General features: G+C 41.0%; 2 protein-coding genes across 5 annotated transcripts; both read right to left on the minus strand.

Annotated features, from left to right (window-relative positions):
* Window positions 1-6,267: 6,267 nt before the first annotated feature.
* lmx1bb (LIM homeobox transcription factor 1, beta b) lies at window positions 6,268-62,576 on the minus strand. Of its 4 annotated transcripts, none has more exons than XM_056377490.1 (9): window positions 54,828-62,576; window positions 52,517-52,639; window positions 51,802-51,988; window positions 13,515-13,747; window positions 11,290-11,465; window positions 10,671-10,748; window positions 10,219-10,285; window positions 8,825-8,986; window positions 6,269-7,678 (listed from the first exon to the last, which is right to left on the minus strand). In XM_056377490.1, exons 2-9 carry the CDS (start codon window positions 52,584-52,586, stop codon window positions 7,521-7,523), a joined length of 1,131 nt encoding a protein of 376 aa, XP_056233465.1. In that variant the 5' UTR covers window positions 52,587-52,639; window positions 54,828-62,576; the 3' UTR covers window positions 6,269-7,520. The 4 variants fall into 4 exon arrangements, with proteins under 4 accessions (XP_056233463.1, XP_056233465.1, XP_056233464.1 ...); XM_056377489.1 differs by lacking the exon at window positions 54,828-62,576 and adding an exon at window positions 52,976-53,305; XM_056377491.1 differs by lacking the exon at window positions 54,828-62,576 and adding an exon at window positions 52,726-52,961.
* Window positions 62,577-66,509: 3,933 nt separating this feature from the next.
* Window positions 66,510-98,992, minus strand: mvb12bb (multivesicular body subunit 12Bb). The gene is made up of 10 exons (XM_056377255.1): window positions 98,919-98,992; window positions 97,099-97,200; window positions 92,138-92,233; window positions 90,204-90,294; window positions 89,038-89,167; window positions 88,719-88,829; window positions 82,447-82,505; window positions 71,215-71,270; window positions 70,705-70,764; window positions 66,510-66,802 (listed from the first exon to the last, which is right to left on the minus strand). Exons 2-10 carry the CDS (start codon window positions 97,189-97,191, stop codon window positions 66,761-66,763), a joined length of 738 nt encoding a protein of 245 aa, XP_056233230.1. The 5' UTR covers window positions 97,192-97,200; window positions 98,919-98,992; the 3' UTR covers window positions 66,510-66,760.
* Window positions 98,993-144,179: the final 45,187 nt, after the last annotated feature.

Here is a 144,179-nt window from a genome sequence, read left to right on the forward strand (position 1 = left end):
CTGACGAATGATATTCATATGGAACAATATGGATTATAATTGTCATGATGAACTGATAATCATGTTGGTTCTCGCTACAATCAAAAGGTCACATCAGGGCAGAGTAGCACCGACCTCTGTCTTCTAAAAATACTGATTATCAAGTTAGAGGGGGTCATCCGGGAGGGCAAATGTGGCCCAGTGGTCATTAGATGATCTCGGTGCAATAGCCACTGTGGCACTCAGCACATACTGATTTACAGTTTTATATAGATCTTTGGAAATGACTTAAAAGTGGGTGTAATTTATATAAACAAATAAAAGGGGATGTAATATAACAGACTTCTTTTACACGTCACATAACACAGGTTGAGCTATATTTTCAGAGCAAATGTAAGTATTATACGTCGCTGATGGTCTCCAGAAAGCCCCTCATTGGAGTCATTAAGGATATATAATAAACAGGGCATACATGACAGGAAGTGTGCCAAATACAGAATTCCTAACAGTTTGGTTTAGCTCTCACTGGCTGTTGACTTTCAGATTTACTGTCCACGCTCAACTCTGAGGCTACACTGCGAGTGATTTATCAGCCTCACAGGTGAGTTCTGTCGAAACATCCAGGGCTTAAATATACAGCTCAGGGCTCACCTTGTCCTGCACTGTATCCCACATCCAGAGGGTAATGTGTGTGAGAGCTGCTGTGAACGGCATTTCTGCCCAAAGTCATGTGTGAGCCAGAGGAGACGGCTTCCTCTCCTCTTCAAGTTCATCCAGATGAGAAAAAAAAAAAAAAAAAAAAGAGTTACTGTGAGTTCAAACTTTAACAAGCTTTCAGATTACACTTATAAAATTTATCTTTTTTATGCAAACATGTTTTGGGCAGAGGAGGAACACACGTAAAAGGAGATCTTTTCTGACACAATTTGTAAATTGCTTGAGTAACCTGAACTTCATTGCATACTCTCTTCCAACTCTTGTGGTTAATATGATTGCTGCCTTTATCTGCCCTAGTGACAGATTTAATTCTCTGCTCCAGTTTGACAAATACGCATCCATGCAACACACTGACGAACAACAGTTTGCTCAGTCAGAGCTTGTGCAGTCTATTTGCCAGAAGGTAACCTAAGACAAGGAATAATTATAAACATATACGTATCAGGTAGCTGTGCATGTCATGATCTTGAAAACACATCAGCACTTATTACTAATCACTCATCACATGAGTAAAATTTGATTGATCTATGATGTCACTGAGTCCTTATTATAGGAGAATACCAAAATTACATGTGTTTGTGAGCATAAACTATCCTCTGCTAGAGCTAGAGGTAAAGGACAGAATGATGATTCTAATCTTCTGTATTACACCATTGCATAGCCTGGAGCTGATACACTGATTATAAAAGCTAAATTCACTTTGTGGACAATTAGGATGTTTGCTTGAACTTTAATTTCTTTGAGGGCCTCATAGTACATGATATTACTTTGGTAAAAGTTCGGAACCAAGGACTGATCCATAAACATCAACTGGACTACTTTTTTTGTTTGCCTTTTTTTTTTTAAAACCAAACTGTAGCAGCATGGCACCAGGGAAAACAGTGTTTGTTGATCAGTCCACCACTTTGGACCACTCAAGAACTATTGAATGGAATTTGAGCACAGACAGTCGGGGCTCCCAGAGGATATACCCCAGTAACTTTAGTGATTTTTCATCAAGATGAATGAAGTTGACGTGTGGTTTGGAGTGAAAAATCTCAACTATGGGATGTTCTGTCATAGAATTTGATACACATATACTTGCCCCTGCCAGGATGAATTGTGAGAACTTTGGCTTCTTTTCAAACCCTGGAAAATCTTCATATAACATTCACATTATCCCATAATCCTCAGCTGTGAGTGCTAACTAGCCAATGTTAGCATGCTAACAAGCTTAATTTAGGATGAACAGGATGGTGAACATGGTGAATATTATACCTGCTAAACACCAGCATGTTAACATTATCATGGTACACATATTAGCATGCTGATGATAGTACTTTGTTGTAAACACTGCTCCACCTTAGCACAGCCTCATAGAGGGCTAGCGTGGCTGTAGACTCTTAGAATTGATATGATATTGCTCTCGCTGCTGCAAAATTGTACAATGTCGCATATTAGTGGCAGTGGGAGATGTTTGCTAAAACATATCAAACTGACTCAATATAAAAGTAGTCATCTCATAGTTTAAAGTGGAAAAACAATGCTTTTTCCTGGTAAGATATTGAAAGACCACAAGAGGCATGTGTGGTATTTTTATTGATTGTGAGGCTAGTTTTTTGGCACATTGTCATACCAGAAAATCTCATGACTGTGACACGAGTCAATTGCCAGATGAAATGGCAAATTTCAAATCCAAGCCGTCTGAGGCAGGAGAGAGAGCGGGACTTTGGATTCCAACATCAAGGGAGAGGCTCCTGGAGGTTAGGAGTGCTGGCTTGTGTTAGACCTTAAGGTCATCATTCCTTCAACTAATGCCCCTGGCATCACCTTCCTCCTTGACTTCAAACACTCTGGCTACATTCCTAGACCATGTACCAATAAGCACTAATAATGCAGAAAAATGAAAACCAAAACAGATGGGCTCCAATAGTGGTGGGGATTACTGAGTCCTATCCAGGGCTCTATCTGTACCCCTGGGCGCTGAGAGGTGAATCCCACACCATCTTTTTCTCAGTACAGCAACAAAGGTAGGAGGTGAAAAAACAGTTGTAGCAATATGTTTGCATGTCCCAGAAACGTTTGTGGAGATTTTCAAATGGTCATTTGTTTTTAGACACGCGAGGAATGAATGTAATGGATTGCACCTGAACCTTCCTTTGAATTTTGACTTTCCTGTATTTTTATTTATTACAAATGTCCAAATGTCTGTGTTGCATCACTTGTGGTATTTCAGTAAAATATGTTTCCCACTGTGGAGTCAGCAAAGTAACAGTAAACCACTGTTACTGGGTCTACGCTGGTCCTGTAGCATGCAAACAATGCCTCATACAGTGGCAGCAGTGTTTTGTGCTGCTGACTGACACAATAAAGCAAAGCACCGCTGTGAGGGCATACTTGCATGCCTGGATGTTTGGCTCTGACCCCTCTCTCTATGGTCAAAACCACAGCATTTGATTGTGCACAAGCCCTCAAGGCTCAAAGAATATGTGTCAGACACTGGTTACAAGTCTCCCTTAACAATTAACCACACGCCATGGAATATGCCCAACGAAAACACCCAAGAGCCCCCCCCCCCCCCCCCCCCCGCTTCCACTGGGGACTCGCCGTGAACTCCTGTGAACTCTGTGAAATCATGAGAAGAAATCTAGACTGTACTGAACCCACAAACGTCAGAGTGTTTTTGATCCAGCAAAGCAACAATTAATTGGGTTTGGTTTGTTCAAAAAAATGTAATATTGGTCTGTTGTAAAAGGGATATTGAGAAATGCCAATTCCAAGTACAGTAAATTCAAAACAATTGCCATTTCAAAATAAAATTTTTGAACGGTTTGAATGAGTCAATGCCTGATCCGAGTTAAGGTGATGAGGTGATGGTGGGATGTGCAGCCTTGTTGCCTACGCTTCAGCTACTGTCTTAAGTCATGCTGTGCTTTTATGGGGCAGCTGGTGAGAATCTTGTTTTAAATTAGTCCCAATAACAAATCAAGCGCCATATGTTTTTCATGGGTCGGGCTGGAGGAGCTACCAGTTAAGAGAGAAAATGAATCACAAACCTCCAATTGTGTCTCAGGTGGAAAATTTCAGGATTTTGGTTATCTAATGAAAATATTGTCACTAGACTCATTTCCTATGTGGTGCCAGAACGGCAGAAGAGTAAATGTGTGAACAGTTTACTGAAGGCTGACTCTTAACTCTCCGTGAGTTTGTGTATGTGTGCATGTGTGTCTTCAGCTCAGGTTTCAGCACGACTGTTTTCACATCGAGGCCACACTTACCTCAACCTCAAAGAGTCTTCTTTGGCCTATTCACGTCTGCGTGCCAGCGAACAAGCAATGACATAGGTTATATTCACTCATTGCCTTTTACTGTTTGGCAAATTGGGGGCTTGAACCGAAGAAATCGGGGACAGGAAGTAGGAAAAAAGCCGGAAGGGCATGAGGATGTATAGAGTGTGGAGGTATAAATGGCCAATAAAATACATCCTGAGCAAACTGAATTTTTTTTGCTCTGTCTACTAGAGCCTGGGTGGAGCAGAGTAGAAGGTAGAAGCCTGGATATTTTGTAAAATAGAGATATATGCACTTAAGTTAAAGGAACAGTTCAAATAAAATATGCTTATTTGGTTTCTTGTTGAGTGCTAGATGACAAGATTGATCAATATGAAGCTACCGCCAAACAAAGGCAGCTAATTCTTAAAAACCAGAAAGCTTATTAATTAATAGTCTGATTTATTTGTCTGATTATTTTTCATTCTTTCTTTTTTTAAATATCTTTAGACAGAGCCAGGCCAGCTGTTCAGCCTTGTTTCTGTTTTTATGCTAAGCTAACATCAACAACCTGCTGCTGGCTCCAGCTACAGACATGAAAAGGTTATCAATCCTCCCATTTAAATCTTGACATGAGAGTGAATAAGCCTATTTCCTAAAGTGTCGATGAATGATGAAAACAAACTGGTATACTTAGCTACTGAACTATTTTAGTCTTAACAGAGATCAGTTATGCGTCAAGAGGTTGTTCAACTAATGTTATTCCTTTTAGATTCAGACACTCTATTGGCAAAAATACATTTTTTGCACACCACAGGTTTCTGGAAGAGTGTTCCTCAAAGCAACATCAGACTGGAAAATGGTGAGTGAATTGTCAAGAATACAAAAGTCATTTGTCTGTTTTGTTTTTATATGCGCTTTAACCTGTGTTGCCTGATCTAAAGTTTTTTCCCCTTTTCCTGAGAGGACCACAGTGGAAATAAGCTTTCAACTTTGTCTATTTATCTCAACGGTTTACTTGCATGTAAGAACAGGGTGACTGCAATCTATAACTCTGTCAATTATAGTGTATAGTTCAGGACATAAATAACTATAATCATATTTCAGTAAAGACATTGTGCAGGAGAATTTATGGTTTTGGAAGGTTTATTCTCACATTTCCACTACAATGTCAACGGCAGAACCCTCTGTCCTCCTGTACACCTGAACACCTCTCTGTAAGATCACCTGGCCTACCCTGAAAAGGGAGAGGTTCAAACAAACTGCACTGTCTTTCTCGTGCAAACACAATGTGTGCGTGGCAACCTCATCCATGTTTACTGTAACTGAGAGCCTTTGTTGCATCTGTTTACTCAGTCTTTCACATCTTTCACACTTTAATCCACATAGAAACCTGACGCAGACGTGTTCATTGTCCTTATAAGTCTTGCTTATAGACACGCACTATTTCCTGTTTTCTATTCAACTTCACAGTTTTTGTTTTTTTTTTAAATCTCGTTCAAACAAACTACAGGCAACAAGGAAAAGAAACAAAAAGTCATAAACTAATTTTTGAGTCCATTTGGTTTGATACATTTTTCAGTAATTTCAATTGTTAAACAAATCTCATCCAATCAGATTCCACACTAAAATGATGTCACTGTGCAGCGCTTCTAGGAATATTCACCTACTGTGACAAGTGAAGATAAATGGCAGTGTAACCTTGCCAACAAGTCCAACACCTGGCTGTCAGATTGAAGACCTGATATAGATAGAGACATACATACACCGCACTGCGCTCATACTCTACACCTTCCCAGATTTGACAATTTTATGTGCTCCTCCAGCTCAGGAATAGCAGGCAGGATTATTAAACCCTGTCATGAGTATGACATTAAAAACATATTGAGTCATAGATACATGGAACATCCCAAATGCTTATTTGCATAGTCACGTTACTACACAGAGGTGGAAGCTTGCCTGGCCACATTGAGGAGCTGTCAGGGAGATGAAGGAGCACCCAGATGGTACTTTCAAAAAACCGCCCGACAAGCCCTGAGGTTATAGGTGGGGCCGCGCTCGCTAGCTCGTGCAGCTGTACTGGTATGTCACCTGAACTTTTTTTTTTCCGACCTCACCCATACTACATGTTCATGTTTTTTGGCTCAGTGTCCTCATTCTCTTGCAGACCAGTCACACACTGGCAAGGTTACAAGATGCTGATATTAGTTCACCTGTTGAAGTCAAAGAACAGCCAAGATAGGTGAATCACCAGGATGTGCTCACTGTTGGGACAAACAGTTAACGACCATGCTAATGGCTCTAATGGGCTGTAGTTAGGAACAGCTAAACATAAACAGGAGCATGCAAACATGCTCACAACAACAATGCTAACATGGTGATGTTTAATAGGTATTTTCACCATTTAGTGGTGTTAGCATGCTAACATTTGCTAATTACAGTAGCACTAAGCACAAAGTAGAGCTGCTGCGCTAGAGGATCAGTCAGGGAAGCAGGTGATATCTGAAATGTCCCCATGTGAATGATCACTGAATGGCATTTATTTAATGTTATCAGGAGAAAGACATTGTTTATTCATCAAACCAGTCAACTTTGGTCAATTAGCAACTTTAACATTTTGAGAATGCACATATGACAATGACAACAAAAGGTTTATGGTCTGTACGAAATAAATAGCAACATTGCTCATTTACAGCTTGGCTGAAGAAAAACAAAAAACAAAAAAAACAAAACAAAAACAAAAGGGTTAATCTTCATATTAAAAAGGCGTACAGATGAGTTGTGATACTCATGAACTCACTAATTGCTCAACAAAAAAATGCTCTCCTTTTTAAATAAAGCTTTTTCAGTTTTAATATGTACCTTCAAGAGCCTGTTATAGTTAAATAAATAGAATGTTTCCATTTTTAACATGCACATCCAATTTGCCTGGGGAAAGTATTTACACTTCACTGATCCTACTTGTCCACCAAAATGCTCCTCTTTTTTTTCTCCTCTAAACAATTCTTTCTCACCACAAACTCTCATACATACACAAATGTACAGTCACTCTTGCAGACATGCTGCACCTATTTACTATTAACACAATATCTAAACCTATTGAAAGTGATCAAAATGCTAACGGTGAACATGGAAATCCATGTAGTGTAAAGAAGAAACAGTCCAAACACCACATCTTAACCAGGGGGGGCTTACAAAAAGTTTTAGTTTACAATTGATCATGCACTGTATAAATTCACTGTTATTTGGTTTGCGAGTGTGTAATAATCAGTGGCTTCAATATCTACTTGTTTTTCTTTAAGTGAACAAAGAAAAGGAGGAATATCTCCTGTGACAGATAAACAATCAGACCAAATAATCTCTAACAATATTTAAGTCTTTTTCCCCAGGAATCTTCACTGTCCTACAACAAGTGGTTTTAACTATCTTTGAGTAAGCTTCCGCACATAACCAGGAGCCACAGCAAGGTGAGGTGTTTCTTGTGTCGTGTCCGTGTTAGTGTCGAAACTCCTGGCCATCGCGCTTCAGGTTGAGATGGGCAGTTTATTCTGTGCTGATGATCCTCGCTCCTCTCTTTCATGATGCAAAGTAAGAGTTCTGCATGGAGTAGAGGCGGTCGATGGGGTTCCCCACGCGGGCCTGCATGGAGTTGACTTCCGACGACGCCATGAAGCAGTCACTGAGGCTGGTTAAAGACGTGTCACTGTCTATGTCATGGAATGCAGAATCATTACCTATGGAGAGAGACGATTGCAGAGATAGGAATCAGGATCCGGTGGCAGAGGTGTCATTTAAAAAAAAAAAAAAACAAAACACAACAACACCCGACTCCGACTCTGAAATCCATGCAATCTTGTATTTGAGATTTATAGCAGCACTGGGAAATTATAATTACTAATAGTCACTTTGAGAAATTGCTGTTGTGTGTCATCACAATTGTGAGAACTGTTTTGTTAGATATCATCAAAGCTCACTTTTTGCTGCCCTCGCTGGGACAATTGTGGTCTGTGAGGGAGCATGTAAACAAGGGGCATCCTCCGAAAAGATCTGGTTAATAGCAACTGTTTACGCCTTTCATAAAACCTCAACATGTTATTTCTCTAGAGGGAATAGTTAACTTTATTACACTCTGGATCTTAATGATAGTGTTGCACAAAATGGGGACAGTGTTTTGAGACATATCTTTTAATGCCTTGCCAATATTGTTCTTTTCCCCAAACCAAAGGAGAGTGATGAGACTGGGGATTTGGGTTCTTACTGGCGAGAAGAACTAAATGGAGGCAAATTATAAGGAAGTTATGAACTTCGGGAAATGGTCCCTTTGGGGCTTGTTGAGGACATCACTCTGAAATGTGTTATTCCAGTTACATCCTGTGGACTAACACTTGATTGACTGATTTTTTCTCCCCCTGCGTGTTCGCATTTTAATTCTTCCCTGTATCACACAGAAATCTGAGACTTGTTATTTTCCCATTCTGATTCATTAGTTCACACAACCCTCAATCATTGTTGGGATTGCACTTTATCTCAAGCTGTCCACATCGACCACATGTTTTTACCAACATTGGAAAACATCATTAGTAACGGGGCAGATCTCAGAACTGGAGGCGGAGAGTTAAAACCATATTAAAACGATTTGAAAATGAACTTCAAAACCTAATAGCTTATGAGAATGCTTGTGTTATCTCATGTGGGAGGAGAAGCTGCTCGTACGTCTCTGTGAGCGGCTTAAATCAGGAGGGCTGTGGCCCGAACACATGTCCCACACTGGGGAGCTACGAGGTTGATCAAGGGACAGGCATGTGTGTGTTTTGAGAGCAGGAGTGGGTGTTTTTTTGCGGGGAATGGCTGGAGGGGGTGGGAGCTGGTGGATTGCTCACCATATGGGTTCATGTGGTCCCCGGGCATCTGTGGGGGGGTGAGCCCCTGTTGGAACGGGTCTGTGCTGTAACCGTTCTGATCCATGGCGACCAGCTGCTGCTGCGGCGGAGCCAGCGGTGTGAAGGAGTTCATCATCCCCTCCATCCGATTGGACATCACCTCTGCAAAACAAAGAGAGAGAACCAACAGGGGAAACCATTAGAAAAAAAAACCTCGGGATGAATCTGCAGAATGTAACTGCAGCCACGCACAGTGGATACACACAGACAGGTGGGGCTGAACAGGGGAAAAACCAATGATGTGTAGATTCCCTTTAACACCTGGGGATTTCACAAGCTCACCTGAATCTGAGTTACAGTTTCGCAGAACCAAAAAATGTGATAGTGAGAGTGATAAAAAAAAAGAAATGAAGGTAGCTTGGTGCTTTTGAAATAGCTACAATAACCTGGATTGCTTGCCTTCTACGATTTCCATGGTAACCTACAGTAGTCTTTCCTGTGGCTTCTCCCACAATCCCCTTCACAAACACTGCTGTTGGCTAACCGACTGGGTGAGATGGACACAAAGCTCCTGTGGCTTCATCACCGGAGCCACAAAATCAATGATGTCTGCCATTCATTTCGTTTGGCTGCCAAAATGAATTCCCACCTTCCTTTCGATGTGAAATGTTTTTGTTTATACAATGACATATTTGTAATCTCTATACACAAGAAGCTCATATTCTCAGATTCAGTGTCTACCGTGGTATTTCGATCATGTTTAGCAGTCACCAGGAAGAAGTCCTCATGTACAGCTTCTAACCAGCTTGGTGTCAACATTTAAAACAATGCATTGCTATGAAACAAAGAACATTTAAAGGGCCACACCAGACAAAAATTCTCTGCTTTAACTATTTATTTGTGTTTGTTTTTTTTTTTTGTTCCATAAAACTATTCAATTAACTTGGAAGAATTCTTAAAATGACATCTACTCATTCTCCCTCATTGAAAAATGCAGAATCTATGAATATGTCTCTATATCACATTTCTTTAAGGTGCACATTTGATACTGATTGGCTGCCTTGTGTTTGTGATATAACAAAATCATGCCCGTACATACACGCCTTAAACTGGGATTTTAGACGAGCACAGAGACACTTTCGCCCTTAAGCAGATGAATGTGAAAACAGCCTTCTGGTGTCAAACTCTGCACATACATCATTCTGCACGGTGAAACTTAAGGCATCCAGGTAAGGGAACAAATTTCTGAGTGGAAAGGGGGCTGTAAAAATTCAGAAAAATGTAAATGAGAAATATGCGAAATGCAGTAAATATGCAGCTAAACACCTCCCAGAGAAAGAGCTTTGAGACAATGAGCCTCCATTGTGTCTGCAGGGTATGTACAACATCGTTACCTTGGCCAAGTCTCTGAGAATTCTGTTGTTCTTGTTGTTGCTGCTGTCTTCTTGCCAACTTCTTCATCTGAAACGAAGGAGTCAAAGTTGTGAAGAACTCCCAAAACTAACATGCACTCTTTAATTTAAAAAGGATGCTCCTCGCTGTTCACCCTCGAATGAACTGTGTAAAATCTGTATCTGAGTGCACTTCATTGTAAAGTATCAAAGGTTTTCATGAGATAATAATCAGAAAAGGGGAGGGTGTAGACATTTAATGCAAGAGTGAGCTACAGTTGCAACTCCTTGCTCTTTTTTTTTTTTTTTTTTTTTTTTTTTGCATTTGTGAAAGGAATGCAGTGATAAATTTAACACACATAGTTGTAGTGATTTATTAGCTGGACTCTTAAGATGGAATAAGGCTGTTGTATGCGGAAAAAAAATCTAACGTCTCCTGCGTTTGCTGCTCTCACCTTAGCTCTCTGGTTCTGAAACCACACCTGGACCACCCGAACACTGAGTCCTGTCTCCGCAGCCAGCGTCTCCCTCACCTGAACACATCCAGACAAAAGATTTCCAGCGTCACACACACAAAAAAAACAAAACACTTCACAACATTAAAAACTACTTTTTTCTTTCCTCCTGAACACATCTGATACATTTCCCAACAGGCACATTGCCTCTTTGATTTCACTGAACGTTGAATGAATGCAGTGGTCTTTTTGGACGTCTTGGTTATTGCCTCTTCAAAGCTTTGGACCGGGTGCAGCGCCTGTTTTTAGGGCCAGGGCTATAGAGGCAGTGCTCCTATCTCAGTATGACATTTGGTGCAGGCGGACTGCGTTACAACAGCCTGCCTCGGTTAACACAGAACAGAATGCTGCTTGCCACTTCAAAGCTCGGCTCTGAGGTGGGGGAGATTTTTTTAATTTGAGAATTTTATTTGTGAAACTACTGTAGGGCTCGTGGTCGGCATCCAAATCTCCATGTGTTCATTGCTCCAAATGCAGACCAGAGAATATTGAAAAAAAAAAAAGAAGTTGCTAAATTTTCCTCACTTTGTCATAGAAGATTATTTAAGCTTTGAGTTACCTTTCTGCAGGGTTTCGAGGACACCTCAAAGGAGGCCTTGAAGGCGCGTCTCTGTTGAGTGGTCAGGATGGTTCGTGGTCTCTTGGGCCTCCTGGGATCCTTCCCGTCATCCCCCTTCCCCTGGCCTCCTATGCCTTTCTCTGGCTTGATGTCCAACTCCTCATCGTCACTTTTTTCTGCAGAGAGAAAGTCATTTCTCTGTATGATCAGCACGAGCTTGAACTGACTACACCCTTTTAGTCAGTGACAGTCTGCTGATAAATATATTTTCGCTCTTCCCCATTCCAGGAGATTCACACACCACAAGTGCATAATCAAAGGAGACACATGTGTTTTTGATACTTTGTTATCAATTTATTACAAAAAGGAAAGGGCCACATGTACGATTAGACTTACAGAAGTCTTATGGCTCTTGCTTGGAGAGCACAATGAAATATGCACATTTGTCACTGAACTGGACACTGCGTCACTTGTAATTTATTGCCCTCAGCTTTGTCTGATTTACACTAAATCAATCTCTGATAAGAATACTCCATCAAGTACAACACGGAAAAGCCAACACGAGCACATATGAGAAATGCATCTCCCATGACACAGCAAGAAAATGAAATTTTTGCTCGGTTTTAGACCTTAAAATAATGACAAAATATATATGGGTTGCTAGATTTTTACTAGCAGCAGCAGCAGCAGCCGCAGCAGCAGCAGCAGGATATTACAGTTTTGGGTAGTAATATTGGTGCGATGTTTATGCTTCTAGCCTACAACGTGGCATTAAAACAAAATAATAACTTGGTTTTTATTAGATTTCTGAGATATGTTTGTAGGTTTATTTTTTAGATTAAAACCAGCTAGCTGTTTCCAGTTATCAAAAACAATAACTACACACTCAATACTCTCCCAGAGCTATTCATTTCACTCAGAAGATTTCTCAAAATTTTTGTAATGATCATAAATATTTCTTTACTGAAAAAATGCATGAAAACATTGTGAAACTTGTTGGTTTTCAGACAACAGCCGAATGCGAACACTATTAATGGCAAATTAATAAGTTATACTTTCATCACTTTAATTTTTTTAACATAGTTTCAATTGTTGTCACTGAAGACTTGGGCTGATGACTTGTTGTGAAATATGTCACTTCTAAATTTATGCATTTCAATATCACTTTGCAGTGAAGCCACAAAGTTATGCTAACATAACGTGAACAACAAATGAATGAATAAGAAAAACATCAATTATCACTTCATGTGTCTCCAAATCAGAAGCAGCAGTGCTGTTAACGAACCCTAATGATTTTGGGGTCTGGTGGCTACAAGCAGAGGCACACACATGATGGCTCAGTGCTTCATGTCATCTGGTTCCGATGTGTATCTACATTTCTCTGCCGAAAACCTACATTTCATCTGCCACATGCCGAGGTTAACCTCTGTTCATGTCAACATTTTCTCCATCTTGAAATTCGGAGAGGCGCACAAAAAAAAAAAAAAAAGACATGCCTGCGCGATACACTGGGACACAACTGAATGAGGATGACGCAGAGCAAATATTCCCACAAGTTGACAAAAGTTGACACAGGCACAGATGTATTTGACAAATTCCCCGCTTTTGTGCGTGTCTAAATGTGAGCCAGATGGTAGTGAACAGTGAGGCTTGGCGAGATGCCTCATTGTGTGTGGAGGCTATAGGCGAGGAACACTAGAGCTGATAAGAGTGGAGGCGCAGGCTTTTCTGTAGAAAGGCCCCAAATCCCTCTGTCACTCACCATGATACAGTGATTTAATTCTTTCCAGAACCAGATCCTGCCCACGCATAGAGAGCCATTAATACGGGGTGGCTTGGCTTCGTCCTGTTTCCACTTCCTACTGTATCATAAACCTCCGCTCCCTGCTTGAATTAGAATGCTACAAAATCAGCCATTGAAAAGCTGCAGATGGAGCTGAGTTAGAACATTTTACTGCCTGGGCTGCATGCAACATCTCTGAAAAACCCCTAGCAACTGGTTTAAGCACAAATCAATACCAGTTGTGTTTTTTTTTTTTGTTTTTTTATGTTGATAATACACTGTAGTGCTGCAACCAGTAAGATTCAGATCCATCATGGAGGATGTCTATATTGGCTCCCACTGTGATGGAGCAGAGCATACAGAATACAACACCCCGGTGCCATACGATGATAGCACCGCCGTGTTGTTCTCGCTCTTGTGTGAGAGGGTGCAGAGGGCTCACCTGAGTCTGAGTCATCCGGGCTGACCGAGCTGAGTAAGTCCTTCTCCCTCTCGTAGTCGATCTTGCACAGCAGCTGACCCTCCTTCAGGACAAACTCGTCGCCCTTCCTCAGCTGGCGGTCGCACACGCAGCAGCAGAAGCAGTTTAGGTGGTAGACGCACTCCAGGGCGCGCATCACAAACTCTGTGGGGGCGATTTTCTCCATGCAGCCGCTGCACTTGGTCGCAAACAACCTGAACGGGAAAAACAGTAACAGTTGTAGGTGTGCTGGTGACAGAGAGAGTTGTTGTTGTTTAAAGCAACACTGTAACTCCTGAAAGAGGAAATAGTTCATCAATTATTATATATATGAAAAGTTCAGTTCATGAGAAACTGAATGCTCCATTGCTCAGCTCAACGCACTCAGGCGTTTTGGTGGCTGATGGTGGCAAACTTTAAACGCTGTGAAGCTACTTGTGCTCTTACTATGATATGTTATAGCATTCTTCATTACCCTACAATTCACTCTGGCAAAAGTAACAATTATATTTTTTTTTAAAGTGAGACTACACAACCTTTAAGAGGCAGAACAACACATTCTCTCCGAGTGAAACTTTTAGTGCTTTTCTTTTGGCGAGGTGTGTGGCTTTATTCTGCCACGTAGCCTCACTTCAGCTGACCATCAGGGGTTTTCTTGACTAAGAGTCAAGTTGGCTGGCTGATCCTGTGGGCAGCCAAGAGGTGACTCCTTTGGCAGCAGCTCATCTGTTAAAATTTCTAGGGTGGGCCCCCGTCCCCTGTCATTCCAAGTGAGCTCAGTCATGGGCACCGAAACCCTCTCACAAATCTGAAAAAGAGGCTGGCTCAACGTTCTAGTGCAGTGACCACCAAACTCTGCTGATCCCAATCAAGCCTTTGCTGGCAATTTACACATTTCTTTCATATCCACGATGCTCTATATGCATCAGATACCATATTGCACACGTGATTCATTGCTGACTACTGGGCTGCCCTCTCGTCTGTTCATATCTCATCTGACTGTCTAATATCATGCCTCTATGGTGTAAGACTGCCTCTATCATCATTTCCTAGACAACACCTCCATCTTCTTTTATATCCTTTCAGGAAGATGTTTGCATTGTTTTATTGGTGACTGAGAGGCATTTAATTCGTCCTCTGTTGTTCAGAAGAAGCCACATTAAATGGAGGAGGAAGGCAGCGAGTGTGGTTGATCTTGTCCAGCCGTAAAGCTGGATTTATTAGCGGCCTCTTTGTTTGCCCTGGTCTGGAAGACAGCTGGCAGCCGCCTATCTATTTGTGGTGAACATCTATTTCATTGTGCGAGGCAGGGAGGCAGCGAGAGGAGCAGTTGACATCATCTGCTGGTCCGGGATGGGGATGAGCGATAGTGATGGATATAATGTGTAAATATGAGAGGAGGGAAACCAAAGGATGGTTTTGTTATGGTAATGTTGTTATAGGTGCTGATTGAGTAGTGATACTGCGTATGTGTGTGTGTGTGTGTGTGTGCGTGTGGATGAGTCAGTTTCACACATGTAAGTGCATGTGTGTGAGCAGCTGTATGCTTGCAGGAAACAAGATAGTGTGGTTTTTGTTGTCTGTGCAGCTTTCTAAAATAATTACTGTGATATTGCTCATCAGAGCAGCATCAACAAGGCTACATTTTATGTTATCTTAATTACATCACTAACAATTAATAGGTTATTTTACTAATTCCATTCATTATAATCAAAATCACGACCTGTATCTGGATCAGAACGCGGCAGCTAAAGCATCTTATTTCCTGTTTAACCATCATGAAGCTGCGAAACAACAGAGCTATCAGAACTAGCACTCTGAGGGTTCATAAAATCCTTTAATCTTTCATTTATTACAATAAGTTAAGAAGATTATTATTCAACTATGGAAAAACCTCCAGGATAATCCCTTCTAAAAGAAATTTTGGCATGTATCTCAAACAAGCAGGGCTCTCGTTTAAGTGACCTGCCAGCCTGGCTCTATCTTCTAAACAAACCTCCAAGTTTGGTCACTGAAAAATAAAAGACAAGAGCAACACTTTAAATAATAAAAAATAAAAAAATTCTGGAAAAAAATTAAAAGAAGGAAATTTCACATTGACTCAAATCTGCAAAGATAAACTGAATATTCAGGGACTTGTTTCTAGTTTTTAGGAGGATTAGCATGTTACATGCTGGGATCAGGGAAAGGAGGTGATGAATCTGTCAAGACAAGTTCCCAGCTCTAACTCTAATGTTTAGCTAATGATTGCCGGCTTAAGCTAAGAAAGAGAGCACAAAAAAAGTTGAGGAAATTACTTGTTAGCACGGTTTTGATACGTCCAGGACTCTGCATTCACCTACGACCGCTCTCTCAAATCTTCTCATCTAGATGAAAACATTCTCATTCAGCCCTCTTTCCTTTCTTCTTTCTCCTCGCCGAGTCTAATCTTGTAAGCCATTATTTTTCTATTTCCCCTCTCTGTCACTTTGCATTATTTTTGCTGCTGTAATTCCTATTCGTCCCTTCTGGAATCTTCCTGTCCTGCTTTGTCCTCAGGTCTAATCCGGACTTTCTGCCTGTTTTCAGTCCCCGGTCCCCATTCTCAGCGGGGTTCAGATGGAATAGCCATGCATGACGCCCCTTCTATGGCAACCACACCTCCACAGGAAGGCAACGGCGACTTTTCGGATGGGCAGAGAAGGCCTTTGAGAAGCTGGCAGCAGAAGTAAATCCCTCTCTAAGGAACAAGGAGAATTAGCAGGGAGCAGTGGACTAGGGATTTAACCCTACCCCTCTCCTTTGAAAGGCACAGTCAGTCCCACTCCTGCGGCTAGCCACAATCAAACAGAGGAGGAGTGGGGAGGTGGCAGTGGGGAGAGGAGAACACAAACTCCCTGAATGACACAAGCAGTGGATTGTGGAGGAGCCTAATCCCACTTTAATACCTTTCCAAGTTCAGCTGCTAAAGAATGCTCTTTAAAACAACACCACTGTGTGAGCAGTGAAGGTTGACCAGGGGGAGGCACGCCATTCAACCTCCCCAACATTACCTGATTAGTGGTTTGAGGACCAGGCCAGTGAGCCAGCATGCCAACGGGAGACAGAGGAGAGGATGTAAATGATGATTTTATATATAGAAAAACAGGACGACATGGGCTGCTGATAACATTAGCTGGAAAGGAGATTTCACAGCTTTTTGTCAAGCTCTACCGGGATATCAAAGATATCAAAGAAGCTGTCGGTGCGACTGGAATCAGACTTAAAGTGATTTAGGTGATCATTTACCACTTTCTGCCTCTACTTGATCCCAGTGACCCATCACACTAAGACCTCTATCCACCTAAAATCCACTTTCTGGGCGTTCAGCTGCTCCGGTAACACGACTCCCGGTGTCGCAGAGGCAGGCCGATCAGCACCTTTAAGCTATAGTCTGTTTATAAAAGACACCACAAAGAGGACCACCAGCACGACAAGCCGCGTCCCAGCTCTCGCTCTCCCTCCTCCCACACCTGAGCGCACAGATCAAGTGATGAGACCCCTCCTGTGTGGATCAATGGCTGCATCTCAAGCAGAAAGAACTGTCAATATTTACCCAGGCCTCCCCAGAACTGGACTCATAAATGAAAAGAGTCCATCTCAGCACATATACCTCTCTCCCACAGGAATCATTACGTCCCTCGTTTTAATCCTGTGTCCACATACCTCTAATCCCTTGTCTGTCCTTTCTTACGTTATCTATGGTTGTCTCTCCCTCCCCGAGACAGATTATCGCACTGTTGAGGCTTGTAACACTACAAGCTGTGTTTTTAGCAAATGCAAGACAAAAAATAAAAAGAGCACCACGAAGAAGACAAAAGCCAACAGGGACCGACAGTTATTTGTCTGATGAACACTTCAGCCGAGCCAAGTGCAGCTGAGAGACTTTGCCCTCTCTGCTGCTCTTCTTCTCTCCCACCCCCCTTTTTCCAGGCACTTTGGAGAACTGCACTCTCCCTTTGAACAGATTATGGGCAACTTAAAGTGTGACAACATCTTAAGCTCTCACCACATGTTGCCAATGATTTCCCTTCTACAGACATTACATTTAATGCTTCTGCCGCAGTGATAAGCATCAAGAGGACTGGGTGGGATAAAAGAAGCCAGAAGAATAAGAGAGAGAGACGGGGGGAGGGGTGGGGTGGGATGGGGTGTTTTTTTTTTTGGGGGGGGGCACGGAGCTGCTTATGGCTCTTGATAATCATGCTACATTTAGCAACACGTGCAACAGTCTCACCTACTCCCCTTTCGCTATTGAACAACGCTTGGAGAAATACCATAACAATTTAGGGAAGAATAGCCGGGGCTATTATGTCACGGCATCCCTTCAAAGACAGAGGGGATGAGGATTATCCAGGCAGCAGCTGTAAGCTATTACTTTGAAGATAGGCTCTCGTGTTTGGGCAGGAAACCTGTGGCCATGCCAATCATTGCGGAGGTGAGAGATGAGGCCTGGGAGGCAGGTCAGACAAGGGCCTCCGGACAGGATGGAGGGCATGTGGAGCAATCGGTCAGCTGTGCACGCTCGATGTTTCCAGTTTTTGTTTTTTTTTACTGTCTACATCTCGGATACATCTGGGATCAAACTGGAATTTGGAAGGTTTCTTTGCTTGTAGATCAGATGTGAGAGTTAAACAAATTGTTTGACATTCGGGGGAAATACACTGTCTCGCTGAGTTAGATGAGAAAATCAATTTAATGTCTGTCAGCTAAGCTAACCAGCTGCTGGCTACTGCTACTGCCAGCAGCTGGTTAGCTTAGCTTAGCATTACGATTGAATAAAGGAGGAAACAGGTATGTAAAAACCTTCAAGGAATAACATATCTCTCATATTTTTCCGGTAAATATAAGTTTAGCTGGGCAGCCTAGCTTAGCATAAAGACTGAAAACGGGGGGCAAACAGGTATGTAAAAACTGTAAAAACTTTCAAGACATAGTTCAACATTTCTCTCATGTTTGTCTGGTAAATCTAAGTTCAGCTCGTTAGCTTAGCTTAGCATAAAGACCAGAAATGCAGAGCTGGCTCTCTCTTAGCAGCACCTCTAAAACTACCTATGTAACCACAAATAGACTGGCACATAAGCCCGTGTAAAACCGCAACTTGTCGTTTTTACAGTTTGGTTCTTGTACAGAACAAGCCGTAACGTACGTTTTTAAATTGTCAAAAAGTACCGTTTTAAAGTTTTCACACTCCTCAAAGAACTTTTTTCAACCAAATGCTTTTATTTAATGAACAGCTCATTTGTTGTCCAAATTTTTGGGTGGAATCTTGTTCTGTTTGTTGTCTGGAATGACAACAAACGGATCTGTCTCACACCAGAGGCACCAGAGGTCTCCCAATTGTTGAGCGGCTCTCATGAGACACGCCTCAGTGTGTGAAAATTGGTTCTTAGCAACAGTATCAAGAGCTTCGGTCAAAGAGGAAAACATTTGATGCCCAGATGTTTTGGATGAACGACGGCAAAAACCTTTTCAACTTTGTCTCAACATCAGGAAAATTACTTTGTTATGTACGGCCCTGTTGTCCTCTTCATGCAGCAGACACTACATGTTGACCACACTGGCCTAAAAATAGCAACCTGGAATTGGCTAATATGAGCGTTTGATTGCTTGCAGAGGGGCTGATGATAAAAGTGCACCCCAAAAGAAAGTTGTGCTTTAACACGTGGGATTTGCATATTTATATAAATCCAGCTAAGGCACATAACCGTTCATCCTTCCTCTGTGAGAAGGTTAAAACAAACTTTCAGTCTGCATGAGTAGTAATGTGCAAAAAAAAAAAAAAAGTGGTAGTGATAATACTGTCTTCATAAATGATCTCAGTAGCTGACCTTGTTTCATAGTATCAGCATTTCTCTTTGGAGCATAGATTCATGGAGAGTAATGAAGCCAAATAAAAAGTGCCATCCTTCTGCTCCCAAGGGCCAGCTCCAGTCAGCTCTAAAAGCTGCTTAATCACCATCTCGTGCTTACTACATTAGCATAATAATGGCCTTTAAATTGAGGCTCTTTGTTTTTTAATTAAACTCCCAGCAGGTAAAAGTAAAACACATTAACGGGAGATGTGTACACCACTAATGGCCCAAAGGTGCCTTCTTCATCACACAGCTCTGGCCACAGGGTTCTGCTTGTTCCCCGCACTGAAGCGCAGCACCGGCTGCCTGCGAGCTCACAGGGGAGGAACGAGACGGGCTGATTGCACTTGGCATAGTGAAGATAATAGCCGAGACGTGTTCGACGTGGTTAGTGTATGCATGTGCACCTGCCCTGCATCTCAGAGGGAGCACACTTAGTAAGAGCTGCTGAACAGAGCTATAGTGAATCTATAAAAAGATGCTGGTTACAGTTAGTCTGCGGCGAAATGTCTCCAGGATCATCTATCCCACACGTCGGCTATTGTGAAAATAAATATGGCCACTTCATTTCTACGGCAGCATGAGCTCCTATGTGCTGGAATGTGCAGCTCCTCTGACCAGTCCCCCGGCCAGACAGAGATCCCAGTCATATTTGTACATAACGCTATACTGCACAGCTGCACAAAGAAATCCTAACCCTTCAGTCGTTATTCAAATGATCTCATTCCAGGGGCTGTGTGTTTCACAGATTACCCAACACCGGAAATACAGTTGAGAAGGAATGTGGTGTTAATGTGTATTCTGAGTCTAAAAACATGCAAATAGCGCACACATATATATACCTTAAAGCAAATGTTTCTCATGGCCAGTACTCTATTGATATGAGAAAAACACATAACGCTTAATACAATCAATACTGCATGTTCATACAAAGCTCTAAAAGCAACAGCGGTATGCTAAGAATTATCTTGCAGCATCAAGCGACCCATTGCTTCTCCTTTGCATGTATCTGCTAATGAGTCACTGGGGAAACAGCATGGAAATAATCCCCCCGCCCTCCCTCCGCCACACAGGTAGAACAAAGCTCATGGAGTGAAAAGGACAGTGTACTGGGCAGCAGAGGAGGCTAAGTACACATCTAAATACAAGAGTAAGCAGGCAGGCACACATGATGCTGTTTGGACAGCTGGTGTTCCCGAGTATGTAAAATGAGTGCAACATCACATCTAGACTACGTTTTTAGAGCTCAGAACAAATATCGTTGGTCGCATACACTGTGCAGTGACACCAGTGAGGAAATTATGATTGTAAAGATGTGTGTTTTTTTTCATTTTGGCTTTTTTCCCACTATTTTTTTTTTTTTTTTTTTACCTGTTCTCAAAGCCTATTTGATCCTTGAACAAATAAATTAGGAGGTTGTGAATTACAAGGCTGCTATAAAGTGCTTAGCTCGGCCTTTTCGTTACTCCAGTAAGCTGTTTGTGAGGGCCATCACCGCTGGAGATGTGACATGTTTACAACACGCTCCCTGTAAAAGCAAAGAACCAGGGCCTGGGATAGCTCCCATTAAAAATCACGTGCAGCCATTTTATATATTTTAATAATAATTCCATGGGTGTCTGTTTGTCCGACCCTTCCAAGTTAATCTGTGTGAGGTGGAGCAGAGCCCACTATTAAGGGCTTGGCCCGCTCGACGAGGCTACCACGAGTGATTGCCGCTTCTGAAAGAGCTGGGAGAGCAAAGAGAGTGATGGCTACAATAAGTGTAATGGCTATCACATGTTATACAGCTATGGCTGGCTATAACTGCCCACAGATACACAGGTTTATTCCTGTATTTTTTTTTTTTTTGTGCCTTTTTTTGATGAGAGAGGGTGATTCAGAAGTTCACTACAAATCAGAGCGCTTATATCACTCCTGGAGAAATAAAAACAACTATGATCTCATGTCCAGTCAAATAACAATACGTTCTAAAAGACTAGATTAAATCATGAAGTGAAAACGTGCGAGAAGCTTTGACCAGAGCTCAGATACTTTACTTTCTTTATTGTAAGAAAATAAATGGACTCATCTTACAGATTCAGCGCTGGAATGGTTAAAAAACAACATTTGGATTGGAGGGCTTTATAATTACTATTGACCCAGAGGTTCTGGGTCTAAGAAATAAAACAAACAGTAATATGAGGTGTTCTAAAGCACAAGTCTGCAAATATGCAAAGACAGGGTCTGGTGGAGAGCATCACGCTTTGGCTTCTTTTCTCCGCTCCTAATCTGTGGGCCTACACAATATTAAGACGGCTTTGGAGCCACTTGTGACCCAGCTGTGCACTAATGAAAAATTCCACAGCTCTGTGCAGAGGCCAATGGAGCTTGACCCCTTTCCACCCTGAACCAAGCAATGTCCATCTTGAGGAGTTTACCAGGTCTGAAAGATACTGGATTAATAGGCAGAAAAGGAGAAAGAGAGACAATCTGGGAAAGACTGAAAAAAGACGCACTTGTGTGCCCCCCCCCCTTCTGCCCTTCCTCCAATCTTTAGTATATTGGTGTGAAGTAAAGTGTTTGCCGAGGTTTTAATGGACAGAGATGATCTGGAGATCATTGTGATGGAGGCTGGTTGCATGAGGAAAAGGGGGGGGGGGGTTACTGTTTACTTACCAGAGATTCAGTCTAAGCCCAAAATTAGTTTGGAGGGAGAGAATGTGAGGCAACCAGGAATTAGACGTTGTTCACATGATCCGGATTCATGTGTGTGTGATCCTGCTGCCCTTGATTCTCTCTCTGTGTGTCTTCGCCAAGACAAAAGTCAGCGCTATAGAAGCAGATATCAAAGGAGCAGCGAGCACGGTGAGGAGTCTGCACACTGGATGAGGATATACAGTTTGCAATTATAGAGTAATGTACACCATGTTCACTACTCAGATATGTCAATAAGCAGGAGTAGTTTTTATAAGGATGTATATGTTTAGGTTTGGTCTGTCTTTCATTATCATTATATACTTCTTTTTTGGCATTTATTTATCCAAACCTCCCAGATCAGCCACCCACTCATCTCCTGTAGTTGCTAACGTTCAGCCGCACGGATACACAGATACATAGATGCATAGCCATGCAGATAACATCCAGGAAAATAGACAAGAGGTAGAATGAGTATGTGAAAAAAAAAAAGAAAAAAAAAAAGAAGCACGGTATTGCCTTTTTTCATGAGAAACAATATTCATTCTCATTTCTTTCAAAGAAATTTTAAAGAAAATATCAAGACTTTTAAAATAAGACATGGCTGAAAATCAGAGAATAGAGGCATGTAAAGGACTGTGGTAGGATACATCACGTTTCATCCCGTGCAACCTTAACCATCAACTTTAATTCTCATCAGAACGAATGATAATAATGCGTCTCTCTTCGAGCATCTAAATCATAGATGCTCTTGAATTGCCACACACTTTAAAAGATGACTCCACCTATATTATCCTTGAGGGAATAGATTACAGATCTAAATAAGGGGTGGAAGGGGAAGGGGGTGAGAGAAAATGAAAAAAAAAAAGGGAAAGCAAATGAAAAATAAACATTGTTATTGAAAGACAGGATGCTTTAAGACCCGGGGGCCAGGGATTAACATTCAGATTAGCATTCAAATAATATATTTGAATTTCTGATCAGCAATCCTCTTCAAAGAGCTAAATCCCAAGATTAGCAGGTGTTATGCTAAAAAGCTGTGTTTTTTTGTCAGGAACGTAGCTACACTAGCCAAACAAATATGTCTTTGAGTGTGAAGGGCTGGCATGGATGTATGGCTGTAACCATGGCGACTGGCTGGTAGTTAGGAGCCTTGGAGAGGGGTGCAGTGTTGGAATGTGTCAAACAGACAGAGGGGCGCACATACACCGCAGAGCAAACCAAAATCCTGCTGTTTCACTAAAGACCATCAGCTACATTATTGAGACCACCTACAAATTCCAGGGGGCTGAGGGTCGACAGGGAGGGAAAAGTAATTTTGAATCGTCATTATTATTTTTTTTAATACACTCTTTCCCAATTGGTTTGATTTAAGAGTGTCTGGCTGAGAGAGTCAAACATAAAAGTGATGAATTTATATTAGAAGAATTTAAAAAAAAAAAGAAAAAAGATCTCCAGCTTTACTGAAGACTCACACTGTGTTCACCAAAATGCCAAATGCTCCCCATTCCACCCACCACGGGTCTCTCTTTAGTTACCTTGGACGCAATGAAATGAAGATTGAGATATTTGTAAAATTCAGCTCTGCCAGGACACATACAGTACATGTTGGTAAAAGTCATCCAATTGCACACTTCCACTGCAGTACTATTTATTTCCATTCAAAATTAGATACTGATTTCTGATACTTGGATTTTATGTTCATGGTTTCCATTTTTATATTCACACATATTCACAGATGCAAGACCGATAACTGTTATGTCTGAAATACAATTAAAAAACGGGGCTGTTTTACCCTTAGTGTTGGCTACAAACGAGCGAGTGGTGGAACTAAATTAATTCACTTTATTTAAGTCATTTCCTTTTAATGCCACCTCTGCACCACTACAATTCAAAGAGGAAACGTTTTACTCTCCTACAGCTTTAGTTACTATTTATTTTACTGATTTGAAATACAAAACATATGATGAGGTTATAAATCATGATGCATTGTTTAATCTACCCAAGAGCACAGTTAATTTGCTCCACCTTGACCAGCTTGAGTAAAATGCTACTAATAATCCAATAATATAAAATGCAATGGTATAACAAGCACGGAAGCTGTATATTTGAATTATGAGTACTTTGATTTGTGATATTTTAAGTAAATTTTGCTTAAAATATTTATGCACCTTTCAAATTGCATTTTCAATGCTGGAGTTTTTTTTTGTTTTCCAGTATTGCTGCTTTTACTTAAGTAATGTATGTGAATACTTGTTGATAAAAGCTATACTTTAAAATAATTTAGTCTCTACATATATATTTCTGATGTTATTTGCCATTTCTGTCTTGCAGAACTGTGGTTCCTATATCTATGGTCATGGATACACAACGCTCATTCTCACATCTGAAATATGTAGAACAAAGTTGTTGTTCTACTCTGTAGCTTTAAAAAAAACAACCGCAGTACAAAACATTTCTGTGGATGATTTCATCATTATCATCTACGGTGTACATTCCACACTAGGTACAAATAACTCTAAAAGAACAATAAATGAATTGTCTGGACTTGCTGCAACCTGCTTTGTGTACGTGCATGTTTGCGTCTTTAATCTTGAAAGGGAAATTCTCTCTCCATCGTAGCAGCTAATGTTACTGTGAAACTATTTTGTTCATGTCCTAAAGTATTCAAGCATGCATTTTGCCCCAGGAGGTCTGGCAGAGGAGTTTGTCTGATGCCTCCTCTGCTCATTCTCTCTACTTTACTCTGTCTTTCCCACACAGCCACACACACACACACACACACACACACACACACACACACACACACACACACACAGACACACACACACACACGCTGAGCATTTCTCTGTCGTGTGTTTGGCGGAGTGTAAAATCTCATCTCTCCAGCTGGAAGAGAACAGGTTCGACAAAATTCCCTTTTCTCCACGTGGAGCCTTTAAGGCAGAATGGAATGGTGAAGCATGGCACGGCACGCCTGGTCTCTACAAACCAACCGACAGTGTATCTGCATGGCCCTGCGGCGCCTAGCTCCAGACAGCGCAGTGGACTTACCGCAGCCCTTTAGTGACTGCATTATGACCCCCTAAAAGAGCACTGACATGGTTTGTTTTCCCTTTGCTTTAGCGCAGGACTCAATAAATTGACATTGTATTGTAGTGGAGAGCAGGGAGATACAGGTGCCTCGACTCGGACGACTCATACATGCAAGGCCCGGTTAAACGGCCTCATATGAATTCTCAAGAGAGCGTGATGCGGCAGCAGCTGTAGTTATGCATATTTGACTGAGAACAAGGCCGATCTCTCCGGTGCCCCTGCCACTCATTGTACACATGACTGGGCCGATATGGATCCTTATTTGTCTTCAGTTGCAATGACAATGTCTGCCGCCACAGTGACACCCGTGGTCAGCCCTCTCAGCAAGGAAAAAGGTTTGTATTCACCCACCAATTTTACACTCTCTTTAGGGCCAGGAGTGTCTTTGTGTGCCGGAGAGCAGCCCATTCTCTCTGGATGTCTGAAAAAAGCAGCTGTTTCTATAATGCTGTGGCAGCACTTTATGCTGCAGAATGATAAATGAAGGGGAAGAGGCAGAGCTGAGGTGCAGCTGAAGCACACACACGCAGAAACAATGGCAAAGGAGGGTCCATGCACTACATGGATATGCTCTCTACGCCTCTCTCTTTCAGGCTCTGCCTCTCTGTTGCTTACACACACACACACACACACACACAAATACACACACACACACTCTCTCTCTCTGCAGGTTAGACTCCTGGAGCTCGCCCATAGCCAGAGGTTATGTGAGCGTGTTGAAGCAGGGGGGGCTAACAGACTGACATGTCCCACCAGTACCGGTGCAGACCCAGGGGAATGAGAGGTTGCGGTCTCTGTCCCACGGGGACCTGTCGCTCCTCTGTCCTCGGGGCAGTCATCTTCCTTTCCACCACCAACCTAATGACAGAGCCCCGAGGCCTCATCACTCCACCCCCACTAACCTCCGCCCCCCTCCCCTTCCTCCTCCCAGCTCCACGCTCCTCTCTCCCCGTTGTCCTACCCAGGTGCCTGTCAGAGGGGTGTCAGCTCCGCGACTGGTGTAGCTGTCCACATAAAGGCCCCCCCCCCTCCCACCGTGCCTCCTCCCCATGGCCCCGGGCTCAGTCTTTCATTTTGAAGTGGCGCAGGCCAGCTCTGCACCAGCCTGGGCCCTCGGCCTGCAGCCTGCTCCATTGTTTGGCCTCAGAGAAAGACTATTATTTCAACTCAATTTACTGTGAGTAAACACTGAGTGATAAGGCCCCCTGTCCTATTCCTCACACACTCACACACACACACGCTTCTCTGATCCCTCCCTCCCTGACCGTGGGCTGTAATATACACTGCCAACAAATCACTGCTCTCAGCCCATTGCTATCACTGGCTTTAGAATGGAGCTTACTAATTCACTTTCCAACACAGATCAGAGGACAGGCCTCATGTGTTTCAGAATATGGCTCCAACACCGAGTGGCATTTAAGGGGCTTGTGGCCCTACGGTGGACTGTTATAAATTTTAAGCAACAGCATTGGAACATCTTTACCGCACTACACGCATGCTAAAACTGCAATGATCAGATATAAATATGCAAAGATCTAAACTGCGAAACACTGCTGCGACAGTTTATTAAAACAGAGCATTTTAATCAGTTTCGGCATCAGTAATATCAAAGACGAGTCGTATGATGAATGGCTCGTCGCCTCAGATAGATCAGCTGAGCTCAGAATAATCAGGATGGTAGCTTTTTGTGTTTCCTAGACAATGGATGCCGAGTGACTCACAGTTTCAGGAATCAGGCCGAGCGTGGCCAAGTGTATAGTTATAGTGCATGACTGAGGTGGAACTTTTCACGGACGAATGTGATGCTTTTCAGTCTTGCGGAGCCTCACAAACAGCGCTGTTTGGTCCGTTTTTCATTGTTTCACCGCAGAAAAACCCGCAATCCCTCTTCTGCGTGAGGAACTGTACTATGTCTTAATTATACAGAATTATCAGCCGGTTTTAAATAGCAGTCGTTTGCACTGTCTCCGCCTTATGTGGCTAATATAATTATTCGGGAGCCTACTTTATCTTAGGCAGAAAGAGGCTGACACAGTAGCACAAACTAATGTGATAAAAGCTTAGCATATCACGGCTTGATTCGAGGATTTTAAAGGTAAGTGTTTATGACAAGGTAATAATGCCTCATGCAAAAGGCTGGCCTGTAAATTGGTTAGTTAGGGCATGATGGATGAGGGGGAGCCTAACCTTATTTCCAATAGAGCCTCTTGATTTCTAGAGCTGAGGATAATGAATTTGATTTAATTAGACTATCCCTCATCTAATTAAGAGTGGGAGAAATCTGACCCTGTGTGTAGTCTTAAAACAGACAGCACTTTGAACCATATGGACACATCTAAACAAAGACTGCAAATTGACTCTTTTGAGGGAGAGGAGCGAAGGAGTCGTCACGTTAGCCACAATCCCTTGTTATCTAACCCATCCTTCATGAAATAAGTAACAAAAATGTAATCAATTAAAAAAAAAAAAAAAAAAGATTATTGTGTGAAATAAAAACAAACTATCACCCCATTACGAATTGAGTCGAGAAGATGGGACTAGGGATTAGGTAACAGCCATAAAGGTCCAATTAAAGTAGTGATTCATCATCAGATTATTAATGAAGCTTGTGAGGGTCCTCTGTAGTATTGGTAATGGGCTGCTTGGTCTATCTCCCCCCTAAACCCTCTGGGTAGACCTTCTCCTTACACTGCCAAGGTAATCTCTTAAAAGGCCAAGGAGATCCAGCCCTCTAGGTCCCAAAAGGCATCCTGTACGTTGTTCCCACCACCTGCTGTACTCTGCGCTTCACCTCACAGGCTTGACAACTCTCATTATGGCTCCAACTTTTCTAGGCTTCACCTTGGAGAAGAGAGAAAGAGAAAAAAAAAAAACCTCCCTCAACTTGATCATTCTGACAGCCCCGGGTGTTGTATTTGTCATCCTGTGACTAACTGGACGTGCTGGCGAGAGGCGGGGATCTGAGGAGAAATGATGTAAAGTCGGCCTTGTCCTGAGACAGATCTCCGAAGCCAGTTCTGAATCGCTCCGGGCTCTGATGATGTCCGTGGGTGTGGGCGGATGAAATATCTCAGATCAGCCATTATAACTGAATATGCTAGAAAGCCTTACAATACGTATCATTGACAGTCCATCTCCTAATGCCCCTGGTAAGCTCACAATACACATCCCAATAGATGCTTAGGTAGCCAACACACTGCAGATCCAATTACCTGTAATACACACTTCAGTTTATCTCACTCCCAGTCATTATCTAAATTGCCGACATATTATTAGGATACCTGCTTGAGAAGTGTGTGTGTTTTCTCTTTGTCTCCTAATAGGGCCCAAAGGGAGTGTTGTTTTGTATGTAACCCTCTGCAGGCTGTAAAGGAATGGGCTTTATAACCATTTTCCAAAACAGAGGCATGTGGGAAGCACAGAACACTTCACCATTATGCACCAAACACAAACGCATCTGTCATGACACGGTGAGTGGTAGAATCAGGAGATTAATTATGTGATTGTGGAGAGAGGAGACCCGGGCCCTCAGTCAGAGTGGTCCCTCATTACATTACCCCGGCCTCCAGAGGAGCCCAATTGACTTCAGAGGCTCGTGGCTCCTCCACGGAAGATCTAGACTGATTGAGAAGTGTGACAACTATTAACAGTTGATTCCTCATGGCCCCAGTGGTAGTGCTACTCTGAGGTAATTCCAGCAGGTCACAATTAAACCACTGAGCTTAAAAGAGTGGTTTTATGGTGATTTGGGAGTCACTCTCGCACTCCAGTGAAGAAAGGTGTATGTGAATGTTGGGTTTAATTGACACTTGTATCCTAAATTTTCCTCATCACAACCACTCAGACGTTACGGTTCTCTCCCTCGACTCAGAAGTTTTGTTTCCCAGTGAAATCCAGTTGAACTCAGAAAAAGCGAATTCCTTAAAAAACCATGGATAATCATGTTGCATTTTATTTGAAATGAAACTGCCTTTAAAAGCAGTTGAGTACATTGCTTTCGACCGCCAAAATTCCTCTTAAGATCATAGATATTAAGAAAAAAAATATTACTCTAAGAGCAGAGAACCTCAAACCGTCATCGTGTGAGTGTAGTAGAGTGTTTTGCCATTGCATCTACAGTTTGTGGAGAGACTGTCCTTCAATCTATGCTTAACAGTCAATATGTTTTGTTTGATGTTGGCACTTATTTAATGAGCAGACCAGCACTGAGACTGTCATAAGCCCACAAAGGGGAGAACTGGAGGCCAATCACATCTCATATCATTCAAATCATGTCCGTGCAAGTGAGATGTACCCTTGACACTGGCCGCTCCTCTGAGAGCCATATATGCAATTGCTGAATAGCTGCGGCTGAAAATGTCTCATCCATAGGGACGCTCACAAGCAATAACACACCATATGAGAGACAGACAGCTAGATTGAATAGAGAGACAGCTAGACAGGCAGAGATCAAGTCCAATCCCGCTCCCATCATCTGGCTGTACGTTTGCAGGTCAGGCTTAGCTAATCTAATTCCTGGGCTTTCCCACAAAAAGCCAAGTGCCACTCAGGAGAAGTGCCAGAAAGAGAGGAGAGAGAGAGAGAGAGAAAGAGAGAGAGAGAGAGAGAGAGAGAGAGAGGGGTTGGGAAGTGGAGTGGATGTGAAGAGGGCTGCTGCTGCTGCTGCTGCTGGTGGCGGTGGTGGTGGAGGTGGTGGGCTTGAATAATTATGAATCAGGGAGCTTAACCTTCTGGGGAGTTAATTTGAAGAGCACTGGGGACAGGGGAGTGGGACTCTTTATTTCCCTGGGGTGCCCCTAATGCCATTGTGAGGGAATGGAGAGATCAGGACACGCAGCAATATCGTGTCTGTTAGCCACCATATGACGAGCTGACCCCAGAGCCGCGTTCACAATCACACCTGCCGTCATCAGGGCTAATTTGTTAAACATATCAATAGCGCTCTGCTGGTCTTTTCTCTGCCACACCGGACCATTCATTCTGCCGCCGCGCTGAGTGACAACACCCGACCCCCTTGACTTCGACCCCCCCCCCCCCTTTCCACCAACAGACACATCAAATCACTTACAATTTATGGGCTGTTTTTTTTTTATTTTTGTTTTATTTTCAAGAAATTTACAAGAAAAAAGTTGTATAATAATTACAGCGCAATTAAATCAAATCAATTTTATATCTGTTGGCAGCAACTTCTTGTCAATCTGCAAATTTATTACACCTACTAAAAGCCTATTTACACACATTACACTGTTTTGCCTCCACCAGCCAGCCCACATGCACAGTAGGCTGGGAGAGACACACACTAGAGGACGAGGGAAGACAAAGAAGGGATAGAGACACGGACCGAGGGTTAGATAAATCACAGCATGCGAAGAAATGATACTTTGCAGCCCTTGGCTCTGCGAGGGCCGCGAGCTGGAATTCTTTTATTTGGAGCGGGGGCCTCTGTCCCAGGCTCTCACCGGGAGAGTCTCCTGTCATGTTTGCAACCATGGAGGTTGAGAGACTGGCTGGCTAGCTGCTGGCTGGCAGAAAGAGCCTGTTGTGTGGCTGTGGCAGCAGCAGCAGCAGCAGCGGCGGCGGCGGCGGCAGCAGCAGCAGCAGCCTATGGCAGCACAGACCTCGACATCTGGATCCAGTTTGCTGGGAGCACACTCAGACAGGCCTGACTCTGCCAAGGGGAATCTCAGCCCTTTGATTCCTTCTCCCATGGCCCGCTCTAATTGTCATCCCTCATTACTTAGTCAAAGGTGGAGGGATGAATCATAAACTATTACGGAGAAATGACATTTCCTGCTCCGAGAGAAATCCTCCTCAGCCTCGCTCCCTCTCTCATCTCAGCTGATAAGGACAATGAATTTTATACACGGCCGGACTACAAACATCTCTCATCTCAGCTCATATAATTAAGATTTAGCCGAGAGGGTCTGTGTTCTTCTGAAACCACAAATGATGCAATAGGGGAAGGCCGAGAGCTGCAGCTGATTTGATGACAGTCCTCACTTAGAGAGGGGATCTTAGCTGTCAGGAAAGTCTTTGCAAAAATAATAAGTCAATGCTGAAACTGGGCTTTAACAGTAGCGATTGCAGGAATTACTGCAAATAAAAGCAACATGTTTTGTATAGAAAAAGTACATAGGGGCAGCGATACAGGGAGTTTCATAAAGACCTTTTCTGAGTGACTCATCAGAAATAGTTCAAGTCTGAAATAAGAGTCTAATAATTTATAGCTAATCGAGACAGAATTATAGCAGGGTTTAATGAGCACGCAGCATCTTCAGAGGGTTTTAAAGCACTTTCTCGCCGTAAATTAATCTGATTTGCGTAACGAGATAAGTGCATTGCATTTCTGTTATCTAGACCTCAAACCCAACCCATACTGCAACTTTCAAATATCATGTCTAACCCTCTCGTTCAATTCTGCCACATCTAATAAATCATCACCTCTCTCACCATACAAATTTCTACAGTTTATTTGTACATCATTTGGAAAAGCACCAAAGTTAATTTGCTGATTCACTTGACTGAAGAGTAATCAAGACTAAAGACAAAATAACAGTACAATGTTTAAAGAGACTTCTTTTTAAGGTGCTAATTTACAACCAGAACAAAGCAGAATTAATGTGTCATAACAAATATATAATAATCTAATTTGTGGTTGCTCTCATCACAGCAACAGCCAAGTCTAGCTGATAATCAGGCCAGTAATGACAGCTATGTGTCTGTGCACAGCACGTGGCCAAGTGAGAACAGGTTTTGTTGATCTTGAGTAGATCATAGAGGCAGAGCCACAATACCTACTCTGCCTTTGATATATCCTCTGTTTGTTTTGGAAACTCAGTGATGCGAGAATATGTCCCGTCCCGTTTTGAGTGTGTCTGAGTGTGTGATGTGCCCTGTTCATTACCCCTGAAGTGGAATGTGCGCTCTGCTTTCTGACACATGACAGCGTCCGTCCGTCAGTCAGTCATTCGACAGCAAAGAGCTGCGGCGATGACAGATCGTTCGTTCCTTTTTTAAGGATACTTTTATTTCTATCTGAAAGAAAGAGGAAGTAGTGTTGTGGAATAAAGCGCTTCTTTCGTCAAAGCTTTTCTCATCCGAGATCAAGTTTCAGCATCGTGTACTACTTACTGTACATTTGCAGGAATACTGAATGGTTCAGAGAGATGTGTATCAGCCCCTTCTCTCTTACACTGCTTTGTATCTTCTTTTTATAGTGGTCATCATTCACTCACCACCGGCTAGATGAGCCATTTTTCCAACTGAATGCTAAGCCTACCATCAGATTAGGCAGTCTCTGATTACAGCACTAATTGTGCACGTCCACTTAAGAAGCTGACAGCATGGCGAATGAGGAGGCTCGCAGGCCTCTGCAGCACGACACTCATCCATCACAGCCTAACCGATTGCATCCCTCTGAAGGCTCAACACGCTAACACCATTAGCTCTACTGCTGGGCATCTAACTAGCACATCACTCACACGGCTACATGCTAACAGCATTACGGCTAATGCTGCCCCTCTAACTAACACATCCGTCATAGGGCTAGAAATCCTACGGCTCTACAGAAGCACACGGAACTGCACTGTCTCTCCGAGACAATCACCCGCATTATTTTGCCTCTGTTACTTTTGTTGCTCTGTTGCTAATACCCTCATTTGTCTCTGAAGATGCCGAATGCCACTGAAAGAAAGTTGTTTTGATTCTGTTTCACTCTGCCCACAACAGATCTGGGCGTACGGTTGAATATGCATGCCTCTGTGAAGGGAGCCATTCAAATCGGATTATGATTTCATATTTCACAAAGACAGTACACCACTAGGATGATTTTTAATTAGAACCAGAATCAGTAAAAAGAATGGGGCATGGAGACAATAAAATGAGGAATGCATTCATCCATGGGATGATTCTCTAGCTTTATTTAAGATCTGTGCCAATGTGCTAACAGCATTAATGAAGTTATAAAGAATTATGAGGGGAAATCAAATTTGCCTCGCCACTTGAGCGCCACTAAAATGCCAAACAATAAACTACCAGATTGCAAATTAGATCAGTAAAAATATCAAACACATTGCGGTGCAGGAAAATCCATAATTGCATTTAGTGCCTGGCCTCTCCTGGGGGAAGAGACACTAAAGATCATCAGCAGGCTACACGGGAGCCGCTATTGACAGAGCGGTAAAAATCGACAGGCTAACTAAATAAACACTCCAGGCTCCATTAAATATTCAACGACTGAGATTTGACAGTCTAGCGTGCCTGCCTCTCCCCATCGCCTCCATTGGCTTCTCTGCAGCACATCTTCTCCCTGTCTTCCCTCCTCCTGTACTCCCCCTCCCCTCCTCTCTTCCCCCTCCTCTCCCCTGTGACTCCTGACAGCAATAAATGATGCAGTGCCTGAGGGCGCTGCTCCAGTGGGAGACCTGGGAGGATAGAGCAGGAGAGCAAAAGAAATAAAGGGAGAGACAGCCTATGACCAATGGCCATTAACCAAGGACTGAGACAGGGCCCTATGACATCCACTGACACCCCACCCCCTCAACACACTCTCATTCTCTCAGGCAGACTCACACACGCACGTACACTGTTACAAACCTGAAACACCACAGCCTCCTCTCTCAATTTTGTTGTTTATGTTCTTATACCACAAAGACAGCTGAGCCAGAGAGCTCTGTATATACAGGCCTGTAGAAAGGTGGTTTCCGCTTTTATTCCGCTAACTTAATCATAATCAAACAGTTTATCCCGTGTGTTTGAAATAAAACTGGCACCTAGAAGGAGGTGAAAAACCCCTCCACTCATACGCCATCGAAGCTCCCGCAGCCTCCTGACAAGATCGTATGCATTCATCTGCTGTGGCGAGCCGAGCAAGGTTATGCAAATGAGAGATGACAGTGTTATTGTGTGAGGAATATCAATGGAGTAATTACCGTTCCATGTCGGGCTATTGGCCCTCCGCTGCTGCGCCCAGCCAGTGCGCTTCATTTCTCAGCAGCTCTCTCAGGGGAGAGATGAGCGGCGTGCTCTGGAGAGCAGAGCTAATAATGGCAGCTCGGATACAGGCAGGGCTTAGAAGAGCCCCGGGGTCCTGAGCTGCAGACTGCTAAACGTTGCAGGGGTCTCAGGAGAGCCCCCCAGCAAAGATGAAATGATTAAAAAACCACCCAACCTGACTGACAAGCTGACCGGCCACCTATAACTCTCTGTGCAGTGGGTCAAAGCACCAGTGCTCACTTCAATCATAACAGCAGGTGACCTTTTTGGACATTAGCCGTCTGCCTGACAATGATTCTTAGTAGACAGTTTGAGAAAAGACGAGGAAAAAAAGCAATATTGGCAGATGAGACACAAACACATACTGAAACACACCGCCCACAAGTTTTAAAATGAATCAAACGAATTGAGAAGGATTTGCGAGTCAAAAAATACAATAGAATAGATAGAGACAGGCAAATACAAAATAATCCTGTGAGTACTTTTGCTTCTCTGACAGTTTGTAAGATCAAAATGATCTGGTCTGGATTCTTTTTAAAGTCTTGGCAGGCGTCCAATGAGCAAACTCCTTTGGCATGTAAACTGTCATCAAATTTAAAGCTCAAATTTGTTGGGGTGTTTAACAAAGCGCTCTCCTTAACACGTGAAAGTGGCAGCTGCATGTAACGTGTCAACTTTATCATCTTCTACATGTGAGGGATTGTCTAATAAATAAAAATGCTGAGCGGCCACAAGTTCACTCGCTGGAGAGAAGGCAGGGCAAAGGGAAACTTCAAAGAACGAACGAAGGCTGGTACAGAGCCTGGAGCTGTGAATTAACATACCAAGCAGGAGGAATGTTTCTCCCACACACCTTAGTGAGGCAGCAACCTATGCTGGAAAAAAAAAAAAAAAAAAGTCCAATTCTGTGATTGTGTATTTGTCCATAATTCAGACAAATAAATCACAGTTATTACATATGACCACTGAATTTTATCTGCGTTTATGGCAGCTAAGAAACTAAATATTCAGATTTCACATCCTATAAAGTAAACTGATGCAATATTTAGGGACTGTATGAAAATTATTAGGGAGAGAGGAGGGTTGTGTTATGCATTATTTTACTTTTTGCTAAGGGGAGAATTTTCTGACTCTTTTTGGGAGAGCAGCAGAGGGCCCTTTATTTTTTTTCATCATCGCATATTTATATTTTATTTCAATGTTCCCTCGCAGATTAATTATAAGAAAAAGAATTAAACGACAATAATGAAAATTATTATCCCATTAACATACTAAGGTTATTACAGGGAGAGTATTACAAGTTTTTTTTTTTTTTTTCTAAGCCAAGGGGAGGATCCAGATAAAATATTAATGACACCTACAAGAGTACTTTTTTTTTTTAAAGAAGTGAAACGTTTGAACAAAATGTTCAACTCCCACCCCCCCGTCTCCACACCAGTAATTTGATATAATGTTACTTCTAGCTTTAGAGCAACAATTTACAAAGTTTAGATCTTTTAACCGAGATACGGATAAAATCCAACACACCCCTGGAACTACAACTATCTGCACCTTCTAATATCTCTGTAATAATCTGGGGCGTTGCGCTTACAAGACAGGGGCCGGATGAAAAAGGAGGTTCATGTGCTGCACTTGTACCTTCACACCATTCATTTCCAGGTCAGGTGCACCTCTCACACTGTCCAGACACCTCATACATCTTGCAGGCAAGCACCAGCTTATCTCCATACTTATCTCCCAAGTAATAATTCCCACTTAAAGCTGTAGCCTCAAGCAAATGACTGGAGAGGACGGGAATGGCAGGCCCGGGCGGTACACCACTCCCACTCCCGCCCTGATTTGAATCTGAACTCACGAGAAAACAAAAACAAATACACTAACAAATTCACAAACAAAAACAAAAACAAAAACATAATTTAACTTCCCTACGGTCAAAAACGGAAATTGATTTATAAATTTTGCCTGTGGTGTAATCTGACGCTGGCTTGTGGGTCGGGGGTTTATGGGCATTTGTGAACATACCCAGGTAAAGCAGTCAACTCAATCAGCCATTCCCTGCCGACGAGCGCCAGAGAGCCAAAGCTGAGCCATATACACAAGACTGTCGCTAAAATACTTTTTTCCTCATAAGACAGACAGAGGGGCTGCACAGCAACCCCCAACCCAGAAATTCACTGAGAATGAAAGAGTCAAACACGATTTTCATCCCATCAGCGTCTTAATTCGGTCCTGGATAAGAAAGAGAAAATAACACACGAGCAATATAAAGTGCCAAAAAAAGGCCGAGAGTATATTTGTGGTGTGAAATCTGAAATGCTTCTCTCTCTCTTCTTCGCTGCTGATGTTCTTTTTACTTAACAGGCTGTTTTTTTTTTTGGGCTTGGTGGCTGTTTTTCACAGCAACAAAGAACAGAGACCTGCCTCTCCCTGACGTGGTTTCTCGATGTTATAAATCCGATTGTATGACTAACTGGCTGTTTTGTTTATTATTCCTGTTTCTTTGCTTAATGTCCTTTCAACAGAGCTTTGATCCTGCTAACCTTATGGATCCTCACCATAAACACTTACCTTCTCAAGACATTTTTATCACCCCGAGGCTCGATGCCAGGCATCTGCGCGGAAGTGCAGCAACAGATAAAGTTGCCAGTTACCAGCAGGAGGACAACAGACTCGCTGAGCGAAATGTTTTAAGGCTCCTCCATCACCCTCTGGTTATGGTTCTGGTCTGTTGTGGGCTGTAGATTTGGCATGAAGACATCATGTGTGTCTTTTTATCTCTTCTGCTGTTTAAACATGTTACTCCCTTAGTATAGTTAATAAAATAACCACAAACCCTCATGTTTTGGATTGCAAATTACAACGCTGATGTCATTCTTCACCGTGAGAACATCACATCATTCCAGTTCAAACTCGTAGAAATAAAACTCATGCCCAAATCTAACCAGATAAATCAAACTTCATGCTATTTTTGGTAAAATACGGACTGTTTAGATCTTATTTTTTTGGAAGTATTCTGTAAACTCAAACCCTGCATGTCTGAGCCTACATACAAACACACAAACCACCCGCGAACACTCAATCGTTGCCAGTGATGTCTCTGTGAGCAGGAGACCACAGGAATTGTTTATCACTGCAGATCAGAGTGACTAATCAGAAGCAGGCTGTTTCTTCTTGAACCTGAGGTCGAGATGTTTCCTCATCCCACACCGAGACACGAACGTGCCGCAGCATGACCTACGCCTCTCCTCGTCCTTGTGAGCACCTCACCAGCTCAGATCCCAGCTCCAAACCCGAAAAGGACAATCTGTGATGTTCTGTGACGGAGAGCGAGACGACTAAAATCACTGCTGAGGGGTAGCAGAACGCGCGGAACCGTGTCTTACTCAAGACAAATGTTCCCTTTAGTTCTGGTTTATTTATCCCACCCTTAATCTTAATAATTAGCAGATAATGCATATTCTTTCCACTCTTCTCTCTCAGCCATGAGTTCATACTTAAGTATATCAAAGTCGCAAACGAATAATTATGGTAAGTAAAAATAAAGGCTAACCAGAAAGAAGGAACTTAATGCGATTGCTAGGCGAACTAAGAGTTTCCATTAGCATTTGCCAAAGTACCATTAAATGTTATGGGAACATCAAGGCCCAGAGAGCATGTTGGTCAGCACAGTGGGAGTATGACATCTTACACTGTGCAGGGCCTCATTCTGGACCATGCAGACGGCTTCAAAAGAACTTAATCGTCAGGAAAAACAGTCTGTAGGCCCGAAAACCACACGGCAAAAGCACCACTCACAACGAGATAAATGTTTAACTGTCTCACCCTCGGGGAGAGCATAATGCTTCAGGTATTACAGTTAGTTACGCAACATTCCTTTGATATAAACAAACAACAGGCTGATCATAATATCCAGACGAGGCCGAATGTTGTTAACGGAGAGAAACAGGCGGACTCCAACAGAAATAATGATGCAGAACCACGGCACAGTGATAGAAGTGATGGAGCTCTGTTGCCCATGAGGGATGTTTCAAAGCCACTCCAATGCTTGTCGGTGCAGTTTATTACTTCCTTGAAATATCTGTAAAAGAGGAGCCATTGAGCAAAAGAAAACTGTTTAAGAGCTGAGGGTGTAAATCTCTTTTAATGCTGCTGATCCCTGTGTTAGTGCCGCTTCCAGAAACCGCTCGCTGTTTCTCCTTCCCTATGGTTCCCTCATTACGCATCGTCTAGGAGAAATGGCTACCTTTTCACTTCGCCCTCTCAAATATTGCAAACTATAAGCGGTTTTTGTAAGTTATAACTGCAGGGGCTGTGTCTGCCAAGAGTCTGTCGCTTATACTTAGTCCTCTCCCCCCCCCCCCCCTTTATTTCTGTGGCTGTTGATTAAGAGAAGCCATGCAGGTCACAAAGCCAAAGCTGCGACAGACAGGGGCGTGATGTCGTAGTTTACACTTATATAGATATTTTCGATATGAACATCTTGCAGTGGATTCTGATGGCTACTGTATGATTGATGTTCCAGGTCAACATTGCTCCTTGTTGCTCATTTTGATGAAGAAATGAATGTTTTTTTGTTTTTTTTTTTTCCCCGTGTGTATTTTCTTCCAGAAAGGATAGATTCTGACAAGAGTCCTGAAGCCATCCGTCTCTCCCCCAGGTTAGGTTAGTTCCCTGGTGGGATGTTTTTGCGCGGAGAGGCCACCTCTCTTTCTTATCTTCCTGTCATCTCTGTGGGACGGCAGGGCACGACTCCTTCTCTGGCTCCAGAACCGCAGGCTTCCCCTGGACACCAAACCGCCGCTCCACACTCGATGTGCTCTTTGAGAGGGCGGTTGTTTAGGGTGTGTCAGAGCTTATTAGTGCCAGAATGTGTGGAAAAAAACAGAGCTGGGTGAAACTGTATTTGCAAAAAAAATATGTTTTTTTATGGGTTACTTCGCTCGTCTTAAGTAACCCAGCAGCGCAGGGTTTACCACATAAGGCAGAGTAGACGGACAGAAAATTAGGACGATTGCGAGGAAGTACATGGATGTTAATTGGTGCTTTTTGTGATCGACAGTTTACCTAACCCTATCTGAATTTCCCTGTTTGGTAAACCACATCTTACTTGAAAAAATGAATGACACTAAACTAAATTCATACATCTATTATTCTACCATTATTTATGGGAGGAAGTTGGTGCTTGTGTGCATTAATATCATATTTCTACCCTGTAAATCAAGGGTTTCTAACCTTTTTCCTCTGACGCTCTCACACAGCTGTGTCAGATTTACACCACGGCCACTCGTGTACTAAATGTGTTCATTTTAATTATTTTACTCTGGATATTGACTGTTAACGTTACAGTATATGATAATGCATACAATAGTATTGTCTTTTTTTTCACACAGTTGAACTGTCAGTGTTGGCATCAACCATTTTATCCATTACTATTCACTATGTATTCTTTTATCCATCTCTTTTAAAATATATCATTTACTTAGCTTTGTGTTTGTGTTTATCCATTACTTTAAGCCAGGTAGTTTAACCATTCAACCACTACATTTAACCACAGGTTGGACAGATACATACAGATATTCCAACTTCTCTGCTACTAGTTTTCATGCACTCTTAGATGCAAACGTGGTGTTCAGGTGTTGTAGCTGACTCAATACGTGGATATATTTTTTTGCAATGACTTGATCTACTCCACAATCTTTCCTGACAAGACCTCCAACCTGAACGACTACCCTCTGATCCCGAATTAGCGCCACAGATAAACACTTTATGTTTTAATAAAGGTTTGGTTGGGTTTGGGCACAAAGACGACTGGGGTTTAGGGAAAGATCATGGTTTGGTTTAAAATTAGTAGCAGTCATGTTCTTCATGGTTACAATAATAAACACGTGGTTAAGCTAAAAGAATGGTCATTGTCACGGTTACCTCCTGCGTTAAAGTCCGACATTTGGTCGGCCCATCCATCCACGGCGACCTCCTCTCTACACAGTCGCTTCTGTTTTAATAACTACAGCCACTAGAGGGCTTTTGCTGAAAAGAAGTCTCTCATGACCGCCAGAGGTCGCCTAACAATAAAACATAACTATGGTTCTTATAAGCTGCTTACACAAAAAACAGACCCGTCTCATCTCTCCATATTGTACCCCTTGGCTGGGAATCACTGCCCTAAAGCACCATGACATAACCCTTAACACTGTTTCCTCCCGGTGATGACGACTCTTAGTTTCCCACAAGACATAGGGCCGACAATTATTAAAATGCACTCAAACAGAAGTTGAAGTAATTAACAAGAGATTACACATTTTAAAAAAGGAGAAAAGGAGACAGCGAGAATGAGTCATGCCTATGTAAAAGTTGTGGTGAGGCGAAAACCTATAATAACATCATGAATGGCAGCATGTGTGTTGATAGTCCCTCACATAGACATACTTGTGGGCAACAAGAAAAACATACGCAGCACAGTGAGGCACTGAACCTGCATGCAGCTCGGAGAATGTTAATAAGGATTATGGTTAATGTACTTATAACATTCGTCGCAAAGGCCAAGCGTGTTTCGCCACTGTCTTTGAAGAGACCAACGCTTCTGCCAAGCAACACTAACTTTCATGTTTATGTTGTGGAAAAAAGAAAAAAAAAAAGTTCCTCTGTGTCAAATTTAACTAAAAGAAAGTGCAGCTTAAATAAGTCGGAACTCTCCAGAGGAACACATAGAAATTCCTTCTCTGTCAGACAGAACAAGGCCGTAAGTGCTGTAATAATTTTTCTAACATGTAAGCCATAAAGAGATGCTATTGCCAGAGAGCATGCTGTGACCCCGTCGACCTTGCGCCTGCTGCCTGGCTTCTGGTTAGTGTAAGCAGCATCCAGCTGAAAGCTACCAGAGGCCTTCATGTGTATATGTGATGTTTCCAAGGAGAGATGGACCAATTAATCTGATTATAGTCGCAAATCCTCCAACATGTGTAGGCCTGTCCACGGCCATGTGCAGTACAGATGTGTGTCCATGTGTGTGTAAGCATGTATGTACCTGTGTGTATCAGATAATGTGATCCACAGACACAGTGAAGATACGATTATATGCACAAAATCAGAATCTTGGCAGAAAATATATGACCCACAAGATTTATAAAATATCTTGAGTGACATTTTGCAAACATTTATCAATATGAAAAATGGGAATGGAGTTTTCCCTGAAAAAAAATGGTTGCAAGGGAGCTGAAACTGTATGCAAATACACGCTGTGGGTGAGTAGTCGCTCCTTGGAAGTCAAATAGCGACAGTTAAAAGTACCTGAAATGAAATACTGGGTGAAATAGTAAACCATCTGTCAAAGCTTTCGCGGTCTGTTTAAAAACACAACACCCGAGCACTTAAGGGTTTTAAACAGCCCCTTTTCATTGGCATGGCTATGAATATGCCTATTCTGATGGTGATCCTTTCATTTTCAAGCCAGAGATCCGAGTCAGTCACAGCTCGCCGTATGTTTGTGCCACTGACTGCAGCCTGCACTGAGGGGCAGGAGGAAGTGGAACGAGGAGCTGACAGACAGGGCCTGATACTGCACTTCCACCACAGGCCAATCCCCAGCTAACCCCTGTGCTGACAGCCAGGATGTAGCACTCATCCACAGGCCACAGCCCAGGCTCTGGGGCCCAGGAAAAGGAGAGTAAGGAGAGCAGGGACCGGGCCGCTCGGCTGATGATAGAGAGAGGGGGGTGGGGTTGGGGTTGGGGTGTGGGGGTGGGGGGGTTGGTGGCTGGTGGTTTGGGTGGCACGCACCGCTTTCTGCCTCCAGAGCAGTACGGCCAAGAGGAGAATCCACAGACTCTATCGCCTGCCAACAGCATGTCCAATGCTTGGCCAAGTGACAGACCCACTACACACACACGCAAGTGGGCATGCTACACACACACACATACACACACACACACACATACACACACAGCTACACACATATTCACAAAGGAATGCGAAAAAACTCGCTTAAATGCAAAGTAAAGCTGGAACCTATAAGATACCATGAGATAAACATGCTGTATTAAGAAACTGCAAAAACACAGACATGAAGACACATTCGCACCACAAACACTCAAAGTGGCATTTTTCCTGAGCCCAGATTTTATGGTTACTTTACAGATTAAAGTTTAAGAGTGGAACTCTCCAACATAGACATAACAGATGACGGCCTCATTGTATTTTCTCTGGCAGAGTGATGTTACTGACAGTACAACTCATGTGAAACATTCATCCAGAAAATTGCGCAGACAGAACTAACATTTTGGGAAGTTTAACCTCTCAAGCCAGATGTAATTGATAACATGACCTCATCAAAACTTCACTTCTCCGATATTTGTTGTGAGGCCGAGTCTTAGAAGAACCCGAAGACTGCGGGTCAATAAATAACGCAGTCCTCGGTCGGTGCTGTGCAGAAGCACGGCGGAGTGATGAGGGCTGAGAGGCCACTGGTGACCCCGGCTACACGCTGCGAGAGGGCTCTGCTCAGAGCCAGAGCTGTCTCTCCAGCTGGGATCACAACACAGAGTTGGAGCTCTGGTTTCAGTGCACAACTCCGGCCTGGGGCTGGGATGGCGCTCCCCCTGTGAGGCTGGGCCTGCAGGGCTAACGTTAAGGCAGACAGACACCCAGGGGGTCAGTCAACCCACCCACTCTCAGGAGGAGGCAGCGACAAGCACAGAGGCCAAAGACTGATTGAGGCTGCTTCAGACCACAGCTTTGCTTTTTTAACTGCTGAGTTTGGGTTTTGCATTAAGCCTCAGCCTACTACAGCTATTTCTGTTCGATGGGGTTTCCACTGAGCTGGCACCAGAGGCAGATTCTGTGCATAAATAATGTGCTATGAGGCCATGAGGTTGAATCAAACAATACTATAGGCTAGAGGGGGGAAATTTAGATAAATAGAGCGAACAACTCAGCCTTCACCTGCAGCAACACATTTTTCTTATCAAGGCAACCAAATAGAAATCTCCACCCAGAGAGTACTATGAAATCGCATTTGCACAAAAAACACTTTGAAAAATCTTTATGTTTTATCCCCCTATCCATCCCTTTCATAGACACCAGATCATTTTGCAGCGTTCAGGACTCGTGGAATTTCCCAAGAAGACGTATTGTAGCAGCTTTCTGGGAAATATTAATATCCAGCCTGCAGAGGAAAGGTAAAGGGAGAGGAGAGGGGATCGGGGGTGTGCAGCAGGGGGGTGGGGTACAGACGATCAGTATCATGGTATGATACCCGATGATAAAATGCCTCTTCTATTGCAACTCTTCCCGACCCCCTGTGCACAGTTTGCTCCGCTGTTTGCCACCTTTTTATGCAGAACATAGCGTCTGTCTCCTAAGTGACACCGGTGGAGGAGGAGGAGGTGGTGGTGGGTGTCTGGATTCGGTTGTGTGGGCGGGTGGGGGTGGTGACTTAAGAGTCCAGGATGGGCAGTCATCTTCTCTGCACACACTCCCCTGTCATCACGGCTGCACTTCAGACTCTCCACATCTGCCTTGCTTTACACCGCTCAGACCCTCTCTTACCAAGCCCCCATCGTCTCTCTGCCTCCCTCCCACGTCTCCACTCCCCCATCAGGATCATCCAAATATTTCCCCTCGCTGCTTTTTGAAGCTTCCATGGGTCACGGGACCCCATGCACAAATCATGCTGGCTTGCCGTGGGGGGGCCGGTCAGAGAGGACTGGGAGTGCGTAGAAACCCAATCTGCACTGTTTTCATACGGGGGTTATTTTTCCTGCAAAGACAGCCATCGACAATCAGCGGCTGGTTCTAAACAGCCAGTTTAGGGGGCTCGTGCTGTAGATGCCGGTCCTGGCAGCTGATCTCAACCATATTCCCCAGCCACACCAGGGGGAAGAGATGGAGAGTAAATTCAGAGAGCCTGACAGCCTGCAGTGGTTTAACATGGGGGTTAGCCCCAAATACATAGCTCTGGGTTTATGTTGATGGATGGATAACCAAATCCATCTCTTTGTTTGCAATAAAACATAGATGTTAGTTTTTACACTGTGACACCACACTTGCTATGGAGCTGAATTATGATCTACTGAGGGAGAGACCTGACAAATGCAAAAATTCTGTCGGCTACCAGTTTTGGAACTTGTATTCTTGAGATGCAAGGGAGAAAAAAACAAACTCAAACACACACGGATAATAAAAGGATCAAGTCAGCTCTGCAGTGTGTGGGCACAGGAGGTTTCAGTACCTAATGCAGAATTTTCATAACAGAGAATATTGGACAGGCCCTCAGACCGGGCTGGTAAACAGGACAGACAGAGCGGGATGAGTCAGTGTGGACCCTCCCTCCCACCTGCAGAGCACAACAGCTCAGGGTGAGAGGAGATGCTGGGCAGGAATCTGCAAGTGCTGGTTAAAGTAATCACATTGGTCTCACTGCATCTGATCTGCAGTCTAACAGACTTCCAAACAGTTGAATGAGTAAATAAAGTGCCCCAGGGGACTCCCGCTGGAGATGGATTACCACAAGGGTGCACACACAAAAGGAGCTGAAACCCCACAACCCGATGTGAGCCGCAGACAAAGGCCTAGCGCTGGACCTCGACCAGGGAACCGGCAAACTTTATTAATCTCATCCTAGACCGAACCTCCTGCTATTGCAACCCATGAACTCATAGATGGACACATGCTCTGCTGTGACTGTGACACAGGTACACAATCCAAAAATCACTGCGCATATGTGTGTGTGTCTCCATCTCTCACAGCGCGCATTAGCAGGCGAACATATGCACTCTCACGCGAGACGCCCTGTTTATGATTGCGTGCGTGCGCTTGTGCAAACATCTGAACATACTGTACTGTAGATGCACGAATGTGTGTGTGCGCCTGTGCGATTGTATATGCGCCCGCTCAAGTGCATAGACCACATAAGATGAGTCTCATGCTCACTTGGCTGTGGAGGCCGGGTCTGGAGGGGACTAAGGGCCGTGGCATTCTGCAGCCCCATCCCACCCCGGCCCCATTCTTCCCTCTTTCTGGGCCTGACACAAATAAAAGGATTAGGAGCCCCCGTTTCCGTCAGACCCTCCATTCAAGACAAAGCTCTGACCAGCTTAGTGTCACACTTAATGATAAAAGTGCAAATCTCTGTCAGTCACTTTGGGCAGGAATACCGGTATTTGGGGGCTAATCTCATTTGATGAAGATTAAAAGGGGTAAGAAAAAAAAAAGACAAAGAAATGTGTTTTGCAGTATCTGTACAAAAATATACACAGCTGAAATTCAGACAGCCACGTTTGACATGGAGCAACTAAGATGAGGTGCTGAAATGTATCTTTAAAATATAGAGAGTGGACGTGAGGCTGTGGAAATAGTTTAGATTAGAGACAAAGAAAGAAAGGAGCAGAGAGAGGAAGCAAGTGTATACATACACACACACACACACACACACATATACACATGCGCCCACACCCTCACCAAAACCTTGGGTGTATTTAGACAAACACACTGCTCTGCCCATTCCCATGTAGAGCTAGAATGTGTGACGTGAGTGTGAGAGTAAGCCTTGGGCACACAACAGTCTGAATGCAGCACTTGCCACTATGATGCCAGTCCTCTCTAGTGTATCTGTGAAAAGCCTACGTGTTGGAAAAACATTCCAGAGTGGGATCACATATACACAGTTGGGGCCAGCAGCGATACTGCGAGCCAGCAGCAGAGGCCATGTCTCAATTTCTCATGCACGTTTGACCAGGCTGCCTTGAAGAAACAAGTGTGGGCTATTTCCAAAGCTACAGGAGCAAAGGGAGACAAACGCACTGTATCTGGAATGGAATTAGAAATACTGCAAATGTGCAGAAATACACGAGTAAATGTTACACTTACACATCGTTAATGATGTTCGAAATGAATAATTTCTGAGCAGCAAAAAAATTCCAGACTCTGAAAATTTTCACCCTCCTGATTTAAACGTGTAATCTGGCAAATTGAAATTGAAAACATTTGCTGAGTGTTTGTATTCCTCAGCTGGCTACTTTAAGAAGCCTATTGCAGTATTTCATAGATTTAGCCAAAATCTAATTTGTAAATTGCATTTAATGGTTTGTGGTTGCCTTCCTTTTTGTTATGAAGAGTTGTCATGCTGTGAAAATAAACCTGAAGGCCCGAGGACTTGGAGCCAGTAATGAAAATCACTGCGTTGCCGAGCCGTGGGCTTTCTCTTCATCGTCACTGATTAGCATTCCCGAATGACTGACATGTCCCACTGGCTGCCTAACAGCCGGCTTTAGGAGATGAGGTTAAATTGTGGCTACCAACAAATTGCATGCTTGAGTTCCTCTGCACCCCTCCGCTATCATCCAGTGTAATGTGAGCACACCAGGCAGATCCCTCTGCAGATCCTTCTCCTCCCCTGCACTACAGCTCCCCCACACAAAGCCACAGAGACCTCTTTCCACATCCCCAGCCACCAGTCTGGCTTCTAAAGTGGTGATGGGCATTACCGTGGCTGAGCCTCTGTGGCTTCCCATAGTGTCCTGCAAAGTGCTTTGTGTTCCAACTGCCGCTACAGACACACACACGCACACACACACACACACACACACACACACACACACACACACACACACACACACACACACACACACACACACACACACACACACACACACACACACACACACACACACACACACCCCAACCCTAACCCTAACCCTTTTAATAAAACACACAGCGGAAATGCCTTTGCAAAAATAAACCTTCGTGAAATCACCTGATATTCATAATGATACTACTTTCTCTTCAGATTTACTCACAGCATCACAAAAACACTGGAGTGAATACAAACAGGCGGCTATTGAACCTTTTATGGATGCAGATGTTGTAAAATTTATAACAGCACTATTCACATATACAAGAGTACATGTAAAACGATATGTTTAAATCAAATATTTATCACACAGCGAGCTATTTCTGGGAACCAGGGAGGAAAAAACAGAGAATCCAAGATGTTGCAACTAGTGATGCAAATAAATAGCACTGCAACAGGTCGTTTAATGGGTGTAAATGTATTTGAGGAGGGGGGGATTGAACAGTTAGCAAACCATGAGATGACAGATGATGCATCCTAGTATGCTGCTGGGACAGGCCGAGCCATGTTGACATAAAACCCAATACTTCCTTACAGAGGAACGGGGCCAGCTTTAGCTAGCTCCTTGCCGAGCACTAAAAATCCCAGCAAGCTGAAGCAACATTATCTGGCTTAGTGTTTCTAACATTAGATTTGTCTCTCTGTAGAGGTCTTCTTTTATTTACCTAAGAGCAGTGGCTAAAGACACATTTTTATCCTTTTTAGGGAGAATCACAAAAAAAAAACAAGAAGAAGAAAGTAGCTGAAAGTTAGAAAGTTTTCCACAAAGGAACGTACACCCACACATCAGCCTGCAGAGTTGCTTCTGAAACACTTGTGCAGGACTGAGGACAATGTTTAATTAACTGCAAAACTATGTGGCTCGGTTGACAACACAAAGTACATCCTAGTTTTTTTTCTTTTTCTTTTATTCTCTTTGTTTTTGTGCGTATGAGTGTTCACAAAGTGCCAGGCCACGCGGGAGTGTCCTAGAGTGAGTAAAACATACACACACACACACACACACACACACAATCGGTGAGCTAACACAGAAACCCAGCCGTCAGCACCTATCCGGCACACACACACACACACCGCTGCAGCGTCCCAAACACAGCTAATTAAAAAACAACAATTTCACAGGAGGGCACTCCAAACAGTTCTAAAAAGCAGCTCTCAGCACACCGGGGGATCGTCCAGCGTACATGGGAGGTGAGACAGGTTCTGGGAGCTCTGCTTTTATGGCCCCATCACTGCTCTGTTTTTCTACTACTCACACTGCCGTGACCTGAATTTCATTTCGCTTATAGCACGTGAATTTGGAAATTTGGAAAAATCTGCATGCTGGAGTGTTTGGAGGAGTTACAAATGAAACATCCTAAAATAACATTTTGCTGAACAGTAAAACTTTATAGGGCATGGAGAGAAAAAAAAAAATCCACTGTGGATGGAAGTTTTTTTTTTATTATTTTTTTTTATGCATCAGCAGGACCTAAAAGTAGGCAGCATGGTGTATAATATAGTTAGTTAATGTTATGTTTTGTAGATGGAGCCCATGGCAGTTTCTAACAAGGCAGTCCATTACAGGGGTGTTGTCCAACACTTCAGTCAAGTGATAGGCCTTATTACATGGCTGCTTTCAAAGCATCTGCTTGGTTAGAGGAAAGGTCCCTCTGGGGAAAAGATCTCCCACTTTCTAATGATGTATAATTGACCTCCAAACACCAGGGCACAACAAACTCTCTCGGGGTGGTGTAATTCCACTCTACCTTTTACATACCACCCGTCTCGTTCAAGCTTGTTCCTCCTCTACGGCTACGGCTCCCGTCCAACTGACAGCTCTGCCTATTTACCTTCATTTTTTTTTTTTTTTTTTTTTTAAACCTGCTCTGAAAATTATCCCACAAAATAAAAAATTAAAAAAAGGTGCGCCACATTGCCGTATTTCTCCTCTTTTGAAATACAATAATTCTATTCTCCCCTCTGTAAAATACATCATCGATGACATGTGTACGCCTGAGATTTTCTTTGGCTGTCAAAAATATTCCTCCTTAAAAAAAAAAAAAACATATTTCATATCAAAACAGGGATGATAAACACAAGTCAGCTGCATGACATAAAAAGAGGCAAACATGTGGGATAAAGGCAAATACAATCCAATCTTATTACTATATAATTGCACTATATGGAGCAAGATGTGTTGAACCGTGTGGGAGTTTTAATAACACAGTACACAATTGTTTTCCCCTGTCTGCACTTAAACCTGTTCCAAAGGTGTGAAAAAAGACTCCTTGCCAATTCCTTGATTTATTATGGCTAGTGAGAGCTGATTACGGGGCATGAATCAGTTGCTGTAGGAATGTAATTAGGCACATAGACCTCTGTAAGGCTAAGGGCTCTCTTCACAGCCCAAAGCAGTTTGTGGGCTGACAAATGCATCTTAAATGGGTGTCATAAAAGTCAAAAAGGTGCCAATTACATCTTTAAGTATCCCATCAATGCAAATGGAATAAACAACAAAAAAAAGGGGAATACTTGTGTCTGTGTGATGGAGGGAGTCTACAGCTAGATTTGAACCTGGGAGGGGTTAAAAAAGAAAAAAAAAAAAACAGTGACGGAAGGAGGGTGAAGAATTAGAAGATATGATGAATAATAGTGTGTGAGAGCAGGACCAGCAGGTTGTTGTGTTTGGCCGGGGTGATCGGACTCGCCACACAAGCTCACAGCATTCACCAAATGTAGCAGAGAAAAGGGGGAAATGGTTATATTCCAAATATGGCTCTTCAAAAGCAAGTCAGAGACAAAATGCCAGGAAAAAGGAGTATGATTTGGAAGCAAAGCAGATCCTGTCTGTCTCTGTGTGTTTATCTCCGTCTTCTTGTCTCAAATTAAAGGGGGAAAAAAAACTTAAAAAAAAAAAAAAAAAAACTACAAATGGACAGTGCTAAGTGAGGCATGAGAACGAGATCCCTCTCTCTCCCTGCCGGACTGTCTCAGCTTGCAGCCACCTCTGAGCCGTGACGCCGTGACTCTGGTATCCCCTAGTTACTGCTATGAATTTTCCATTGTTATCAGCCGACTACACTGCTGTCACAAAGCTGGATGAATGGCACGCATGGCAATAGATGTAACTCTTTGTGGCTTTGCAAGGTATCTAGCAGAGAGCCATAATGTCCCGGTAATCGAAGTAGAATTGTTAAAAAGGCCGGACACAAAAAGCTGAAAATTTAGTGACAAGCATGAAAAGCGCTCATGCGATGAGAAACACAGGGCACCCCAGGGTCCTCCCAGGCCAAAACAGCAACCCTCAGCAATGTAACACTTCTGTTACTTAGCCTCAATATTTGCTTCACCATATCTGCCATCTTTGCTGCTTTTATGTGATAATTTACTAATTCAATTTACTCATTTATCTCACTCCATGGAAAAATGGCTGCTATGCCAAAAAGCTTTTCATGGGAAAATTTAACCACTGACATTGAATTTATTTATTTTAATATACTTCTGGTCATAGGCCTTATTTGAAATACAACGCTTTATTTCAATTCACTATAGCAGAATAAGCACAAGGGGATAATTCCTACATTCCTCTCATTTATCTTTAATTTCTACATTTATTATTTTAGTAGCAGTAATATTAATAAAGAGTTTTTTTATTTATTTAATGTGTTCCTGTGAATTTGTTAAAGCAAATTATCAAATTTCCAAAATGCATTTAATCCCATCAATCTGCTGTTGTCATCGCACTGCAGCTTTTTAACTCAGAATAAGGCCGGACATACTTCAGGATGTTTTCAAACTGTGACACAATTGAACAGTAAATTATGAATGCCTTTAAAACTGTGTGCGTGCATGTGTGTGTTTGCCTGTTGTTCGTGTGTGTGTGTGTATATAAGTCATGCGTGCGCAAATTGCTGAACTGTGAATTATTTTTCTTTTCTAGCTAAATCCACGTCAACATGTTTAATGTTGCAAGTAAACAGAAGTCCTATGGAGTGAAAAAAAATGCGCAGATTGTTTTTCATTGAAGCGTTAAATAGATGCCATGACTCATATGTTAAAACACATTAAATCCAATAAAATAAAACAACCTAAAAAATAAAATAAAATAAAAATTGCCTAAAATAAATTTTTTTAAAGCCAAAAAATTACTATAAAACTGTAACAACCAAATAAAAAAACAAATAAAAATCTAATATTGAAGGCAAATCGAGGCGTGTGATTTGCAGAGTAAGTGAATGATGTCAGATCGGAAAGTGCGCTGTGGGCTCAGAGTTTATGAACAAACCTACTGAAATGATGTTTTCCATATTTTGAATGAATCTGATACATGAAGGGAAAGTCCATAAAATAAATGTAACAGAGAGCGGAATAAAAAAAAAAAAACGAAAGTGGACGCCTTGTACATTCGCGGGCCTGCGTGGGATCATATTTTCTTTTGTTAAAAACGCTCTCCTCCCGCAGACACAAAGGTGGAAATACCGTGGGCCACTGTGACAACGATAAAGCCAAGCAGATGACAAGAACGTATGAGCGCTGATGCGAGCGTCCTGCAGCCAGTGTGAGCGTCTTTCACATTCACAATTCAAATCTAGTTTTTTTTTTTTTTTTTTTTTTTTCCAAACAAGAAAAAAAAAAAAAAGAAAAGCTCTGGTTCTTGTTCCTGTTGCTCTTTTAATTGATTTGAATAATTTTGCAGGAAACTTCATGTCAATATTAAACTACGGCTGAACGAGCAATGACAACAGGTTCATTTATATCATATCTCCATGCTGCTAGATATTTTTTCCCCCCTCTTAATTAAATTCAAATAAGACATCACACTAGCTGAAAGACTGTGAAGGAGACAAACACAAGGCCTTCAGGCCAGCCAAAGCCATCACTTCATGTCTTTTTTCTTTGTTTTTTTTTTTTTGTTTGGTTTTTTTCAAATCACCACACACCAACCAAAGCAATGCGAAGAAATGCAAAAAAGAAAAAAAAAAGGGAGAAAAGCAGGAGATTCCCTCCCTGGGAGTGAGCTTACTGTTGGTAGTCGTGTTTGCAGTAAAGTTTCCTTTCTCTGAAGTAACAGCTGGTGGTGAGAGGCTGTTGACACACGGTGCACTGCAAACACTCCTCGTGCCATGAGGAATCGTTGACTCTCATCAAGAAGCGGTCGGAGATGGGACGCTGGCATCCTTCACACACGGATGGATGATGACACTCAGTCCCTGGAAAACGGAAGAGGAGTTTGGGGCCCGTCAAGAAACGAGAGAAGGCCTGAATCAAGGACTGTATGGGTGTCTGATTAAAAACTGTAAAGCGTTTACAGGCCTACACACCGTGAGCCTAAAGAAACCCAACTCAACTGTTTGGTATTTAATCACATTTAAAAAGCAGGTTTCAATGCGTGAATTGGATCATTTTCTTTCACTCATCCAGCCTTTAGATGTCTGGATCGTGCAGGATGCGTCTGCTTGTCACTACCATGAAAATAAAACCACATTTGTCATCATTGTCTCTGCTCTTCTATCCCTTTGTACGTTTTAATATGACCTTTTGCCGGTTTTGCATGATTGGATTTGAAAAACAACCCGAAACAAAGCAGCAGTGGGCATGCATGCAAAAATTATGGCATCCAGACAGGAATAACAGTCGAGTGTTTGACCTGTGCTCGCAGATCAGATTGATACACAGATGTTTGTAAAGTTATAAAAAAAAAAGAAAGAAAGAAAGAAAGAAAGAAGAAGCAGACTCACCTAGCATGACTCCGAGCGTGGCCTGTCCCGATCGCAGGGGGTGATCTTCAATTTTTATGCCGTCCAGCATGATGCAAGTCTCGGACTGTTCTCCCGCGGAGAGGCGCTCCAGTGACACCAGACCTGTTGCAATATCCATAAGAATACGGTCAGACTTGACAAGAAAATCCCCGGCACACAAAGCTGTCTGGAGGAAGAGCGAGGACGACCTGTTGAAACGCTTTGAGAGCTCCGTGTGACACACAGCCTGCAGCCCGGAGGAGGAAAAGAAGAGCCTAGAAAATCAACTGAACTAGATGGAATGCAAAAAAAAAAAAAAAAAAAAGTCGACTTGATGCTCGCAATAGTTAAGAGGTAAAGGCAGTCTAAGCCGGCCACACAGATCCCCGGTTTGTCGGAGCAGCGTGGGTGAAACAGAAAGCAAACAATTAGAGGTGGAAAACTGTCTTGAACAGTCACCTGTTATGATCAGAGGAGCGAGGAAGCTTTATCTTCTTCGTCCTCGAGCCGGTGGCAGAGAAAGCTGGGAAATGTCTTCACGGAATAACACTTCTCGTCAAGGAGGAGGATTTAAAAAAAAAAAAAAAACAGAAGAAGAAAAAGTTGACAGCAAAATCCAAAGATAGGGGTACGTGTGTAGATGTCCCGGCAGTAACTCTTTGGAAGTAACAGAGACGGTTGGTTGGTTGTGCTCCTGTCGCTGCAAAAAGTCTGAGATCGAGATTGAGGCGAGTGGATCCTCCCACTCCTGCATGCATGGCTACGCTTTTTTCATTCCCCCATTCACCGCCATTGGGATGCTATTGGAGCAGAGTACAGTCCAATAACAACACACACATGGAGTCAACCGAGAAGAGCAGAAGGCTAGAAGGAGAAATATGATATTTTATAGAGGCCTGGTCTGCCACTAATAATAATAATAATAATAATAATAATAATAATAATGATAATGATAAAAATAATAATAATAATGTCGTTAAACTTTTAAGGCTTATTATATGGCACGCTTTGTGGTAAAATGGTGCATTCTGTATTGATTATTTAGCTAAAACAACACACAACTATTAAAAACCAGAGGAATTAAATAAATAATTAAAAAAAAAATCATTCTATAGGTTATTCATCATGGATTGTTGTATTTCCCTCAGTAAGATGAAATACAGATATCTCTGTGTGTCCTCTGGAGCATCACATGCTTTCCTCCCTGCTCTTTTGTGTATTGTTTCTGGTGGAAGCTGCTGATGCACCTGGCGATCAGCGGTGATAACAGCGGGCTGTCCAGCACTGAGGTGGCCACCAGTAGCTCAGTCTGTCCATCCTCCGCTCAGGGGACAATAGCTGTAATAATAATAATAATAATAATAATAATAATAATAATAATAATGATAATAATAATAGTTATCATAATAATCATAATAACAATAATTGAAGATGACTCTACAAACTTGGCCTGTATTTATTCTGCAGGGCAACATCAGCTGTGGATTAGCTCTTATTATCGGCGGATCATCAACTGATCACTTTGCTCTTTCATCTGGGGAATGAGCCTTCGTGCAGAATAAAATAAATCCACACCGACTACTTAAAAACCACAGCGTCACAAATACACAAGATTTAAAAACAAAAAACATACAGCCGATGTGCAAGTTAATAAAACTCATGAGTGATCGGTTCATTTCTTTGTCAAGATGTGATCAAGACGTTTGGAAACGTGCAGAGGAATACGTGTGAAATTACAGGGCTGCTAATGGGATTGTGCGCCGCTTCCCGTGTCAAGCTGCATGAGAGGCTGATTGTTATCAACTTCTCAACAAAAAAAAAAAGCTACAGGCCCAGCTCCAGCCCCAGACAAGACAAAATAAGACGACTGGACACGTGGAGCAGAACTGAGATCCTGTATGATTTAAGGAAACGTAAAGCAGTAATGTTTTCTGTTGAGATTTGGGTGGAATCTGTCTGCATTTTAATTACACAAAAAACAAAGGCAAAAAAAGAAAAGAAAACAACATGCAGATAAAGATAAATAAAGATAACAAAGACGTGCCTGTAGCACCGAATCCGACACTGCATGACTGACTGGCAGCAACGATTTTATATAATAATAATTATAATTATAATATTATTATTATCAATAATAATAATAATGATAATAATGATAATAATAATATCATGTTAAACAGTAACAAAAAAAGATCATAACTCTTATAAATGTTATCGCAAAATAGTCAGAGAAAAGGAGAAAATAAAACAAAAAATATACACCGAGGGCTTGAATTATGAATAATGTGAAATCTCTGCTCGCAGCTTCTACCTTGAGTCTAAAGTGGTCGCTGCGTGTTGTTTTTGATGTCCTTTGTGAAGCATCAAGGCGATGACCTGTAGCCCAGTTTGGAAAACAGAGGACAGATTGTTGGCGTTGCCCTCTGCCGGTCAGAGAGAGAACAGCTGCAGTTATCTGGAAGATCAGCACGGAGGATACTTCACTTACAGTCAGGTTTTTTTAGAGGCTTATAACGATCAGAATTGTTTCAAGTACATAGAAATACAATGCGAATATTCAAATGATTGTATTTTTCGTTAAAGGACAATTGCTTTGTTAATATGAGTCCATACCTGCCAGTCATGAAGTCATCCTGCCCCGGCTTAGCTTTTTTTTCTTGTATCTCCAGCGCCTCTATCAGCATGGGGTCAATTACCTCCGCCTCGCACTAATATTGAATTATCTTACCACTAAGCAGCATTATGAGCCGAGCACTATCAATACAATATAATCAATACATTTAAAAAAACATATAAAGCCTGTCCACCGTCTCCCCCTCCCCCTCTGCTCATTCAGCAGTTATTGGCCAGGTCACTTGTGTGAATGAGGACATCAAACATTCATTCAATAAATCAATCCGCCAACTTTTAGCCCGCGGTGTTTTTAATGAGCCTCCACATGACAAGCCCTCCCTCGCCCTCCACCAGGCAGGGGAAAACGTTGCAGCAGGTGTGCAGCACAGAAAGCAAAGTTAAACAATTGACTGTAAAGTAAGCAGAACTGTTGCATCCATCGGAAAGGTAAGAGACCATTATAATGCGCCATTACAGCAGCCATGCACATTCCTGCAGGCTGGTTCCCTGTGTGTCTGCTGTGATTTCGATTAGAGTTTTCACAGTGAATGTAATGACTCTGAATATTATAAAAAAAAAAAAGGAAAGGATGTGAACTATAGAAAAAATGGTTTCGGAAAAAGCGAAATTATGATCCTACACTGTAATGGTGGGGCAGGAGTAAAGATAAAAACTGCGAAAATCTGTGCAGTTTTGTTGAACTAAGTTTGGAGCAAAAGTGCGGTAAGAAAACGAAGAAATCTAGGCTTCTACTGGCAATTATCTTTTTTAAATCATGTTATTACCTCTATTTAAATGAATGTGTCATTATGCATTTATGTTAAGTTCGAAAAAAAAATATGCCACAGAAGGAAACATAACTAATTCTAAATACAATAAATAAATCCAATTATTTAATGGCTTCGTTAAACTTAAATCTAATTTAAACAGATGTCTTAATTAAACTAAAATGTGGCTGTAAAACATATCGACAATTTTTCTTAGTCTTAATTACACTTGCATCATACTGTGTATAAGCCACACTGGATCCATTCATTTATAACTCACAGCTCTGAGAGGCTACAATCAATGCATCGCAAAAATACATCCTAGAAAACGTAAAATCATAACGTATTAAATTGAACACGTGGACTGTAATGAACGCTGTGACATAATCTTTTTCTTTTACAATATCGGCAGGAGCTTCTGAAATGTGAGCATTTTCAATTATGCCTCAAACAAAGCGCAGCGATAAGCATTTTAAAATAAAATACCTTAGTGAAAATGAGGAGAACACTTCACATCCTCAAAGGAGAAACTCAGCAAACCAAACACATAATGGCTCCCTAAATTGCAGGGCCAGAGGACTTTAATAGTTAACTCACTTTGATCTTTTAATGAGTGTTTCTAAGCTCTCCATGATGCTTTTTTTTAAAAGCCCGAATGAAAAAAAAAAAAAAAAAAACATACAGGCACCCTTAATTTGTTTGCTGCCGAGTTGCACTTGAGCATCTTAAAAAACAGACCGGGACTGCGCGGCAGCGAATCATTTCTCATCCTAAAGACATTCAAAGAATTAGGGAGGAAATAGTGGTCTGATATTGTTCATCTTTTAGCCCGCACACGATTCTCTTCTGGACGTTTGTCTGAAGTCATCAGTGAGGCTGTGGAGGGCTTTCAGAGGGCAGAGAGCTCCTGTCGCCGCTGACAGTCGCGGATCAACAGTGAAGCCTATTGAAGGTTTGGACGTCGGAAATTTGCCACGAATGGTCTGTAATTTGATCTGACTTCGCTGAGTCTTAATGTTTTCTACATTTTCTTCTCAGCTGCTTTCAAATCTTAAAAAATGAATATTGTTATACTGTGATTTCACACAGCAAGCAAACGGGAAGTGCACTGCTGTAATAACAAATAGGCTATGAGATTGCCTAAAGGGCCCCACAGGCCTATGGGCCCCTGAATACTCGTTTAGATTTAAACTTTTTATTTCGAGTCACAAATCGGCTCTATCTGATATTGTAATTTTGTTTTTGAAAATTCTTATAAGCATTATTTACATGGTATAATGTTATTTGAGCTTATTTAAATTCACAGATAAACAGTGGAGCTATTTACGTCACATCCCCCTCTTCCCACTCACTCACATATTTCTGCTTTTATTCCTGCCTGAACCACATGGTCCTTCTTACCTTACTGAGACAGCCAAAAAATATGATACTGCAGGATAATCCCAACTCCCTGAGGATTAAGCCCAAGTATAATACAGCACTGTCAACCCACGGCTAGATTTGTTTATGGTATGATTTATTGGATTCAGCTTTTCTTTTTTTTTTTTCACTGACAAATTTATTGAGTTCTTGACAGATGGCCTGACAGAGCTCTGTGTGACAGCGAGCTGACATACAAGTTTGAAATGTGAGGCTGAAAACTGTTTACCTGCATTTGTAGGCTCAAGTTTGTTAACACATGGAGCTGTAATTTAATTTACATAAGATCTAATCATATAGCCCCATTTCCAAGCGGTGATAGACCACATTACAGTAATGCAAACATAGATACAATTATACAAATGCTTATTCCTGTAGTGCTACTACTGATATAATCACTACTAATGTAATTTAAACTATATGACAGAACAATAATCTAAAGTTGAAAACCGTAATGAATATAATTGTTTAAACAAAAGATAATACATATAGATAGACAAATGACCAACACATAGATAGATAGATAGATAGATAGATAGATAGATAGATAGATAGATAGATAGATAGATAGATAGATGTCAATCTAAAAATCATCTTGAAATCAAATTAAAATTATTTAATGACATAAAAAGTGAATATTGACTGTTTTGTTGCAAAAACAAGGAAATGTATGAATATTACCTTAATAGCACATTCACTGATAACAAACATTGCAGTTTAAAGTTCCATCTCCTGTTTGTTACCCGTCTACCTTTATTTTAGTGTTTATAATTAACAAAAAAATCCCCAAAATATGGGACTTTTATCATATAAAAATAAGAATCTAATAAAGTGCATTTAATCAAAATTTTGTGAAAAGTACAGTCAAAAGTAAAATATGTTTTTGATAAATGTGTTCAAATTTCTTGCCATTTTGTCATAAATCACCAGCACGTATCATCATTCTAAAGTTCATCATTCCTTTTTGTGAAGGACCAGCTCATCTAATGACGGTGATCCATAATGCAGTCAGATTTATGCAGCTGCTCTTCTGACTGGAGCACACACTACTTCACAGTTGTATGCTGATATTACCAGAAACCACCTAAAACCCACCATCTGAATTACAGCAGCACCCCCTGCTGGACAGAACCAGGCAGTACAACTTAGTCTGCTCCACCACAGCAAAACTTCTATCAGCCCTTAAAAAAAAAACATTAACTGAAGAACATGAGAATAAAATACTATAAAATCAGGTTTGATAAAAAAGTATCATGTGCTGTATATTAATAAAATAAAATAAATTTAAATACATTCTTTCAATTCACATAAATACAATGTTATTGTTTCTCAAACTTTCATTAAAGTTTACAGTAGCCTACATGATTTTTCTTTAATACTTTAAATCATATAGTATTTTCAAAATTCTTCATCTTACACTTAATTGGCCTGTTTTTATCTTCATTATGATTAACACGAAATGTCATATGAATTACTGCACTATCTTAAATACTTCGTAAAACATTTATAAACAGGCATTTGTATGTCATAGTTACATTTTCCTGTTTAATCCTCCTGTAACTTTTTAATGAGACTTTTAACAGAACAATAATAGAAACCCCATGCCTAGTATTTCTACTATTGATGTGTATACTCTGTTAATTTGCAAAAACTCTAAAAATGTGTCATCCTATAGTTAAAAAAAATATTCGTAATAGAAAAACAAATCCTGTCAAATCTATTAGGAATGTAAAGATTTGGCAATGTTCTGACAGTGAGATGGCAGAAGATGTTCCTTTACCACAGAGTGTGATATTATGTATATTACTTGTATTATCTATATGTTCTTCATTGTAGAATTTGCATTTTGACTTGCATTTAGTCAGTTTGGTCTTTTTTCATCTGTTCTTGTGGTTTTTGTTATTTGTCAACTATTCCAATAAGCCCTGACTTTTCTGTTCTATAATAATAAGAATAAAAATTACATTACTAGATTATATTACAACCAAAGAGAAACTATACAGGAAAAATGTGTACAATTGTGTATTTTTTCTTATAAGTGTTTGTAGATTAAAAGTTGATTTTATGCACATTCAGTCTCATTTTGTAGCAATAAGTTAAAAAGACTTTTTACATTTGGTTCAATGTTATGAAATGTTAATTGTTAAAGCAGCAGAGAGAATTACATACAGTAAAAACACAAATTATTATTGGATATACAAATGAAAACAATATATATTTTTCATTCATTCCTGTTTTATGCCAAAAATGCACTGCACAAATTATGTCTTTTAAAATAGCATTATTATTTTTGTCATATTATTGTAGAGTCAGTTTGTGTTTTTTTACTATTTCCATTTCTTCGGACAAATAAGAAAAATAACATGTGTTTCCTCTTTTTATAATGTACTTGTTAGTATATTTCATTAAAGCCTTTTGTGGTAAAATCACAAAAACTAAAATGTAAATTGAATGAGGTCTCTACTGAAATGTGTCATACAAACATAATGACAATAATAAAAAATAAAAAAAAATCTAATGTTTTGTGAAAGCCTAATGATTAGTTTTCTTTTTCCAAGGGATTATCTTCAAAACATTTTAAAAAGCTGTTCAAAGTTGGATCACAGATGGCAACAGATGATATATTATGAAACCCAGCAATAACAAATGCTTTTATTCTGTGATGTGGGAATCTCCCTTTCCGTTCTGTTTTACTTCACACACAGGCCATGGACAAACAAGTCTTCATGTGAGCCTAAGCTGTTCAGACACATGAGGAACAACTTACTGCGTGGTGATTTTAAACAAAATTAAACCATGGACTCTAAAGGTCTCCATGAGACACACACCCACGTGTATATGTGGCTTTGTCTAACTGATGGTCGCCTGAAGAAACTTAAATCTTTCTCCAACAAGGACCATTCAATCTCCCACACAGAGGTGCTGAGTGGAGAAGTTACACAAACAAAACAATGGTTTGTCCTTTGAGAAGAGGCTTTCACAAACTTTGAAAACCTTTGGCTCACGTGCAACTGACATTACTCCGTCACGTCACAGTGGGATACAGGTCATTTGTTGTTACATGACCGTTTTCATCATTAGCAAAAGTGTCACAGCTCAGGCAAAGATTTGCAGCACCTTTCATCAGATGATCATGTTATTCAGTGGATTTGTCTCCGCAAAAATAATGTTTCCTCTGACGAAAAAAACTTCGAGCTGCGGGAGACCAGGAGCATGATTTTAGGATGTGTGCCATTAACAACAAGCGTAGGCCTTCGCTACCCGCTCCTCATGTGGAATGTATAAATTCTGTGTCTGCTGAATAAATTGCATGTGCTCGCAGACTTTGTGGCTGAAGTAGTGAAAGATAGTCTAAATACTTCTACATAGATACTGGCGGTGATACTGAGCTGGAATTGAATGGCTTTGTTTTCATGGCAAACACATATTGGGAGAATCAGTTGAACCTGGTACCAGCGGTAATACAGGCGTTATATGTACTGCACAAACAATGATAGGGATAAAAAAAAAAAAAAGAAAAAAGAAACGAATCATTGCAACAGGAAAAAAAAAATATGCAGAAAATCTGGCTTCCGGGACCAGTGGCAATAAAAAAAATCTTTATAATCAACCATCTGTATATGTGTGATGTTTTTCCTCTGCCTCAATCAAAGTCGCTGAACGTGTTTTGTGTGTATTGAATGTGAGTGTATGTGCACATGTATGAGTGTGTCATTAATAGGCTGCACTTCAGAGAAAAAGGTAGAAATCCACCAGATGTTTTGCAGCTGGGTGGATCTGGTAGTGAAGATCTAGACAGCATCTGTCACAGGCGAACATTTCTAATCTGTCCTGAACATTAGGCAGAGAGCACTAAAAACCCATCACCGGCTGCATGTGCTGCTCAGTTCACAATGTGTTCACCACAGGCTCTGCAGTTTGGCCCTGAGAAAGTTCAAAATTAAATGAGAACAAGAAAAAAGAGAAAAAAGAAAGAAAAAAAAAGTAATATTCATCAAGCTGAGCAGTAGAGATGTAATTTTAACAGCACGATTCCACAACGATGTCTTCAAAACTCTTTTCCTTTATGCAGAGTACGGCTGATAAACATTTAGGAAGCAAAACAAAGGCTAACAGGCTAACTGAAGTTATTAAGGCAGTGCCTGAGGCTAAAGACCAAGGCTTTGAACTAGAGGTCCAGCAGAGCTTAGTGAGGTCAAGATCTGTCAAACAGCAAGCAAAGCTAACATCACAATGAAGAACTTCAGTTGTGCATTAAAGAGAATGAAACATCTATGTGTTTAACATATATTATTCAATTTACATTGTAGCTTCATAAAAAGAATAATTTTAAAAGTGTAAAGATTCTTGTTCTGAAGATTTTTCTGAAAGCAAACCTTTTCACAGACAGATGCAATGACTGAAACCCACTTTCTATATTCTTACTGTTGTTGCTGCCTCCTGGAAATCTAAACAAATCACTTCCTACAGTGGCTACATTGCTTTATACTGCAGCTGACTAGGGTGTGCTTAGCTTACTTTGCCTGGGTATGTTTTATGTAACTGTGGGAATCACTCCAGGCTGACCTTGATGGTATTGAGATATTTTCCTTCCTGGGTTCATGTGCCTAGTTACTAGTTGGTCAACCTTGTGCCCTGTGAACTGACCCTGTCCTCCCTCTGAGGTTTGAAAGGAAAAGAAAACCAATCCTCCGGGGAGCGCTCCGACTAACAAGAAAACTGCTGGCCCGAATCTCTAAGAAGTGCTGTGTTTTCCCACTGGACCACTTTCAGCTTAATAAACATCTTAACTAGCCAGAGGTCCCACGGGAGCTGCTGGGAAATCCTCTGGGCAGCCAGAGCTCAGGAGCTGGTCCTTTATTGCATCCAGGTGGCTGTTAAAAAATGCTGGCCGGCCATAAATGTCCAATAAAATGCAAGTGGCACCTTCAGGGGTGGACAGGGTCAGTGCACCTGTCTGTGGACGAAAGCTCCACTCACTCCCCTATGTCCTATCAGTTTGATGTGGCACTCATATGTTGTGCTACCAACATGTCCATAAGGATTATTGAACAGGCCTACTGTGGGCACAGGCTCAGGGGCCCAGGACTCAGGCGGCTCCGGCCATAAAAAATACACAAAACTGCTGCAAAGAGACTCACAACAACTACAAAGATACACTAAACTACTGCAGAGACTCAAAACAACTATAAAGATACACTAAACTACTGCAAAGAGACTCACAACAAATACAAAGATACACTAAACTACTGCAAAGAGACTCAAAACTACCAAAATACACAAAACTACTGCAAAGAGACTCACAAATACTGCCAAAACTAGTCGGTTTAAGTTTCCATGTCTTGCTCCCACAAAAGAGAGGTGGGCGTGCACAGGCCCTTTGTCTCATAATCTGTCTGTGAACATGTCAGCCACATGCAGCTTATAGCACAAACATCCGCTAAAATGCACACAGAGGTCAAAGTACATTTTCCCTTAGTCATGATGTCCTCAGCAGATGAATGAAAACCACCCTATTGTATTAATGCACAACTAACTGGTAAATTAGGAGGATGCTCATTGAAATTCCGCCCAATCACTTCCCGTTGTTTACGACTACTTCACACGTATGTGAACAGTGGCAGCAGCCTCCCTTCATCTGTCCAGTCTGGTCGCTGTCCAAAGGGAGAGTTAATTGTCCCACAGGTTGTGCAGAGACCTGGACGGTGTATTGGGCCTTTGATCTGACTTGAAAGGAGTTAATTGATTTCTGTGTTACAGGCAGTGTTGGAGGGAAGAGAGAGAAAAAAAAAAAAAAAGATGCTTGCTGGTCATTTCACAACACGTGCAGAAATATCTAAAAGGGGGAAAAAGAGAGAGAGAGAGAGAGAGGGAGAGAGAGAGAGGGAAGGAGGGGATGAAGAGAGAGATCACCTCACACCCGACTCCATCCCTGCTCAATTACAATAATTTGACTCACATGGGCTGGCCGCTGTGGCTGAGAGAGAGGGGAGGAGAGCCGCTGTGTGGGGGAGGGAGGGGGCGATCCCTGCTCTGGGAGATCACTCATCTTACCTCTAGCTGAGGTACGGAAAGACAGATTTGATGTGCAGCTCCCCTCGGATTGCAGCCCAGGGGCTTGTTAAGGTGGCGGTAGGGAGGAGACCACACGTCTAACCTCTTGCTTTAAGTCTCAGTGGGGCACTCCAACTTGTGATGACGTCAACAAGGAACGAAGAGACGAGAGACTGTTGGAGGTAAGCGGTAAATGGCAGAGTAAGTGTTTCACTGCCTACAACCTGTGTGTTTTAGAAAAACAGCACTTACTTATTCATTCATTTTTCTCACAAGCTTTTCCCCTTTAAGGTCGCGGAAGACTGAACATATCCCAGCATGCACTAGCCCGATGGAGTCACATTATGAAGCACAACGTCTGTGTTTGCTCTTGTTATGAAAATACGAATCCAGTGGACATTAAATGTGGCTTTACATGTTCTGTTCGTGTGATTTGCTGCATCACCTGCCTGAGAGTGTGTTCGCCATGGGTCCAGCTCTGGTCTGGACCTCCTTTGACAGGCCTCCTGCCTTCACTCCTTCACCTCTCTGTGTCTCTGGTCACCCCAGCTCAGGGGGGAAACAGGGCTGTCAGAGGGAGAGTGGCAGGCTAAGCCCGTCTTAACACAGCACCTCAAACCACCTCATAAATACAGGCTTCCTTTTCCAATTTCCAAGCAGCCCATCCACCTCTGTCTACATGCTTACACACTGCTCCATGTCATGCGCCGGGGTGTGAGTTTAAAAATGACCACGGGACATCTGGCAGACTCACAGAGGGTGGGGCTTTGATGTGCTGCTCTGCAGTTCAGCTCAACTTCAGCGGAGCCAAATCCAAATCCGAGCGACGCAGCAGCAGCGACTGAGGAGCCTAACGTGGGCCCGGTCAGTTAGAGATAGCGAGGGAGTTTAAGAGATGCCTCGAAACAGATTCGCCATATGTGAAAGACTTAAAGACAATAGCCCCCGGCCACTCCACTATCATTTAAACTACTGCAGATCAAAAAAAGTTGAATCCATTTTAATTTTAAAATGTGGTCTTTTAAAATCATCATTTTCCATATCATAAAGTGGAGTGAAAGGAAAACTGAAACCATGTGAGGCAGCTTTTTGATGGGTGATGCTGGGCAGGGCTCGTGAGGGAGTTGTGGTTCTGAGAGCAAGATTGCTCTGTGCCCATCTGGAGAGTTTGGCTACGCTGCTGCTTCACTCACCATCAACACAGAACGCCCGACTAATGATCAGTTTCACTCTAAACACTTACATCTGACCTGCAGAGCTAATGTCAGACTCAACCTGCTGTCCAGCTCTGATGACGGCAAGGCCCTGAATGTTGCTAACACAGGACATAATACTCTGTATTGGTTTGTACTAACTGGCGAGGATAAAGATAATGCTGCTATATTTTTGCGATTGCCAACACTTCCCATGAAAAGACTTAAACCAACAAGTAGTCCGCATCTTAATATTTTTAGCTTCCCTACTTGTCTGTGGCACTCAGCCCCAATCACATTTGCGTCTAGTGAAGATGTAAACCTTTTAAAACAGGCCAGGAATATACACCTTTGTTGTTTTTAGCTAATGTTACTCAAACAACGGTGAATAGAGTGTTTGTAGAGGACTATTTTGAGCTGAGGATTAATATTCACTTGGTGCTTTAGTGAGTACTTACAGTAGCAGGAGGTGTATGTGAGGTCAATTCAAAATAAACAATTTCATTGTAATGAAGGAGGTTTGGCTCATCCATGTGTTTTTAATAATAATTTTTGGACAAGAATGAAGGTCTACTGCACGCAGGAATATGATATATTTAACTAGGTAGTCGATACATGCTTGTAAGATCCCTCTGTTGTTGGTTTCGGCCTTTTCATTGGATTTTAAATAATATAAAAGTAGAGAATATAATCTAACTTAATTGAAACAAAACATTATCTAAAAAAATGCATGGATTAAGTCATTAATATAAATACTAATATTATTCAATGTTTCAAAAATTCTTCTTACATACATTACTTTAAAGAGTAATGGTGGAAAATGGAAAATTAGCACAGCTCCACCTTTTGCTCCGTCAGACTACGTACGACTCTGGATACATATGGCGTACTGTTTATATGCACTTTAAGCGCAGCAGGGAGGAGGGCTGCTGGAGCCTGTCACTGCGCTCTAGGGCATCACTGACATGAGTGTCACCTTCATGAAGGAGCATGAAAGCTGTTCCCTCTGCAGAGGATTCCTCAGACCGTCGCTTTGATTTCCGCAGCAGAACAGAGGAGTTAACGCAAACGCTGGTAGAGGGTTGTCATCTGCTGTGCGCTTCATTAAACACCTGTGAATACCAAAAGCCATTAGGAATTTTGGTCAGGAAAAAAAAAATAAAAAAAATAAATAAATAAATAAAAAAAGAGTACCTGCGCTGTTAGCAGAATGCAAGTTCACAAACTTAGCAGGAGAGTCTAATTAACAAGAGGGACATTAATCCATTAATGAGTTTCTAATACTAATTACACCTGTAAAAATGTGCAAATGGATTCTGACAATTTAATTAGTTGCAAATGACATGTGAGCGGGAGTGAGAACAAAGTGATGTTTTGGTATCCAAGTGCAAATGCTGCTTCTGTGTCTGGCAGTGAAGTGGCAGCGAGGTGTTGTTAGTTTGTTAGAGAGAAAATATACTCTTGTGTTTTGGGTTTATTAGGGCTAAAGAATATCACACTACAGACAAGACTAACATACTGCAGAACTGAAACTTACTGTTGTTCTATCTCAAAGCTCTGGCTCAGTAAAGGAGTCACAGCTGACGTGGGTGGGCATCTGGGGTAAAAGGGGCCCGCGTCTCAAAGCTCTGCTCGCTGTTGCCGCACGTTGCTCATGATAAACTTTGTGATGGAAAGATGCCTCTGCTGGAAAATGAACTTCAGAGGGGCCTGTCAGTGTGTGTGTGATGAGGCTGCTTCTCTGTTCCCTGTTGTCCTCTCTGGCTGCGACTCACTGCCAGTACGGCCCTGCTATTCTGATGAGCAAAATGTGAGTCACAGCTAACATACTTTTATCATTCAATCTGTTTAATTTGAGCATGAAACTATTGTGAACACTTCTTTTAAGACTATCTGAGTTAGATAAGACACAACACACAAATTTAGAAAAGCCACTTTCTAGATAAATAAGTTGAACATTTTCTAAAATTTAATGTTCAAAGTTGAATATTATCAAAATGATTTTCAAGAACTGAATCATTTACATAGAATCCATTAAAATAAAAAATAATTTTCTGTCTAAAATCACAATGTATACATTTTCTACGATATATCCCAAATCTTCTTCAATAGTACATTGTATATAAATGATCCCTTTTGTCCATTGGTACTTTTTCAGTCCATGTGGCTCTGTCAGCTTGAGAGGGCTGGGAGTAAAGTTACACAGCAATGCTTCGCTCTGTCCTGAAGTTGTACTGAAACTGTGGGAAGAAGAAGAAGAAGAAGAAGAAGAAGAAGAGGAAGTACACACTGATGATTCAAAGTAAATTGTCAAAGCAGAACAAAAACAGCAAACTGCACCAAACTGCATTAATGTAATGATTAATCCCAAAGCTCCCAAAAGCTTACATTTATAAGAAATGCTGCAGTAAAATCCAGACTCACACAATTAGCACCATTATCTACATAGTGTAAGAGACTGATAGCAGTCGAACCATAGATTTAAAACATAATGGTTTAATATTATTCCCCCTTTTGGAAGCCACAAGCATAAAAGTAGCCCTACAGCACAGTGTTTAAGTGGTCATCCAGGCTGAAGACTGAAAAATATGAAGAAACACTGCCCCCCTCTGGGATGTTGAGGATATGACTATAAAAAGCAACAGGGCTTCAAACATTCTTGGCTTATGTGGCATTCAAAGACAGAAAAATGTGCAAAAAAACGGACTGTATTTTAACTCCCTTCTTTTGAAAATATCAACTTCTGCTACCTCTCATCCCCAGACATTTGCTGTTTTGGTGCCACAAGTCTGTTCTGTCCTATTATGGCACAAACCCAAATATAAGACATCGAGGTTACACCATTTAAGGTCAAAGGTATCGCTATTGGCTCTAATAGAGAACGTGACAGATCCATATGAATAACTATTTCTCTGCTAATGTTATTATAAAATTCAGATCTTCTGCTATCAGTCAGTCAATTTTTAGGTTCACAGCAACCTCTAGCCTCAAGTTAGCTAACATAAATATTCTTGAGTTTCACACAGTGAGGCATACAGATGTTAAATTTGGGGGAATGGGAGCATTGGAGTGGTATTTGGTGTTTGGTATAAGCAGATACGGTGACTTAGATGTAGTAGAATCTCTATTGGAAGAGAAAAAGTTGGATCAAGCATCCTCAAAAACATAAGCAGTTCCCAGCAGCGCGATAACTTAATCAATTTCTTCATATTCTTTCAATACAGATCATTAGGAAATGATCAAAAGAAAGACAAAGTTCCTAAGGAAGGTGACTGAGGTAACTAAATATTCTACACTAAAAACACTCACTTTTGATTAGTTGATGGTCAAACTTTCTAAAAGAAAGAGAGTAACACATTCATGTTGTTGGAGGGTGAAGCTCCACTGGTTGAACGATTAAGTTTTGTGACATGAAGTACTGCTCACTTCACAAAGTTACACTGTTGTATTACTGCAACACAGCACTAGGTGATGCTGTATGATCACTGAAATAAGTTTCCAAATCTCCAGCAGAAGCCACGGAGCCACGATGGCTGAAACCGGGTTCTCTCGATCAAAATACCACCTTCCCCGATTTTCATCTACTTGAGGGGAAGCTGCAAGTTACCCAAAACCTGTCACATATCACAAGCCTGTTAGTTGTGAAGAAATCTAGCCCCCCTCCACCACACTAAAATTCAGACTCAACATCTGGCACAGTAAATAAATAATCCTGTGTGTACGTGTATATGTGTGTGTGCGTGTGTGCGTGTGTGTGTGTGTGGAGATGATGGATGGGGGAATGGGGTGTTATCAGGGAGAGCATGTATCAATGTCTGCCAGTTTTACACACAGGCTGACAGGACAGTGACACACTGGAACATGGGCGGCAGTCACCCAGACGAGCCGAGCTTCATTTCCTGTCCCTGCTCCACTGCCAAAAATATGTGACATGTTGTCTTCATTAATTCCACCTCTATTTGGAGCTCTCCCTCTCACACCTCTCACATACCCCTGTACACCACTGTCCCTCCATACATTCACAGGGAAACACATGCACAAGCATATGCAGGCGCGCACGCACACACGCACACACACAGATAACTCCCAACAAACACTGAAAACCAATCATACATAGGTGCTAATGCAAATCTTGTCATGTGTGCATACAGTCTTCTTTCCACCCTAGCATACTCCCTCTGCAAATCATTAGCCAGCCGCCAACAACATTTTTCAACAGAGCAAACTACATAAAGATGTCACTTTAAATCGCTTACTAATTAACACTTAAAAAGACACAAATTAGATATGCGTGGCTAAAAGCAATTATAATATCCGCAAGTTTTGCGAGTCATTTGGGAAATGAAAAGAATGCCTAATTGCTGGAACCAACATCATCCGAGACATGGCTTAAGTGATGCCTGTTAGGAAATGGTCTTATCTACAACTGTGGCTGTGATTACAACAGTTTTCCTCAATTACATGTGCATATGTATAATTCTAGAGAGTACATCTCTCTCATGAATCTATATATTTGAATGGGTTTAGAAACGAAGCAATTAGACTCTGTGCCGAAATGCCACTAGTTTCTAAAGGAAGGGGGGGGGGGGGGGGGGTCTGAAAACCCCAACAGCGAATGCATGGACAGTGACCTCTTCTGGACAACAGAGGGAGAAATTCACCCACCAGCATTTAGAAAACTGGGATACAGTTTCATACTAAAAACAGCCTTTTTCTGAACCTAAATATTGTGACTTGTTTGGTTTATGAGCCACTTCAACAGAAGCTCTGAGACAGAAAACATAATGGACGTTAAATTTATAGTGTAACGCTGACAGAGAAAAACAAGCACAACTAGACAAAGAAAAGAAAACATTAAGTGCTACAGACGTGTTTGCGAGAATATTACCAACTGTATTTCCAGCCCTTGTTCTGCAGATATCATCATGGGATAATAATAAGAGGAGAGAAGTAAAAATAACACAATGGTGAGGGATGTTTCCACTTGGAAACTAATTATCAAGCTAAGCTGTGACTTCATCCTCATCAGCCTGGCCCCACCATTAATCTTGTGCTGTCGTCCACTTCACTAAATCCTGTGTGTTACACTATCTCACATTTACTTCATCAGCTCCAGCGCGGCTGTAATTAATGATTTCTCATGCCCTTCCCTTCCCTTCTCCAGCTCAGCTCACCATGTGTCCTCCTGCTAATCACACTCTCTCAGAAGAAAGGAAGGAGGAGAGGGAGAGGGAGAGGGAGAGGGAGAGGAGAGGAGAGGAGAGGAGGAAAAAAGACAAGAGCATATAGAATGAGCAGCCAGCCTGTCTCCACCCTGGACACACATACACAGACACATACACACCATTAATACCTGCGCTGACAATGAGCTTCATTCAGATGACCATATGACAAGATGGCGACTGTGTGATTTGGATAGTATGTGACAGAAGACAGAGGCAGAGTGCAGAACAGACACCCAGTTTGATGAGGGAGTGTTTGCTCTGTAACACATCTCAAACCCAACAGCACCTGTTCTTTTACAGTGGTCTGTCACTTCCTGGCAGTTCTGATACCAAGATACCGTGCTAATGAGAGAGAAGGGGGGTTGTCACTCTCTTTAAAGCGCACACACACACACACACACACAAACGCGCGCACACACACAAATACAGCACACATACTGACTCTCTTTTTTTTTTTTTCTTCTTGCTCTCACAAACACATGGGCTCTAAAGAAGGAGCTGCACATTGATGATTTTCCTCCGACTAATGCCCGCAGGCTACAGTGTTTCATGGTCTCTACATTTTTCATTACTGAAGATGAAGCTGATTGAAAACTTAAAAAAAAAAAAAAAAGTTATAAACATGCAAAATCTGACCAGAAAAAAAAACTCCTCAACATCTCCAGCACTGTGTGAGATGCTAGATTGAGCTGTTTGAGGGAAGAATTGGGGGATAAAAGTCAAGTGTTTTGGAACAGGAGACGAAGCTTTTAAGAGAGAATGGCTGCCTAGCCTGGCCATGCTTTTATTCAATTGGGGCTTAGTGGAGCCAACAGGGCCTCGCTGTCTCAGACACTTAATTACAACCCCAAGACCGTTTGCTTTGCATTCTGGGCCAGCAGCGTCAGTGGCAGCCGAGCGTTGCAGCCTCTACTCACTTCCTCCTCGATCTCTGCCAGGGATTTGATCGTAATGCCCATTAAATTGACTTGCTGCATCTGAAATCAAAAGCAGGGAGAGGAGGAGGGAGAAGAAGAAGGAGAAAAAAAAAAAAAAACACACACAAGAAACATGGCGGTTAGGCTCATGGCTAAGTAAGCATGCTTAAAATCTTTAATCCTCTCCCTCTCTGTGTCAATACAAACGGGGCTATAGTGACAACCGCCGCCAGCCAGCCAAATGGACTACATTGAGCCAGCTCTGCCTGACTGCACGCATTCATCACTCAGTCTGGAGGAAAGGAAAGAGAAAGGAAAAGGAAAGGAAAGGAAAGGAAAAGGAAAGAAAAGGAAAACAAATGCAAAGAAAATGAAAAGAACAAAGTAAAAGAATGGAAAGAAAAGGAAAGGAGTGATTGCGGTACAAGTAACTATCATTACCACTCTCATATTACACATAATAAATAAGTAATTTCGCATTTTGTCACTAGTTACTCAGAGAATTTTTACCTCTTTGGGTTTGTCAAAAAACTTCTGAGAGATCACAAAGGGCACATCATCCAGAGCTGCAAAAAACAGAAGAAAAAAAGTTTTAGTTCGACTTTTTAAACAAAAAAAAATGTATTACTACCCAACTACCTATTCTTGATTCTGAGTATTTCCACAAGAGTAAATGTGGGATTATAAAGCAGAAAAGCTATCAGCATCCCCAGTCCCCCCCCCCCCCCCCACACCTCCCCTCCTTCCGTCTATGGAGAGAAGATGAAAGGCTTTTTTATTCTCCACTGTATTTGAGCACCTCCACTCCTCCAACCCAGCCCTTTTCCAACCCTCTTCCAGTTTAATTACTCTTGATTATTCCCGATTCCGTCTTGTCTGAGAGATGTTCACCTCCGAAACAAAGACACACTCACACTAGGCACAGAAAAGTGGAAAGAAGAGAGACAAAACATTCACCAGATATCAAATTTGCATGAAAATAAGCCACACTGTTCAGCCGGCAAAAAGTGGATTGAAATGAGGACTTGCCAAGAGCGTGGTGGTATAATTAGCATTTGACCAAACAAACGAGCTTCAACAGAGCTATAATTAAGCAGGCCTGTAATTAAGTGTATGCCCTTTATCATAATGATCGTGGTTAAAATGGTGTGATGGCTGCCAGTTGATTATTAATGGTGTAACCCCGTACTGCTTGCATCCTGCACTGGAATCAAGGTGTCATGACTGTCAGGCTAGAGAGCAGCCCTTTGTTTATAAAATACATTAGGGCCCAAATTAACACAGGGTGACAAGGGACACAAAGCCTCTCGTTTCCAGACTGAAGGGAACACTGCAGCTGCTCAGCTTCATTATAAAACTCCCAAATCTGGAAGCACAAAACTTCTGCTGCCGTTGGCTTCGACAGGAGCCCCAAATATCAAGAGGCCAAGCTTCCAACTGGTGTTCTTTTACCCACAGTCCATCAGGCCGCTGGCACAGGAAAAGGAACTCATAAATGTAAGCCGAAGCTGTTCATGAGTCATCGCTTTGGAGCTGACACTCCTTTTGGTCTTTCCTGTTCACAGCAATATTTAAAAGTATGAAATTCTAAAATATCCCTCACTTTGACACTTCCTCTCCTCTCTTGATATTACACACATCCATGGTTTGGCCCTTTCCACACAAGTGTAGTACAATGTGATCTTTGTAATCAAAGCACGACCCTCACCCTCATGTCTACAGGAAAGCTTATTTAGTTTCTTGGCTTCCAGTCATATCCTACAGTAAAACACGTAGTAACAACAAGAGTCCGCAGTGGTCCGTCGTGCTTTGAGCTAAATGCTAACACAAGCATGCTAACATCCTCATAATAACAATGCTAAAAGGTTGATGTTAAGCAGCTTTGTTTACCATGTTCACCGTGTTAGTTTAGCATGTTAGCATTTGCTAATCAGCACTGAAAACATTACAGTTAGGGCAAATGGGAATCAAAGGACCACTAAAGTTATTACAGTTCAGCTCATGAAGGAGACATTAAGTGTGTTTACCAAATTCAACAGGAATCCATCCCAATAGTTGAGATATTTCACTCAAGAGCACAAATGTCTACTTCATGGTGGCGCTTGAGGAAAGGTCAGGTGATCACCAAAGTCATTAGGATTCATCATCTGAATGTCTCTACCAAATTTTATGGCAATCCATCCAGTAGCTGTGGAGATATTTCAGTCTGGGTCAAAGTGGTCGACCTACCAACCAAGTGATGGACGGGCCTTAAGACTGACACTGCTTAAAAAAAAAAAAAAAGGTGCAATGAGTGAAAAGGTTTAGCCCCAGCTCCTTTTCCACTCACCCAAAAGCAAGTGCAACCTCACTGTAGCGGCTTTGGATGTGTGGCTGTTTGGAGCAGCGAGAAGGAGGAAGCCAGGGTGATCGGCTAAGCACGATGGCCTGTTTAAACTCATAAAAGCAAGTGAATAAACATGCTCTACTGTGTCGCTGGGAGCACCAACACCACAAGAGGTAGGCAGGAAGAATACATTTTAATCAGCCAGCTACAGGAAGCTGAGATTGTAGCTGCTGATGGATCTGTGTGGCATGGACAGATGAATGCACAGAGTTGAAGGCCAGAGAGTTTCTTTATTGCTCAAGGATTACATTTAAAACCAGATCTCACTTTGTATTCCTCCACCATCTATACTAGAGAAGCTATCTTACATCCAGACAAATGGAGAGGCGCGGGAGATGACTTGGTGGTAAGGAATGAATGCTGTACCATGGAGAAATCTGAAGGTGCAAAGGGCAAAAATAATGTAAATCCAATCTTCTGACCAGAAATCCCACTATGAAGCATGTTCCAGCCTCTCAAATGGCCGGGCTACAGTCCATTAACTCATGAGTGTACTGCAGTGTGGGGAATTGGGTAGTTATTTGGCATTGGGAGTGTATGAGAGCAGTCAATATGAAAACATCTGGCAGGAATTTTGGTACAATGACTACGCCTATGATGATGATGATGATGATGATGGTGGTGTTGGTGGTGGTGATGATAGTGATGATGATGCCGGCGGTGAGTGCAGAGGTGGCGTTAAGTAAGGAGGACCCTGTGGCTTGAGTGATTGTAGTGTAAAGAACGGAGTCAGCACAGGCCCCGTGTGGATCATTGCCTTATTAATGGCTCCGTCAGGTGCGATGAGCAATGGCTGCATTGTCATCTCCAGCCCCTGGGCACAGATGAATGGCTGTTTCAGGGCGGGAAGGGCTCCCTCGTACGCTGGGCTGAGCACTAATCCCTCACTCTTCCATTGTTGGATGCACTGTCACCCAGGACTTCAGCAGCGCCATACATTGCATTTCCAGGGCTCTAACAGACATGGCCATGCACACAGCCGTACATACACACACACACACACACACACACACACACACACACACACATAAACCACAGCAAGTTGTGCTCCGACACTGACTGATGGAAAAATATGCGTGGGTGATCGAGCATACCCCATATTACCTGAACCACAACTCAAGAGTAACACTTTAGGAATGTTGATGAACTTTTATTTTACACTTCACTAATTCAGCAGAATTGCATTGATCTCTGTCTAGTATGATTACTTGGGTGAATCTGTCTCGCACCTGAATTAAGTGAGAAAGTCACAGCTAGGGCAATAATCTGCGAGTGCGAGCGAGCATCTATTACAATTTTTTAACTCATGATTGAGCTGGTTTCTATTGTTTAGTGCCATAAAATAATCAGAAATAATAAGTAAAGCTGCTCAAAAATTGGGTAGAGCTTTATCTGGAAGCTTCTAGATTTCATATTCCAAACAACTGGATGTTGACTTTTCTCTATGTGTACCCAGGCTAGACATTGCAATGCCTTTCCTGTCGGTGTGACTCTCAATTTGAGGTGGATTCTTTATGCAGACCATGGAGATGCTATTCTAGTTGCAGACCCCGCTCTCTGTCACCTCTGCAGATAATGGTGAGTAGATGAACAGAGAGCTGGAGGAGGACCCCCCTATGCCCACTCACAGCCCTTAGCCCCACTCTGACATGAGAAATAGTGCCCAGGCCTGACAGCATCTCGGAGACATATTGTAGTTTATTTTGTCGTCCGGGCATGCCATCTGTGCCATTCCAATAGAGGGTGTGTGTTCAGGCTGCTGCAAGAGAGAGGGCGCGAGGCTCTGGGTCCCTCAGTAGCTCTGCAGCCACGGCAGGTCATTAGTCAAATTGCCTAATGAGAGAGAATACAAATGGCCCCCTACCCTGACAGGAGGAATTTTGGAGGTGTCAGAGCTCCTGACCCGTGCTATGAGAACAGATGATAGCGAGTTGCTATTTTCAGATTCTTTTAATGACTATGGCTCTATGAAACCCATTCTTTTTCTTTTATCTTTTTCCCGCTTTTTCAAACCCTCTAGACAGATGAGTGAAAAAAAAAAAAAACTTTTCAATATATTAAAAATCTCACTTGCAAAAGTGGAAGTGTAACTTTTGAATTATTTAAATGTTTACTGGGGAGTCAATTAACATTCTAAAATGCGAATAACATTTATACTAAAATAGATCATACACTGCAATGATGTTGAGTGTTTCTGATAATCTATTTTTATTTTTTTCTGCCGGCTGTTTGCAACTTGTTTTCCCTGTCTCGCTGTAGTGTGCACAAGCTTCTGCTGCAATTCTCCTGACAGCGACTCAACTATTTTATACTAAAATATTAATTATACTTCAGCCGAATGTTAAAAATGTAAACAAATTTAAATGATTTTTAATGGTAAGAGTAGTATACGAGACATGCAGTGCATGCATGCGATTATTTTTACATACTACAGGCTGGGCTAAACACTCAAAAACTGTGGAGGCAAAAGAGAGAAGAACAGAGTGAAAAGAAGCTGAATCATTTTACACGAGCTTGCTGTTTTGCCCTCAATGAAAATTATTTTACAAAACAAATGAGACTTTTACCATTTTATCTAGAAAATGTGTTGTATTACCTTAGGATATGCTCATTTTGTTGTAAGAATACTTGTGAAATGTATAAGAGGCACCAAACATTGTACTCTGAAATATAGCCAAGCAATAGCATCTCATAATGGCCTTTATAGTCAGGTAAAGCAAAAATAAAAAACTTGGCAAAACGAACAAAAAAGTGGCATATTTAGACATCTGATATTAAACTTAAATTTTTTTTTTTTTTGTTACCAGAGATGCAAAATGGCAAGCTTATGTAGAATGACCCACTTACTTTTCCATCTGTGACAAGCAGTCCTTGAAATCTGGTTGTGGGTAGGGAGCCAGGCGGCAGTCCCAGTCGGGCGCTGGTCCATCAGTCTTCCAGAAAGTGGGCAGAGCCAGCAACACCTACAGTGAGTTGGCCACAAACACCTCTGCATAACACCAAATACTCTGAGGAGGTGTGTACATGTGTGATAACGTCTCCAAAACGCATTCGTGTAAGTTAGATGATATTGAGTCTATATGAAGAGCAGGCTGTTTAATGTTAAGTACCAAAATTGTTTGGTCACTCGATATACTAAACTTATAAATCCTGTTTTATAGTTGTTTTTGTCAGAGCACGCAGTAATGGAGAAATACTGGAAGAGCCCTTTCTGCTGGCTGGCTATTGAGCGCTCTCATGAAATTAAATGGACAATCAGACTTTAATCAGCAGCACAGTGTCTTTTAAGACATTGCCATGGCACTGGCATTGATCCCCAGCTGTGGCTGCTGGTAAATGTGCAGCAGAATGTGTGTATAAATGGGGTACGCCTCTCTGGACAAGTGTAAAAGCTGGCAGAGGGCTGACAGTAAATTGCATGTGCCGGATGGGACACAGCAGAAGGCACAATTACACAAATCCCCTCTTAATTAGCGGTTCTGTGGGCAAACTAACCCGTAATGATGCAAGGGATGTGGCGAGCCCCAGAAATCCTAACAAGAAACACTCACCAGCACAGGAGACTGGGTCATATGGCCCCGGTTCCCCTGAAGTAGGGACTGACGCGTGATCTGTTTTGATCAGTGCAGCTGCAGGAGATGATTCCCATGTTGCCCTGCTCCCCACAACCCCTAGCCCTCGCTGAGCTACTTGCCCTCTGGACTGTGGGTAAAGCAGCAGGCCCTGTGTGGTTGTGGGTGGCATTATTAAGTTCTCCATGCTCACAGTACCAGGCAATGTAAAGTGGCATCTCACACGGTGAGTAATGAACTGTGCCAGAGCGGAAGCAGGAGGGATGACAGCCAAAGAGGCCTCCTTGGCAGCCACTAACCTGGGCATCCACCAATTTATCATCCCCTAGAACCAATCCACCAATGCTGCACTGCCATTTGTCATTAATTATGCTAATAAGGACACCATTACTCTCCTGATGAAACAGGCAACTGTTATTAGTATAATGCACTTACAGTTTCATACATGTGCATTTGCTTATTAGTTCTACTGTGTGGATAAGTGTACTTTGAAAGGAGATATTTTCCTTTGCTTAAATAAAACTGTTAAACAATGTAGTTGTACCCGCTGCAGAGGAGTGGAGGACTTTTCTGTACACGCTAATTGACTATTATGAAATGACAAAGCAACAACTTCATAATCACGCACTGCTCCCTGCACTAACATAAAAATGGCCACATCTATGTAAAGACGCTGATGGGTTTGAACTTTTTCACAGCAGACTTTATGGCTCTAAGCAAACCAGTCTGAGAAGAACTATTTAATATAGCTTCTGGGAGCCCCAGATGCCCTTTTCCAGAACGACTTCATTCCCAGAATCTCATTGTGCTTTCTAAATCACACCACAGTATGTATTAGAAGATCATTAATTACAAACTTAACAAGTCAGCAGAGCCATTAAAAGATCTTTAAGGCATATTTGACCATAAATCTCCTTAAACTATATTTAATGACTGGATTTTTGTGAAATATTTTTTATCAAGTTCTAATTAGATGTGTGATAACAAACCCTGCTGTACATGGGGCAAATGAGGGAGCCGTGACAGGCCCATCCATTGAGGCTGTCCACGTCTGGACACTGAAACTAATGGAGCACTGCTTCTATCTCAGGGATGGATAGAAAGCAATGAGGGATGAGACTCCAGAGTCCAGTCTGGCCTGCAAATGCAAAGCCTTGTAAAGTCTCTTATTTGACTGTAATAAAGGTCCAAAAAAAAAAAAAAAGCCCGAGGGCCTCAAGGCTCCAGTCAAAAATTCCATTAGGATTTATACAGGATTAATTCCCAAATACTTAATGGCACCACCACACTGGGATTGATCATGTTTTGCTACCAAACCTGTAAAGTCAAATAGAATTTTTGACAGGATGAACTCCAACAGGATTTTCTTGAGATGGCGTTTTACCTGTTAGAGAGGAAAAGAGCTTTTTGACTGGGGAGATAAACAAAGACTATACAAAATAAAAGACTTCATTTTCACACAGCTGACTTTGGTCGCCACCGGACGGATTTGCTTTGACATGTATCAGTGTTTTTCATTGAGATCAGCAGCTAAGAGGATTTTAAAAGACACACTAAAAATTTCCAGAATCACAAGAATAAAAACTGTAGTAAATGTAAGAAATACTTCTTCCATAATCTCCACTAACAAACAAAGATTTTTTTTTGCAGATCCAGAGAAGTACATACACACACTGTCCAGACTTTAGCAAAATTATTCCAAGTTTTTTTTTTTTTCTTTTTTTTTTTTTTAAAGCAATTTCTGACTGTATTTCACTTCATGACACTGACAATAATTCTCCTCACTCTTTCTCAGAACTGCTTACTGGTTTTTTGTATTTTTTTCACAGTTGCCTTTAACATAGAATTTTCTTCACAGCATGCTGGTGTGAATTTTTAATTTACTTTTGCAGTATTCATCCCAAAACACTGACACTATGCTGCTATGTCAATATGGAAAATGCACAAAAAACTAAAACTGAATTCAAGCAAATTTGAACATGCTGTAATTTACAAGCAATTATAAGATTTCAGCAACCTTTATATCATTAGTTGCTGGGGGTAGTAAACAGTTTTAGGACATGAATGTACAGTATGTGTGTGTCTGTGTGTGTGTGTGTGTATGTGTGTGTGTGTGTGTGTGTGTGTGTGTGTGTGTGTGTATGTGTGTGTGTGTATGTGTGTGTGTGTGTGTATGTGTATGCATTAGGTGTAAATACTATTCTTCTGCTGAACCTCTCTCTCGCTCTCTGTTTCGCCTTTTGCTGACCAGGGGAATTAAGAAGCAAAACGTGGGTTTTAAGAGCGTTCCTTTCATGTCTTGATGTAAGCTTTGGCATTACTTCAGACATCAAGATCGGTTTCATAGAAATCCCATTCCATCCAAAGTAAAAGCTCGGCAGTAAATCTGCCCATACCTCCCCCATAACACTTCCATAAATGATTCATTCAGCTCAGTTTAGCTGATGCAAAACAGAATGTTAGTGAGTTGTGGATGGAGCCCGAGCTGCGAGTGTAGGACCAACCCTGCTGCTTAGTAATTTCATCAATCTCTGGGAGAGAAAGAGAGGAGAAAAGAGAAAGAAGAGAACAGCGTACACTAATAATAACTTTTGTGTCACTATCCAGAGGTCGTGTTTTTTAATCCCTCAGCCTAAAGAATTGTGTTATTCTAAAATATAACCCCAGCGGTGCAGAAGCAGTTGAGATCCATCACGGTTTGAGATAAGAGCCGGCTGATCTCCTCCCTCTGTACAGTCTCGCCCAGAACTACACAGGGAGATAAGATGGAACTTTTGTTTGAAACCTGATGAGAACCCTCTTAATGAAAGTGCTGCGCCAAAAATAATCTTTTTTCTCCATGTTAGTCAATCAAGAAATGGTGTAGTTGGGGGAAAAAGAGGAGAAAGAAAGTAATTTTGCATAATCAGTGAGCACCATCTGGAACAATTAACCAAATTCCACAGAACTCAGAGGATCAGTCATATTGGCTTATTAAAGATCCAGAATTATACAAGTAATAAATCCTTGGAAAAACGAAGCGTACCCCTGCCTGTCATGACTATTTTAACTTCAAATACAGTGGAATACTTGATAAGGCTGAAAAGAGGAGATTAATATATGCAAATTATGTCGAGCATTTAAAAGCCCCCCAACAACTGTCTCGTTTTTTTTTTTTTTTTTTTTTCTGTCTCTTATTACAGGGCTTTATGTTTTATTCATACACCAACTCACCTGTCATTTCATAAGCTATAATATTATGAGGGTATTATTAAACAGCATAAAGTGGAGCTTTAATTGGAAAGCTCCATTGCATTTTCCAATTATTTGCAGCAAATTAAAAGCAGATGCACATAGTTTAATAAGAATTCTAATATTGTTTCCTGAAAATCAAAAATCACTGTCATCCTGCCAAGATATTTTGCAAACCCAAGTTAATTTTGAGCCTCCTATTTTTTTCCTCCTCCTCCTCCTCTGAAGGATGAACTGTCTGGTGTCTGTTAATTGAAGTTCCTCTAATGGATAGGGAAATAATTGCTCTCCATATTACGTTAGATCAGGGCCAATGTCAGGATTTATTTTTGATTAATGCGATAGATATGTAAATGTATTACTTTTTATTACGTTTACCTTTTTATCAGGTGGATGTCTGCTGAATACTATATGTTGCTCTGTAGATAATGAAGAGAGACGGCAATGCAACAGACTCAGCATCACATAGGTTTGAGACTTTTTTTCCCCCAGCGCTGTTACATTTATTTTTTATCAAACATATGCTTTTTAGACACATTTCATGAATCAAACTTTAATTACCTTTAAAATACCCTGCTTTCCTGTCAATGTGTGAATAATACACCTAATTGGCAAAGGGACTTTGCATGGATCAAAGCAACGCTGGTAAAGAAAAGCAAAAGGTTGGAGCTGCTATGAAAACTTGATAACTTTTCAAATGAGCTTGAACTGTCAAGTCAAAGAGGGCTGCAAAATAAATGTGAATTAGTTTTTAATATTCTGGTAATAAATGTCAAAGCGCCTGCACATCACATCTGTACATGATGTGACTGCAGATGACAGATTTCCCAGACATGTTACCTCTCCTCCCCTCAACTCGCTTTTTTTTTTTGTGTTGGGGTTTTTGTTTTGTTGGGAAGTGACGGAGGGTTTAATCAAGAAAGCAGGCAATTCATCAATCCTAAAGAAGGCGCCTGTACAACCCTGACAGAGCGCACATGGTTTTAGACCAACTCGAACCTGGCCAGCTGTCAGCCCACACACACACACACACACACACACACACACACACACACACACACACACACACACACACACACACACACACACACACACACGCACACACACACGCACACACACGCACACACACGCACACATGCACGCACACCCAGGCACCCACACCCACACCCACACACACACACACCAGAGCTACCACCACGCTAACAATTAACACAAATATAGGCTGTCGGCTACGACCTCACACTTGGTCTGCAGGCTATCACATTGTTAATGAAGGGAAGTTGCGTTCTCTCACATTCACAGTGTGATGCTGTAAGGCTGACGAGTACACAGTCTCAAGCAATAAAGCGAGAAACATCTCAGGCTAACTACATTATCCTCTTCTCTTTACAATCTCACCATCTCATGGAGGGACGCATTAAGGTAGAAGAAAGAGGGAGTGTGTGCACCTGCAAAGGACAGCTTTCTGGGGATAAATGATGACTGCTGGCAGCGCGCTGTACAGTATGTGCATGTTCTTCAGTGTCACTCAAAGCCCGTCCCAGTGGAGGAGTCGCACACCAAATGCCACAAACCATTCAGCTGTGTGTTAATGTCGGCTCCTTCAGGGCCACACTTTGCACACTTGTCTTGACTAACTTATAATATGACTGTCAGACCAACACAATGATGTGTTAATCATTTTTTAGTCAATTATGCATTTTTGTTGTTTCCTTTTCTTTCTTTTTTTCTTCTTTTTTTTTATACAATGGACAGTGTTCAATTTGGATTCAGAGACTTTACAGTTTAAATTTAGTTTATGTTATCAAAGCTGTTATTATATCAATTTGTACATTTTAACACTAGACTCGTATTAAAGAGGCTGGGTATAATATGGCCATAGCCTGGGTGTGCCTGTGCTGGAGCAGCAGGAGGAATCCTCACCACATGGTGTCTCTCTCCAGCTGGATAAAAACCTGCCTGCCTCATTCACCTCGTGTGGATCACACGCTCTTTAAGGCTGGAGCGTCTCAGCCGGCTCTGACTCTGTGGCTCTGAGGCTGTCATAGCTAAGCTCTGCTTCCAAACGAATTAGCCTTTCTGCTGTTTTAGTCATGGGGCATTGTACTGTAGTCGAGTTTCTCCTTGACAAAGAGAAGGGAATTCGTCCAGTGCATGCACGGTACATATGTAAGTATGGCATGTGATGGATCATCTTTGACAGCTGTTAAATGTTCTCTTGAGTGTAATGCAGAGCTCTTCTGGGAAGTCACGTTCGCTCAGATAAGCAAAGCTCTGTACAGTGTCCATCAGTGAGGAGATCTAGACACAGAGCGTTTGTAGATCAAGTACCGGAGAAGCTTCTTTTATGTTCAGGTAGAGACAAAACTGTTTGTACAGACATGCAGTGAAACATAGGAAGCATAAGTACTACATTTTTCTCCAAAATCACAGCTTCACTTTAAAAGGAAGATCTAATGCAGCTTGGGTAAACTATTAAATCCCTCTGACTGTCTATAGTGACCGTCATAAGTGGTGCTGACGTGCATACATTTAAAGTGTGAGACCTTTTACCTGACATGGTGTAGGTCCCACTGCTCTGATGCTCATACTCTGGCCTGTTCGTGGTCCTCCTGCAGGCAGGAAACAAGTAACATGTTCAGTCAACCGATCAATACTATTTTATTGACAATCATGTTAAAAAAACGCCCCCAAAATGCATGTAGACTTTGTATTTGACGAGAACACTTGTGATCCAAGACACATGCCTCACACATTAAAATATGACACAGGAGAATTTATTTTGCATTAAAGCATGGGGAGGCTTTGTGATCTGTCTACAGGCAAAACAGAGCAGTGAAATACCAGGCTGAATGTGAAGAGGAGAAATATGGGAAAAGTTAAACCGTGCCTCAGCTGCCCAGGGGCTCAAGCAGACCTTTAACGGGGGGTTTGGAGCAGGATCTTGTTAATTCTGGAGGAACTGAGAGATTCCATTATTCAAGGGAAGTCTGTTTTTTTTTTTTTTTTTCACCGTTTCATGGCCTTGTATTACAGAAAACAGCACAGAATGCACTTTGTGGGCAGTTGAAGTTAACAAACCATATAAGATTGAAATCCTCATCAATCAAGCTATCATGAATTACACCCTGTGACTCACCCCTACGGATCGATAAATCCACAGCAAGCAGGAAAAAAAAAAAAAAAAAAAAATTCACAGCTTCAAGAGAGAGCTGCATAACATGACATGCTCTGAAGGGAACGTTCTGGGATGGCATTATAAAACAAATGATTTTATAATGATAATGCAAAGCAGTTGGCGATGTCATTAAAAAAGTGAATTGCTTTGATTGGAGGACACACAGGCATACAGTAAGAGTTGGTTGTTAAAGAGAAAGAACAAGGCAGACAAGTGGGATAGAGGAGGCAGGGAAACAGCGCTGAATTATAACAAAGTCGGGACAGATTTTGGAAGTGAGCAGGTGTGAAGTTGCAAATAATGAAGTGTGTATCATGTTCTGTATTTGGTCTGTTTATGGATAACATAATCAATCTTTGCTCGCATGGGGTGTAAAATCCAAATTTTTAAAATTTAAGACAGATCATATATTCTCGGGGTGCTGCATGTGAGTTGCGGCTTCCAAAGCCTTATCTCTTTGGATGAGATAAATAAATGCAATAATTTCCATCAAGAGCAATAAAACAAGACTTCTGACAGGCTGTGGTATTTATGAGCTGAAGCCTGCAACTCAGATTTATTTGCAATGAAAGGCTCGACTTTTCCCCTCCTCATTTACATCAGCATTTGGCCATGTTAAATCCAGGCCAATGGTGAATTTTTAAAAGGTTGGCATCAATCTTGCGGGAACGATTGCCATATTCAACGCAGACTTCTTTTACCTTGCAAAGGTTGATTCCACTGCTGAGGAAGAAAGGTACACATCTTTCAAAGCACAGATACATCCCGCGGTCTGATAACGTGGAGGGAAATGGTTTAAATGTCTTTTAAGGCATCTGCGTTTGTGTTGTTAAATTAGTACTGAGAAGAAACAAAGAGAACAGAGAGAAAAAGAAATGATTAGGTCTGGCTGTTTATCTATTTATGTATCTAAAGAGTGAAAGTGGTACTTTAAAATTCTAAACACTCAGTGTGAAACCTGGGAAAATGTGCTCAAGAAATGCTTTTCTACTTGCAACCTCCAGGGTCGTTTTTCCCATCTGTCTCGAACACAAACTGTCTCAATCCAAACTGGTGATTTCTAAATACAATTTTAGGTGCATTGGAGAGGGTAACATATGGCAAATCAATTAGACAACTAATTCTTAAAACAAAAACATTGCAAGTGCATTTGTTAATCAACAGCAGTGTTGGGGCTCATATTATGTTGGCCACTGGAGTTTTGACAACAATTAATCCTCATTTCAGGCAAGGAGAGCCATATTGACACATATTCCTAATTTGAATATTCAATTACAGTGTAGTTCCTCATCAAATTATAGTAAAACTGGGAACACGGCCTGAAAGATTTACGTAATTACAACGCAGATCAAGAGTCTTATGTTCCCTTGAAATCTGCCAGAGTTAAAATCATATTAGTGCTGTAAAGCGAACCATGACACTAAGGATTACTTGACAACATGAATTACAGTTCAGCAGATTTCTTTTTTTTTTGTATGGTGTTCTTTATGTTGTTCCACATGGAATAAGGAAAAGAGTTGTCTGCACAAAAAAAAAGGAGAAGAGAAAGTGGGAGAGACAGTGGGGACAGACAAGTGGTAGTCAGTGGAGAGGTAAGATGAGGATGAGAGTAATATCACTGAAGAGCCAGAGCTGCGATACAGAGAGCTGGAAGCGCTTGTTTTGACACACATCCAGCCTTCCCCGTGACAACATCTCCACACCTTCCTCTATGTGCCGACAGTGCTGCTTTGTGGGAGCTGCTTTCTCACCCATCATTATCCTCCTTTAAGTTTGGTGTCAGGTGTTGAAAAGAGGATCTCTCTGAATTTGGTGGCAAATCACCGAACAGTCTGAGCCCATCAGATCTTAGCTGATCATTCGATCATTCCTGGCACCGCTCCGCATCCCTCTGCTTGATCTCCACTACTTTTTGCAACTTTTCCGAGCACAACAAAGTAATGAGTGAGATTGAGCTGGGAATGATTGTTCTTCAACACTTCAGATGGGAAGATCTGTCAGGCGACACACTGACAGTCACAGTGTCTCTTTCTCTCACGAGTCGTGTGCAGTGGGAAGTCTTGGTTAACCAGCGTGCAATGAAAGCTGATACAATACTCCTGCAGAGCTGCAGCAATGTGTGGTGTGTCACAGGTAGAAGACAGAGCAATCCAAAGCGTATTGATATGCATGCCAATTCTGACACTGATGACTCTCTAGACTTCACCTGTTAAAGAAAAAGCCTGCTATACGATGGAGAGAAAAAAAAAAAAGATACTTGGCCTTGACATTTTTATCGCTGTACAGTTTGATTTAAAAAGTGTCCGTGTGTACAATAGCCTATTATTCTAAGAGAAATGTCAAAAACCTTGATTCTGAGTGAAGCGAAAGAAATTGCAATATTAGGACAAGGCTAATTTATGCTAGCAGTCACTGTAGAGGTCAGATATCAGCCTCAGCAATGACAGTTTTATCAGGAGAACAAATGGCAGCGTTGGTTGGGAGAAGGAAGGAGGGGGATACTTTACTGGACACATTAAAAGGCTGACCGGATGGTGCAGGTTTTTCACATTATAAAGTCAGGGAGTGGCTGATACGGTCTGTCTTGACAGATAACAAGCCAAAGTGGTTGACATCAGGCTGCAGCTATGAATCAAAACAGAACACTGTCGCTGGTTGAAACGCTTCAGACAAACTTAATAAAGAAACATTAAACACACAAGGTTCCCATGCATTTGCATGGCAGACTGCTCAACAGGGCCCTACACTTAGAGTTTTAGTGGCTCAGTGTGGTGCAACAACCTGGGCCAATAAGAAATAACTATTTTAGGTTCAGTGTCTATCTTTGATTTAACTTTGAATTTAACTAATTCCTAAGATTCTTTTTTACAGGCTTTCTGCAGGAAAGTTGAATTTCAGACATTTTAACACCACACAGACTCAAATTTAATTTACCTGAATCACAACTCACTACCAACAAAAGCATGAACGCAAAAAACGGAAGGGACAATATGACCTAGAATTATTTTATCACTTTTCCCAACAGAATATAACAATGAATCCTTCATTATATAATTATATTAATTAGAGCAGCCTGGGCATGGATTAGTGGCAGAAAATGGGTGGATGGAGTAACCAATTAAGAATGATTAAGTTGCTAATCAATTCATCGATTGAGAGAAAATCAACTATTTTGATATTCAATTAATCAGTTAATGAAATTGAAATTTCAGGTTTGGACTGTTAAACAGACAGAACAAGCAATGTGAAGATGTCACATTAGGCTGTGGGAAGTTTTCAAGGAGCAATTTCTATTACTTTTTGACATTTCATTACACTAATTGATTAATGAAGAAAATTGGCAGATTACTCAATAATGACAATAATCATTCGTTATAGCCATAATTCTTTGAAGTTCAGTTAAAATAAATATCTACCCATTCAAAGACAAAAAGCCTCTACAGCTGTAGCTGCTGTAGCAGTAGTGACAGGACTTGCTGCAGGTCTGATGGTGCTGACTGAAGCTCCAACCCACAAAAAATGATGGAACAGCCTCCTATTTGCACAATCCACTGTTGCAACAATCCCACTTTTAGTTTGTAAGTGTGTTACATCTGCTGACAGCCAACAATCGCATACAAAAACATATCATAACTAGCGCTTCTCCTTACAGCGGGCAAGAGAAAGTATTTATGACCTTGGTAAATTCAATTTCAAACTCTTAAATACCTTCTCAGGCCTATTTTTGAGGACTGAACTGAATTCAAAGCTTTTTAAAACTTTTCAAGACCTGCAGATATCCTGTTTATAGCTGACAAAACAATACAAAAACAATTCAAATACAACACCTTAGCCTTGATGCAATAAGTGTGTGCATCCCATAATGATGCAACACCCTGCAGTTAGTGTGTACCCTGGCTCTGTGCTGCTGAAAAAAATAATAAAACAACCTGATTTGCAGTTTACGTTTGTACACAACTCTAACAAGCTCTCACTGCCTGAGGCAACGTAACATTTGAAAGGGATCACTGAAGCTTTCAAAATTATAAGGGTCATTAAAAATTTACACATTATTGACTGTATTTAAAACATCTTTTCCACTGACTGTAAAGAGCACTTAAATTTAAGAGGTGCTATTCTCCAAAGGCCATAAAGTTGTTATAGATAGCCTGAAGGAGGCATGGAGGAAAGAATTTTCTCTTGCTGAATATGAATAAAGTATAGTGGGGTGATACTGCAGAGACAGTTACACTGTAGTACTGTACTTACTTAAGCAATCAGGGGGCTTGAGGAGCTGTTTATAAATTACTGTGTCAAACCATCTAATCTGTGACTGTGAAATATCTTCAGAAATATTTATAGCTGTATGTATGGCTGTCTAAAGTGCATGTAACTACACAGAAAGGATGCCAGATAAACAGTCAAAAGAACTGCCACTGTCTAAATTGCCCACAGTTCCGTCCTTATGTGTCAGTGCATTATGGATGGAAATACTCTAAAAGGAAGACTCTTTGACTGTGGAATGAATTTTAATGTTAATACAAAAACAGCAGCCTGTGATCTCAGCAGGCATCAGGAGGGGGTGTGAGTCGCTTCGAGGTGCAATTTATTCCAGCCTCTGAGCCTCACCAACTTGAAAGTGGGCTTCAAAAGAACTGAGGATTACCGGTAAGAGTTCCGAAGGCGCACACATGGGCCTGAGCTCTCGCCATCACTTCAATACATCAAAGATTATTGACCACTGACTTCCAAAATATGGACGATTCACAAAACTCTACGCAGTTTGAACTTGGGTTTTGAATTCACGCCTGTCCATTTTACTGTTCTCATCCCACTGCGTGACCACGTGAACAAAAGCTCTGTTTTGAATGCGCCTGCTGGCATCCACCGCTCTGGCCTGTTGTGGCTTTTAAGTGGCTTTTACTCAGCCCAGCACAGGATGGCAAAGCATAGCAATTCAAGTTGGCAAAGCCGTCAGCATCCCGTGCCAAGCCTCCCTCTCCTCAGCAACGCCACACCGAAGGAGTCTCAATTGTTTATTTACAATTTGCTGTGGAAATCCCCAAGTTCTTCATTGCAATAAATAATTGAGCTGTTTGATCTGGACACAGTACAAAGGGTTGCTCCATTCTCTGTGAGGCCTGAGGCGGAGGAAGCCTGAGCAGCATGAGCAGAGGAGGCGACACACACACACACACACACACACACACACACGCGCACGCACGCACAGACACTCCAGCATGGCGGAGATCTTGGAGCTCTCCTCCCTTCCTCTGCAGCTGTCGCTCCCTCTCCGGGCTACATCTCCTCCTCTTTGTCTGCACAGAACAACACTCCTGTCAACACAGTCAGAGGAGCGACCTGCCTCTGCCTCCTGGGACACACCACAAATAGCAGGAGTTTAGCCCTCATTGAACTCATGTTCTTGTTCAGGGGATCCTGTCTAGTTAGCCTGTCTCTCCGGTTCACCCTCGCTACCTCGTTGTCCAGCCACAACCTTTACGGCAGATTGCCCGGGAGTGATCAATTGCTTGTGTCTTCATTGTCGTACATATGGTACGGAAGCGCAACAACAGCTCGAGAGTACACTGAGCGTGAAATAAAAAGGAAAGGAAGGAGGAAAGCTGAACTTCAAGAGGCGCTCCTGAATATTGTAATATGACATTACCTTGCTGTGCTGGGCGAGGCGTCAGTGCTGGCTGTGATGGACGTTTCCTGGGACGGCTGATGCTGAGGAACATCTCCCATTCGATACCATAGTCCCATATTGTTAATCTCACTGCAAAGATGAAGAAGAAAGACACACACACACACAAACACACACACACAAACACACAGTTTCATAGTTTTAAAAAGCTTGGTTAGTTATGCTTCAAGCTAATTAAAAAGTTTTATATTCTATATGTACACAATGTCACAAAGTATGGTGACTGATAGGAGATACAAGACATCATGACTGCATCCATTTCCGGTGCCAAACTGCTCACCCTATGCAGCTGTAGTTAACAAGATGGTACTTGGACTTTGCAACGATCTGGATGTCATATACCGCCACCTCAGCAGCTGCACGAGGGCTGATTTTCACACAGAGCCTCCTCTTCCTCATGGCAGTTTCCTCTGATGAGTCAGGTACACATGAGGGTGTCAGACTGGAATACGTGGTCGCATATTCACTCCTGTCTTCTCTTAGTTTCAGGCTAAAAAAAAAAAATCTATAGACATGTTGAACCTCTAGGAGAAATATATATTCATAAATCCCACTTATACTTTGCTATTTAGTCTTCACCAGCCTCAGAATAAGAGATGAGCCAATATCAGTTTCTTGGTGACTTGCTATGCTCAAAGGGAAATAACTGGACAGCGGAAAGCCACAAAATCCACATGCATTATTATCATTTTTATCATTTTAGTAGGTAAAATGACAGAAGCAAGTGAATCCTCCATCAGCTTTAGTGCACAACAGGGATTTAAAGTGGAGATTCGGGATAGGAACTCATACATAATGCCACATGTATACATTAAACATGGATTCACATGAAGTAATAAAACATTAAATTACACCAAAGCCAAACAAAACATAATCTCTTTTCTTCATTCTGGCAAAAAGAAATATAAATAAATAAAAAAGCATTGCCATGCTTTCCTATATTGCATCTGTGCCTCGCTCATTTATTTCCCCAGCAACACTAGAAAGTGCAGTGTAAATGCAATGATAATAAAAATAATAAACAAGCTGTCCTCACTCCCCACACCAAAATATTATTACATTTCTAAGGCATGGATAGTGAGGGGGAAATACATAGCACTCAAAAAGCACTAAAGCATTGGGGAATGCATTTCATTAATATTAGATAACCCCCATCCACTCGTCCTTTCCCCAAATAAATACATAAATAAATAAGCCCCTCATAAAGAAAAGCACAGCTCCAGCTGAGATAAACAATGACTCATGATTCTCTTCTCTTGTACCTCCAGGGCAAAATGTTTATTTTATTCCCACAGTCTGCCATAAATTAAGCTAACCTGCACCCATAAAACATTCACTATCTCAAGCAAAGCTGCCCCTGAGGACCTCTGCGTAAGCTGGTCGGAGAGTGAAAAAACAAGAAGAGGAGGGGAGTGAGCCTGTGGTTGGTATTGACTGTTTACTTACTTGTGTCCATTGTTTCTTGCACAGGTGTGAAGCCCTCTGGCAACGTGTCCTTAATGTCAGTCAGCTTCATGTCCACAACAACGCCGGGCCCCTGGAAGACAGAGCACATGCAGGAAATTTAATGTCATCTATGCAAATTCAACTTTTTAAAAGGACAGCGAGCAAGGAAAAGAAAAAGGTTAGTCATTTTTTGGAGGGCTCAGAAAAGAAAATGTAGAGATAATAGAGTCAATGATTTACTAAAAGCTCAGGATGTCTCTAAAGAGAAGGGTTGACAAAATAGCTGAAGTAATTACTCTCTAATAGCCTTTTTTTTTTTTGCAATGAGAGAATGCATCTGTGAACTTGTAATCATTCTCAACCTTTTGGCGAGAAGCTGTGGGATGATGGGAGACAGAGCAGGCAGTCTGATCAACAGAATGGGACTGGTTAAAAACAATCAGGGTCTGTGTAGTTGACATTTTCAAGCATGACTCTTCCCTGCCTCCCATTACATTTTCATTTTTTGCCATAATAAATTGCAATAATACACAGCGGCAGTAGAGAGTGGGGCGAGCCAGGCGTGACTTGATGCGTCCGAAAAGGCTGGATTCCACTGCTACTGTTGCCCGACAGTCATTACCATTAGAGACATTTTTTATTCATAGTTTTTATACTGACTTAAGGAGAAATATGGATGAATGTTATTACTATGCATGGAACCTTTTTTAGTGTTTTCCCCTTTTACTGGAGAGATTTTTTCCATCAGGGCCTGACAAAAGGGGCTATCTACCTCCAACCTAGAGTATGATAAATCACAAACTATTTATTTCCCCCCACATAATTCAGGGGCTAATTTTACAGAATCTGTTTTTGTCATAGACAATTACAGTGGGAGCTCCATTGACTGGCAGACAAAATAGCCTTTGTTGATGGCTCTGTCATGTTTTATTTGTGTCAAAGTCTTTAAAACAATGTGGACAGACATTTTAAGATAATATACAGGAACTAGGGGGAGGCTATTTGTATGCTATATACTAAACTGAGGAGCAGATTGAGCTCAGGCACGAGGCAGCCGCTGCCAAGTTGCCTGGCTTTTAGAGGACATATTGTACAAAAAAAAAAAAAAAAAAAAAAGACTTGATTAAGTCCTAAAATTGAGCTGATGCAAAATAATAACAAAAGAAATGCAGGTTTTGTTTACAATGCTGTCTGCATTATCTACCAGAAACCCAGGGAAATAGACAGCCAATAGTAAGCTGTATGAGCTGAGGTTAGACAGGTTCATAATCCAGGAGATGTTTGCAGGTGTATTTATGGCCACAGAGCTACTGACAGCCATGCAACAACACATCAGTTGCAGGCTGCAGGCAGCAGATGAGTCCAAAAATGACCCAACAGGATTATGAGAAACATTCAAAGATCATTTCAGCCACAGGAGTCAGTGCTGCTCAAATTGGGATATATATATATATATATATGTACAACTACACTAAAGGTGTTTTTTTGTGGAGTAATTTCTTACATAAAAAGAAGTATTTTCATATTCACAGTAATATGCACATCAGCTTTCAAGAATTACTGGTTGGTAACCGTTTCCTCTACAGGGACGTTGTTGATTGAATAAATTGGAATAGTTAAAATACAGCTCATTGTTATTTCATGAATAAACATAAATAATATCCTCAGGAGGGCCTACAACATGAAAAATATCTCACAGAGGTATTATTCATCTGGAATATGCATGCAAATCCATTATATGTAAAAGTTCAAAACTGCCCTGCCAACGATGGCCTTTTTAAATGGGACTTTCACTGATCAAAGTGCAAAGTGCAAAAAGATATTCTGGCAGCAGCAAACTGAGATAATAACCGCTGGCAGACAAGAAAAGTGCTGCAGATGATGTGTTAGTGCGAAATGCATAGGGAAAGGCAGAAGTTTACATTCACACTTACAGTTTTTCTGGTGAAACAGAGGTAGCGAGTGACCTTGGATTTGAATAAGCCGTCCTTCCACAGGTCGGCATCAGAGCCATCTGTTGTTTGTGCAACCTACGTGGAAAAAAAGAGAGAGAAAAAAAAACAAGGAGTGAAAAAAAACATGCAGGAGGTGGGATAAAGTTAATGTATGTATGCCACAAGCGTGTTGCTTTTGCCTCTTCCCTTGCATACTAGCCTTAATTAACGCTTGCCTACACTAGCGCTCCATCTCATTAGTGCTCTGCGTGGGTAAAGGAGTCTTAGCCTCCAAAAAGGTGGCTAAAAATATCATCCCTCGGGACCAGGCTGATTAAAGATGCCCTGACAAGGATCTGCTCTAATAAGGAAACCAAACTTCAGTGTGCTTCTGTGGGAAAGCAAGGATTATATTTGGGGTAAATGTGGAATGTATCTGTTTTTTTTTTTTAGATAAACTGAGAATACTGCACATGCACTTTGAATACTTTAACTGCTATTGAGCATTTAAAGCAATTCCATGTCTAAATAAGTCCAAACCCAGAGACCTCAGCAGCTTGTCCTTGTACAATAAGCTCATTCATAGTTGTAAATGATCAGTGGAGTCAGTAAAAAAATAGACTGCATCATATTGACAGCATGTGGGCACCACAAGTCAAGCTCAAGGTCCTAAACTACATTGCTATGTAAATGTAGGTGTGGAGGGCAGAACGATAAAGCAAAATATAACCTGCAGACTGCATCACCGAGACTCCTCCATCGTTCGAGCAAATACGGTTGGCTGAAACGTCATGTTCCATTGGCTATCATGTGAGAATCACCTAAATAACTGCCAGACCTGTTTTCTAAAGGGATCCTTTACAAAGAAGAGTCAATCTAATGAGGTTCATTCAAATGAAGAAGTCATAGATCTCTGCACCCACCCACACACATTACCCCCTTGACAATAATGATGAATGACCCCCGGTGACTGGGTGGGGGAAACATGGCATGGGGAGATTCATGCAAAACCACCACTGACTAGATGGGATGAGAGTGGGAGACTAGAGTGGGGAACAGAGATAGATAGTGGGATGAGAGAGAGAGAAAGAGCACAAGATGAGCGGAGAGAGGGATTACGGGGCGTCTCCAACAGCAGTTCCATGAAAGGTCCCAGAAGGAGCCTATACATCACCAGCCTCCCTCTTCTTTACAAGACAACCCGTCTTGGCCACTTTTTCCAGGTCAGTAGCCAGCGCATCCTGTCAGCGTAAACAAAGGGCTCGCTTTGTGAAACCCAAAGTCAAGTTGAGGAGTAACGAGGGCACGGTCCTCCTAGGAGGCACCTCAGGCATCATCCTGCCACAGCCGCCGGCAGCAAGGATGCTACGCAGCTTGAATGTGAAACGCCAACTGCTGAGCCACGGCAGGAGAGGCATGTGTAAAGTTGCGGTGGCTCTTCTCTAATACTTTCAAGCCTGCCACTGTCTGGCTCCATCATTACAGGCTTCAATGAGAAGAATGCCACACGTCTAATAAGAGACGTCATGGCTATGATATTAAAATATGGCTGCATCATTTGATGTAAAATGCAGTGACAGATTCAACTGCCACTTCCTAAAATCTTACGCATACAGTGATCTGAAAGCCCACCTATGAAGCAAGTCTTTAGGGGGTGCTGAATTTTCCTATGAAGCATCTCTGGAGACCGACATCACCAGCAAGTTGCTACGAAGCACTGAGAAGCACAGCTGTGAATACAAAGATATAAAGGCATACAATCAAAAATCTCTGGAGAGTGAAACCAGATGGAGAAGACATAAGAAAGGTACAAGGGAAAAAAACAGTCCCTTCAAAGGAGAACAGAAAAACTGAAAAGAAAAACATGTTTTGGATCCTTTCTCTCAACTGAAAACAGATAAACTGACTTCTGACTTTATATTAAAGAACTACAGCTGCAGTTACTTTGAAAAGTTCTTTTATTCTGAGTAATAGTTTGACATTTTTGGATATGTGGTTTCTGGCTTACTTGCCGAGATTTAGATGAAAAGATTGATATAAGTCTCACATCTGTGCATTAAGGAAGGAGCAAACATTAGAGCCAGGGAGCGATTAGCTTAGCTACAGACTGGAAGCAGGGGGATCAGCTAGCTTGGCTCCCTCCCTAAAGTTAAAAATAACTAAAGCTCACTTATTAACGTTATTTCTTGTTCATTTAATCTCCAAAAAAACTAAATTTCCATGCTGTCACTGTTACCTGACAAACAACAGTTTTCCCAGCACTTCTGAGCAGAAATTAATGAAAAGAAACAGAGAGAATGAAACAATTAGGATGCAACATCCTAGCTAGTTAGCTTTTAGAGGTGCTGTTGGGTGTATTTTTGAGCTTTAGTCAGAGCTAGGCTAGATGTTTCCTCCTTCTTCCAGTCTTCATGCTAAGCTAAGCGCCTTCTGGCCCTAGCTCACTGGCCCTAGAGTTAGCACACCGGCAGGAAAATGGTATCCATCTTCTCTTGGCAAGAAGAAGCTCACCAAAATGTCAACCTACACCATTAAAGTGCAGGCGCCTCCTCAAAAACAAATAAGCAGCTATTGGGCATCCTAGCTAATCAGACGCTAGCACTAGATGCACGACATGTAATGAACTTACATCTCATCAATGAGTTTATGAGCATAACATGTCAAACGCTGAGGCAAATTTGAAATACACACATATCCCCTTTGCAACCTGTGCACAGAGTGTGAGTGTGCATTAGTCTACTCATGGTGTTTGATGTTGGGTGGCTGCTGGTGCTTCAGCAAAGCTCCTGATCCCAGTGGAACAGTGTTTGATCTGGGCCTGTGCTCTCTTGTGTTGGAACAACCTGCTCAAGTTCAGAGATGTGAGCGCACCGTATCAGAGAGCAAAAGAGTTAATCAACCCTTTGATCTGCTGTATAAAAAGTATGGTAAGTATGGTAAGCAGTCAGTATTAAGGAGGAATTTGAAAAGAAGTCTGGTATGAAAGGAAAAACAAATCAATACAGCGTAATATCCTGAGACTTCCCCTTTCTCAGCACTGCATTAGTAACACTGATACGAGTGTTGATATTTTTGTTTGTATTTCAAGTTTGCAGATGAAAGACCACAGAGTGATGCTCAGAAGATGCTGTTGAAGATGGGACAAATGCTTCTGAAATAGTGCTTCAGAGTCTGAAAAGCCTTGAATTTTATCTTGGAGGCTGACTTATACTTGACTTTTTATTCATAGGTATCCCACTGATATTTTATCACCTTGAACAATACGTTTTGGTTTTTTTTAAATTTCATTTTACAAAGGAAAACTGACACAGACTGAATTATATTACTGAAAATAATACTATTAAAGACAGGCTTTAAGCTGTCTGTATTGTAACCCTGTTCTCATGTTTTACCTTAAAAAACAGTAGTTGGCATTGCGGTCATAGCTCAGTTATAAAAATCCTACAGCGCTGCAGAGTGTCTCTCCTGCTAAACTGTCCGCTGGAAACTTGAGGTGTAAGTATTGGAGTGGTCAACAGAAACGAGTTACCCTGCGCTGTGCCGTCCTTCCATTATAGTTACTTTTGTGGTTTGGTCAATTTAAGACAAGGCTCGGTTTGTAAAGTTTACAGCCTGCTACACTGTTGCTCCTGTATATTGCTTAGTGTCCTATGAGGCAATACAAAAAAAGGGCCAGCGAATGGCTCAAGGGCTTCTCAACTGATGCATCGACTAATCCATTTTTAGGGAACAGCCCTAGTTTGCACTATGCCCTGGTCATTTTTGGTTTTGTGGCAGTATGAATTCATAATCCAAATCATGATCCAAAAACATAAATGAGCTGTTGTATGTAGTGACATGAGGCGATTCTTTGTATTTGAATGCAGTAATAGTTTCCAATGTTTATTAATATGTCTACACTTTTATTGTCTTCCTGAATGATGCAACAAGTCCACACTGTTTCCAAATTTCCAACTGCTGCTGTACCTTTAAGTTAACAAAAAATAGTATTTACAATTTACTGAGTGTATATATATGTATATTACAGGAGTAAATCAGTGCCACATTCAGCTTTTAGCCCCCCCAGAACATACACAGTATTTGCACGTCAGCTGAAATGTACTGGCGTACTGGAGCAGCAGAGGAGGAAGTCTGATGGGGTTTCTCTCTGTTTGTCACTACTGTGTGGTGTGTACATAGTTCCCCTGCCAGTGGCTCCATTCTGATGCCAACCCACCATCATCTGCCAGAAATTAGAACAAGCTGGGTGTGCAGGGTGGAGCAGGAAGAGATAAAACTGGGGGGGAAGAAGGAGGGTTTGAGGGCGTAGGGTGAAAGCAAGAAGAAGTCTGAATAGGAAGAGAGAGAGGGAGGAAGAGAGATCTGCCCTTGAGCTTGTTTTGTGCTTTGTTAAACTTACACACCCTTTTCATTTGTGAATCTCTCCATCTCTTTCACGACCAGGGAAAGTTAATATATATATATATATATATATATATATATATATACACATAGCCCATCTTATGCTACTTTACATCCTGACACATTCCTATTAATAGTGCAGTTGTCGTTGTACTTGTGTATAGGGGAAACATGGTGGTAGACTTAAACGACTGGTGGGCATCAACCAAGCATCATTAAATTTTTGCCCCTGGTGTGTCTGTAATACTTGTGGCAACCAATAGCAATGTCAGGAAGGGAATCCTCCTAATCATCAAAGTAAACTTAATGAATAAGTCATCTAACAGCTCCAACAAAAACACCTTGGAAAGCTGCCAACATCCTGGCTGTGCGTTGTTTCATACAATCAGTTACAACAATTACATGTACAACCAACATCAGGGAACAGAGACAAAAGCTCTAATTGCACCCGTGACTTTTAAAGTAGGAAAAAAAAAAACTTCTGAGCTTAATCGAAGCCCATTAAACCAACCAATATATTGAAAACATGAAGTCATCTATGGTTTCAAATGATTACTCACAACATAGTAGCCATCAGGAGCCTTGTTGAGTGAAGTGATGACTCCAACTGCAGAGATGGGGTCTGGAGGCAGCTGACTGCTCACTTCAGACATGTTGAAGCTCTATGTGAAAAGCAGAAGAGCCTCATCACGTTTTTGGCCTTTCAGCAGAGCAAACTTACTGATCAACAGTGGTTGAATTTGAAATTTGCTTTGAATAAACACATAAAATGCAGATAGTTAAACAAAATGAGAATTGCATCCCCCTGGGTCAATACATGGAGCACGGGCAAGGTTTTTCTTGGCTAAAATGACCACGTTATTGACTTCTTGATGAGGCTTATTAGAATCTAGAAGAAAAAGTGGCCGCCTAATCCAGAATCAAATGACAAGTGAGACCAGTGACAAAACAGCATTTGGAGACCACCCAATGACTTCACCAAATCACAAATTAGGCAGAGTGATCACATATTTTCAAGGAAGTCCCAATCAATTGCTATCTATTCCTGTCTAAGGGAATTTTTGCCTAATGGGTAAGCAAGCCTTTTACGGGGTAAGTGGCTTTGCAAAGGTTCCCTTATGCAATTTTATTAGATTAGGTTTAAAGCATTCTTGTACTAACTGACAAAGTCGCTGCATTCAATCTTGATGTTTACGAAATCTATTGCAATTAAGCTGATCAAATTAGGGGATTTACTCCAGAAACAGCTGTCTCTTTAACAAATGTTAGATAGCTGTACTTATTCAAATGAAACAGGATAGCAAATTAGCTAATAGGATGAAGGATCTCTTTGTAACATTAATTTGTTCAAAATGAGCTTTGTTTTCCAGCACAACATCAAGGCTTAGACTCATCCAGGCAGACCAAAGAAAAATCCATCTAAACTTATTTCTGTCTCCCATGGAAAACACCACTGCGTACTCAAAGACGGTAAACAAACTTTTAGTGTGCCTGTGATATCCAATACTAGGTTAACAATGACTGCAGCATACAAACTTGTCTTCATAAATAGTAGTAGTACAGGCATATTAGCCTACTATATAGAATTCAATGTTAGTGACAATATTGCAGTATTTTTATGTCTTGTCTTTTCTATGATATCAACTGCCAGATTTATATTGCATTACTAAGTAGAAGTTAATTAATTGTCACATAAGAAGAACATTGCTGAGCTGGTCTGATTTCTCATTGTGTTGAAAATCTGCAATAAAACTCATGTAAGTTGGTGAGTGAGGAAGCTAACATATCATTTGTCAGTAATTAATCTATGCCTTTTACCTAACATAGCAGTTTACCAGTCAGCTAGCTAACATATGGTACGGCTATATAATACACATAACTAAATTAAGATCCATACACTGATATAATGAGCCACCAGGCAGATGATTTACAGCTAAACTGCACCTGTTGTACTGTCATAAAACTGACAAACAAATGTGGTTTACTGTATATCTAACAGTCTGTTGTCTTTATTCTAGTATTTTTTTTTACTAGCAATTAGTCATTTGCCCCAACAACTCCTGTGGACCTTGAGGATAAATCAATGCTAGGTTTAGTTTTAGCTTAGTTCAGTGTTAAATTTGTGCAAACTTGCTATAAACTCCTTCATTACAAGTAAGTTTTAAGTGCTCATGACGTAATGGCTGCTTCACAGAGGTAAACATGGGGACTCATGGTAACGTTAGCTAACCTTATAAATAGCTAATGTGCAGCACCCTGCCAGATGAATCACCTGTCGCCTAATTACTGCTGCTGCACCACAAACCCCTCTGCGCCATTAGACACAGAAGTGAAGCTAAAAAAACAGTTTCCTGGACGTGTTGTTTATTCTGTTTTTTACCTGTTTAAATGTTTCGTCCTGCGTAGCGCTGCCACCTGAGCAACTCTGGACTTCACCCCGCCAACCTGTGGGAGGTAAACGCTTCCGGGTGTCATGGGTAATAAATTATTAACCAAAAACCAATCCTTGCATGACAGTGATGGGATTTTTATTTTTACTTTATTTTATTTAAAAAAAAAAAAAAGAAAAGAAAAAAAAGAAAAGAAAAGAAAAGAAAACTTTATTATAATTTTTTTCTGTTTATTTATTAATGAAAAAGTTCCCATACAACTATTACTGTAACTGTTTTTTAACACTGATTTTGTGTCGTTTTTTCCGTGGTCGGTGTTGTTGTAAGCTTTCATGCACAATCCCTTTTGGGAGCTGATTTGAATTTATCTTAGGGGTCCAGCCTGCAGTGAAACTTGCTCACTGTATTTGCCTTTTTAGAATTTCATTATTTATGCTTATAGCTATCATGAGTTGTTGATGAATAGTCCTATCATACAGAGTCAATGAGTGCAGCACAGATTTTTAATTCAACAAATGAGGACATCTTATGAAAGCACTATCAGAAAGCCATATGAGCGGTAAACATGCCAATTTACTTTGTCAGAGTGAATAGTGCACACATAGAGAATAAAGGCCTGGGCCGACAATGCCACGTTGACTGGTGGATGCATTTCTTCGCAATAACTTTTGAGAGCCAATTTGGCTTTGATAACTAAATTAAGGTTGTGCTTCACTAAATGACGATCATTACATGGATGTATCTACAGGTCACGCCTTCTGACAGCTGGTTGTCTCTCTAATCATCACATGTCATTACTGTAATCAGATAAAAGTAAGATAAAGAGCAATGTATTAGCTTAGCTGTAACATTAGGATGTACATCTCCCAGAGTACAAAACTTGAAAGCCACTTTGTAGACTGTCCAAAACACCAGCGGGCGACAGATGCTTTCCCATCACCAAGTTTATTATTTCTACCCCCATCATACCAATCATATAACTTATTTCACTGTGCAGCCATTATCCTAATTTATTCAAATCAAAGACTTGTTGCTCTGCTTTGTGACATGGCACCATATGCCAGTAGGGTGTCTTCACTGGGACCACACACACAGTGAAATGTATTTATTGGCTTACATGATGTGATCAGTTTTCACTTTTTTACAATGTATAAAGCTTATATAATGAGAGGGCAGACGTTCAGAGGAAAACTGACACCTCAGACGAGCAGCAGCTTTCACCTCCTCCACCCTTACTGTTGATGTTAACTGAAGAGGCAGCGTATTTAAAATGAATTAAATCAATAGGCCTGCATGAAACAAGGTGTTTGCTTGTTAAGGCTTCATCTTCCTGTTGTGATGATGCTTGATAATGATAAAAACCATTCTTCGGTTTTGTTCCTCAGTATAAACATTTAGGACCAACTGAACTGGGGCTGCAACTAATGATTACAAGACCAAGAGTCCAAACCCCCCAAATATTCAATTTACAATAGGACCAACAAAAGCAGCAATTGTCACATTTGGGAACCTAGTTTGTTTAATTTACTTTAAAATTCAGTTAAATGGTTAATCCATTATCAAAATAATTGCAGATCAAATTTCAGATATAAACTGAACAGAATAATACTGTATTAAGTGATTTAGGTCAGTATTTGACTTAAGAATACATTTATCGTTGACTTAACAACTATGAAGACCCCAGCCTGCTGTATTCTTCAGATCATATACCGTACCACTGCAGCACATAATGGATGTTTATAGATTGCTCTATGTCGATATCAATGACTAATAATTACAGCAGAGACATTTCCGTGGTGGAAGACGCTCTCCTTTTACAATAGTCTTACTTCATCAGCTTCTCTAACACCACCCTGCCCCCCAGACCCCCCCCCCCCATCATCACCACTTCCCACCTCAAACCCACCAACACATGCCATGACTTCAAGGTGCTGACAAGCCTCTGAAACAGGCATGCTCATTTTGTGAAGAATTTGTTGATAAGATAAAAATTTCAGGTGTCAGTAGAAAAGAAAAAAATAACAACACATGCTCCGGCTGAGAAGAGCTACACCTGCTAAAGTAATGGTCTAATTATGGAATAGCTGACGAAACACTCGTTGAGAGTCTGGAGATATCAGCAACACATGCTAACTGTGAAAGCCATCAGCTATTACAGTGTTTTAATGTGCGGCGCATCGCACGCTGAGGTCTGTGGGGTAAGATGAATGATGGCTGTGGCAGATTTCTGTGGGGGAGCAGCCAGTGTAGGATGCATAGCATTACAGCTGGCATTTTGAAAAGGTTCATTAAAACTGTGATTTCTTTGTTCACGCTTTGTTTCACGTATACTTTATGACACATCTCAGTTAAAGTCGACCCCATAAACACCGGATCATCCCATCATGTGCAAACATATCCTACACATATTCTGCTAAGTCTTAACAATGTTGTAGTCGTGAGTGGTAATCAGTGGATGACAGAGGAGCCCCTGGACCAAAATTATACCTCTGTGAATGACTTTGCACCCAAATGATAAAAAACAGCAAAGGTTTTCTTTTCATGTGTAAAGGTCATTCACTGTGTTTTGTAATTTGCTGACACCAGTCTGGGGACTGAAGATGGAGATTTCTGTGTTGCCACCCTGAGAGTAATAATATCCCTATCTCAACTTGGGAAATCTACTGCGCCCCAACGTCCCCGTCACCCGCGTGAACCCATTACGGTCTGTGTAGAAATCTGCAGGTCTCATTTCGTATATACCCCCCCACACACACACACACACACCCTCCCCACTCTCCTTTTCTGTCTACACATAAAAAAAAATCCCTGTGTCTCCTGAATAGCTTATAATAACAAGCTTTAAGAAGCCTACCCTTAGTGCCCCCATAGGACACAGCCTTGCAAGGCTCTATAATATCATGCTTTTTTTCTAATTAAAGGTCAGTTTGGTCTCGTCTCATTGTTGCCTTGGCTGAAAAATCTCTTGAAACATGATGGCTTTGCCAAATGTGATTTAATTTTCCATTTATGCCATCTGTGTGCTTGGCTAAAGTACTGAATTGCAAGTCGAAAGTTGAAAATGTTTGAGTCATTTTGTAATTCTTCACATTTGTAGTTTAAAATGAATCACATGAAAAAGAGATTTCTTCCAAGACCAAACAGTGGGTTTTTCAGAGTGTACATGTATCTCATGTGCTCAGAGACGGTCAGTCTGGCTTAAGCACTTTCTTTGGTAGTATTTTACATACAGTCATCCCTACCAGCTTACACTTCATTGCTCAACTTATCATCAAACACACAACCATACACTCACATGTGCATGCACACCACACACACACACACACACACACACACACGCATGCATGCATACACACATATACTTTCCTCCGTCTGGTGGGGAGTCTGGACTGCTCCGACTGACTGCGCCTCACTGCCCTTGTGCAGTGGTGTGCCAGTTGTGCCTTCCCCCATCGCTGTGAATGCCACCATCTGGTGTGCCACGTGGACATCATAATCTCCCCTTAATTACATTAGCAGTGCAATCAGTTACTGCATTACAAGGCCGGGCGAAGAGCTTTTAAATCTTGGAGGAAATCATAAATAATTGCACTAAGTACCCAGCGCCAGATGTGCGTGCCAACTTGGCTGGCATGAGATAAATAGTAACCTCAACAACGGTGTTCAGTATCGACTCTGCAAACATTTTTTGGGCAGTATGATCCCCTTGTCCTTTGCTCTGGTCCCTGCGCTCGTCCTTTCCCTTTGGATCCTCTCACTTTGTGTGTTAAAGCACGCAGAGAGGTTGGGTTCCATCGACTGTATAGAGTCAGCTACTTGTTGCTGCCGTATTTCCCTGCTGCATTTCTGACTGATGGCATCCAGGAAACTGTTCGTAACAAGGTGTTTCACAGCGTCACCATTCAGTCCATTACTACACCCTTCAATCATTCTTCAGTCGTGTAATTAGATATTTCTCAGGTATCTCGTGTAGGAAATTGAAATTCTTTATGGATTCTGAATAGTTGGGTTAGGTGTGTGAGTGTGTGTGCAGGGTAACAAGACATTACACATTATGAGACACCACCATGTCTTTCTCCTCGGAGGGGATGTTGCGTTGTGTTGCATGGTACTTTTCACTCATCTTCCTGTCATGTTCTCAGTTCCCAGGGCTGCTCATACTGACACACATCTCACTCAGCGCACTGCCAGCAGAGTAGAGCACTTGCTCTTGCCCCTCTTGCTGGACGGGACTGCTATCCAGTGTCATTACACCGGTGGTCACCAAACTCCATGAAATTATGAGCAGGAGACCCTTTTCACTACAGACGGTTTGACTTGTCATATTAGGAGAAGCCCAGATGTTACGAATAACGTGATGATGCGAGTGAAGCTGCAAACACAATGCAGGAGCCCTGGATTTAGCAAAACTGAATGGGCTGCAGCACTTGTTAATATTATTATTTACACCTGACATGACAAACTATGTGTGCTGGAAAATCTACAGTGCAGAATATAAGTGGGAGACAACATATTTTAAAAAGATAATTTCTTAAAGCTAATGTGCAGCTAAGTTGATAACTGGTGTTTAGGCGAAGTAGAGTAAAAAAGGTTAAGGTTGTATTCACAATGATATTTATGGCAGACATAAAAATATTATTTAAGAATACTAATATAAAGCCTGAGGTCCTTCCTGAAAGGGCAGGACAAGGCTTTACTGCTGCAGCGCTCTTGTTTTTGGGAGTCCTGCCAGGAGTCACCAGAAACTCCAGTATATTCAGAACAGTGCTGCTATTATCCTAATGACAGTGTAGAAACATCATCATATTACCCACAATCCTTCACAAACATCACTGGCTACCGCTCTCCTTCAGGAGAGAGTTTAAAATTCTTCTCCTGACCCACTGATGTATCTGTGGTCAGCTCAGGTGCTCAGGATTTAATGTGCTGTATATACCCGGGTGTTAGTGTCTTTCTTATTGTTGAGCCATGAAATAAATTTGCAAAAGGTGTAATGAATGAAATGAATGATGGCTGAATTCCATGTAGCTGCTCTGGTTTCGGGCGTGCAGGCTCACTGTCACGCGCTCATGGCTTGCTGAGACACTTGAGCAGAACAGAGCCGTTGTTTATGTTATTACTTTAGCACCTTTGCTAGTAATAACATGTATGCTAGGTCAACTTGACCATCTTTTGCACTGATTATTTAACATAATAAAAGTTTGATGTCCGTGTAAGTCTTGGAAGTGCTCCACCTGCTCGTCACCTAATAGGATCCAAATGTCTTTTTCTTTCTGGATCCCTGGATGCCAGAAAAAGCTACTTCCAATAAACGTCTGGGAACATGACAATGCTGGGACACATCATTTTCTAAAGGATCCAATCAGTGTGGTCTAACATTATGAAGTGTTAGATGTATTGTGGATGAAGTATTAGATGTGACAGATGGAAAAGATGCAAAAAGTACACAGTCTGATCCTTAACCCTTCTCATGATGAGTTACAAAATGATTTCATCTTATTTTGATCCTGACTCTTAGTCAGTATTTACTCCAGTGAAAAACAATACTGTCCAAAGTGTGACCACATATCCTGTTCATAATGCAGACGTTTTTTTTTTTAAAACAATTTGTTTCTGTGTGGTGTGTAACGAGTGGTCAAGGATGGTAAGGTACTTTCAATTTTGTCTTCTGTTGTGTACGAACATGTGCTTTAATTAGAATTCATCTGAGCTGAAATAGGTTCATAGATGTTCAATATAGTTCTTCTTTAACTGAACTCTAATCTGGTCAAATAGAAGAGAAAACACTTAGCCTAGAAAGAAACACCTACAGTACAGTTTTCCAGATATGCTTCCCTCACAGTGTAAATAAGATATAAATTCATGAAAAGGTCCCCCTGACAATCTATCTGCTGGATGGAGATATTGATATTAACATGTACAATGCCCATTTCAATTTGATCACAATCTGGCCTTCAAAGTGCAATTTAAATGAGCGGGTGTCTTTTCAACTAAACAACCAGAGGATAAAAACACAGCAGAGTGAAGAAAGGGAATTACAGATATTGACTAAATACGTCTTATCATTTATCATAATTTCTCCATCCACTTTGTCACGGCTTCAGCATTTAAGGAAGATAGATGATACAAGATGTTGTTCTCTCTTTCATACTTTCCGTGCTCTGGGAAGTGTGTCCAATATGGACTTACTATACCTCTTTGCAATTCAGTTGGCATGCGTTTGTCACTATGCAGACATACTGTGTATTTCTTGCATGTTTTTCCACATGCTGTGCTGTGGGACATCTGGCATTTGGACCTCTAACCTGTATGATAAAGGATGCATTTCATGAGCAGCGATATATCTTGGTAATAACAAATATTTAGAGGGCAGCGTGTCAAATTACAACACAGGTGTTTTAGTCGACTAAGCGGTTGATATATGTTTTCCAGGGAGTTTTTGAAGGCGCCACAATGTCAGTGTAGTGTCATTAAGAAGCGAGGCTTTGAAAGGTATGGCATTTGCTGCTCGGCGTCCCAGTGGGCTTTATGCTGAGGTGGTCGGCTCGGCAAGGGCGACCATTAATATCTGAGAGGGAATATTCCCATGGTGAGGTGACTGGTTGGAGAAGGTCCTGCTCCAGCGCAGACACCTACAACACGAAAGTTCAAAAAAGTGCTGACTTCCTTGTGAGCTGGGCTTAGTGTGTAGCAGCCATCTGCTCCCCTGCTAACTAATGCAAAAATATCCACCGTCCAATTTTTCTTAGGAGCAGGAGCTTCCTGCAACTAAAATTAATCAAAACACATCAAAAAAAAGCAAGGAACACAATGAGTTATTAGTTTCATAAGATGTAGTGATAGGCTGCAGCTATCACAGCACTTCCTTTTTATTTCTCGTTCTCCATGCAGTGATCGTCACATCTATTACACACGCAGGATTTTGTCACTCAACTCTCTCATGTATTTGAATGTGTTGTTTGCCCGGTGTGGTGATTTAAGGGGAACATTTTATCAGAGCTAGCCAAGCAAGCCTGGTCCACCAGGGAGCCAGGCATTTTATAAGGGTATAAATAATCAATGACACTGCATCTGTAATGGCCTGTAATGCAGTTTGTTAACTCCCCCACTGCACCCCGCCCCCACCCGGAGAGGCGCGTTTGTTGCTCAAACAATAGAAACGGATTGCCACGGCTAATTGACAAAAGCAGGGGAATCTCTCTGTAGCTGTCTCTCTCTCTCGCTGGGTTTCTCTTCCTGCCTGTGATGCCTCTTATATCATGCAGCTAGGTACCTTTTCGCTTTGTTTCCATCATCTTAAGCTGTGAACCGTGTGCAAATGCTTATCATATGTGCAATATACCCATGCTGTCTCAGTAGAATTGAACATGCAATGGACGAATGGAAAGTGATAATAAAAAGTAAAATAACCATATAAAATAATAATAATAATGCATACATTACAGTCTGATTGTGTTACATTAATCTGATTTCTCTTTCAGCTGTTGCTTATTATAAGAATCAATCTCAAATGAACTTTTATTGACGAACTATACACCAAACCCACAAGGGGATTACAAGATTTGCCAAAAAGTTCAGCTTTGTGACTTGAAAGACCATAAAACTAAAGCTAAAGAAAATAAAACCTTTAAATCATTGAGGTTAGTGAATATTTCAAAATTTTCAAAGACATATGCACTAAGCCATCACTGTTGCATTCATGTCTCATATTTAATATATTTCCAGAGAAGAAGAAAAAAAAAAAATCAAAACACCAAGGATACCCACCCTCCACCACCTCCCACACACGCGCGCACACACCCACAGTCGAACATGATACATATTTTGAGTTTCACCCCTCCCCCCGATCTCACCCATGAGCCTCAGATTTCCATTATTATTAATATCTGCCTGTTTAATTTCCAGCTCTGTCATAATGTGTCGGCCTAAACTACAAGAGACAATCCCTTATTGATTACTTTCCCAGCAGCCCTGGCGCATGCCCCAGCTGATCATGCCTCTCATGCACAGACATCTCATGCATTTCAGATAATAAGCTGCTGCTCTGGAGTTGAAACAAATTGGATGTGCAGTCAGTCACTGTCCAAGTGAATCATGTTGCAGTCTGTCAGTGGACTAGGCCTGGATTATCATCTTACCCAAGCGAGTCAAAAAAGGGAGAAAAAATGCCATGAGCACCTGCCATGATGGCGGGGTGGTATATGTGAGCATGACTCCCACGTTGCTGCAGAGTTGTACATTGGCATTATTGATCACCTTGCGTGCTTTTATATCTCACACACCTTCATATTCACAAAGTGATGCAGAGACATGAGAGGAGATGTTGTTGAAGATTTCACTTTCTCCAAAAATATAATCAAACTATGATAAAAGAAGGCACAATATGACTCAGATAAAAGAGTCATATTTGACATCTGTATCATTTGTATTTTGGTGTTCATCAAATGTCACTGAGACAGACTGAGACAGATAAAAATCAATTTTTGAGTGATTAAAATGAAATGGAATTGCTCTTTTTCTTTATTTTGACAAAACTTGAAGCTTCAAAGAAACACGATTTCCTTCAGCTTTCCAGGTAGGTGTATATGCTTGAGGGTGTTGTGAGAGCAAAGTATTTGCTTCTAGCATCATAGCTGATGGCATCTAGAAAGGTTCCCATGGGAGGAATTTGACAAGGTATGAATGAAACAAGTCATTAGTCCCTTTGATCGATGAAGAGTGAAGGCCTTATTAGAAGCAAACTTTTGTTTAGATGTAAATTTAATACGACGCGGGAAAATCTTTCTTGTTTATGCACCATAACTTCTGATTGTCAACAGCTATCTCTATAGCATGACAGCGCTTGTGAACTTACAACAGCAGATGCTAGAAACACTGTGCTCCCTGAACATGTTCTACTCTACATGGACAAGGCACAGACTCTGCCAAAAAAAAAAATAAAAAAAATTTCCAAAAGCAAACAATGCAGCCATTGTATTTACTTGCTTTGGATTCTGTAACGGGAAGAAAATAAAGCATCCTGTCACCCTGGACCTGGCTCCATTGCAAATTCAGTGCACTTTGACGTTAAAAAAATCAAAAAGGGAAGTTTTTTGGAGTTGCATGGGAAGACATGATTAATAATACATCAGGATTATAGAGCACAGTCTGTGCTGCACTGACTTTAATAAGTCCATGGAGGGAAAACAAACCCCGACTATAAAAAAAACCACACTTGCTGCCTGAAAAACATCTGCATTTAAACCCCAATAAATCTGTATTTTCCTCCCTTCAGCGTTAAGTATTAGTTAGCGATTGATGATTAAAATACACCTACATGTAAATGATAGCCATGCTCGGTTACTTGTCTCAGATTTTTCACAAACTGTACAAAATAATGGTTTTATTCGGGAAGTACACCTGAGCTGCTGTGGTTTGCTGCAAAACCCTGAGAAGTAGAATAATTGGCACCCTAGTGTAAGACTCCCTCTGTTTGGTGCCAGCTGTTTAAAATATGGATGATATTGTTTTCATTGCTGAGCTTTTATTGAGTTCTACTCAGGCCGTGCAGTATAATCCTCTGACTCTGACCTTTTCTGGCATGTGGAAAAAGTAAATAAACAAGGCACTGATGTATTCCCTCCTTTACCAGAGGAGCTGAGCAGCAGCTTTCCAGTTGATCATATTCAGGTGTCTGGATTCAGAGAGCTGTCTGTGGCTGCCTAAGCAAGAGTGGCGAGATGCCTTTTTCTGTGGAACAGGCAGAGAATAATGGATGATGGGGAGGAAGAGAAAAATTTATTGACAACTGTGATCGTTGTGTAGCATCTGCTCTCTATTGGCATATTTCCCCCTGCTAGCAAAACCAGAGGCTGCTGACCGTGAGATGTTTTAGTGTGAGCAATCTTTAAAAATTTAGCTCCGAGTGGAGGTCACAATAAAATACAGAAAAACCAGAGACAAGTGTAATTTAAAAACACATCTTTGATACACTGAAGTGAATTACACTTATACATTTGTGAAGTACAAAAAAAAAAAAAAAGAAGAAGAAGAAGAAGGAGAACAAAACAAGACGTTTCCAGAGATGAGCCCATTTTTGGCACAAGTTGTCCGAAGCAGTAAATTCTCCTCCAGTCTCAGATATGACGAGCCCTGCACACAGGCTATACAGCACGTGGATATCACACTAATCCTAGTCTCATTGCATTATTCCACTCATGGCCATCCATTGTTAACTCTTGCATAAATACATAGATAAGAAAATGATTAAATTTAAGTCAAGTCTTTCTCGTTATACACTGACGCCTTAAATCATGCATAAATGTGATAATTACCCACACTAGGCCAAAAGGGCCCATCACTGCCACTTTAAATCCAATAAACGCCACGACCTGATCACTATAATTGACCATCTATCAGGGTCACTGAGGAGTCCAATGTTGTTAACCGCCGCTTATAATTCCTCTTGATCATTGCTAATTACAGAAAGTGGGAGAAACCAATATTCCAGATACCCAGAGAGCAGCTGCCAGCCATTTCAGAGAGGTGGGACTGAACGCTTTAATATCAGTTAGTTTGAAAAATCGCATGCAGTGTGATCCGAGCTAGATACATTCACAACTTTAAAGGGCCTGAAAGCATGTTTTAATCAGCTTCTTAATGTCGTATAATTGTTGAGTTTGTACAAAGTTTCAACAGTTTTGGTTATTTTAGATGAGAGGTTTCTTTTTTTTTTTTTTTGTGGTTTATCTTTCGCTCTTCTCGCTGGTTTGAAAAGTGGGCCCTGCTCAGTGATGTCACATACTTCTGTGCAGCAACTGAGTTTAAGCAGCACTGTCAAACAAACCTGATCAAGTCACATCCACAAGGAGATTCCCTGAGTTGAATAATAACTGATCATTTGCTCACCTGCGCTAAACCAGTCTGCTTGAATTATATTTGAATTTCATTGAATTTACTTCAGTTTACTTTTCTGCGGCAAATGAGAGAATTTGAGCTACAGATTTGTTACATTGTAACATAGTTAACTTGGTGTTATACTTACAAGCATATTAAATGAGAAAAGCTTTTGTATTACTCAGGGGAGCACGGCCGTCTGGTCATGAATTTCATTTAGCCCTGTTACATTGAGGTGCACTTAGCAGGCAATTTTTACACAGATGTCACATATGTAGATGACCTCTGATGACATTTCGAATAAGCCTAAATATGCATACTATAAAAGCACAAAGCTACCTTTTTTTAACAGTTCAAATTTTCAAAATTACATTGCAGCTGCCAGCGTTTGCACCCCATCTCTTCCACTCTGGTATTCTTACTGTACTGTTCACTGGGGCAACAAGTCATTGGGAAAATGCACAATTTATTGAAATTTTATGGAAAGACCCTTACCCCCTTTCACCACTGCACAATTACGTAAAAGCCATCTAGCCCTTGAGTAACCCTTTTTATAGTAATTCATTTACGACTTTGGTCACAGAGGGGATGCCTCTCCTGCCACAAACACCCTAAAACATGTGTGGATGGCATGAGGATGAAATCCACAACACACTGAAGGGCACAGCTTTCATCAAGATATTCGCTTTTTCTTCATAAGCACATCATAAAATATTTCATTCCTTGCTTTTACAATCGACTTGTTTCATTACAAAGTTGTACATTTTATTTCCACGACTGGCACTGACAGAACCAAGGCTCAAGTTGGGGGATTTCAAAAATGCTTCTCCTTGATAGAAAACATGCCGTTCAGATGGCTTGTTTGAGAGAGAGGGAGAGCATTACCGGGTGGACAAACTGAGAAGAAGCGAGAAAACGATGCTACAGACGGAGAAATAAAAGGAAAGTGAGACAAAAAGATTGAGTGAGTGGTCGAGAGCCTGCTATAGTCTCTCCTGAGATGAGTATGATGATTGCACCCACATTCCGCTGCAGAGCTAAAACCCTCGGAGGCTTTTGGAATGTGAAAACCTACTTCTTCTCTCTTTATAGTACAACACTTAGGCGGCGTACCACTTTTTTTTTTCTTTTTTTTTTTTTTTTCACCCTGAACATTGCTCACATCGCTGTTCCCTGAAGCTTGAAAGCACAACATTTCTCAGCCAGCAACTCCCACTGGGACTAAAGCCCAGAGATGGAAATGCAAAGGATATGTTTTATTGGACAGTTGCAGACAAATAAATCTAAATATGTATTTTGGTCATGTTTGTTTGCCGACTGTATCCTGAGGGAGTTGAAATGATTATATGACATAAATAACAGTACAGTAGCATGAGATTAGGTCACATGTTTACATACATGGACCTAAGGTCAGGGAAGAAAATAATTCAAACACTATTTTCTCTTCTTTTGAAGTGAACATTGTTTTGGTAGCATGCATACATGGTGCTAGGAGCAATGCTTTCCAGTGTGTGCAGACTATTAATGAGAGATGGAACCATACAGGCAGCTAAAATATACATACTTAAGTGGATAAAAGTCATAGCTGTGTTGAAGCCTGCCAGAGAGACACAAATCAACCTGTCCAGTGCAGGGGGGGTGGGGGGTGACGGGGGGGGGGGGGGGGGGGGGGGGATGGTGGGTCACCCTGAATGAAATGGTTTAGGCGCACTGATCTGCGTGAAGGAAAGTCAATGGAAGGTGTCAATGAGAGGGCAGGCGGGGACTCTTGCAATCACATGTCCTTTGATGGACACATGGCTTAACCTGCGGGGGGGGGGGGGGGGGGCTGCGTGAGATGTCAGCATAGTGCCCCCCTAATATGGCCTCATCTAAAGTCGCCTCATAGGAGTGCAGTGAATCACGGATGTGACTGTAAGGTTACATGAACCACCCTGCATCTCTTTTACTATGTAGTTTTATAGGGCAATGATAGGCTTTCATTTAAATTGTGCGGGCTTGTTTTTATATGTTATTTTACTTTATATTGTAAAAGTATCTGAAGTATGGTATAAAAAAAAAAATAAATAAAAAAAACAAGCATTAAAATGCCTTTATTGGGAGCCACAGCGGAAGAATATGTGGTGACATTTTTCCTGGCCTGCTTTTAGATCACTAATCTCTCAGCAGGATGGCATCAGTGCTTATTAGTACTGACATAACCATTCTGATTGATGATCTACTTCTTCACACCTTTTGGTGACATTGGTGGAAAATGTGATCTCAGTCTCCATACAGTAACATACACTGAATTTCTAAGAAATGCACACATAGCATCTTCCTTTGTAAAGGAAAATTGCCATAATTATGACTATTATACTTTTAAAACATGCTGGCGCAACATTTTTTGATGTTTTATGATCTTAAAAATATCTTGCATCTATCATAAGGGACACATTTGGGTTATATTGTGTTATATATTCAATACCATAAGCTATCTGCTAAAGAGTATTTCCCCATATTGTAATTTAACTTCAGTTTTTTCTCAAATAAAATACTAATATTTGCAAAATCTTTCTGCTTTCCTGCTTCCCAAGACTCCACTACAATAACAAAGAAGAAAAACCCATGCGCTCTAACTTCCCAATCCAACTCTGTCTTTGAAGGTAGAGCAAACTTGGGAAATAAAAGTGGCGGCCTATGGCAAACTGCACTTCAGAGACTTCAGCCCCTTTTTCTTCCTGCCACATGTGACAAGTGAGCCATGCAGCTTTGCAGAATTATATATCTGTGTGTCTAATTATTTCTTTTCAAGTCCATACAATAGAAGACTGCATGCTTTTCTCTTGCTGGGGCGAGGACAGCAGGAGGAGTGCCCTCCAAAATATTCCCTCTCATGCCTCTGACATGCACATCTGTCTGCACGTCAGCGTAGCAACTTTCTAGACGTCTTTGGTTTTAATGAAAGAGATCTGGGAGCTACAAATGCAGTCGGTGCTGTGATGACACATTTCAGTTTCTATTTTGCAAATAGAATCTCTCAGACTTTCTTTTAATCTTTATTCTTCACTGCTTCAGTCCAAACTGCAGTGAAGATGTCAGACAATTGCCCTTCAAAGCAAGGCATACCACACAGACTCTAATATTGTAATAAGGGTATGTTACATAGAAATACTTGTGCAGAATAATGGACATTATTGTAGCAGCAACGATGTTGAAATTATGTGCATTATATGCGTTCTGTCTGATATTTCACACAAGCAGTAATGTTATATGTGAATTGCCTTTTATGTTATTGAAGTGGACCATTTCCCCAGTATTTCTTGCAGTGAGAGACGGCTGTGAGGAAATGCTCCTGCTGCAGTGCGGTCACAAGGGGGTAGCATTGACACAGTTGTTTAAGCCCTTTAGCAGGCAGCCCAGCAGCAGGACAAACTGCCTTTGATGTAATTGAGGTCTTAGACCTCTTAGAAAAGCATATATTGGTTTGTATGTGGAAATGTTCAAGGAACAATGGATTTCCATAAGTGGATGTAAAATCGTATTTGGAGCATCCTCGGCATGCTAACCACTCTCTAAACAATAAGAAAAAGGACTCCTTCAGCATGGGACGGGTAATTCCGAGGCACTTACAGCCTGGAAATGTAATGGAATGTAGCATTAGGATTAAATGTGTGACTAAAAGATACAGACTTGACCAGTTTTGGGCTCTTTCCCGGGTGATTCATTCAAATAAATTTGTAGATATTCTCAGCTCTATCCAGCAGAGCTATACATCCTAATAGAAGTCAGCAGGCAGAATAAAAGCACATCTTTTACTTTCTCTCTTTCAGAGGAATGATTAAAAGTTGAATGTTTTTTTTTTTTTTTTGTCATTGTTGAGAATTTGAATTTTTTTGACATATGAAAGCAGGTAAATTATGACCTCCAACCTGTGCAGATTAAGCTGTTAATTATCAATCATTCCACAGCCAAGTATTCCCCTAACTAACATTTTTGTCCATCCATCTTATCGTCCAAAGTAATGCTTAAGAGTATGAGTCTGGCAGGGGCTCATAAATAAAGGTTACCTATTTACATATTCAGTTTATCATGAATATTGCATACTCTGTACATGAAAATTCAAATGCAGTGTTTATGAAATATGATCATGCAGCAAATGTGAGAAGACACAGAGCACAGCCCATTCATACACAGAGGGGATTTAGAGCAACCCTCTGTGATTAATAAAGAATGAAATAGACATGAGACGTACTGAAATTAACTCCTGACTTTTAGTCTGAGTCTCAGTGTGAGCTTCCTTTTTAAATTCTTTTTTATTTTTCATTTTTTTATCAAAGGTATGACCAAAATTGATATTTGACAGCCTTTACACCTTATAGATAAATTAATGCCCCATTATGTCGTTGACATATTCAAACCCTCACCTATCTGTAACTGACCCACCCAATAATTCAGCAGAAAGTAATGACAGCGATAAAACAGCTATGCTTTACTGACCTGTCCCTCACTGGTCATCTTCTCTGCTGGGTGTGATTTAACATGGACACTAGTGTAAGTAAAACAGATGTCATGTATTTCTGAGGTCAGAGTCTTTGAATATCCAGGGCAATGTTTTGATATTATTTCAAACAAACACATTTTGGTGTCGTAATTTTGCTTTCTATTGCAGGGATATTTAGAAAAGCTCAGCTTTGTATATGCACCTGAGCATAATGTGTGTGTGGAGGAATGTCTGATAAAATTTGAACTGCAAAAAGACTAGATACAGTATATGAATTCAACAACACACAGACACACAGACGCACACACTCACACACTCACAAACCATATATATATATATATATATATGTAAGAAAAGCAGTTTGGTTGGTACTTAAAGCGACTGAGAGGAATAATGGCATAAAGAAGCAAACACTGTGCAGCAAGTGTCTCATCTCCCCTCATGAACTAGTTAACCTGAAAGAATACGATCTACAAATGTGTTTCAGCAAAAGCAAATTACCTGGGTTTTGTGGAGGGGAACTAATCTCTCCAAGCATGACACTGGACAGGAAAGGCCTCTTACTGTTATTATGATGTGTCGGCTTGTGTTAGATGGAGGGCCTTGATGGCCGCATCAGGAAGGAGCATCGAAGCCCCTCTACCATGACAGCGCTCTGATGGATGTACGGGTGGTGGAGGGGCAGGGAAGATGGAGGTTAGAAAGCTGGAGATGAGGAGAAGAAGGAGGGTGATATGAGGTGCGGCGAGGGGTTATATACAATAGTAAATACCTACAAATGCAGCACATTAGCAGTAGCTGCAGAACCTGAGGTAACATTAGCATGCATGTTAAAGCTTTCTATTGGACAGGCCATCTCCGTAACAAAATAAAGGTCCTGTGTGGTGAATTTTCAAAGCCTTATTTCTTGTGACCTGTGATGATTAGTTCCCTATATGAAACAGACTGATGATAACAGCCCATTTGAAAGTAATTTAGAAAATCAAAATAACTGTCAGTCAAAGATTGACAATGCCATATACACTCACAGGAAGTACGTACACCTGTACAGAATATTGCAGGTCAATATTTACACAAACATATATGAAGCCTACTTTTATAATGTTCAGTTTTTAGTGACATTGTCAGATAAGGATTTTTTTTTATTTCTGAGGACATAGTTAAAGGTGGTGTACTGGACTATACTGGATCTAACCTTTTGTACTTCTTGTTTACATTTTATTACAAACACCGCAGAATCCAATTCAGTCCAGTACAACACCTCAATGCTAAAAATATCATGTAATTAACACCTCTATGACAGTGTCAAGAAAAATGGATCATCACAGGCATCATGAAAGTAAACTTACAGTTGCATTTGATTGTTTTAGATTGCACCTAATAAAGTGGTCAGCGAGTGTAGATTCTTGATTTTATCAGAAGTAAAACACAATAATAATTATGTACAACTCCTAGTTGAGATGAAGTGGTTTGGAAAATTATAACAAGTGTTTTCACCGTCTTTGATTTCTTCTGGAAGTCATGTGTGAAATGACTGTCAGTCAAGTTTTCTCGTAACAGAGCAGCAGATGCACAGACTTTTTAGGTGTTAATGCGTGACTCATCAGCCACACTGAGCAGGTTAAAGAGCTAGTGTCAAATAGTTCTTTTTTCAGCTAAGCCTATAGATTTTTAAAATGATTAATCTAACTTCAGAAGTGTGAGAGTTTTACTCCACACATAGCGAATCGTTCGGTTAACCTTCATAACCATTTTGGGAGATTTCACGGGACAGCGATGTTATGTATTACAATACTCGTGGCTTTTCGTCCTACAGCAGCTACCCAACATGGAACCTGGCTACTGATTCTAAGTGAGCATCATTAGTCTGCTTAGTTTTTGCTATCACGGCTTCGTTGGATGAAGCCATTTGTGGGAGAAGCTCTGTGGGACAGGCACTTGTTGGTGTATAACAATGTTTTTTGTTTTTTTCTGTTCATCTGAGACTGCCCACAGCAGGGGGTGTCTTACACATAGTATCCACATTAAATTATTAATAGCCAGTTTTCCTCCATGTCAGCAGCTTGTAATTTGATTTCTGGTTAAGAAATGCAGTGTTGGGCGGCAGATCTCCCAGTGAACACCGGTCCCTTAGGTCCCTCCTCATCTTGCTCCTCTGGGGTCCCCGGAGACAGAAGGTTGGGGAAAGTGTTATGGAGAGAGATGGTGCTCCTCCTTGGCCTGGTAAAGATTGGGGGTGCCGGCGCACAGCGGGACAGGTGTTCTGAGCTGCACACAGGGGAGTCTCACCAGGCTGCAGTGCCTGGCCTACATTCATCTCTGTACCTGAGGGAGATAAATGGAAAAATGTGACCCAAACAGTCCAACATCATAGCAATGGCAGGAACGCGTTCTAACAATGGGGAGTGGGGAGTGTTCCCCGTATCATCTCTAAAAATGAAGCACAGACTGCAATTAATTCCAGCCCTAAATGAATGTCTACTGCTTGCAGCATACCTCTCTGTGGCAATAGAAATAGATTAATAGTGCAGCATAGAGAAAATAGTCTTTTTGGGTAGCATGGTGCACTGATATAAAATGGGCTTCAATGCTTGGCTCATTTCTTGATCAACATTTTTTGTCATCTTGCAAACCCTACTTTTTTCAGCCTTTATTGTATAAAATGGTGCGATCTTTCGACTGCCCTTTGTCTTGGAAGAAAAATTAATTCTCATTTGCATTACCACGTCTAAATGTCAGCCACCGATATTTTGTTAGACATTAGTAAAGCTGGCAGCGAGAGGCGCTGGATAATTGCACTCAGCCTAGCAGAGGGATTTACATAATTTCAGATAGCAATTAAAGAATCCTTGGGAATTTTTTTCCTGGCCTCTCTCTCCAGCTCACTTCTACAACAGTACAAAAGAAGCATTCGTTTACATTAAGCTCCATGCTCCTTGCTGTTCATTTGCATGAAATTAAAGGTTTTCATGATCTTGAACAGCGGGGTAACATTTAAAATGCTGTTTTAAAGGCCTCACCTTGGAATAATGAAACGCTTCTATTTTTTCTTTTTTCTTTTTTTTTTTTAGAAGGCAGTGGGAGCTCATTGACTGCCTGTCCACAGAAAAACTTTCTCATTTCCATTCACGCATACAATATAATGTGATAATGCTTTCAAATAATTAAAAAATACAACTTTTTTCTCCTTCCAAGGTCCCCTCTCTCTTTGATCTTCCATCAGCCCACCTCACCTTTCATCAAACCCTTTAAATATGATCTGATGAAAGAATAATTGCTTTAAATTAACACAAATGCATCAGTCAAAAATTTGCCTCTATACACGAAATGACAACTGAGCGTACACTGAAACCCACTTCCTGCCTCTTTGCAAGGACAAACCGATGTGGAGACTTTTGCCAGTGCTACAAAGATAAACCTCTCATGTACAGTATCTTTAATTAGGTCCCTGTGGGTCCTGCTGTTATCTGCCATGCTGATTAGAATGAACATTAACTTGCTTTAGCCCTGAGTTTGATAATATGCATCAGTGTGTTGTGACAAGAGTGCAAAATCCAATCAGATTTCTTTTTGAAGACAACATACTCCACTGTTTTTTCAGCATATGATATTTTTGATATTTTTTGAGCCATAACTATATATATATATATATATATATATATATATATATATATACATATATATGTATTAATTACATTCATGATAGTGGAAGGCAAAGCCACATTGCTTTAAATCCTTCATTCCTCATTGGCGTGGCCTGGATGACACATTTGATATGGGTATGGATCATCAGGATTAGTTAAACCAAACCCATCTCTCGGGAGGTCTGTGGCTCAGCAGTCCAATGTGCATAATATTACTGCGCTTAACAACAGTGTGAGTTTGCCAGCTCTCACTTTTGTGTTTAATCGTTATATTAACCAATAAAACAGAAATGCCATCAGGATAATCTAAAAAAAGAAAAAAAAGATCCTGATGAATAGTAGGGCTTTGTTAAGACAATAAAGCTTTGTCACAGAGCTCAGAAATAAATACAAAGCCTCATCAGAACAATACCCTTCACACTTCTTCCTTGATTCCCCTTCCATCCTTAAAGGCATCACAGAACATTTTCACACTAGTCGTCCCACTGCTGTGAAATAAATTGTGACAGTAACTCAATATGAAGTGAAATAGCTGAGAAAGCCTTGAGTTCACTTGCGCTGACAGTGCTGTTTAATTCCATCTTGTGCCAGCCTGACATTTCTGCTGCCACTAAATATTAAACATGTGTACCCGTTTCATTTGCATCTGGTAATGAGGTGGGAGACAGCGCCCAACTGGTCAAGCCTCTCTCTCATGGTAGTGCGTCTGTGCTACCTCCAACACAGTCACATGCACAGGGGTAAACCAACAGAAATATTTAGAGAGGAAGGGGGCTGAGACAGAATGGAATAGGGAAAAAAGGGGGGAGGGGGATAGTGAAGGATAGAGCACCCTTGTGTGTGCATGTGTGCTCTCCAGAATTCAGAAACCAGTCTGAAATGACCTCAGCTCTCAAGCAGTGTCTGCTTTGGCTGACATTTCTCCCTGAATCTTTTAAGATGCATCCCTTGCTGCAAAATGCATTAGTAGAGAGAGGAGAAACAGAGGCACAAGAGGAGAGGGTTAAATGTGATTGCTCTAAATGTCATCACATCTTCATAATGCAATATATATTCATGATCTGGCAGTCCAGGAGGGCAGACATCACAGTTGTGTTCTGTAATTCAAATGTTTTATCAAAATTTTGATTCACCGTACAATTCTGGGCAGATGTCTCAAATCACTCTTTTTTTTTTTTAGTTTTTTTAGTTTTTTTTTTAGGTATCATACCTTTGGGTGGGTTGGTGGAGTGTGAGGTGGATGCTGTGTGTGGGGGAGTGTTAGCACTGCAATACTCACAGAGTAACCAACCTAGCTGTACTGTTAGCCATGTAGCATATGCTTTACCTCAAATAATCGCACTGATGGAAGATATTTTCCGATGCTAAACTGTTTTCATATTAACAGTGGATCTCATCAACTCCAATGTAATTATCAAATAATTTCCTGTCAGCTACATAGAGCAGTTTAGAGTTTTTCGGCACCACAGTTTTGGTTCACACAGTGCCTAACAGCATTGTTTTTTGCCACAGCAGGCAAGTGATTTTAGCAAAAAAAGCTAGTCAATTATTTCTCCTCAGGAGTTTGTGTAGACCAAAAACAGATAAAAGGAGAGTGACTGTTGGACTTACAGATCAAGTGGCCAGAAACATGTACTGTAGGAAGTGACTGTTAGCTAACAAGCATTTCAACTTAAAGAGTGAATGTGGCCAAAAGATTGCAGTTATTGCAGGTTTAAGTATAACAATACCCATGTTTAATCACCCACGTCCAAGTTCAACATTTAGAAATTTACTGAAGTATCTGAAACTTAAATTATCAAATGTAAAAGAAGGCACACTCGTTATGCATCAAAATGACCCCCTGCACTGGTATATTAGTATTAGTATTGGATCATTATCACTAATGTTTTAACATGTTAGCATTTAATGTAGATGGTTAAGTTATATTAGTTTAAATTACTGTTCAGTAATTAGTCAAATTTACATTTTAGAAGCTCGCAGTATGTTTTGTGAGTAAAATTCTTATCTTATCTACAAAGGAAGAATTGTCCTTAAAATATAAAATAAAGTGGGAATACTAAAGTAAAGCAATTCAAAATTGCACAAAAATACAGTAGGCTAAATAAGTAAATGAAGTTATTTACCTTTGAACACTGCAGTCTAGGTCTATAAAAAATATATATTTACTTATGATGACATCACATATTTATCCTGTTTTGATATTACATTAATAAGAGCTACTTAATAAGGTCTTATTTTTATAGCTCGTATGTGATACTGATCCTGCAATGTGCCGCTCAGTTTTAATAGAAAATAGAATAAAAAAAAAAGGTTTTCTGATGTTTTTAAAAATGAAAGCACAATACGCCCTGTCAGACTCTCATGACAGTGTACAGCCATAACCACTTTGAAAAGAAATCAACACCACTGTGAGGAAACTTTATACATTCATTTCATTTGTATGACTTCTTACGAGCAGATTTATCTTTTCTTTTTTTTTTTTTTTCACCAGTGTAGAAAGAAGATGTACTTCTGTCATTGCCCTGTTCGGCATGCAGCTCTGCAACAGTTAAAGCTTAGAGGCACCCTGCCTCTCTATGAGGGCTTGTATTGCTTTCATAATATGTATCAGATATTCAGATATGTCACAAGAAATCAAGCCTTGATCAAAACCGAAGCTGACTGTCGACGAGAAACAGGGAAACATCAAAGAGCCTACAGTAGAAAGGCAGAGGTGGTTGAAGTTGTGTGCGTGTGTATGTGTGTGGTGAATGGTGAATGGTGGTGGTGGTGGTGGTGGCGGCGGCGGCGGCTTCCACTTCTTGTTAATTCTCTTCATAAGAGCTGTTAAGCACATTCAGCAGTCATCGAGAATTGTGTCCACTCTTGAGCCTCCGGTGGGACTGCGTGTCCTGAGGTTTACTGTTGCTAGCTTGTCATGTCCACGTCAACAGCACTTATCGCCTTCTGTCTGAGCGCTGAGACATTTCCCAGGCATTTAGCTGCCTGTTTGTCTTCTCTTGATTTCCCCTCCAAATCTGTCACATATAGTCTTCACCTGACACCTCACAGAGTGTTCCTCTCTCAAACACTGTCAAAACAGGGAGATCCAACAGGAAGAGATAGCAGCAGGGAACCACAGATTGCCAAATGTTATACTCTGATCAGACACTGCAAATAATGACCTGTGTAGGCAAAACGGTCTGGGATCGTTTACTTCATCACAACGCTGACTGCTATCCAAATAAGAAAAAATGAACAGTTTGTGTTCACAGTTTTGGTTTTTGCAGTTCATTTGGACTCTGAATTATCAAGTGCTGCTTTATACCGCTCGCACATTACTGTATGTCAATACCACAGAGTCCAGAGCTTTCACATCACTAAGCCTTTCCCTGTGCTTTTATTTCTTGGAGTAAAAGCACTGGCATGAAAACAATGCACTTCACAGTAAAGGCCTGGCATAGACTCAAACACTTCTCTTTGGTGCATTTTTCTTTCCTTGCCTTTCTTCCCCGGTGAAAACCCTTCTATTATTTCAATAAGCTCTTGGTTTTAATACATTATTGATCTTAAGGTTGAACTATGGGCCATTGCATTACCAAGATTCTAAAGCCCATCATGGCATGACACTCAAGTACTTGTGAAAAATTATACCAATTATGAAATCAACCAACAACTACCTCAAAAAGCAATCAATTGTCACATTGGAAAGCATTTTGTCCCACAATGCTATTGGCTTTGTGGTTACACAGAAGGGGTGGGCGTTGGATGTTTAATGACTTCCAAATACTGACTTCTCTCTTTTTTTTCAAACACTTATTACTATTCACTCTGAGGTGGCTTTGCTCTGAAGCGAGCCTTCGATTATGTTTGATGCTGTGTGTTGAGCGACCGTGTGCCAATAAGACAATAGCATGTGCCATTGATTAGCCCAACACCACCATGTGCACTTAAAAGCCTACATTAAGGCAATGAATTATGATTAGCATACTGCATACCAGTGCATTAGGAAGGGACATATTCATTTTAATTCTGCAAATGCCACAAAGCTTGCTGCGAAGAGAAAGCCATTTCTAGAGCCGCTAAAATGGGTGGGGGCCAGGGGCTGAGTGCTTGTGGGGTCAAGTGCAAGCCGTGTCTTTGACAGTGGCTGCCTGCCTGTGTTTCCATATCACAACGTTCAATCATGCAGTGCCCTCATGCAGAAACCTTTAACTCAATGCTCATAAATGCAGGGAAGCAAAGCTTACTGTGTGCTCCAGCGCCAACAACCTCTGTGCTTATATTTGTTGTGGTCAGCGGGTTTTTTTTCATTGTTTTGTTTTTGTGCTTAATGCAAGAAGTTTTTTTTATTTTTTTTATCTGTAGATACACGGTGCACATTAAGAAAAATCAACCACCTACAGAGAACTAGTTGGGGTATGAAAAGCTACAATTAAGGTCACCTTTATTGTTTCCAATTTAAATCATCGGTGTGACATCTAAATGACATTTTAATGAAATTTTTAGACAGGTTATTTTGAATAGTTTCCTAAAAGATGCAGAAGGTTGAGCAGCAGTGAATTGCAAAGTGTCTTTGGGGGGACGGGTGGCTTGACGGGCGTACGGAATCTCAGCCAAATAAATGAAGTGGAGATGGTAATACAGTGTGTTATAGCAGAGAGTGACAAGCCCGTTCCTCCCATGAAGCAGCTGAGCTGGCATTAAACAGACAAGACATCCCGTTCAGTCAGTTATCAGCCCAGGAATAATGAAGGAACAGGCCGGCGGACCAGGACGAGTCACCCTAGTCAGCCAAGTGGAGAATTTAATTTCGTGCAGGTTTCTCTGCAGCCAAGCATTTCCCCATCGGAGGTCCACTGGTGCTTGGGTGAGCATGGACAACTCAGTGCACCCGACTCCGAGTCTCCCCGGCACTGACAGAGATGTGTGGTGATGGATTTTAGAGCAGAAGAGGGAAGAGGTGGACTTAAGTTTGGGTAGGGCTGTTAAAGAGGAGAGAGAGCGATGACAAGCTAACTTCAGAGAAAAGTAAGAAAGCGATCACTCGTGCTTCTCATTTTCCAGAGCATGGGTGCATTATTAAATCAAAGACAGTGAAATGAGAAATGGGTCCTGTCTGACTCAAAGATATGTAGGAAGGAAATAATATTGTCTGTGCTTAATGTTACCCCTGCTCCACCGACTGCTACTCTACCTAGCATGGCCACTTGGCCACTAGATTTAAATATTATGACTGATTTCTCGTGCACTCCTAAAAAGCCAAACATCATGATACTTTAGAAAATTATTTCTTCATGTTTAATTTTCTATGTGTATTTTAAAATCTTATGCAATCAGTCTTTTTCTCTGATCCATTAAATCAACTTTAAGTGAATGCACAGAATGAATTGCATTTTGGCTTTGTCTCTTTTTCTCAACATCATAATTCCCCCCAAGCTCTACGTCTTGCACTGGCTTCTGTGGTCACATGATCCCATGTAGCTTCAAAAGCATAGCAGCTGAAAGTGGAAAAAAGCTGACAACTGATGCCCTGAGCCTCTGCCCGCCACCTTCAGATTTCCATGCCCTGCAGCCACAGCACTGTGTGTCCCATCTATGCGTTGTCTTGCACATGCGTAAGGTCCACACATCACAATGGCCTCGCAGGCATGTTGGATATAATGGCGATCTCTGGACACAGATGGCGTTTCTACTTGCCTGTCCAGTAAAAACCAGATTTTCTGATGCATTTACATTAATGTCAGCATTGCACAGGATGCTGGTAAAGAAAAATGTAGGCCTTTTTATTTACCAAAGCATTAACGTTTTATATGTCTATGCGCCTTGTATTATTTAGTGTGAGGCCAGTTGTGAAAGTATTAGTTGTATTGTTCTAGGCAGGAAACAGCTTTTTGAATGTGAAGCCTATCTATTATCTTTATAGACTGATGTGTCTAATCAACCTTTGTTTGAGCCTGGCAACACTGGCTGGTTGGTTTAGTGCGACCACTTTGATGTGATGTTGGAAAAAAAAAAGAAAGTGAAATATGACTTATTTGGCTGTTGGAAATAACAGTTTGGCATTTTACACTGTACATGCTGTCTCTTGGCAATACTTGCATTGTAATCCATGAGGCAGCCATTGTGTGTATATAAAAAACTATTTGGCAAATGACTTTTAATAGAGTTGTGAGCCATGTAAACCTCCAAGCTGTGGCCCACAGTTGGGGGTGTCTGAGAGTCTGGTTTGGTCCAAGATAACCAAATAACCAAAGCTATACCAAAAAAAACCAAAAAAACACACTAATACCAAAAGTGAGCCTAATGGAAAATATTTGCAAGGCTGTGGGATAGCCCTTATTTAGCCACATGGCTGAGAGACCAAAAGCTTCACTTTCTTTAAAAGAAATTGTTGGTAAGATGACACAATTGATCTATCCAGGAGATGGTTGCCTTAGCTTAGCTTAGCTTAGCTTAGCATAGCACAAAGACTGGAAAGAGGGGGAAACAGCTTGCCTGGCTCTAAAGATGACAAAATCTGTCTACCAGCGCCACCGAGGCTCCATAATTAACACTTCAAGTCCATACTGAAGAAAGAAAAAAAAAAAGAAGAAAAAAAACAATTTGAACATTAGAACATTAACTGTCTTATCAAACTGTTCTCTAAACCTACGGTAAATGCTGCTATATTTGACCGTACTCACTTTTATCACTCTGATATGAAGCTATATCATGAAACAGTGGAAAACCCATTGACTGAATATGCAGTAACTGCCAAACGAACAGACACTAAAGACAACAGAGTCTCTTTTTTTTCATCAAGTGTTTCCTCCCACAGTTTCTAGCCAGGTGAAGAGACTTCTTACAGTAAACAAATCAATTAATCTCTCCACTAAAGCAGAATTATTAACAGTGGCACTACTGTAAGTTACCCTCACACTGATAAAGACAAGCTCAATTTGATGCGTGGTGACTTTTGCATAATATACATAAATTTAAACGAAAGCTGTCCCCAAGCCTCGTTCCCAGCATGCCCAGTGAGACATCTCCTCTAATTGTGAAGGAATGCTGAAACACACACACTAAAGCTATGTAAAGTTTGTATTTATATGTCTAGGTAGCACTGTAACACTGGAGCTTTTCTTTAGTGCCTTCGCTGTAGTTTAAAAGGCTTTCTCTCTGATGTTTGATCATGTTGGCTTTCCATCCATCTGATGTCAGGGAAAATATCATCTCAGACAACAGCAGAATCTCTCATAAATGATCCCATAATCTGGGATCGTGCTTGGCTTTAGAAAAAGACTATGGCTAACATCATCACCTCCTTCATACATTCAATATTTCATCAGACTGTGCGGATAGGGGAACTGTTCTGGTAAATATTGACCCTATCACAGAAAAATATCACAGGATTAAGGAACTTACTGAGATCTGTTCTATTAGTAGTTGTTAGACTTCTTTTTTTATACTTGTAAAACAGTCTTAATACTTTAAAAGGCCTTCTGTGCTGTTAATCTGTTCAGTGTTGCTGCCAGGCCCAAGTCACAGCCAAGCATTTATGGACAAACTTTGTTTATAGATTGTTGTGTGCAGTGTTTGCATCTTTACATAAATGCATTCAGGGCCTACTGTATGTTTATGTTGGTGTGGCTGACTCCACACCAACAGTGACCACTCATTTGGAAGCGAACCAAACGCCTGTGGCTGCAAAGACCTGCCCAGGGTCCAGGTTCTTAAAGCGGAAATAATTGCAGAGGTGCACGCTCCATTAAAAGCAACTATTTAATACAATAATCATTCAATTAAAAATCCCTTGTAGCAGCTGCCACAGTTGATTTGGATCAAAGGAACATGTTATTTGTGGTATGAGGCAAACTGTTTAACCAAGGGCCACAATCCAGTCTTTCTGCAGAGAGTGGTGTATAATTATACCTGCAGACTGCATCATTGAAAATGTGCTCATGATGATTTCTCTGCTTTCATTCTAGTAGTTACGATTAATGTTTGTTTTTGTTTTTTTTGCCACACGACCTCTGTCATACAAATGCTATCTATCTATCTATCTATCTATCAATTGCCTAACTCGAATTCAAATAATGAAAATGTTTTAGGAAATTCTGTTTTCTGCCTATGCTGCTTTGTAAATGAGCAAACAATGAAAGCCGAGGATTCACAAACTTAAACTTTACATTTTGTTTGCAGCAGTGTTCCTTGTCAAAATGCACCTACAAAGTGCAACCTGTGCAATATTGCATTTATCCGCAGACTGAGACAAAATAAGTAATGAATTAAGCCAGTCATCTAGGTAGCTGGCTCCATGATGATAAATGCCATGGAAACTCAACATTTCCCAGCCATGAACATTTGTATTTTTCATTTCCTTATAATAGCTAAGCGCACATGGGGACGTCTACTGTGACAGGGCAGTGGTTGTAGATATCTGGTGAGCCCTGCTGCAAGTACACACACATCTTGTAGGTAACCGCTAACTCCTTACTATGCCTCTGATCTCTAATGCAAGTATCAGCATGTCCAGTTGCCTCTGCACAACACCGTCAGCTCCCTAACTCTGCAGGAATATGTCAGCAAACAAATACAGTTGTACTGTCGGTGGAACATTTGTCTTTAAATTTCTCCTTGATGTATGCCCCAGTATTATCTGTACATAACGCAGTGTTTTATTTGGGTTTTACACAGTAAATTGTGGGAGAAGGATATGAATTATTCTGAACAGGGAGATAAATACAAAAAAGAAGTTCAAGAAACAAAAACAATGTTGCGCCCATTTTGCAGTTACTAACCAAATGGCCTTTCCAATTGAAAACGTCAGACATTATGCTGCTGGTTTACATGCAAGCCCATTCTTCATTACAGCGAGATGGCTTTGTGTTTTTATCTTGTTGGGTGCCTTTTGAGCAAAGGAGCACATTACATTGAGTCTTTGTTTTATTGTGTTCAGCAAATTAATAAATGGGAGGCACAGTGGGAAAAATAGATATGAAAATGTGTACTTTGCATTATTGAAAAGCCCATCCACTAAAGGTTACCAGCAGCTATTGTAGTACAATCTGTGAAATGTAATTAGAGTGTGTGTGAGAGAGCAGCACAGATAAAGCTGCCTCTGCCATTATGGACTCCCTCATAACATTTTGCTTCCCCCTGAAACTTATTCTCTCTGAACTAATTTTGCATGACATATTGCATTTCTGCTTCAGCTATCATGAGGCTACCTGTGAATTAAACTGGGTTTGCAATACAGCAAATTTCCAGATTACATTTTGGACATGCAGATATCTCATATTTGCTATGATTTATTAATTCAAACCAGACAAAACTCACAACATTACCTGCAGTTGTTGCTGCAGGGGCCCTGTGCATGTTGATATGCAAGTTATGAGGTGGATAGAGAAAGGGAAAGACGTGTGGGGATGATTGATACAAAAACTGCTTCATAAGGGAATTCTGAAATTATGAGAAACATAGGAATATTTCCACAAAACAGAGAATATTAAAGCTTATTTTATACAAATGCAAATGCAAACATTTACAGGTATCTCTTAAAATCTCATTTGATCAGGAAAACATTCAGGCTATGTTTTTTTTTTTTCCTCTTGTCAAAGTGAATGAGCGTCTCGAATAGAACAAGCCTGTCCGTTTATATGAAACTAAACTGCAACAGCAAATACGTTTTGTAAAAGAGAAAAAAATATTCAGGGGCAACATATTTTTTTTAATGGATGAATGAACGCTACATTCATTTACAGCAGCAACGTCACACCATGAGCTGGGTTGGGGAGATGGTGGGCGAACAAAGCGCGAGACACCAGGGATCCGAGTTCACATCCTCATCCTGTGCAGATGTTAGGGGAAAGTTTGTGATGTTAGTTAAATGTTAATAAAGACAACACGTCCTCTTTTGTGCTTTAAGTCACTGTTGACTGTTTCAGTCTTTAACAAAGACCACGATTCTACTCCAACCTTCGGAGAGTGCTGTGATCACAATGATTTTATGGTTAGCTCTGCATACTCGAGTGCCTGAACCTCAGGATGAAATCAGGCTTTAGTTGCTACAGGCAGATGGTGTATTTGTTAAAATGAATGAAAAATGTTGTCAGTGAACATTTTGCAGAAATATCAACATTTTGTGAATGTTAATTAAGACGTCATTATGTTGATTGAAAATATAAACTGGGTGACAGTTGTTTTCAAACGTGTTTGTTGTTGAAAGTTAGTACAAAATTAGTACTGTATAAACATAATCTCTAGAAAACAGGGTTTTTCTTTTAAATTTCCTTTAAAATTTTAAATGTTTTTGCATTTTTGGACCGATGCATAAGGTATGCGGTGTGCAAATATATAACATGTTTGCTTTGTTTGCTTAGAAAGCACAAGTATCAGTGTGCTGATTTCCACACCTTTTCATACAGAAGCTAATGAGTGCTGCAAAGTGACATAATGTGGCTATATGTGGTATAATATGATTCCGAATTATATGTTTTGTATGTCATATAATTAAATTACATCAAGGTCTGTGTGCAGTTAGATGTATATACAGATTTATGTGAATGTGTGAGACCATATTTGTGAATGTAAAAAACATTTTCTGTTCATTTTTAGATAAAAGCCCAAACAAATGTCATATGATTCAAAAATGATGAATGTATTCTGACTGAGGATTTAGATCATCTTCACATATAAACAGTATGTGATCCTATTTACATGCAGGTTACAGGAGGTCATCACGAATTTCTATCCCATAACGACCCCATGAATGTCTTCTCCACGCTTCCTGTTCTTCGATAAGCCAGCTCTTCTTTTAATGATGCCTCTCCATGAAAAGAGTGATAATAGAAGCCAACCAGGCCAAAAGTTGAGCAAAAAGGAGAAATGATTAAGGAACCTTATTAAAAGCAACCTTGTAGATTCAGACGCGTGATGGAGAGCACATTATGAGGCCTGATCCTTTTCAAATGACACCACGGTTTCCCGAACACGCCGAAAAACCTGATTAGGGTGACAAGCACTGAGTGATACTGCAAACCTGTTAATAACATGAAAATTAGAAGGGGCTCATGCAAAGAAAGGAGATTAATTTAGCTGGAGTCCATCTTGCGCAAATTGCGAAGTTGTGAATATGTTTTCAGATAATGAGCCTTCCTACTTGTCAGCTCACTTGTCATTTTCTGTAATTAATGTTAAGGAAGACTCCTTCCTGATGGTTCATATTACTCATGTACCAGGAAAATTTCTCCCCAGAAATAATTTACATTTATTATCATCAGTCTGTTTGTGTGGTTTATTTCACAGTGGAGTAATTTATTGCAGCGCCATTTCGCTCGCCTTGATTAGTCACTCGTCAGACTGAGATGTAATTTTTTTCCTTCATATGTCTGCTCCATGGAAATTGAAAGTGTTTTTTGGCTCAGTGTGGTACCTCCTCAGCTCTACCTTTCACTCCTTTTTTCTTTTATCTGTGTGTATTTGTGTGTCTGTGTGAGTGTGTGCGTCTGTGTGTGTGTGTGTTTACCGCTTCAGTCTTTGGTGAGCATGCTCTTGCTTTCTACATACACTTACAATACAACATTTTCTGCTCCTCTGTCAAACTGTGACTCTCCAACACACCAGATGTAAAAGTTTATTAAACAGCAACAGGCGCAGTGAGTTGCTGGATGGATTCTGAATGAAATTCTTCATTTAAGACTTGGCAGAGAATGTGGATGTGGATGATGATACCTCACCAGGACATAGTCAAATACTATGACTGTCTTTTATATCTTGTGATTACATTTGCAAATAATATTTTAATTCATCATACAGCGCTGAATGTATATATAGAGCGGAGAATAATGAAATTACACATTTGATTTCTTTACACAGTGAAGTTTATTCCCCTGAGATACCAACCACACAGATTTATCCCACTGTGGTGCGACTGTAACTCAAAGAAATATTCATTTAAGACAGATATTTAAATCAGCCTTGCTTAGCTACTAAGCTTTGCTTTTCTTTGTGCCAGTAAATTTATAAGCCCACTTCTTAAATGTATTATTCATCCAAGCATGTAAATAATGCATGCCTGCTTCCACAGTAAATTAACCCTTTACCTTACCAGGGATACAGGAGTCATTGTTTTGAAAGGCAATTATGTCATTTAATTAATGTTGTAATTAATACTGTAATTAGCTTAAACACCCTGCAACCGAGTGCCACTACTAAGCTGTCTTAATTAAATAGATTGAACGGTTTCATATCTTTTTGCACTGTCACGTTGCAGGGTGCAGAGAAATGTGCCGTCATATTTGCACATTTCGGAGCAACTTTTTAAGACAAACAAGGCGAGAGAGCTCGTTCGCCGATAATGTGTGTAATAAAAGGGGAGGAAGGGTTATAGGCTTTCTGTCTTTAAAGCTTCTCCACACAAAGAAAATGCCTATACTTCTGGCCAGTAATTTTTAAACTACCATTGTAAATCCTCTCTGTGTCTGTGTAGCCTAGCTTGGTCACAATTTGATACTCTTATCACAGTGGGAGTCATTGTCTGTTAAAATTATGAAACAAAATAAATCCAATTCCCAATCCAGCTTTCAAACTAAAGGTAAGGGAGCTGTGTGAGATCTGTGCAAGCTTGTGTTTTATTGCTGCAGTACAGCGGTGAGAGCGGGAGGACAGCTAATCCGCTAGTAGAGAGTTTTTATCCTCGCCCAACCTGACAGTGATAGAAAGTGTTTTCCCCAAACTAGAAAAATAGTTGGGAGAGGATGAAATAGCAAAGAGGTCAGTGAATACTGAAGGATTTCCAGTCCACTCAACTCCGCTGGCTGTGGGTCCGGCTTTGTATTCATGGGCTGTGAGCATCCGTACAGCTCATCTATTGTGCATGTGTATGTCAGGATCATTTTTGAAGCCAGACGCTTCAGCACTAGCAGGAAGCAATAAGGAGGAACTCCCTGCTTGTAAAATTAATTCCCCTTAGTGTGTCAGAGTGTGGCTGAATATCCTGGGAGTTAGTGGGGAAGATTTAAGCTGCTTTTTTTTTCTGTGGGGGTTGCTTGCATTATATTCTCTCTCAAGATGTAAATATTCTGTAAAAAAAAAAAAAAAAAAAAAAAATGAAGATCATGAATCAGTGTAAACATTTTAAGTGAATTTACTCTCTGTATCACACGTGCATCAGTGGAACACAATGGCTTTCTATTTGGTTGCAAGTGATTTTATCAATGTCATTACACCATTCATTGAACTAAGTGAGGAATCCATCAAAAGCTGACAGGAAGCTGCAGACTAATGGCAGTTAGGCTGTAATATTCTTTAATATGATTTTTATTTGCCTTAATTTCATCTTCCTTTGCACAGGTCCCAAATCAGTAGAGAGCTGCTGAACACCTGAGCATATTTCTGCAGCTTGTCGAGAAGGGTTTTTTTTACAGAAGCTTTACTCTCCATGTGGATTTGTTCAGGCAAAAAAAACCAAAACAAAGAAACTACAGCTCTCAGTAAACTGGAGTGAGAAGCACATTGTGTGACAATTGCGTGTTCACTGCGGGGACACATGAGACAAATTAGGATGAGTATATATTATGTCTATGGTGGCAAGCGGGACAGCAATTTGTGCACACGCGGAGCCTCTGCACCCTTAATTTTATCTTTTCATACTCGTCTGCATTTGGAGCCACCTTCATCATACACTCCAACACTCCAAATTAAAAATAGCTCAGCAGGTTTCTATTTTGTGCTGACACAAACCTAATTTTACACCTCCTTTCAGTGGTTTCCCCTGTTCTTACACTTCATATCCCCCGAAACAATCAAGCACGGCCCTGAAATTGCCTGAAACATAACAAAACAAATGAAATGGAAATTAATTTTTTGCAACAGGATTATCTACCCGTGTGACTATTATCTTTCCCTGCTGTTTATCTGGAGCAAAAGGAGGAGATAATTTTACAATTAATGGCAGAGGATTCAGAACCCTACTGTAATTATTAGATGACACATCTTGAAGAAATAGCCCTTCATATTGCCTTACCCTGGGCTTCAATAATCTTGACCCTGGGTATTAATGGATGAGTTAATGGCCTGCAGAAATCCTTTAATTTATGCCAGGGTGAATTAAGAATAAGTAATGGATTCTGCTTTTCAAAATGTCCAGACAAGGCATTTCCGTTCAGCCTATCTGAGAAATCAAATTATCATATTATCTCTTTGAATGGGTCTTCTGAACCCATATTTCACCATATCTGATGGAAATAGTTTTGACATTCATTACATGACTCTTGCTTTATTGTGGCTTGCTAGTACATGCTATGACAAAAGGGCATAATGATTTTCCAGCCGGCAATGAGGAGAATGGACGTGAAAGAAAAAAAGAAATGGATCAGAAATGACAGATCAAACTTTCAGTGTCCTAATGTAAATACAAATGTAATTATGGAAGTGTAAATTGGTTTGACTCTTTGGAGAGAGGCCACTACCCTTTACCCCTTTGTTCACATTAAATTCACAGAACATGTGACAAAATACAAAAAAGAGTCTAAATAAAAGCCGCTTGGATATCTCGTTAGTTTTGTTACCTCATGTTTGTGTTAGTTGTTAAATAGACACGGTGATACTCTACAGCCACTGTGGTGTCTCATCAGAGTTGTTGAATACTGGGAGAATGTTAATGTCAGGCTGGCGTTAATGGCTTTAATCCTCTTACTATGTTTATGATTACAGCTTAATTCTTTGTATTTAATGCGAGGGCTTTGACTTGTTTACTGTGGTACGTATCAGCTTTCATATGTAAAGAAGATTCAAAATGGAACAAACTTCTCAAGTCATTTACAAATCTGAGGGAATCTTCAGTTGAAATTTTGTTTTTTTCTTTGTTGTGTGTTAATTTTCTGTTGTATGTGCACATGCAGCAGAGATACAGTAGATACATTACATGCTTGTTATTCAGCTTAATATATATGTAATGCCACTGTAATGTCAATGTATTTAAATAAATGTGTGACTGTAACTCAGGCAAACGTGCCTCTCCTTGTCCAAGGCATCAACAAAATACCATCTGAGCAACAAAAGGCTCACCATTTCAACATTTAGTCATTTCTTAATCCTTTAGTCCAACACTGCAGGTGCAGGTAGGTTACAGGTGCAACAGTAGGTCCAGGGAATATAAAATAAATGTAAAAGTTAAACCTGTGTTAGCTGTTGTTGACTCCTTCTTAATATATTGCATGATTGACTTTGAAATACGATAATATACATTTTGCATTTTGATGACATCAATGGACAAAAGTGGAAATGAGCTATAGCTAAATATGCTAAATATTCACATCCAGTCATTTGAACAACCTGTATGGTACAGTATATAAAGTAGAGCATACCACTGCATGGGCACATAGGTCCTATTGTAATTGTCTCTTGCATAAAACAATTCATACTATACTGTACCACATATCCAGTGTTTCCAAAGCACAAGACACCATGCTGAACAATCTCAATGCATAATTTTTTATTTTTTAAATTGAATTAAAAAATTAATTTCATTTATTAAATTTTTTATTTCCAAGCTTTAAAATGTCCTCTAAACAAGAGTGATAAGTTCAATATAAACTGTTAGCTACTCCTGCACAATCTATTGCAACCTAATACGAGAGGTGTAATATTCTTTCCCCTTCACGTATGTACATGGACGTAGACAAAACATTAAAGCTTTAAAGTGTAATACAGTCCAGCGCAAACAGCAAACAAACAAATAAAATAAATCAACTCATCATCACTAAAAACAAACATGATAAGTTTTACAAAGCTACAGTAGAATTTATTGCAGTTCTGTTGTAATGGATTACACACAAGTGGTCCTAATAAACTGACAGCTCGACATATATTAATATGCTTTAATTTTTACAGACACAGAGCTATATCGTCTCCATTACATGTCTGCCTGCTGTGCCCTGTGGACTGAGGACGCTCTTGGGTGGCTTCACACGCCGCCTGATGCAGTATGATGTCATACACGTGTCACAGCGAAGGGGAAGTTTGATGTGAGCCGTAACACTGTCAGGGAGTTGTCCTGCGATGATGAAGTCATCCCTACACTTGGGGAAGACACTTATTTTTCTTTAACATATCACTTGACTCTTTAGGTTGTACAACATGCTGTAAGTGGACCTGAGCCCCCACCCCCTCCACACACACACACACACACACACACACACACACACACACACACATGTACCAAACTCACACATACTCTCCTGTCAAACAGCAACACAACACTGGCAGTTATTTGGGTTTTGTTTGTAATCTTTTCGGGCGCTTTGTCAGGCAGGCGCAGTGATATTAGTGTGAGTGCACAAAAGCCCCCGAGTGGTGTCACGCACAATTAATGTCCCCAGGTAGCAACTCCATTAGTCTTATGAACTCAAGTCACAGTGGGGAATGCTAATGGTGGAGGTGCCGTAGGGCATTAGGAAGGAGTGCAGCCAAAGCTCCCACTTTACCCTTCGGTTTGACCAGTGTGCACCTCCATCTCACTTTAGAGCCCCACAACCAACACCCCCAACCTCGACACTTTAGCGAGACACACTGTCACATAGCGAGCAGCCTCCGAAGAGTCCATTGGCAATGTGTGCCACTCACTCACACAGCTGTGCACCGTTCCTTTTTAATGATCCTTTATATGTCCCAGGCATCTTATCCAAATGTCTCCAATTACATAACAGTGCCATGTATTGTGTCACTCCAATGGACCCCTTGAAAGTCCATATTTTCAGTTTTATGTGAAAACACCCCTACGTGGTTAATCATTGTCAGCTTTCATAAATGTTGACTTCCATCTCAGCAGCCTCAAATCCCACACGGTCACGTGACCTCCTCCACTACAGATCCCTGGCCTGACCTTGCTGGTGTAGAAGCATGGAGCGGTTCATTGGATCTAACAGGCCTACAGCTGAGCTAAACCCAGCGGTGAGGCCTGCCTGCCTGCTCCCCCGCTCCATGCCCGCTCTAGCATGGATGTATTTAGGAAGCCTGGTAGCTACCTTTACATCACAGCTCAATAGCATCATGTTGCCTCCGAACCTACATGTCAATTCCTTGTCACACAGTCCACGGAGCGAAAAAAGAGGTAGAGGTAGTCTGTGATAAAGCGTGAGCTGACAGAAAGCAGAGCGATAGAGAGAGAAACGCTGGTAATTTTGGTAGAATGAACCCACATCGCCAAGCAACCTCCATCCAGGCATGAAAAACACAAGTCTGCCATGACAGTGACTGCAAACGGAGAGAAGCCACTCTGAGCCTATTCACAGCCTTTATTACATTATCAATTACAGATTATAAATGTACTCCACACGGTCTGGTTCTCTATGCCTTACTCCATCATGTTGTGCCGTCATCACTCAAACTGAGGCCCACACGGGAAGGCCAGCGGAGCTCTCAGGTTCCTAGGCGCCCTCTCACCGTTGCTATGGAATGCAGTGGTTGTTTTATTGCTTGTGGCAGTAATTGCACTTACATTTGACGGTCTTTTGTTGAGATAAACCCCACAGCTGGCTCTCAGTTAGCCCGTGCTACGAGCCAGTGGAGTCACAGTGCTCTCGTACATGTGACAATTTACTCACCTAAAGCACATCTTTTAGTTGCTGGGTGCATAGTGTAAGGATAATAGTTTGTTGAAATGTGTTTGTCTTATAAGCCAGTGGTTAAATGAGTCCTGCTTGTTTTTATTCAGCAACACAAGCCCTTAACAACTGCATTAAAGCATCTGCTGCGGTCATTTACTGGAGGGATCAAAAACGTCCACAGCTGTTTGAAGTCCGCATCTTTGATTTTATGGCCTTCCCATGAATGAGCCAAGCAAGTGTTCATATTGATTTGCACATTAAATATATTAGTAATAAAACAACATCCTGCTGCAAACCAATTGTAAAATCAATAGTAATTGGAACCAAAATATTATGAGTTCTTGGTCCGCAGTCTTATTGTCTCTGTAACTGACCAGTGAAATCCTGTATGTTTGCGCGATAAATGCGATAAATATTGATAACAATGTCAAATGAATGTATGGGTGTAATTCTGAGAGCCTAAATATAAATTGAATAAACCCGTGGTCTGTGATGGAAAAACAGGAGGTTAAAAAAAAACCAAACCAGAGCTGAACTTGATGAACTTGTACAGAAACTGTTATTGATCCATAGAAAATGAGAAAATTTGAGAGGGACATACAGTTTGGAAATCAAATGAGATCACACTTTATAGAATCTGTGCCACACACTGTTGAACACACACCTGAACGTCATATCGTAAAATTTGATGTTGCTGGCTCCCAGGCTGGGCTCTAGAGGATATCCACACAACACATGGGAGAAACTTTCTAAATATAATAACTTGTCCACATCCCCCTGGTGAGGAAATAATGCTAATAAACATCTGGCACAACTCATCGTTAAACCTGCAATAACTGAGTTTTTGTCCACATATGGGCAGTGATAACAGATTGTGTACACACCAGTGACATGATATCACCTTAGAAGTAGACATTGTTAGCAAAAAGTTGCTTATTTACATATTCAGCAGTTAGGCCAGGAACACACTGGCTGCGTGGCGTGCGCGTGGCGGCTGCGCAACATCTTGGATTTCATTTCGGCACCCATGTTAAAAGACTACAGCAGACACACTGAGTGACACGTCTTGCAGTTTTGTCGCGTGATCTATAGATTCAGCGTCTCACTAATTTTTCACGTGTAATATGCTGATTTCACAGCAAGAATAAACAGAGAAAAGACCTGTTGATACATATATTGAGATTACACAAGCAACATTACATTAAAATGATATCTTTCACTGTAGTTGTCAATGTCTAGGTTGAATCTGAAAATGACACACAAAAAAATATATTTTTTAACCATTTTAGCAGCTGCATGAGGAGCCAGTGACAGTCAAAAATAATTCAGAGGTTAATTTATAATAAAAAAGAAAGCCAAAATTCAAGTAGCCTGTAAACTCTATGTAGAGAGATAGAGCTGGCAGTAGCAGAGGCACAGCAGATCAGTGACGCAGCTGCCACGCATATGCCACACAGCCAGTGTGTTCGCGGCCTTAGGAGTTGTACCTCTGGCCACCTGTGAACGAAAGTCCACTATTCACCCTCTTTTAGTTCTCTTATGGGTCTCTACTCTCTCTCTTTTGCTGGTAAATGCTCATCTATGGTCACCAGTTAGTTGCTAACTGTATCTGTCTGCCATTTGGTGAGCAGGTTTTTTTTGTTGTTGCTGAAAACAGTTGCCTACTGCGGCAGAAAACGCTATGTGAGACTGAATCAAACAGTGAAAACAATGAGCTGAAACTCACTAGAAATCTCCATAAAACTGAGGGGAGCTGGTGAAACCTGGTGATCTGGTGATGATCTCTGTCGGCTCATTAATATGAATGACCTCTTTCACAGTTTGTGATTTTATATTTCGAAGTATTCAGATATTACTGAGATTAACGGCATGAAGCGAACTGCAGTCTGCATTACCTGACTTTCTTGGATCTCTGTGATGAGCCTAAATTATGCACAAATTTATTAGACAAATTGTAGCCTGTCAAGACCAATCTAAACATACAGGGAGCAGTCAACTGGAATTAGCTTTAATGTTTTAATACTCTTAACATTACTAATAAACCAACTTTTTTTTAATTCATCCTTTCACACATCAGAAACTGTGCATGACAAGAAAAAAAAAAAGTTTCTTTTCCTGAGAGCATGTGTAAGCAGAGGAATACTTTTAATGGAAAGAACTGAGACACTGCTGCTTTTATACTCTGGCTCTCCTCTGGTGTGGGATCCCGTGGTGCAGGAAAACAAAGCATGAGGTGTGTCTTATTCTCCATAGAGTGCCCTGGGGCCAAGGAGTGAGCTTGCTGCCATCCTGGAGGCTTTGAGTGCTTTATAACAGCGTACACAGAGGACTAGCTTCCCACAGCCCGGTCATTAACAAGTGGGCAGCAGTGAAGGCAAAGCCGGAGAGAGGCCTTCCACTGTCCTGCCACCACACCTGCTTCCACATTCACAGAGCCAGGCTGGCCCCGGCATGAAGGATGACTTGTAGTGCGCTGAACTCCAGGGAAAGCAAGCCGGCAACTCCTGTCTTGTTTGTTTGATAATTCAAGAGTTTCTGACAAGAGTCTATGGCTGAGGACCACAAAAACAGCTGAATTCTGCAGCTTTGTCATCATTAGTCCCATCAAAAGTGCAAACACAGGATTTACACTGCAACACAATTACAGTGTAGTTTACAGTTTAGTACGGTAGCGTCTGTCACTGGAGAACAACACAGGTATGTCTACATATCTGATACATGTCTGAGTCTGTATTCTGACATACTGTGCACATTTTCCTGGAGGATAATATGCAACTACGTTACCTATGATAGACAGAGCAGTCTTACATACATATAATATCACTATTTATTTAATATGTAAGTATGGAAACACATTTTACAATGTGAAACATTACAGATCAAATGATAAATCCTAATGTTTAACTGCTAAAAAAAATGCCTCACATTGTTTTATTAGCTGTGTATTTCATAGCTTTTCCCGATTTTGTAAAAATCGCTCATGAGCATAATTTTGAACTGATGCCATGTGTCACAAGTGTGCTACAGAAAACAATGTATTGCCTCTCACAGAGGTCAGCTGTCAGTCATGATTAAATACAATGGAGTTTTTATATGCATTGTATCTGTTAACAGTGTGGATGGTACAGCAATGCTCCTCCCAAATCCTAACTATAAATCTTATTTGATGCTATAACAATAGTGTAATTTCTGTATTTTGCCAGGGAAAGGCAATACTTTTCTACACGAGGTCAGAAACTATATTATTAAGTTTACACATACAGTAGTGTCTGTCTGTGGGATCACAAACAATGAGGAAGTATAGCCAGTGTCAGCAAAACACAAAAGAGTTAAAAGACTTTATTTATTTGCCCTTTAGAATAAGTCTTGTTTGCACACATACCAGAATGCACACATTTATAGACACAGGTGAAAAACCTATCACTGACATTTGTTACTGTAAGGTTAACAAGTCACATCCGGTGGCTCTGGATTGTATTTCTCTGAATGACACTTATGTGAGGTCTTACATTTAAGAAGAACAACAAAAAGCACTATGGTCCTAAACGTACCTCCCTCCACAAACACAAAAACAGATTTAAGTGTTCTCAGATTTTCCTCAGAATGACAGATGAGAATATGAGAGGCAACATTTACTTTTGACCATTCTGGATCAAATACCAAAGCTGCTATTTACCCAGTGAACAATGTCAGAGGACGCAGACACATCACAGACTGGACTGGACTAAATTTTGATGGATGTCAGCTGGGACTGCTAGACTTCAGGTGAAAGCGGATATGTGACATTTACTTACAGAGACTGCTTGCCAGCAAGTCACAGTGTTATGTAAATAGCACACCTGTCTGCTCGTTGACGTGCCCAGCTTATGGAAAAATCTGTCTTTTAGGGTTGAAATATTGTATAAGCATAGCATTTTGTACCATCTGTGAGAATGTTCAGTGAGGGACTGCATGAAAATTATTGGGGAGGGGGACGGGTCTCACTTTTTTTGTAAAGCAAGACCTTGTATTTCCCCAGCGCTCATGAAATTTTATTCCCTTCCCTTGACTTAGAAATAAAAACTGTAATACCTCCCCCCAATATCTAAAAAAATAGCAGCTAATTATTAAAAAAGGCAAATCAGACTTGTAAGACAGAATACTCCAATTTAAACTTTAATATGCAAATAGAGTCATAATTATATATATATATAATAAAACAATAATTTTACTACAACCAGTAATGCACACATTAAAAGTGGAATATGAATTTTTAACAAACAACACTGTTGAAAATCATCTTAACAAAAAGTTATTACTGTCAGTGACTGAATGAACCGCGCATGCAGCTCTGCGGCTGCTGAGCATTGACATATAATGACCTACAACCTTTGGCGGCGCTGCTCGATTTTACCCCTGCTCTGTATTAGTTGTAATAATGTCTATTAGCATTCCACAGACGCATTTACAAAGACAAATGCTGTCATTTTCCATCACAGTCAAGTTTTGATACTGAAGTACAATCACTCTCGCTTCCTTCTCGGGCTTCATCCTCTCTTTGAGGAATGGTGAAATGGGAAAACTGTGCTGACAAGATGGTGATAGATCACAAGACCATCAATTTCATTACGAGTCCCTTCACAAGCAAAGCCAGTCAGAGAAATTTACATTGTTAATATTGTGTAATAATCTACAGCACAGGCATGGGATAGCAGATAAAAGCAAGAATGGACTTTTTACTTTTCTAACCAGAGAAGCTGTATTGGCTTTACTCCATAAACAATGAGCTCTGTTTGCTGTAATGGCTCTTGGGTGCCCCACTTGTGTCTCTCTAATTACTTTGGTTTCATCAGGTCCTACAAGAAATCTGGTGAAGAGGAAAATCCATACTCGATAACAATGAAAAATTCATATTGTTGTTTTTTTCTTCCCCCATCCCTCTCTGTCGCTCTTTCTCTCTCTCCCCTCCTCTCACTCACTCACTCACTCACTCACTCACACCCCACTCTCTCTTATTCTGTGATATATTTAAATGTTAATAACCATTCATTCCTGACACCCTATCTACCAAGCCCCAAGTTTAACAGGAAATCTATTTAATCTGAAGAATCTCATTACACGATCATGGCAGCAGCTAAAGCCCTGACTATTGTCGATAGATGGGAGGTGGGAGGGGGGGAGAGGGAGAAAGAAAGGAAGGGCTCGCAGAGAAAGAAGATGATGCACAGAAAAAAAATGAATTCAGGAATGGATATTTAATTTAATCATTGTGCATGAAGCAACATAAAGGAGGCATAAAGAGTCTTGCTTCTTCCTTCATTTGAGTGGATAATGATTTAATGTTTTCTATTGTGCTGTACAGCTGAAAGGTTTAATCACTCCCAGAGCCATAGAGAGGAGGCAGAAAAAGAAAAACATCACACCCTTTAGTGCATTTGACAGTATTCTAAATATGAACTTCTTTTAAGGCCATTAAAAGATTATCACTGATTTAACAAAATGCCTGTTCAGAGCATTAGCCACAGACGGTTCCCCAAACCCCTCAGAACACCATTCTCTGAGCCTCTATTATCTCATCCACCCAGCACTATTTAATTTCATTTCCATGAATATGCAATGAATTTAATTTTGAACACTATTTTCATCTGCTCCTGTAATCACAAAAAATGCCAGTGTAATTAGTTTCTAATTACTTGGTGTAATTGTTGTAGTAATCATTTTAATTACCCAAATGCAGAGACATTAGATGCTAAAAGGAAAATAATCTGCTTTTACCTCCTACTGTGTCTCTCATTCTCCAGAGTTTGATATCTAGATTTTGACATGGGCTGCTTCACAGTCAAAGACACAGGCTATAGAGGGCTGCTGTGTGTGGATGTTTTATAGCACATGATAGGCGAGGCATGTACTGTATAGGCGGGAATGTGAGGGAGAGAGAGGACAAGAGAGACAGAGAAGCAGACAGACGGGGCCAGACTTACATTGTAGCATCTCTGCAATCTGCTCTGTGGAAATTTGCATGCCCCGAAAAGCCATTAAGTTAAAATATACAGTTATTGTACCTTTCTGGGACCGGCGCCATACAAATGCTTATTGCATGTGCTTATAGCTCAGTCTACCAGATGGTAAATCATGAAATTTTATGAAATTATTGCACCAGTGAGGTGTTTTGAAAAGGAGCAGCTGTGAGGGAGATGGGACATTATAAACACTCACAGGTGTTCTGTCTTTCCCCACCGCCAGCCACAACATAAAAAATTAAATTATAAACAAACCAGCAAATGTTGTAATCTCCTTCACAGATACACTACTTACAGGAGAAATTGCTTAAACTAAGCAAAGAATTTAATTTTGATTTGCATAAAATATTTATTGTGGCTAAGAAATTTCATAGCAGGGTCCTCTCATCTGCCAAGTTTGGAAATTGCAGAAATGTACATTCCACTAGCATCTCAGTGCCATGGATGAAGATCCATTAGGGAAGGCTCTAATGGGCACTTCACCCAAGCACATATGGGCAAGTACACCTAATAAGAGGGAGCTGGTCAGTGCCAAACACCACAACAAGCTTGTGTTTCTCATTAAGATTTTATTCCTTCCTTAGTATTTAATTAGCCAGTCTAGCACAGGGACCGAGGAAGATAGCTTCACATCCACTATGTTGCCACCTTCCAAGTCTCCAAGATGTAAACTGGAGGTCTCCTGCTCCCTGGCTTACAAGTAGTGTATTATACAAATACTTGTTGCTTGGAACGGAGTCGGATTCTCTGCAGAAACCCTGTGGCTCTGAGGTACAATGTGGCAGACTTGGCTTCTCTCACACCAGCAGCTAACATCCAGATTCATCTTTGCCGAGTGTTCAAGAGGGATTTGAGGCAATGGCCATGCTGATATACTCATCAAGACATGACCTGAGTAAACTACAAATTAACATGCCACAGAACTGACACAGCTGGCACAATTCTTTGAAAAATGTAAGATACTTTATTTGAGAGTAGAGTTAATTAATTTGTTTGTATCCCTGACACTTGTGTAATACATGATTTTATGTCATAATCTCAAATGATGAAAGGCATGAAATTGCTGGTAACTTCAAAAAGTTTGACATTCGAGGAGAATGTGCCTCTATGCTTTCTTGCTGAGAGTTGAAGATTGATACCAACGTCATATTTCTATGGTAAATATGAAGCTAGCACCAGCAGCCATTTGGCTTAAGTTAGCGCTGAAACTGCAAACGAGAAGGGGGAAGCGGCTAGCGTGGCTCTGCTCAAAGGTAACTAAATCTGCCCATGAACCCCTTAAGCTCACTAATCAAAAACATGTTACACTATACATCTTGTTTGTTTAATATGTGCAAAAACGAAGCGTAAGAACAACATGTCGCAGTTTTACAAGGTGTTAGGCCAAGCTAAGCTAAGCTCCTGCTCATGCTAGCTTCATATTTACCATAAAGGAGGAAGTTGTATCAATCTTCTCTCTGCAAGACAGTGAATAAACCTGTTTCCCAAAATGTATGTAAATGTATTCCTTTACCAGAAAGTGCCCAACATTTTCAGAGAAATAGCTGAAAAACAACATTTTTTTTCAGTTTTAAAAACCCTGAAACCATCAAATCACAGTTCACTTCTGTGCTCTAAGAACTCTGTGTCACTTGGAGTAGTTTTGGGTTATTTCACCATCATTTACCCAATAAATATTTTACATGGACATGTATTTATCGTGAATGACAGGGGCTGTAACATATTCAAATGAGATGCATGCGTATTCTTTCTCAGAAAAGAGGCTGGTGCCTGGACACGGAGTTGTGCTGCAAGGGTAGCTGGGATAGTCATGCATATTCAAATCCACTGCTGGACATGGCTGCCCTAAATAGGCGAAGAGCGTGCAGCACTCAAGGGTGGTTTGTTTTCCATGTGTTTTTTTTTTTTTTACCCCCCCCCTTTTTCTTCTTCTTTCAAGCACCTCCAGCACATACTGAGGCCCTTCCAGGCATTTATTTCACATTAGCTGTAGGCCCTGCACGCCCCTGCGATCAACATCACGGCAGAATGAAGCAGTGCATGAAAATCAAAGAAGCAATGTGATTAAGAAACTTAAGCAAGACAGCATCTATCTATCTATCATCTATCTATCTATCTATCTATCTATCTATCTATCTATCTATCTATCTATCTATCTATCTATCTATCTATCTATCTATCTATCTATCTATCCACATCCATCCATCCATCCATCCATCCATTCATCCATCCTTTTTTCGGTAACATTTCCCACATGGATGTTAGTACCACTTCTTCGATATCAGATTAAATTGGGGAGGGAATGAAAAACAAAATAAAACACAGATTAAGACTGTCATCTTGAGTAAAACCAGGAGTTTAACAAGGTCTAACATCCAATGATTACTCAGTACGAATCCAAACCAACTCTAGACTTATTGTTAATTTAATTGCAGCCACATTATTTCACTCCTGAGAGGATAAACAAGGACACAATTATTCTCTAAATAAACAAGTTGGAATGATGTATAGAATACAAGAGCGCGTGGCTAATCCTTTAGGAAGAGAAAAAGCACATTGTGGCATTTTGTTTACGAGGCTTTAAAAACGGAGCAGCTTCTCACACCACCAAACAAAGCCTCTCGCCAGGAGAATCTCATTATGACTCGTAATGACAAATTCACCCTTTGCAATTATT

The sequence above is a fragment of the Seriola aureovittata genome, chromosome 5, assembly GCF_021018895.1.
Source record: "Seriola aureovittata isolate HTS-2021-v1 ecotype China chromosome 5, ASM2101889v1, whole genome shotgun sequence".
NCBI classification, from domain to species: Eukaryota; Metazoa; Chordata; class Actinopteri; order Carangiformes; family Carangidae; genus Seriola; species Seriola aureovittata.

Bases quoted from the DNA above. Each gene is read 5' to 3' on its own strand.
- mvb12bb (XM_056377255.1), bottom strand. From the start codon at position 97,191: ATGTCTGAAGTGAGCAGTCAGCTGCCTCCAGACCCCATCTCTGCAGTT. The intron at 90,295-92,137 runs GTAAGTGTGAAT...TCTGTCTTCCAG, and splicing joins TCTGTTTCACCAGAAAAACT to GGGCCCGGCGTTGTTGTGGA. The intron at 71,271-82,446 runs GTAAAAGGTCTC...TGTTTTTTGCAG, and splicing joins TGGGACCTACACCATGTCAG to CTCTGGATGATGTGCCCTTT.
- lmx1bb (XM_056377488.1), bottom strand. From the start codon at position 52,655: ATGGATATTGCAACAGGTCTGGTGTCACTGGAGCGCCTCTCCGCGGGA. The intron at 13,748-51,801 runs GTAAGCTCACTC...TTTCCCGTTCAG, and splicing joins TGCAAACACGACTACCAACA to GTTGTTTGCGACCAAGTGCA. The intron at 8,987-10,218 runs GTAACGATGTTG...TTTGTTTTGCAG, and splicing joins TTCTCAGAGACTTGGCCAAG to AGGTGATGTCCAATCGGATG.